At 43.9% G+C, this 144,179-nt stretch overlaps 1 protein-coding gene across 5 annotated transcripts; it reads right to left on the bottom strand.

The window, feature by feature from the left end:
• Positions 1-43,623: 43,623 nt before the first annotated feature.
• Positions 43,624-121,687, bottom strand: LOC309553595 (UPF0461 protein C5orf24 homolog). Of its 5 annotated transcripts, XM_082254877.1 has the most exons (4): positions 121,486-121,684; positions 63,254-63,501; positions 52,412-52,841; positions 43,624-43,932 (listed from the first exon to the last, which is right to left on the bottom strand). In XM_082254877.1, exons 2-4 carry the CDS (start codon positions 63,350-63,352, stop codon positions 43,892-43,894), a joined length of 570 nt encoding a protein of 189 aa, XP_082111003.1. In that variant the 5' UTR covers positions 63,353-63,501; positions 121,486-121,684; the 3' UTR covers positions 43,624-43,891. The 5 variants fall into 5 exon arrangements, with proteins under 5 accessions (XP_082111003.1, XP_082111002.1, XP_082111001.1 ...); XM_082254876.1 differs by lacking the exon at positions 43,624-43,932 and having other exon boundaries at positions 51,652-52,841; positions 63,320-63,501; positions 121,486-121,687; XM_082254875.1 differs by lacking the exon at positions 43,624-43,932 and having other exon boundaries at positions 51,652-52,841; positions 121,480-121,686.
• Positions 121,688-144,179: the final 22,492 nt, after the last annotated feature.

Below are 144,179 nucleotides of genomic sequence, written 5' to 3'. Positions count from 1 at the left end.
AAAGAGTTAGGAAGCTAGAAAACAGCCACACAGGATAGATTTAAATTACTGAATCCCCATTAGATTAGATTAGTAGGTACAATGCCTGGCGGGTGTGGAGATGCGATTCGGTGTACATCTTGTGGTATGTATATGTTCCTCGATCATGCGATTGAGGGCGAATACAAATGCACGAAATGTAAGCACGTTGCTTCCCTGGAAGCTCAGGTCCTGAATCTAGGGAAGCAGCTGGCAACACTGAGACGAATGTCCATACTGAAGGAGAGCTGGGTTTCGTACCCGTCAGGTGCAGGCAGGGGCCTGCACAGAGGTGGGCAGAGAAACAGAGGTGCAGGCATCAGAGCAGAGTAGATGGGTGACAGTTAGGAAGGGTAGAAGGGAAAAAGGCAAGGAGGCCGATCCTGGGCTGGAGCACCCCAATAAATACGCCCCGTTGCGTGATGTTTGGGAAACCAGTCAGGGTCCAGCATTACTGGAGCAGAGCAACGCCCCTATCTCCCAGGGGAAGAACTCCTCCAATGAGGCCGGGAGAAAGGGAAAGGAAAGACAGGTGCTGGTGGTAGGGGACTCAATCATTAGAAGGACAGACAGTGCAATCTGTCACAAAGACCGTGAGCGTATCTGGTGTATACCAATGCCAGAAGCCTGGCCAACAAGATGGGAGAGCTGGAGCTGCTGATGTTTGAGGAGGACTTAGATTTTGTGGGGATAACAGAGACTTGTTTCGACAGCTCTCATGATTGGATGGCGACCATTCAGGGGTATTCCCTTTATCGCAGGGATAGAGAAGGTAAAAAAGAGGGAGGGGTATGTCTGTATATTAAGAACAGTGTACAGGTAAATATGAGGGATGATATTAATAATGGAGCTATGGACTAGGCAGAATCCCTATGGGTAGAACTTAAAAGGGAAGGCACTATAGGGAAGGTAATATTAGGTGTATGCTATAAGTCCCCCAACCAGAGGGAGGAGGGGGAGGCGGACCTCCTTTTACAGATAGAATTGGCAGCAAGGATGGAAAATGTCATTATAATGGGGGACTTTAATTATCCAGATATAGACTGGGCAGAAGGAACCGCGCATTCAGCCAAGGCTCGGCAGTTCCTAAATGTTTTGCAGGAAAATTTCATGAGTCAGATGGTGAACGCACCGACAAGAAACAATGCGATACTTGGCCTACTGATTACCAACAATACAGACCTGCTCACAGATATAGAGATACGGGGCAACTTAGGAAACAGTGACCATAGGTCAATTAGTTTCAGTATTAATCATAGTAATAGGAAACACAAGGGTAATATAAGGACACTGAATTTCAAAAGAGCCAATTTCCAAAAACTGCGCTCTCTGCTAGAAAATATCTAATTGGATAGATCCCTGGGAACAAAGAACACAGAGGAAAAATGGGAGTGCTTCAAGAGCATACTAAACAAAGGGATTGGCCAGTGCATTCTAAAGGGAAATAAATTTAAAAGAGCAAAACTAAACCCTGGGTGGCTAAACTCCACCATAAAAATGCATATTAAAACTAAAGAAAAGGCCTTCAAAAAATACAAGACTGAGGGATCATTGGCAGCATTCAAGCATTACAAAGAGTGTAATAAGAAATGTAAAGACGAAATCAAGGCGGCTAAAATAGAACACGAGAGACATATAGCGGAAGAGAGTAAAAAGAACCCCAAGAAATTCTTTAAGTATATAAACAGTAAGAAAGCGAGGCCAGAACACATTGGCCCCATAAAAGACAATAAAGGAGTTTTGGCCACAGAGCACAGAGAAAAGGCGTAAGTGTTAAATAATTTCTGCTCTTCAGTCTTCACAAAAGAATCGGGGGGCTACACTAACCCAGCTTGTAAGGCTAAACTAAATAATACACCTCAGGAAGTACCGCCATGGCTAACAGAAGATAGACTTAGAACTAAACTAGAGAAACTTAACATAAATAAATTACCGGGACCAGATGGCTTGCACCCGAGGGTTCTTAAAGAGCTCAGCCAAGTGATTGCCAGACCATTATTCTTGATCTTTAAGGATACAGACAGGTATGGTGCCAGCTATTTGGAAAAAAGCCAACGTGGTACCAATATTTAAAAAAGGGCCAAGATATATCCCGGGTAACTATAGGCCGGTCAGCCTAACATCAGTAGTCTGCAAGATTTTGGAGGGGGATGTAGACTTTAGTAATGAAAATGGTATTATTAGTAGTAATCAGCCAATCTATTAACCTTCTACGATGAAGTGAGCTGCCCCCTAGATAAAGGTAAGCCTGTGGATGTGGTGTATCTGGACTTTGCAAAGGCCTTTGACACCGTTCCTTACAAACGCTTACTGTACAAACTAAGGAAGGTAGGTATGGACCATAGGGTGAGTACCTGGATAGAGAACTGGCTCCCGGAGAGAGTCCAGAGGGTGTTGATTAATGGGGAGTACTTGGATTGGGCGGGTGTGGAAAGTGGGGTCCCCCAAGGTTCTGTCCTGGGGCCAATCCTGTTTAATTTATTCAGAAAAGATCTTGAGGAGGGGATATCGAGTACAATCTCAGTATTTGAGGATGATACTAAACTAAGCATGCCAATATCTTTTATGCAGGATGTGGAAACCTTACAAGCGGATCTGAACAAAATAATGGGGTGGGCAACTACATGGCAGATGAGGTTTAATGTTGAAAAATGTAAAGTAATGCACTTGGGCGTCAGAAACACGAAAGCAAGCTACTCACTGGGGGGGGGGGGGAAACCTCTGGGTGAGTCTAGAAAGGAAAAGGACCTGGGGTACTGGTAGACAACAGGCTTGGCAGTGGCATGCAATGCCAAGCCGCTGCAAGCAAAGCCAACAGAATACTAGCATGTATAAAAAAAGGGGATTCACTCCAGAAATAAAGAGATTATTCTCCCACTCTACAAGACTTTGGTCTGGCCACATCTGGAGTATGCTGTCCAGTTCTGGGCACCGGTCTTCAGGAAGGATGTGCTGGAACTGGAGAGAGTCCAGAGAAGGGCGACAAAAATAATTAGGGGAATGGAGGGCATCGGCTATGAGGAAAGACTACAAGCACTGAACTTATTCTCTCTGAAGAAGAGACGATTGAGGGGGGGATATGATATCAATGTACAAATACTGTACTGGCGACCCTAGCATAAGGAACAAACTTTTCAGAGGAAAAACGGTTTAACCTTAAAATACAGGGTTCTTCACTGTCAGAGCAGTAAGGATGTGGAATTCTCTTCCACAAGCAGTCGTATCAGCAGGGAGCATCGATAGATTAAAAAAACTATTAGATGGGCACCTTAAAGACCACAACATACAGAGGTATACAATGTAAACAGCAAACACATCGTAGGTTGAACTGGATGGACTGATGTCTTTTTTCATCCTCACAAACTATATGTAACTATATATATGTATGGCTACTTTTAAAAGAGTCTTGGACATACATCTCCAAGATCGAAACATTCAGGGGTATGGGAAATGAATACGTCCACACACCTACAAAGGTTGAACTGCATGGACTATTGTCTTTATTCAACCTCAACTACTATGTAACTATGTAATTCAAGAGTTTATCAATAAATATTTGGATTAAAGCTCGTTATGTTCCAGGAAAAGAATCAATTAGCAGGCTTACTTTATTGCTTTCAGATGGATCGCTTCTTTACCCTGATGCCAGAAGCAGATTTATGTGGAGTACCATGCCCTCATTTGTGGGAGCTGATTTAGTGTCAGATAATATTCAACAATCCATAGCTAAATCAACTTGGTTGAGTTATGTGTCCTCCTGGATGCTATGGCTGTCATTTTTAAGAGTGAACAGGATGGATACGTTCTCTTTTTCTGAATAATTTGATGGCCAAGCAATACTCTTGGTCGCACATTAACCACTTAAGCCACAGGCCTATTTCTGACACTTTTTGTTTACAAGATAAAATCAGTATTTTTTCCTAGAAAACTACTTAGAACCCCCAAACATTATATATATTTTTTTAGCAAAGACTCTGGAGAATAAAATGGTGGTCATTGCAATATTTTTTGTCACGCGGTATTTGTGCAGCGGTCTTTAAAACTCAATTTTTTTGGAAAAATTATGAAAAATCACATTTCACTGCATCTAAAAAAAAACTAAACAGTAAAGTTAGCCCATTTTTTTTGTATATTATGAAAGATGATGTCACGCCGAGTAAATAGATACCCAACATGTTACGGTTTAAAATTGCGCACACCCGTGGGATGGCGACAAACTACGGTCAATAGAAATCTCAATAGGCGACGCTTTAAAAATTTTTAACGGTTACCAGTTTAGAGTTAGAGTGTAGCTCTTTTTTTTCATTATTGTTCAATCTCTGGCGATCGCGGCCATACCACACATGTGTGGTTTGAACAGTGATTTAATTCGCGACTCGACTTCCATATGCATTTTCTTTTGTGCGCGAGCTAACGGTGACGGGGTCGGCTAAAATGTATTATTTTTTTTTTCCTATTTATTTTTTTTAACTTCATCACAGGTTTTTAAAAAAAAAAAATCTGATCACTTTTATTGCTGTCACAAGCAATGTAAACATCCCTTGTGACAGTAATATGCAGTGACAGGTTCTCTTTATGGAGGGATCGAGGGTCTAAAAGACCCTAGACCCCTCCACTACACTTTCATGTATTCAAAACGCCGCAAAGGGCATTTTTGAATACACTGTTTTTTTTTTAATTTGCCGCCTTTAGCAGCAGAGTAACCCGGACGTGACGTCATGGACGCCGCCTCCGGGTTACGTCATCGGAGACTCGATCAAAGCCGCATCCGGCTTCGATCGGGACTCCATCCAGCCGGCGGACGTGCCGGCTGGGTGCTCAGGTCTTCCGGTGGTAACGGCCGAGCTGCTCCCGAGCCGCATCGGTCATTATCGCCGGAAAGTCAAACGCCGGCTCTAAACAACGGTGCCGGGGTGATGCCTCTAGCTAGAGGCATCACCCCGGTAAAACACCGTAAAGTCTGCCGATGTACCCATACGTCACTTTGCGGTAAGTGGTTAATACAATTTTGGCAGGAGTATCCTTTTTTGTTAGGTTATACTCATTACCGGCATGTTCAAGTTTTTTCTTGGTAAAACAAGCATTCAAAGGCTTCAAAAAATCGAATCTTTATGTTGACAACAGAGTCCTGATTTCTCCAGAGATTTTGGCGAATTTACGTAAGATAACAAGAGCAGTTTGTTTTGTTTGAAGCTACTATGTTAAGAGCAATATTTTCCTTATTATTTCTTGCAGCTTTCCCTTCATCAGAGGTAGTGGCCGCTTCAAGAAATTATAAGGAAGGCATGCTTATGAAGAATATAATTATAAAAGATAGATGTCTTAAGAGTATTTCTTCCTAAGTAAGTAAGTAAGACGGACCATTTAGGCAAAGGACAATGCATTGTTTTAAATGCTTGTAATAATTCTGATATTTGTCCAATTGCTCTGTTGCAACAATATTTGATCATAAAACCTCCTTCCCAAGAGCTATTATTTATTCATGAACAAGGGTCTCCTTTAACGAGATATCCATTTAACTGTGTTCCTAAGAAATGCATAATAGCGTTAAATTTAGGCCAAGTTAAATTATCATCTCATTCTTTCAGAATAGGAGCAGCAACAGAGGCAGCTAAAATGGGTTAAAAAGGAGAGTAATATTAAAGACATTTGGTGATGGAGTTTGAATGCGTACAAATCGTATATATTCGTCCTAACCAGTTTGTTTGATATTCCAGATACCCCTTTTGTAGCTTGGATTCTCGGTCACTCATTTATATTCTGGGCTAAGAGGAGAGTGTCAGAGAGAAGCTATTCAAAAAAACCTAAGTTTGGATCCTGCTATGTTTCAAGTTTTTGGAGTGGCCGGAGAGTTTAGAGTGATTTGCAATTTGAATTTGGTAACCTTTATGAGCGGTGGCGTCAGCCTGATGTTCTTATAATTCATTTAGGAGGTAATGATATTGGCCAACTAAACTCTAGATTTGATATTCAACATTCAGAGAACCTTGAGACAAATTCATATGATCTCTCCTAAAACAGTAATTGTATTTTCAGAGATCATACAAAGACTCCGCTGGCTCGATTCAGTACTATTACGACCTTTTGAAAATATATGTAAATGTATTAATAGGAATATTAAAAAAATGTTAGTGCATCTGGTAGAATTCTCGTTTAGACATTTAGAATTGAAGGGAGGATTACCAGGGCTTTACCGGGATGACGGGGTACACCTGAGGGCTATAGGTCTGGATATTCTCAACCTTTATTTCCAGTTTTGCATAGAAAAGGCCACCGGCTGGGGTTTAGGTGCAAGTTGAAGGTTGGTTACACCTCGTCTACCATTTGGGGATAATTGATAACCTTTATTTAAAGTGAGGGATTTTAGGCTCGAGCCATAGTGGCTGGGCCATGTGTTTTGAAGTACACAGTATTTTGTTGTCATATGAAAAAGTAAGGGTCCCAACACTGAACCTTGGGGTACACCACTGATAACCTTAGACCATTCAGAGTAAGAATCATTACTCTCTGAATTCTATCTTTTAGCCAATTTTCTATCCATTTACAAACAGATCTTTCCAAACCTGTACACTTTACCATACACATTAGTCGTGTGTCGGAAACTGTCAAACACTTTTGCAAAATCCAAGTATACTTCATCCACAGCCACCCCTCTGTCCAAGGTTTTACTTACCTCCTCATAAAAATAAATCAGGTTTGTTTGACAACTTCTGTCTTTCATTAATCCATTCTGTCTGTTGCTTAAAACAGTTTTTTCCAGTAAGAACTCATCTATGTGGTCTTTTATTAAACTCTCCAGTATCTTCCTGACTATAGAAGTTAAACTAACAGGTCTATAGTTACTTGGCAAAGACTTTTATCCCTTTTTAACTATAGGCACCACATTGCCCTACGCCAATCCAGTGATACTATTCCAGTCCTTAACGAGTCCCTAAAAATTAGAAACAAAGGCTTTGAAATTACAGCGCTCAATTCTTTTAGGATGTGTGGGTGGATGCCATCTGGTCCAGGCGCTTTACCTACCTTTATTCTGTCTAAATATTTCTGAACCATATCACTTTTGAGCCATTGTGGATCATTTGAGGCTGTGTCAATACCATCCTCATTATGGTCATGAGCTCCCCCATGCTCCTTTGTATACACGGAGCTGAAGAAAGTATTTAATACATTTGCCTTCTCTTTGTCCCCAGTCACCCACTCCAGATTATTTTGTAAAGGGTCTACATGCTCAGAAGTAACCTTTTAACTATTAATATATTTGAAGAATTTTTGGGGGTTTATCCTACTATCTTTTGCAATCTGTCGTTCATTTTTGTGTCCTTGACTTCCTTTTTACATATTCTGTTATATTCTTTATGAGAATTAAACAATGATAGTGTTCCTTAATTTTTAAATTTTTAAAAGCTCTTTTCTTATTATTTATAGCTTTTTTTAAACTTTGGCCGTGAGCCACATAGGTGGTATATTTTTAGCCTTTTAAACTTATTGCTCATGGGAATATACTTTGCAGTGAGTTTGCATACAGTTTTTTTTTGAAAAATTCAAATTTCTGCTCTGTGTTCATCTATGCCAATATTCCCTCCCAGTTTAAGTCCTGGAGAGCAGCCCTCATCCTTGGAAAATTTGCTCTCTTGAAGTTAAGTGTTTTTATATTTCCTGTATGCGTTTGTTGCTTACAGCTGACATTAAATGAAATCATATTATAGTCACTGCTACCCTGATGTTTTCATATGAACATTAATAATAAGCTCTGCATGGTTTGAGATTACCAGGTCCAACAGAGCATCAATTCTAGTCGGGGGGCCTCAATAAACTGTACCATAAAATTTTCTTGTAATTGGTTTATACATTTTTGCCCTTTAACTGTTGCAGCAGTGCCATTATTCCAGTCAATTTCTGGGTAGTTTAAATCCCCCATTATTATCACTGTCCCAGCCCTTTCTATCTGTGCAAGGAGCTGAGTCTCCACCTCCTTATTAATACTGGGAGGTCTATAACAAACTCCAATGATAATCTTTGTATTAAGCACACCCATGTACATTTTCACCCATACTGCTGCAGACTCATCACACTCTCCATCAACTAGGTCTTCTTTCACACTCACTTTGAGATCACGTCTCACATAGAGACAGACACCACCACCCCTCCGTTTTACCCTGTCTTTCCAAAAGAGAGCATAGCCAGGAATATCAATAGCCCAGTCATGTAAAGAATGAAGCCAAGATTCATGAACCAATTAAGAACCAATTAAATCATAGTTCTCCTCGTGCACCAGAGCTTTCAACTCACCTATTTTGCTTGACAGACTTCTGCCATTGGTGAACAAACACTTTAATTCATTGTCACATTTTGCACACTTATTTTGGTACAAATAGTACAATTTCCAATGGTTGTTTGTAACATCGGAAGCTTCTTATCCTCTGTCATAACTCTCCCCCCATCTTTCCCCATTCCACCCACCAATAGGGGCTGGCCCCTGTCTGACCTGTCTGCCCCATTATAATGTAATTCACCCTCCCCCCTTAAATCCTAGTTTAAAAACTCCTCCAGCCTTCCCATAAACCTCTCCACTAGCACAACAGACCCCTTCTATTTAGGTGCAAACCATCTTTAGCATATAGGTTTCACCCGAAAGTAAAGTGAGCCCAGTGCTCTAAAAACCCAAATCCCTCCTTCTTACACCAGGTCTTTAGCTTTGCATTCAGCTCTCTAATCTCCCCCTGTCTTTGCTGTGTTGTGCATGGCACAGGTAATATTTTCAGAGAATATCACCTTGGGGGTCCTTTCTTTCAACTTGCAGCCTAGTTCATTAAATTGGTTCTTAAGGAGCCTCCACCTTTCATATAGTCTGTCATTGGTTCCAATGTGGATCAAGACAGTTGGGTCATGCCCAGTCCCTCCCAGTAATTTATCAACCCGGTCCACCGCATGCCGAACCCTGGTACCAGGGAGACAGCAAACTATTTGGTTGAGGTGATCCTGGCAACAAATTATTCTATCAGTTCTTCGGATTATAGAATCCCCAATTAACACCAACTGTTTAGGCCTACCTACAGTTCCCTCACCACCTCTACTAGACGGACTACTCTCCCGGTTGTTAGGGATAGCAGGGACATCTAGGGCTGCAACCTCTGAGCTTGCCACCCCCACATCTTCACTCAACATGGAATATCGGTTTGGGTGTTCAAACCCAGGGCTGGCCTTTCTTTTCTGTGAGCCCCTACCATTCCCTCTGACTGTATTAACCCATCTTTCTACCTTATAATCCTGACTTAACCCTCCACCCTCCCCATTAACCACCTGTTCAGTGAGCAGAGGACCCCTTTCAAGGTTGTCAGTTGTGTCCAGTGTTGCAATTTGCTCCTCCAGATCTCTTATGTGAACTTCCAGAAGGGCAACACGCTCACATTTGTCGCAGCGGTATCCATCATTGGAGCGGTTGCTCCGTTATTGTTTACATGCGACCTTCAATCTTGCTAGCACACATTTTCCCAGTTACAAAAATAATACAACTAATAGAAAATTTTAGATGTTACTTACTGGTTAGAAGACTCCTGTTCAAATCTCCTGTTTTCAACTCTGGTTTTTAACTCACCACTTAGTCAAGGTCCACTTGCTCAGAGATCCAGCAAGCAAAAAGGTGGCAAGCTCAAGAAAGAACAAGCTCAGAAATGAGTCCTGCAGAAAGTAAGACCTGAAGCACCTGTGACCAATTGACCACTCCCCTTAATTAGTAGTCTGAAGGAAGGAAAGAAAGAAAAAAAGGCTATTTAAAAAGGGACAGTAAAGGAGTAAAAAAAAAAAAATATATATATATATATATATATGCAAGGAAAGACCCCCTAAAAATGCAAACAACAATCACCAGCAGTCTAAAGCACAACTGTTTATCACTCTCCACTCCAACTTGCCACTCTTCAGCCTCCAAACAGCAAATCTGGCAAGCTCAGAAATGAGTTCTGCAGAAAGTTATATAGGACCTGAAGCGCCAGTGACCAATTAACCACTCCCCTTAATTAGTAGTCTGAAGGAAGGAAATAAAAAAAAAATTAAAAAAGGCTATTTAAAAAATGACAATAAAGGAGTAAAAGAAAAATATGCAAGGAAAGACCCCATAAAAATGCAAACAACAATCACCAGCAGTCTAAAGCAAAACTGTTTATCACTCTCCACTCCAATTTACCACTCTTCAACCTCCAAACAACAAATCTGCCAGATACAATCCTTGCATCCACCAGCGCCTTTTTTTGTGCGGTTGCAGTAATATTTGTCAGCAATATTTTCATATAGAAATATGAAGATTTAATACTACTTTACACTGGAAGACTAACACTGTGTATTCCAAGATAATGTGTATTCCATGTGCTTGTCTGTGAGAGAGACACACACACAGACTGTTATTGGCAGACTTCCCTATTGTTTGAAATGGAATGTGGATTGTGCCTGCCCCATTGTTAAATGTTAATGACCTTACATTGTTCTGTCCAAATGGCTAGATAATTAGTTTAGGTTAATTATGTTCCTGTATACACTTTCATCTGCATATGCTACTGTAATCAGGCAGAGGGGAGGGATTGTGTACACTGTATGGGAGTGTAAAACTCTGTTTTCATTGGATTGTGAATGTCATGTCCTGTCCTCCACAAGGTCCACCTGGGCGGTAACCTTGTGGGGGAAAACTGTATAAAAGTATGTTTCTTGTTCAATAAAGAGTTCTAGTCCACCCTCGATCTAGAGTTCTGTCTCTTATTGGGGGGAATATGCTACAAGGGATTGCTATGTTCTTCATACTCCCTTGGATAATTACTAAGCTCTTGTGAGAGCTTGTGAAAGAGCTTGTTACTGCTTCTCTCTCTGGGGATAGAGCGGGGTCACCCACGGGAACCTGGAGCCTTGTCGTAGGTCCAGGGTGGGTAGGAGACAGTGAGCCCCAAACCAAGCTGCGGCAGTTCGTGTGATCTGAGGTGTTTATGGTGTCTGGTGGAGTGCTTCGAGCCCTCGGGAATCACTAGGAGCATCCGTGTCAATGGAGGTACCCATTCGGGGTGCCAGTTGATGCATTACAGGGGGTTTAAGTGCACAGTGGGTAAGTGGTTAAATGCATGTCCAAAAAATCACCTAAATTCCATACTAAGCTTAGTGCCCTTAGGTGATAATATCATGACTAACATAACTAAATCCTTTAGCTTTGCACCAATCCTTTAACAAAACATTGAACTCTGCTATCTTTGTTAGTTTTTTTTTTCGAATCAAAGCACATTTTGTACAAATACAGACAAAATACTTGTTGATCCTATCAAACATCTTGTGTCCTTGTAACTTTCTGTATCCTGAAGTGAAATTTTATTGTGATCTTCATTCCCAGCTGTCCTCTGTGGACTACAAAATACCCCCTCCTAATGTTATGGAGACGGGGGAGGGGTGTTCTTTAGTCCAAAACAGGAGGCAAGCCAAGAGTGAAAGTCTTGTTCCACCATGCGTACAGTACAATGAATGAGCATTGTTACGCTAGGGAAGGAATTGTGTTTCTGGCAGGATCACATGGTTTAAATAAAGGACTGGTAAGCTGCAATATATTATGTTTTTGGTTTAAATCGTAACACCGTTATTTTTGAGAAAAAACATTCCCACTCTGGGTGATTTATGTACATTACAAGGATTTTATCCTTATGGGAAAGAGAATCTAATGGGAGTGGTTTCATAAATATCAATCAGCTGTGCACCTGCATTGCATTAATTAGGAAAACTGCTGGGCTTGCATTCCTTGAGACGTGATTTTCTACTGGAAGTATCTCACCAAAAATCACATTTTTGTTGCAGGGGATGCCTGAAATCGGACTTGTATCTTAGGCAGACTTCGATGCAAATTGGTGAGCCAATCACATAAGCAGGAAATTATATTTCTGGGGGGCGTTCGGCATACATTCTTTGTACATTACACCTCCAGGTAGCTATATTGCATTTTATTTTCAGAAAATGACAGAGCTGTAGATTGAATATGACTTGTGTTGCAATTGTATACGCTATATTATTTTTTCTTAATTTTCTATTTCCCCCCACTAAAGTGGAGTTACACTTTAAGTTTTTAACTGTACTTAGAATACCTTTCTTTCCAAACACATTTTGGTCTGGTCAAGAAACATTTTAAACAGGTTTAAGCCTATTTCTGGGGGTAAGTGAAAATCCTCCCTTGTAGAGGGTCTGATTCCCCCCCCACAAGGGTTAAATGTTTATTTAGGTCTAGGGGGCCAGGAAAACTGTATTTTTGTCTTACCATAAAATCCTTTTCGCTGAGGTTCACTGACGGACACAGCTTCAAGTCTTCAGACATAGAAACATAGAATGTGTCGGCACCATTTGGCCCATCTAGTCTGCCCAATATATCTGAATCCTTATGAATAGTCCCTGGCCCTATCTTATATGAAGGATAGCCTTATGCCTATCCCATGCATGCTTAAACTCCTTCACTGTATTTGCAGCTACCACTTCTGCAGGAAGGTTATTCCATGCATCCACTACTCTCTCAGTAAAGTAATACTTCCTCATATTACTTTTAAACCTTTGCCCCTCTAATTTAAAACTGTGTCCTCTTGTGGTAGTTTTTCTTCTTTTGAATATGCTCACCTCCTTTACCGAGTTGATTCCCTTTATGTATTTAAAAGTTTCTATCATATCCCCTCTGTCTCTTCTTTCTTCCAAGCTATACATGTTAAGGTCCTTTAACCTTTCCTGGTAAGTTTTTTCCTGCAATCCATGTACTAGTTTAGTAGCTCTTCTCTGAACTCTCTCTAGAGTATCTATATCCTTCTGGAGATATGGCCTCCAGTACTGCGCACAATACTCCAAGTGAGGTCTCACCAGTGTTCTGTACAGCGGCATAAGCACTTCTCTCTTTCTACTGCTTATACCTCTCCCTATACATCCAAGCATTCTGCTGGCATTTCGTGCTGCTCTATTACATTGTCTTCCCACCTTTAAGTCTTCTGAAATAATTACTCCTAAATCCCTTTCCTCAGATACTGAGGTCAGGACTGTGTCAAATATTCTATATTCTGCCCTTGGGTTTTTACGCCCCAGGTGCATTATCTTGCACTTATCCACATTAAATTTCAGTTGCCAGAGTTCTGACCATTCTTCTAGTTTTCCTAAATCCTTTTCCATTTGGCGTTTCCCTCCAGGAACATCAACCCTGTTACATATCTTTGTGTCATCAGCAAAAAGACAAACCTTACCATCGAGGCCTTTTGTAATATCACTTATGAAGATATTAAACAAAATTGGTCCCAGTACAGATCCCTGAGGTACCCCACTGGTAACCTGAGCTTGTTCTGAATGTTCTCCATTGACTACAACCCTCTGTTGTCTGTCACTCAGCCACTGCCTAATCCACTCCACAATATGGGAGTCCATGCTCAATGACTGCAGTTTATTGATAAGTCTTCTATGTGGGACAGTGTCAAAAGCCTTACTAAAATCTAGACATGCAATGTCTACTGCACCTCCACCGTCTATTATTTTAGTCACCCAGTCAAAAAATCTATAAGATTTGTTTGACATGATCTCCCTGAAGTAAACCCATGTTGTTTTTCATCTTGCAATCCATGGGATTTAAGATGTTCCACAATCCTATCCTTTAATAGGGTTTCCATTAATTTGCCTACTATTGATGTCAGACTCACTGGTCTATAGTTGCTCGATTCCTCCCTACTACCTTTCTTGTGAATGGGCACGACATTTGCCAATTTCCAATCTTCCGGGACGACTCCTGTTACTAATGATTGGTTAAATAAATCTGTTAATGGTTTTGCCAGGTCACCACTAAGCTCTTTTAATAATTTTGGGTGTATCTCATCAGGACCCTGTGACTTATTTGTCTTCACTTTAGACAGCAATCTTAGAACGTCTTCCTCTGTAAAGACACATGCATCAAACGATTCATTAGTCATCCTTTCAAGTGGAGGTCCTTCTCCTTCTTTTTCTTCTGTAAAAACTGAACAGAAGTATTCATTTAGGCAGTCGACTAGCCCTTTATTCTCTTCTACATACCTTCCGTCCTTTGTTTTTAATTTAGTTATTCCTTGTTTTAATTTCCTTTTTTCATTTATATATCTGAAGAATGTCTTATCCCCCTTTTTCATAGACTGAGCTAGTTTTTCTTCTGCCTGTGCTTTAGAAGTTCTTATAACTTGCTTGGCCTCTTTCTGCCTAATCTTGTAGATTTCCTTATCTTCATTGCTCTGGGTTTTTTTATAATTACAAAATACTAGCTTTTTATTTTTAATGATTTGGGCCACTTCTGCTGAGTACCACAGTGGTCTCTTCCTTTTTTTGCTTTTACTGACAAGTCTAATGCAATTTTCTGTTGCCTTCAATAATGCACCTTTTAAGTAGTCCCATTTCTCCTGGACTCCATGTAATCCGTTCCAGTCTGATAAGGACTCATTTATGACTAATTTCATTTTTGAAAAATCTGTTTTTCTAAAATCTAAAACTTTTGTTTTTGTGTGGTGTGACTCTTTCACAGTTCTTATATTAAACCACACTGACTGGTGATCACTAGATCCCAAGGTTTCGCCTACAAGGACATCATATACCGAATCCCCATTTGTGAATACCAAATCCAAAATGGCTTCCCTCCGGGTTGGCTCCTCAACGACTTGTTGCAGAGACAACCCCAATAGGGAATTTAGAATATCTGTACTCCTGGTAGAACTTGCTATTTTGGTTTTCCAGTTTATATCTGGAAGATTGAAATCTCCCATAATGATAACTTCTCCTTTCATTGTCATTTTAGCTATTTCTTCAACTAGTAGTTCATCTAGTTCTTTAACTTGACCAGGTGGTCTATATATCACACCTACACGAGTTACTGCATGATTAGCAAACTGCAACGTAACCCAAACTGACTCTATGTTGGCCTCACCAACTTGTATTAGGTTAGATTTAATGCTATCTTTCACATACAGGGCCACTCCTCCTCCTTTCTTGCCTTCTCTGTCTCTTCTGTATAAAGAGTACCCTGGTATGGTTATGTCCCAGTCATTTCTTTCATTAAACCATGTCTCCGTAACAGCCACTAAATCTACATTCTCAGATGCCATTATTGACCCAAGTTCATTGATTTTTTTACCTAAACTGCTAGCATTTGTAGACAGGATTCTGAGCTTATCATTTCTTAACCTCTGTGCTTCTGACCTGTTCTGGCATTGTTTCGGGGGGCAATTGGACTCTTGTATTTCCACTCTTTTGCCCCCCCTTCCTAGTTTAAATACTCTTTCGCAAATTCTTGGAGTTGTTCACTGAGTACATTTGTTCCTTTGAGAGAAAGATGCAATCCATCTTTTTTGTACAGTTCCTTTCTATTCCAAGTAGAGCTATCATGAGAAACAAAGCCAAATCCTTGCTCTTGACACCATTTACTAAGCCATGTGTTGAACTCCTTTATGCGCCTCTGCCTATCATTCTGAACATTATGCACAGGCAGAACTTCAGAAAATGAAATGGTGGATGCAAAATTCTGTACGTCATTACCAAGTGTGATAAAAGATTTTTTCACCTCTGACACTTCATTGCAAGCCAGGTCATTTGTCCCTAGATGGACAAGAACATCCACGTCCCCTTCCTGCTTTGCTTGCTTAACAATATTAATAATACGTCTTCTATCTCGTCTAGCAGTAGCACCAGGGAGACATCTCACAAAACCATTTTCTTTAAGCTCCACACTTCTTATGATTGAATCACCCAGCAACAGCTGCTTCCTTTGAGACTTCACCACTGGGATTTATGCTCTCTTGCTCTAGGAGTAGGACTAGGCGGAAACCTGGGGCAGTCCCAGAGGGTATACCATCACTTCCTGCTGTAGGACTACAGTTTATAACAAGCAGTGTCAGAAGAACATATAACTCAACCCCAAAGAGGGGCGGGTGCTGTGTCCTTCACAGAAAAGGATTTTACGGTAAGACAAAAAATCCAGTTTTCTCTTTCGTTCACTGACAGACACAGCTTCAAGTCTTCAGACCATTGGCATGTCCCAAATGTCATGTACCTGGGTGTCCTAGAACCGGGAGGTTCCCAGTTTTGCAGCCTGCAGCCTGCAGCCTTGCCTGTTGTGACATCTAGCCTGATGCTTTGCCTTGGACTCACTAGCCCCACCTGCTGCCAGCTGTGAACAATGTACAATTTAACCAGAACATAAATAGCAGCACTTCCTGTTACTCAGTGCCCGTTTGTTTGGATTATCTCCCTGTTGTATGCTCTTTGACTGATTATCGTGTATAAACTTTTGCCTGATTTGTTACTCCTCTTCAGCCTGCCGATTCCGTACTTCACCGCCAGCTTATGTATGACCTCTGCCTGCCTGACCATTCTTTGGATTTCATTTGTATACCGCTTTGCCCAATCTGTTGCCGGCCCGATCTCTCTGACTAGGTTTGTGCCTGAATACTCAGCACTCAGGCTCCACTTTGGACCTTACCTCACAAGTACCTAACACCAAAGCAGTGTTAACATAAGGGGTGGGAAACAACACAGCAAACGCAGAAATCCCAAAGAGGCTAAACATAGCCAACCAGGTAACAAGAGCTCAACTAGGAACAACTAGAGCTCACCACCAGGAAAAATTTTCAACCTCAAGAAGCGGAAGCCTCTGCAAAACTTTGCGGCCAAACACTGCGTCCGAAGATGCAAATACATCCACCTTATAAAATGTTGTGAATGTGTGTACAGACGACCACGTAGCCGCCTTGCACACTTGAACCACTGAAGCCTGATGACGGAAGGCCCAGAAGGCACTAGGCACCCTCGTTGAATGCACTTTAACAGGGAAAGGAGGAACCTGACACTTAGTGGAGTAGGCCTGCACCACCATCTGCCTGATCCACTTGGAAATGGTCGCAGCAGATGTGGCCTGCCCCTTACAAGGTGCATCAGTAAGAACAAATAAAGAATTGGATTTTCAAATCGGTTCAGTCACCGCCAGGTACACCAGTACGTCCTTACCACATCTAAAGAATGCAAGGCAATTTCCTTAGGATGTTTCGGCTTAGGACATAGGGACTGTAACACAATGTCTTCATTCAAATGAAACCCTGAGACAACCTTAGGAAGGAACACCTGACAGGGTCGCAACGTCACCTTGTAACTATGAATCACCAAGTAAGGTGACCGACTGGACAACGCAGCCAACTCTGACAAGCGACGTGCGGAAGTAAAAGCTATTAAGAAAGCCACCTTCTGCGACAAAGTGAGCAGAGGAAGTTCTTAAATATTTTAAAAAGGAGGCTTTTGACGCACCGATAGTATCAAATTTAGATCCCATGGAGGTACCATGTATCGCACCAGAGGAGCCAGATGGCGAACTCCCTTCACAAAAGTGTGAACCAAGGACTGCGCCGCCAGCGGCCTTTGGAAAAAAAAATTTCCAAGGCCGAATTCTGGCCCTTGATGGTGCCCAGAACCAAATGTTGATCTACACCTAATTGTAGAAACTCCAACAGGCGAGACACAGAAAAGGAGCGGGGAGAAACCACACAGGTAATGTACGCCTTCCAAACTTGATAATAAACCTTCCTGGAGGTAGATTTCCTAGTTTTCAACAGCGTAGGAATCACCAACTCCAACAGCCCTCTGGCTTTCAATAGCCAGGCCGTTAAAGCCAGCGACCATAAAGCAGGATGGAAGATTGGTCCCTGAGACAGAACATCTTCCGAAAGGAAGTTTCCAAGGGATGCCTGCTACCAGACTTACCAGGCCTGCATACCAAGACTGGCGAGGCCAGTCTGGTGCCACCAGAACGACTGGAATTCCTTCTACCTCGATTCTGCGTAGCAGTCTCGACAGAAGTTGTATTGGAGGAAAGGCGTAAAGCAGACGATACTGACCCCAAGAAGCCACCAGAGTGTCTGAAGGTGTCGGCCAGAGGATCCCGAGACCCTGACACGAACCTTTGCACCTTCCTGTTGAGACGGGAAGCCAGCAGGTCCACATCGGGGGTCCCCCACCGAAGACACAGTTGATGAAAAACCTCCGGGTGAAGAGACCATTCTCCTGGATCCAACGTCTGCCAACTGAGATAGTCCGCTTGCTAATTCTCTACCCCCAGAATGTGCACAGCAGAAAGGGCCGGAACATATCGTTCTGCCCACCTCAAGATGCTGACCACTTTCCGGGCTCCCCAGGGCACTCTTTATGCCCCCTTAATGATTGACATATGTCACAGCCGTAGCATTGTCCGATTGTATCCGCACAGTGCAGACAATCCATCCATTGAGACAAAGTCTGATCGCCTGAATTTCCAGGATGTTGATCGGCAACCAGGACTCCTCCCAAGTCCAGACACCTTGGGCCGAACACACTCCCAAAACACCTACCCATCCGGACAAACTGGCATCCGTGGTGATTACAGTCCAATACAGGGGAAGAAAGGATTTTCCCCAGACATAGGGCCAGGGAGCGGAACCACCATAGAAGAGACTCCCTCAAACCTCGACTCAACAGGATCAGATTGTCCAATGACAGGGGATCCTTGTCCTTATGATCAGAATCTCCCTTTGCAAGGGTCTGGTTTGGAACTGCGGAAACTGAACCGCCTCGAAGGTGGAGACTATCAGACCCAGCACTTGCATGCAAGTCCTGAGTGATGATCTATGGTTGGCCAACAGGAGCCAAACAGCATCCTGTAGCTTCAGAAGATTTGTCTGAGGAAGAAACACCCGGGTTGACACGGAGTCCAGCGTCAGACCTAAGTAGTCCAGCTTTGTGGACGGAGACAGTGCCAATTTCTGAAAATTCAGTGTCCACCCAAACTCCTGCAGATTTCGCACTGTAACGTTCGAGTTGACTTTTAGAGCCGAGAAAGACTCTACACGCAGAAGCAGATCGTCCAGGTAACCTAGTACTGCAATCCCCTTCTGCCGTAACAAGGCTAACACTGGAGCCAAAACCTTTGTGAACACCCGAGGAGCGGGGGCGAGACCAAAGGGTAATGCCATTAATTGAAAGTGCTCCTTGCTCACGGCAAAACAAGGAAAATGCTGATGCCCGACATATATTGGAATATTAAGGTAGGCGTCCTTAAGATCGATAAAAGCCAGCAGATCTCCTTGATGAAGGAAAGCTTATACTGTGCGGATGGACTCCATCTGTATTTCTGAAGTAGTTCAGAGCCTTAAGATCCAAGATCAGACAAACCTTGCCTTCCTTCCTGGGAACTGTAAACAGATTTGAATAAAAACCTTGGAAAAACTTTCAGACTCTGAAACCGACACAATAACTCCTTGTGCTAACAGGTCCTGCACTGCTCCGTAGAGGCCCTGTAGCCGCTTTGGAGACAGGCGTAAGTCAGAAGGAAAGAACTTTGCCAGAGGCAAGGACCAAAACTCGATCTTGTAACTGAACCGAACCAGTTCGTGGACCCATTTGTCCTGATTGAGCAAGGTTCACGGACCTGGAAAGAAGCAAAGACGTCCCCCCCACCCCAGACGCGGGTAAGGGCGCCCCCTTCAGACTGTAGAACAACAACTGCTTGTTTGCAGAACCAGAAGTGCCTGCTTTGGACTTACCATTCCAGGGTCTTTTGGAGCCTCCCGCAAAGATACTGATGGAAAGGCTGCTTGTGAGCCAAAAAGAAGGGACCCTGCTTATGGCAAGGTTCCATGCCCTTAGCAAACTGCGGAAACAACGTACTCTTGCCTCCCCTATGACCAATAATAATCTCTTCCATAGAGGCACCGAACAGATGGTCACCTACAAAAGGAAGATTAGTCAGCACCTTTTTAGAAGCCTGATAAGCCGACCAGTACTTCAACCAGATCATGCAGCGAAGGATAACAGCCGTCACCGAAACCCCGTCGGCCAAAGGGGCTGCACCCAGGGATGCATCACAAATATACTGTAACCCCTGGATCAACTAATCTGCCAGGTCCGCCAGCTCAGCTGGGTGTTGACTCCAGGTCCTGGTGAAAAGTCTTAGCTCATTCCAATAAACTCTGGGATACCAAGGTGATAGCAAACATTGGTCTGAAAATTGAACAAGCCATGGTGAAGAGGTACCGGGCCAGAGACTCAGCTCTTTTGTCCATGGGGTCCTTAAAGATGGAGAATCCTCCATTGGCAAAAGTGTGGCCTTATTTACCCTGGAAACCTGCGAATCGACAGTGGAATGGTTCGTTTCTTCAGAAGAGACTCTTCAAAGGGATATCTCCTAGCAAAACGCTTAGGCATTCCAACTATGCGTTTCAGGGAACCCCACTGACTAATGACAATCTAGCCAAAATAGGTAGGAAAAGGGAACACCTTAGTCACCTTGGAAGATTTGTGGGTGCCAAACTGCACCGGCGTCGCTGACTCAGCAACAAAGTTTCCCGCACTGACACAATTAGGGCCTTAGTGCTTTTTCATGTACAGCTGCAGAGGAGGTGGACTCACCCTCACTATTAAAGCACTCAGCATGCATGGACGCAGACCCAGTGGGCTGACTCTTGTCCGCAGCGGCCAAATCCACCCCAGAGTCTGAGGAAGCAGAGGATAGAGTTGAAGGCGGGGGGACGTTTCTTGGCAGGCCTCCTTTGCAGGGCCAAGTCTACTTTGGCTAATAGCGACTGCAGGGCTGCCGTCATGGCTGCCAGGGCAGACTTGGAACCAGAGGGTCCCGCAACTTCCAGGAGTGGATCAGGTGGTGAAACGCGCTCCATAGGCTCCATGATCATAAAGGGTTAAAAGGAACCACACTGCTCAGCAAAAAAAAAAAAAGGAGGCCCCTCCCCCCTGTGCACCACAAGAATCAGTGCACTCACGGCACTGTATACAGCAGAGGAAGGATAGGATACCCCCAGAGACTCACCACCCGAGTTGGAGAGCGCCAAAATGGTCTGCCACACTGCTGGATAGCGGAAGAGGAAATGCTGACCTGACACTAAAGACCCCCGCAGCCTCAGCACTGCATCAAACTACAGGAAAATGGCCGCCATTGAAACTATGGGGAAACCAAAAACATGGCCGCTAGACTACACAAACATGGGCGCCGAAGCCGGGAATACAGAATTCACGGCAAAATGGTGGCACCACGCGGCACTGCAAGGGACCCTGGACCCCACAGAAGACAAAAGACCTCAGGAGGGGACCCCCCACGCAGCACTCCAGGTACAGACTAGAGATCGACCGATTATCGGCAACACCGATATATCGGGGCCTGATATGCACTTTCCCCGATATATCGGAATTGGCCTTTGGATTTACTGATATTGCCGATATTTTCATGACGTCATTGCGTATGTTGCCCGCACATATTCTGCCTTCTAACACCGCCTCCCACACCTGCGCGGCCCATACGTGACGTCATTTCACCACGCCCTGCACATGTTTTCTGCCTTAAGACCGCCTCTCACGCCTCGGACAGCCTCATGTGCAGTCAACTGCAGTCCGGTCTGGTCACGGTGCCAGCCATCCACCCACCCACATGCCCTGGCCTCAGCCACCCACCACAGGGTGCCAGCCGCCAGTCATCTGGCCCACAACAGAGTAGGGTGCCAGCTGGCCAGCATCCAGCCACGCACCCCACAACCGGGTTCGAGCGAGCAAGCAAACCAGCAACCCAGATGACACCAAGCCAGCCACCCGCCACCGTGACTAGTGACCACACAGTCTTCCAGCAAGCCAGCCACCCACAACAGGCCGTGGTAAGTGACACCAAGCCAGCCACCCACACAACAGGGTGACCCCCAAGCCAGCCACCCACCACAGTTTTCCAGCAAGCCAGCCACCCACCACAGTGTTCCTGCAAGCCAGCCACCCACCACAGTGTTCCTGCAAGCCAACCACCCACAACAGGGTGACACCAAGCCAGCAACCCACCACAGTGTTCCTGCAAGCAGCCACTCACCACAGGGTGACACCAAGCCAGCCACCCACCACAGTGTCAGGTATCAGCCACCGACCCACAAGGATGCCAGCAACTCAGCAAGCCACCCACACTGCCAGGCATCACCCACCGACCCACAACAGGGTGTCAGCAACTTCAGCAAGCCATTTTTTTATCTTTTTTGTGTCTTTCAAATTGAAATGGAGATGAATGAGGAGAGAAAAAGTAAAAGTGTGGTCTGGGACTATTTCTGTAAGTGGGGGGGGGGGGGGGGGGAATGGCGCTGCCTAATGGCAAAATGGATATATTGTATAAGATGGCAAGTATCAATATATAAATATGGAAATAAATATGTATATAAAGTGACTAAGTGCTAATATATAAGTCTGTAATCCAAAAGAAACCAAAGTATATAAAGCAAAGATGATATACAATATATAAGCTGTATATATAAATAAATTATTGAAATATCAATAGATCAAAGTGGCATGTGCGTGGGTGTCCAAAAGTGACAAGTGCACATATATATATATATATATATATATATATAAACATGACAAAATATAAACTTAACCAAATATGAAATGAATAAATAAATATACTGGATAAAAAGGTGACTACGGTGCAGGTAATGGAATAGGATGGTAGATAGTAATATAAAGTGACTTGGTGCAAAATACTTAAATAAGATGGTGGATGATAATTATAAAGTGATTTGGTGATAAATTATATTTGGAATAGATATAAATGGTGATTAGGTGACTAAAAAGTCCAATAATTAATGGGAAGCGGGTGGCAATCTTCGTGTAGATATTACACACTGAGTGACCCCGTGGTGGGTGGTGAGGTGCTACGTGACCCCTTTCGTAGGTAGCCCACTCACCAGAAATATCCACCCCACACAGGGGTATAGAGCAGGTATGTAAATGGATGGTGCTCCTGTAGGTAGTTCCTTATTCCCTCTGTGGGTCCTGGGATGGACGTACTTGAGGGTCCCTGGGTGGTCCTGGGCTAAGGAAGGATTCCTAGAGGAAGATGGCTTAGGTCTGGTGGGATCCTGTCAATATGGGATGGTAGCTCCAAGATTCCACGGTAGGTTAGCTCGTTTCAGTGGGACGGGTAATGTGCATCAAAAGCGGTATGAAATGAGGGAAAGGCACATAGTGTAATACTTCTGCGGAATTGACTCTATATCTGGACACTGAAAAGCAGTCTTGTTTCATGTAATGGCAGTTCGGGCACTGACCACAAGATGGCAGCAGCCATTAGTGATAGCCGATCCTGGAAGACTATTGGGACTATTTCTCGTCTCAACCTTCTCCAGGAAAAGCAGCAGTGTATAACACATGTACAAACAACATAAGCATGGGATCAGTAACTGCAAAAAACAAAAATATATCAAATCTTTGCGCCCATCTAAGAGTTCATCATATTGTATTATATCATGCAGCACAGAAAAAACAAAATGAATACCAATGTGATTTTGAAATACCTCCTCCACTATCCCAGGCAACAATAACAGATAGGTCTCTGAAAAAAAAAACAGGTGTCACTGTCTAGATTCAGATGGAAGATCCCAACTGCTGGACAGAGTAATCACAGAGATGATGGTCACTGATAACCAGCCATTTACAATGGTGTCTGACTCAGGATTTAAGTGGTTGATGTCCATACTTGGGGCAAGCTACACACTGAAGAGTGAGAAGTATTATCAAACAGAAATGCTGGAAAAGATTCACCAAAAGGTCGTTGACAAAGTAAAGGCTATGCTGCAACCAGAGAATGCTTGCAACTCACTCTCATTCACGACTGACTGCAGCTCAGGACAATCAGAGTCAGAGTCACTAATGATACTTACATGCCACTTCATTGAAAGCGGATGGACAAAAAGGCAATTGGTGTTGGATACAAAAGTGATGCAAGGATCCGACACTGAGTACAGTAGAGAAATGTTTCTAGACAAGCTAGAAGACTGGGGAATCAACAAAGACCGAGTGATGCTTGTTCTACTTTGAGACAGTTGAGCAAACCTGCGGAAAGGAATGAGGCTTGATGATATGTCATACCTCAGTGTCATGGCACACAACACCTTCCAACTTTCAAATGATGGTCTGTCAAGCCAAAGAGCTTTGATTGATACAGAATCTCACAAAAGTGAGTACACCCCCCACATTTTTGTAAATATTTTATTATATCTTTTTATGTGAAAACACTGAAGAAATGACACTTTGCTACAATGTAATGTAGTGAGTATACAGCTTGTATAACAGGGTAAATTTGCCGTCCCTTTAAAATAACTCAACACACAGCCATTAATGTCTAAACCGCTGGCAACAAAAGTGAGTACACCCCTAAGTGACAATGTCCAAATTGGGCCCAATTAGCCATTTTCTCTCCCCGGTGTCATGTGACTCGTTAGTGTTACAAGGCCTCTGGTGTGAATGGTGTAAATGGGGAGCAGGTGTGTTAAATTTGGTGTTATCACTCTCAATCTCTCATACTGGTAATTGGAAGTTCAACATGGAACCTCATGGCAAAAAGCTCTCTGAGGATCTGAAAAACCTACTGTTAGTAGACCGGTAATGATGTTTCTATGAGCCTTCCAGGACGGCCAATGCATGAGAGATGATAGGCTCCTCCCTACTGGAAACACAATCCATTTACAATTTGTTAAAAGGCCCCACCCTTCCCCTTGCCCCTCAGTTGCAAAAGAGTATCTTCCACAACCAATTCCAAGGGAAGAGTTCTTATAATCCTATAGGTACTTACCACCTATGTTATACATTCTTACCACACCCTTTTAACAGGGTGGGAAGTAGGCCGGCCGTCCTGGAAGGCTCGTAGAAACACCGTTACCGGTCTACTAACGGTAGGTTTTCTCACCTCATCTTCCAGGACGGCCAACACATGAGAGGATAATAGATTACCCATAGGCCTACCTTAGGGTGGGACCACTGCCTGTAAGACCTTTCGGCCAAAGGCTAGGTCTTGTTGAGACAGTACTTCTACACGGTAATGTTTCAGGAACGTGTCATGACTGGACCAGGTGGCTGCACTGTGGATCTGTTCCCAAGATGCTCCAGCCTTCTCGGCCCAGGACGTAGCTAGAGCTCTTGTTGAGTGTGCTTTTAGCTTTGTTGGGGCAGGGACACCTGAGACCTCATAAGACATGGTCATTTCTTGTCTGATCCACCTAGAGACTGAAGGTTTTGAGGCCTGCAGTCTCCTTCTGGGCCCAGAATAGAGGACCAAAGGATGATATGATCTCCTAAAGTCTTTGGTCCTCTCTAAATAAGTGAGAAGACATCTTCTCACATCAAGACCGTGAAATTTCTTTTCTTTTTATATCGTTGGGATTATCACAAAAGGATGGTAGATTTATTTCCTGTGCTCTGTGAAATGAAGATGCCACTTTGGGCAGATACAAGGGACCTTGCTTAAGGACAATCCTGTCTGGAAAAATTAACATAAAAGGTTCTTTTATATAAAGAGCTTGTAGATCCTCTACTCTTCTAGCTGTTGTGATGGCTAGCAAGAAGGCTAATTTAAGTGATAAATACTTAAGGGACACCTATTTTATAGGTTCAAAAGGGTTACTAGATAACGCCTCTAGTGCCCTCGTCAGGTCCCTAGGAGGGAACCTGTTTCTAACAATAGGGGTAGCCCTTTGTCTAGCCAACAAAAATCTTTTGACCAATGGCTCTTTTGCCAGACTTGTTTCCAAAAATATCGAAAGAGCCGCTATTTGTACCCTAAGGGTGTTTTTAGTTGCCACACCCTTATCTACTCCATCTTGTAAAAATTCCAAAATCATAGGAATAGAGGTGGAGGCAAAGTTCCTTTGCCTACGCTAGGTAAAAATTTTTTTCCAAATTTTAAGATATATACTTCTAGTGACCGGTTTTCTGCTCAGTAAGAGCGTGTCCACTACTCTGTCTTAGCAACCCTTCATAATTAGTTGCTGGCGCTCACTAACCAAGCTGTCAGATGGAAGAATTCTGGTTTCGGACACAGAACCGATCTCTGAAACAGCAGGTCTGGGAGATTTGGGAGTTCCCATGGGGAAGCTACTGACATGGCTTTCAAAGTTGCAAACCATGCTCTCTTTGGCCACCAGGGGGCAATTAGAATAAGTCGCAGACTCTGAGACCGACTTAATTTCTGTAAGATTCTGGGAATTAGAGCCAGGGGAGGAAAGGCATAAGCCAGGTTGAACTGCCATGGTTGAGCTAGGGCGTCCAAACCCGACATCCCTTTCTGCCGTGTAGGGGAGAAGAATCTCTTTACCTTCCAGTTTTGCAGGGTGGCAAATAGATCTATCTCCGGATACCCGAATCTTTGGACCACTGACTGGAAAATTTTGGGATTCAGTTCCCATTCTCCTTCTTTTATGGGGAGACGACAGAGGAAATCTGCTTGCCAGTTGTTCTTCCCCTTTATGTGAATGGCCATCAGGGAGATTATCTTACCTTCGGCCCAACCAAGAATTTCCTTGGTCAGTGCTAAGAGGGAATTTGACCTGGTACCCCCTTGGCGATTTAGGTAGACGACAGTTGTGGTATTGTCGGACAGGATCTGAACTTCCTTGCCTAAGATGGAGCTTTCAAATGCTTTCAGAGCTTCCCCCACTGCTTTCAGCTCCCTGAAGTTGGATGAGGTCTGGGCTATTTGTTCGTCCCAGATCCCCTGAGCTTGGGCCCCTTCCAGGTGCGCCCCCCATCCCCATGTGCTGGCGTCTGTGGTGATCTTTACAGGGATCCACTGACCCCAGGGCCTGCCTTTTCCCAGATTGTTCGGGTCCAGCCACCACTCCAGTGATACCTGAACATGAGGAGTGAGGTTGACGGTCTCGTGTGTAGACTCTATCCTCCTGTTCCAGGAGAACAGGTGGAAGAATTGAAGGTCTCTTGCGTGGAGTTGAGCCCAAACAACCGCTGGGATGCTGGCCAACATGAGTCCTAGGATTCTTAGGATTTCTCTCCTGGAACAAGAGGGTGCGTTCTTGAGAGCTCCTACTGAAGAGACTATTTTCCACTTTTTGCACTGGAAGAAAGAGTCTCGGTACCCTTGAGTCTACATGGTACCCCAGATAGGTTTGAGTCTGGGTTGGTTCCAGGGAAGATTTCTCTAGGCTGACTAGCCAGCCCCGTTTTTGTAGGAATCTTATCACCTGCCAGGTGTCTAGGTTCACCTGTGCTGCTGACTTGCCAAAAATCTGTAGGTCATCCAGATAGGGGATTAAGGCTATCCCTTGGAGGTGGAGATGGGCTACCGCATCTGCCAGAGTTTTTGTGAAAATTCTTGGGCTAGCTGCCAGCCTAAAAGGAGGTGCCCTGACCTGCCAGTGTGCTGTTCCCTCTTTGGTAACTACTGCAAATCTCAGAAAGGGCTGGTGTTCCTGATGAATAGGAGCATGCAGGTATGCATCTCTGAGATCCAGGGTAGTCGTGAAAACATCTTTCAATAGGTTCTTCCGAACTGAGTTGATGGTTTCCATTGAAAACTTTTTGTATAGTAAAAACTTCTTCAAGTTTTTTAAGTTTATTATGAGGCAATGTTTTCCTGAGGGTTTGGGGGACCACAAACACATGGAAGTAACAGGGACTATTACTAACTGCTCTGCCATTATTTGAATTCCTTGTAGCAGGGATTCCCTTTTTTGAACTTCCATGGGGGGATGGGTAAGGGTTATTGTTACGGGGGGTATCGATGTGAATTGTAGGCGATACCCTTCTTTTATGAGGGAATGAATATAAGGGGTTACTGAGATTTCTTCCAATTTGGGCAGGAATTGGCCTAGTCTGCCTCCCACTTTAATTCTGGCGTCACTTATTATCTCTTGCGCCAGAAGCGGGAAAAAGCAAAAGGTTTCTTTGCCTCCCTTTCCCAAAGCCCCATTTTTAGCAGGTTCTTTTCTGGCTCTCTGCTGTCTTTGTTCTGGAGGGCCACGAAAAAATGTTCTGCCTCCATCCTTTTTGGGTTTGGCAGGAAACTTTTTCCCCTTTTCTGAGGATCTGGTTAGCACATCATCTAAACCTGACCCAAAGGGCAATGAGCCCTCAAAAGGGAAAACCACAGAGTTTGGTCTTTGAAGTGAAGTCGCCTTTCCATTCCTTAAGCCAGATGGCCCTTCTGGCAGAATTCAGAAGAGCCCCTGCCTTTGCTGAGGCTATTACTGACTCCATAGCAGCGTCCGCCAGGTAGGCAACCGCTTTACCTATCACTGACAGGGAGTCCTGTAGGTCTTGGGTTTTTACCCGAGGCAAGTGTTTGTTCAGTCTATCCACCCAACAGAAAGCATTTCTTGCTACACAAGAAGCTGCTAGGGCTGGGGCCATTGCTGAGGCGTTGGCATCCCAAGCCTTTCTCAGTAAGGACTCTGCCTTGCGGTTCATGGCATCTTTTATATTGCCTGTATCCACAAAGGAGAGGTCAGGCCTTTTTGTTACTTGAGATAGTGGGGCATCTAGCTTGGGGTTTTTTAGAAACCTTTCCATTTCCTCATCCTTAAAGGAAAATCTTCTTTTCCAATACTTTGGTTTGACCAGCCTACTTTCAGGATTAATCCTTTCAGGGACTGATGCACAGGTACAACTCTAGAGGGGCTCTTTCCTAGACCCTTATACATTCTGTCCTGTGCTGAAGTTTCCTTCGGGGGTTCAGGTATCTCTTCTGAGGCATAAATGACCTGAAGGAGTCCCTGCATATTTTCCAACCCGAATAAATTCCTATTTGATCCTGAGTCCTCGGGTTCTTCTGAGTCCCTATCTCCCTCACCTTCTGAACTGATTTGGGAGTCTAAGCATTTTTTTCTCCATTGTCAACCTTACTTCCTCCCTGGGCTGAGTTGAGGGGAGGCTTTGGGATACTGCTAAGCACCCTGAAGGCCCAGCCCTGGAAGCTGAGCTTTCTTATGAGGAAACACCTTCTATAAAGGAAGGCTCACTGGACTCTGTGACTTTAGGTGGAACTAATGAGGAACGAACTGACTGAATTGTAGTCAGCATTTCTTCCTGGACAGATTTAAAAAAATCTTTCATTAGCCCAGAAACTTCTTTTCCTGCTAATTTATAAATGCATTTATAACAGAAGGGCTTAGTGTGGGAGCTGGGTAGTCTAACCCTGCAATTACCACACTTTTTTGAGGTACCAGTGCCTGTTGCTAAGGGGGGTACAGTAGTGGAGGTTTCTTGTGAACCGCTTTGGGACTCTGGAAGAAAGGATACAGACAAAAGACAGGGTATCACTCTTCCATAACAAAAAAATGGACCGTAGAAAGGACAGAATATAAGTCCGACTAGGGTCACGGGAAAGGACTTTCCAGGGTTTTTGTTAACACCAGCAGTTTAACAATGCAATGACATAATCAGCACTTACCCAATTCCAACCTGGGTTTTGCTACAGTCACCTGGACCGGCCTTCCCTCCTCCTTCTCCGGGAGGTGGGTTGTAGTGGGCTTAATTTCCCCCGCAGCTGTCCGGGCTCCTGGGGCCTGGGAGCCTCCTTTCCCGCTAGCCAGCGGGTCCAGGATCTCCTCCACATTGCTTCTTCTCTTCCGCATCGCGCTGCGCATGCTCCGCCCCGACGTAACGCCGGAAGTTCCGGTTTCAGAGCGAGGCTTGAGATGCCTGTCCGGCTGACTTTTCGAAAATCCTAGCCGTGGAGGAGACCTGCTGGAGCCAGAGACAAGCATAGAGGGGCACCCTTGGAGACCGACGGCTTGTGCAAAACAGAGGGGACCTGTGAGAAGCCTGAGGAGGCGGCAGGTAGATTGCAGCTCTCACCGGCATTCCTGAACCTGGCTCACAGGGGGACCGTCAGACTTCCATGTCTTCAGGTCAGTGAAAAACAACAAACGTTTCGCTGTAGGAAGAAACACAATCTAAACTGAGGGGCAAGGGGAAGGGTGGGGCCTTTTAACAAATTGTAAATGGATTGTGTTTCCTGTAGGGAGGAGCCTATCCTCTCTCATGCGTTGGCCGTCCTGGCAGGGGAGGTGAGAAAAAAGAATCGTTTCTCTACATAAAGATGCCCTAGGCTATAAGAAGATTGCCAAGACCCCGAAACTGAGCTGCAGCGCAGTGGCCAAGACCATACAGTGGTTTAACAGGAAAGGTTTCACTCAGAACAGACCTCGCCATGGTCAACCAAAGGAGTTGAGTGCACATGCTCAGCATCATATCCAGAGGTTGTCTTTGGAAAATAAACGTATGAGTGCTGCCAGCATTGCTGCAGAGGTTGAAGGGATGGGAGGTCAGCCTGTAAGTGCTCAAACCATACCCCAGACACTGCATGAAATTGGTCTGCATGGCTATCGTCCCAAAAGGAAGCCACTTCTAAAGATGATGCACAAAAAAGCCTGCAAACAGTTTGCTGAAGACAAGCAGATTAAGGACATTACTGGAACCATGTCTTGTGGTCTGATGAGACCAAGATAAACTTATTTGGTTCAGATGGTGTCAGACATTTGTGGCGGCAACCAGGTGAGGAGTACAAAGACAAATGTGTCTTGCCTACAGTCAAGCATGGTGGTGGGAGTGTCAAAGTTTGGGGCTGCACGAGTGCTGCCGGCACTGGGGAGCTACAGTTCATTGATGGAACCATGAATGCCAACATGTAATGTGACCTACTGAAGCAGAGCATGATCCCCTCCTTTCAGAGACTGGGAAGCAGGACAGTATTCCAACATGATAATGACCCCAAATACACCTCCAAAACGACCACTGCCTTGCTAAAGAAGCTGAAAAAGGTGATGGACTGGCCAAGCATGTCTCCAGACCTAAAGCCTATTGAGCATCTGTGGGGCATCCTCAAACTGAAGGTGAAAACATCCACTAGCTCCGTGATGTCGTCATGGAGGAGTGGAAGAGGACTCCAGTGGCAACCTGTGAAGCTCTGGTGAACTCCATGCCCAAAAAGGTTAGGGCAGTGCTGTAAAATAATGGTTGACAAACAAAATATTGACACTTTGGGCCAAATTTAGACATTTTGACTTAGGGGTGTACTCACTTTTGTTGCCAGAGGTTTAGACATTAATGGCTGTGTGTTGAGTGATTTTAAAGGGACAGCAACATTTACACTGTTATACAAGCTGTACACTCTCTACTTTACTTTGCAGCAAAGTGTCATTTTTTCAGTGTTTTCACATGAAAAGATATAGTAAAATATTTACATAAATGTGAGGGGTGTACTCACTTTTGTGAGATACTGATTATGTTTTGAGAAGCATGAACAGATTAAAAATGTTGTGCTTGCAAGTCTTTTGGATCCTCAATACAAGAACAATGCTTTCTCTTCTGATGATGTATTGGCTAAGGCAAAACAATGGCTGATAGAAGATATTCAACAGGAGGTGCAGGAGGTTCCTGCCGAAAAGACAAGTCCAGATCACTATTTTTATAATATGAAAGAGCAGCATGCTGCAAAAACAGAAAAATGTCCAAAAATATGTAAACAAACAGAAGAGAACCTTCTTCACTGTGGTCGAATTGATCAGGATATTTTCAGTGTTTTATTGGGGCCTCATGCGGAGGATTCAAGTTTTTCTGAATCTGCAATAATGAGCCCGGATGATGAACTTCATCTCTATTTGAAGGAACCAGTAATTGACAGAAGAAGTGATCCTCTTCAGTGGTGGAAAGAAAATGAGGCATGCTACAAAAGACTTGGTTCCCATGCTAGAAGATACCTCTTTCTCTCTGCTCCTCTGTCCTCTTCTCCTTCTGAGCATGTTTATGAAGTGGCAGTATTATATGAACAAAACAGAAGCCCTTTAACAGGTGACCATGGACATGCTGCAATGTTCTGCTTTCTGCAGTATAATATTGTTCTACTTAACTGGGAGTATTGAAAAGAGTAGTGTCCACTCAAATCCACTGTGTAGCTGTTGCCTAACTTTTTTTCTAGCAGTTTAGCACTGACTGCCATACTGCAGAGGTAGTCCACTGACTCCAGTCCAATCCACTGTGTAGCTGTTGTGTTGCCTAGCTTTTTTTCTAGCAGTTTAGCACTGACTGCCATACTGCAGAGGTAGTCTACTGACTCCAGTCCAATCGACCGTGTAGCTGTTGCCTAGCTTTTTTTCTAGCAGTTTTGCACTGACTGCACTGCAGTAGTGATTTAAAATTATTGCAGTAAATGAGTGCACTACTGCAGCAGTTATCAGAATGATATGAAACTAAATGTCCCTGCAATTGAAGTTTTCCTATCAGTTCTCATGCAGTTAAAGAGGAAGTAAACCCTCCTCTGCAAGTTGTACCTATAGGTAAGCCTATGATAAGGCTTACCTATAGGTACTGTACATATCTCCTAAACATGTACTGTTTAGGAGATATTTACCTTAAATGCAGCCAGTGACATCACTGGCGCATGCGCTCTGAAGGAACGGCCGCTGGTGCCGTTCCTTCAGAGCCCTGTGCTGTGACCATAATCGCGGGAGTGACGTAATCGCGGGTCCAGCCAATCAGATGGCCGGATGCCACGAACTATGAAGAAGGGTGACAGAAAATGTCACCCATGGGAGAGGTGAGCGGTCGGGGCTTCGTTGTAAGGCAAGTATATCATAATGAGCTAGTATGCATACTAGCTCATTATGTGTTTATCTTTCAAGTGTACTTTAAAAAAAAATCTGAGGTTTACAACCTCTTTAAGGTGTGAAAAACGAGCCCTTAATGTTAAAATTGTTAATAAATAAAGTTTTACATGTTCAGTAACATATTGTGTCGAAAATGGTGTTTATTTTCCAAAATTTTAAATGTACAAAAATATCAGCTGATACCGATATGCGATCGTCAAAATATTGGTATCGGTAACGGAAAAACTATATCAGTCGATCACTAGTACAGACACCCCCACCAGGGGACAGGTAGCGGTGACACCCACTATTTCTCCGACTCAGCACCTTACAAGGCCCCTCAGTCAAAAAAAAAAACGATGAGGACACCTACACAAGGAGGAAAAATATGGGTAGGAGGGAGGACACAGGAGGGTCCTACCATCCCCGGGAAGAGCCCACGACCACCCCAACAATTCTGTAGGAAAGGAGGGGGGACACTACTCACTATACCATGGTCACCAGGCGGGCGCTACTGCACCATCTTGGAATGGGGGTGTTGCAGCCTGAGGTACGCTGCGACTCTGTTTAGGACTGTTGTCATGACCAGGGCTATGCGACCTTGCGAGGTGTTTCACTTGCCGGCTAGCCCCCGTCCAATGGGGCTATGTCGCGGCCAACCTAGCAAGGAGCGAATAGTTGGGTCGCACTCGCAGGCCAGACTGGGAAGGCCATAAGGATCTAGAATATCCAGTGTCCAGTGTGTCACCCAGTCCGGCTGTTGCTTGTAGTTCACACAGGAACAGTTGATTGTAGTTCGCACAGGAACAAAAATAATAATTAAAAAAAAAACAGTACAAAATTCCATTTAAATAATAGGAAAAATGCCAGGACTGCAGATCCCAGCAGAGAGCCAGATCCTTACTCCTGACTATGCAGAAAATAAACTTGAGTTCTACAGCAGGAAGTGTTGGTATACCCTCTGGGAATGCCCCAGGGGTATAACCAAAAATGTTTCTGCCTAGTCCTACTCCTAGAAAAAGCATAAAGCCCAATAGTCTGAAGACTTGGAGCTGTGTCCGTCATTGAACGAAAGAGAAAACAGAATTTTTGTAAGAACGTACCGTAAAATTATTTTCTCGGAGTCCTCCGACAGTCACCGCCCACTCATACAGCCTTCACTTATGGGTATTGTCCTTATCCACAGGGGTGAACTAGGCAAAAGATTTTGTTAAAATCATACATAAAATCATTTGCATGTACACACCCACAGGGGGCTGTCACTCTGGACCATACCCTCATGCTAGCAGCATTCCCAATTCAGTTTGGTAGCAAGCAGTACATAGAGCCAACAACCCCAAAAAGAGGGGCGGGGGCGGCGACTGTCAGAGGACTCAGAAAAGAATTTTACGGTAAGTTCTTACAAAAATTCTGTTTTCTCTTACGTCCTCTGACAGTCGCCGCCCACTCATACAGTCTTCACTTATGGGACGTTCCAAAGCAGTGTAGGACTTGAGGGGTGGGAAACGCAACCGTCCCAAAGGCAACGCAACCCAGGTCAGAGAAAAGAACCTTATCTTCAAGATAAAGTCAAAACACTGGGTAACAGGAAAGCTCAACATGAGCAAACAAAACCCAGGAAGGCAAAAAACCAAGGGATTAATCCCCAACAGGAGGGGACAGGCGCAAACTGCCATGTCACCCCTAAAGTACAGCCGCACCCAGAACTTTGCGGCCAAAGGAGGCATCGGCCGATGCCAAAACATCAAGTGTGTAAAATATGGTAAAGGTATGCACGGGCGACCAAGTCGCTGCATTGCACACCTGGGACACTGAAGCCCGATGGCGAAAAGCCCAAGAAGCACTCACCGCCCTGGTAGAGTGCGCTGTGACAGGGAAGGGTGGAACCCTATCCCTAAGCGAATAGGCCTGCACAATCGTCTGCCTGATCCATTTAGAAATGGTTGCCGCAGATGCAGCCGTACCCTTCCGAGGGCCCTCAGGACGGACGAAGAGAGAATCCGACTTTCTGAGGGAGTCGGTAGACGACAGGTAGACCCTGATCGCCCTCACAACATCCAAGGGATGCAAGGCAAACTCCTTAGGATGCCTAGGCTCCGCACACAGCGAAGGCAAAACAACATCCTTCTTGAGATGGAAATCAGAAACCACCTTCGGAAGGAAGGATTGATGAGGTCGTAAGACCACCTTGTCCTTTTGGACAACCAGTTAGGGAGAGCGGCAGGACAAGGCTGCCAACTCCGACACCCTGCGAGCAGATGTGATAGCCACTAAAAAGGCAACTTTTCGTGACAGTGCCTGCAGAGTAATTTCCCTGATAATTTCAAAGGGAGGGCGTTGTAAAACGGACAGGACTAGAGTCAAGTCCCAAGGAGGTAATGGCGCTCACCTAGGGGGAGCCAGATGACGTACTCCTTGAACAAAGGTGCGGATCAAAGGAATTTGACGCCAAGGGACGCTGGAAAAGAATAGCCAGCGCCGATAACTGACCCTTAACAGTGGTCAGCGCCAAACGCTGATCCACACCAGATGGCAGGAAGGCTAACACCCTCGCCACCGAAAAGGAGCAAGGATGGAAACCCTGTGATTCACACCAGGCGAAATAAGCCTTCCAGGTACGATAAAAATCTTACCAGACGAGGCCTTCCTAGCCTTGAGAAAGGTAGAAATGACCGCCGACGAGAAACCCCGATCTCTCAAGACCCGGCGTTCAACAGCCACGCCGTCAAAGCATGATGGAAGATCAGCCCCTGCGACAGAAGATCGTCTCGTAAGGGGAGCCGCCAAGGAGGCTCGACGACCATTTGCAAGATGTTCACGTACCAAGACCGGCGCGGCAGTCCAGCGCCACCAGGATCACCTGCGTCGGTTCCGAGACCAACCTGCGAAGGAACCAGGACAACAACTGAATCAGAGGAAAGGCAAAGATCAGACGATACCGATTCCAAGGCACCACCAGCGCGTCCGAGGCGACTGCCAAAGGATCGCGAGTTCTTGCCACAAACCTTTCCACCTTGTTGTTTAGATGAGATGCGAACAGATCCACGTCCGGGAATCCCCATAGCGCACACAGCATCTGAATTACCTCCGGGTGCAGGGACCATTCCCCCTGGTCCAGGGTCCGGCGACTCAGATAGTCATCCTGCCAGTTCTCCACACCCGGAATGTGCACTGCCGAAAGTGCAGAGACCCGCGTCTCGGCCCAGGACAGAATCTTGGCCACCTGGGCACTCCTGGTGCCCCCTTGGTGATTGACGTACGCCACCGCAGTGGCATTGTCCGTCTGCACACACACAGGGCGGTCCTGCAGACGATTCGACCAATGCAACAGAGTTTGATCGCTCGCAGTTTCAACACACATATCGGCAGAGAGGATTCCTCCTCCAACAAAGTGCCCTGGGCCGACAAAGTGCCCAGAACACCGCCCCAGCCCGACAGGCTGGCGTCCGTGGCGATCACTGTCCACACCACCGGATGGAAGGATTGTCCTTCCTCAGAGCCGGAGACCGGAGCCACCACAGAAAATCCGTCCGGACTCGGAGACTCAACGGGATCCTCCTTTCCAAGGATTGAGGATGCCTGTCCCATCTGGCTAGAATCTTCGCTCGAAGAGAGCGCGTGTGGGATTGTGCAGATGGCACCGCCTTGAAGGCTGACACCATTAACCCCAGGACCCGCATGAAGGTCTGAGCTACGAGGAACGGTTGTCCCTGAGGGACTTGACCTCGTTCTGTAGAATCTGGGGCTTGTCCACCGGCAGGAAAACTCTTGCTTGAGCGGAGTCCAGAACCATCCCCGGGTAGGGGAGTTGGACAGAAGGGGACAACATCGAATTCTGGAAGTTGGTGGTCCACCTGAACTCCTGGAGCATCTGGACCTCCAGGACTGCAATTCCCTGCGCCCGCAGCAGGGCCAGGACAAGAGCCAAGACTTTGGTAAACACCCTTGGAGCCGAAGTGAGACCGAAAGGTAACGCCACAAACTGATGCAACTGGTGCTCCTCAAAAATCGTGAATCGGGAGATACCGCTGATGACCCTCGTAAATGGGGATGTGTAAATATGCATCCCTGAGGTCGATGGACGCCAGAATCCGACGTACCTTGCCCTCTTATCTGGGCACCATGAACAGATTCGAGTAAAAACCCCATCACTTGTCCTGGTGTGGCACCGGGACGATCACCCCCTGGGCGAGCAGATCCTGCACCGCCCGATGGAGATCGAGGAGACGATCCGGGGTAAATGAAGACTTGAGGGGAAGAATCTGTCTGTCGGGCGTGATCGAAACTCGATCTTGTATCCCGACCGGAGGAGTTCCCTGTCCTGAATCTTTGACAGCCAAGGTTTGGGAAAACATCGCAGACGTCCCCCCACCCCTGAAGCGAGTGAGGGCGCCCCTTCAGGCGGGGGCGGACTGGGCCTGTGTGTTAGGGCGGGCGGCTTTAGGTTTGCCCGCCCAGGGCTTCTTCTGGCCACACGAGGCCTTGAAGGATTTGCACTTGTCCTGTGCCCTAAAGGCACGAAAGGACCCCTGATTGGGTTTAAAGGAAGGGCCCCGCTTGCCGCGGAAAAACCTATCCTTGGCCACTAGGGGTAGCAGAATGCTCCTACCCCCAGTGACCCCTTAACAAACTCATCCAGGGATTCCCCAAAGAGTCAGTTCCCCGCATAAGGGATGTCAGACACTGTCTTATTTGAGGACTGGTCAGCCGATCAGTTCTTCAACCACACAATGTGACGGATCAATACCGCGCATGCAGACAAGCGCGAGACCAGAGGGGCCTCATCCAAGGCCGTGTCACACAGGTATAGCACAGCTTGATAAACCTGGTCCATCATGGCCAACATAGCAGGAGGGGCAGAATTCGCCTCCATGGTGCATTTAATCACCTCTATCCACTCCAGCACAGCCTGAGAGACCAAAACGGAGGCGAACACGGGTTCCAGCAAGGAACCCGCCACCATATAGCAGTGGCGGGTAATAGACTCCACGCATCTGTCTGCCAGGTCCCTAAACACCAGAGATTCCTCCGCAGGCATAAAAGAGTGGCTTTGTTCAACCTGGACACAGTGCGGTCCACCATAGGCACCACAGTCCAGCGCGAATCCGAAAGGAGACGCGAAAGGATGACGGTACTCAAACCGCTGAGGTACCACAAAGTTGCGCTTCAGATTGCGCCATTGTTCATTCACTATTTAATGAAATACGGCATGACAGGGAAAAAAACCTGAACCGATTTCTGGGTTCTGCGGGTCCCAAAGGATGACCGCTTACCCTGCTGGTGTGGCTCCTCCTCCAAATGCAGCGTATATTTTACAGAACTAATGAGCGCAGCCATAGCAGCACCATCTCTGGCCGACCTGGCGGGGGAAACTTCCCCCTCCTCCACTACCCCCTCCGACAGAGAGGACTGAGATCCCCAGAGGGTACACTGTCCGTGGCAACCAGATTAGAATCTGATCAGAAAAGGGTGAAGGCCTGGGCCTTTTCCTACAAACCCTCTCAGACAACAGATCCACCTCTGACGCTAAAATCACAAGTGCAGCGCTAAGAGAGCCCTGCGCCGAGGACTCAGGCGTACCTGAACCCTCCACCAGAGCTGGGGGGGATTTGCTGTCCTGGGAATCCATAAGAATCAATGAAAAGCTTTTTAAAAAGTTTTTAAAGCTCTGGCCCTTTAAGTAGCAACAGCTGCGGATCGCACCGCGAGGTACCGCAAAAGGAATTAAATAGTGCAACATGCAAAAACAGAAGGAAGTGACTGCCAGCATGAAAAAAGACCCAGGAGAAGCTTAAAAGACGCCCAGGAGTGCATACATACAGTCTCCATGCTGCTGGAACGATCTGCAGTCTGAGAAGAGGAAGTGAGGTCACTCTGCTAGAGGACCCAGACTAAGAGAAAATGGCTGCCATGCAAGTCAATGAGGAGGCTCCGGGAAAATGGCCGCCGAACACATGTAATAAAGACCGTGGCACAACCAAGATGGCGCCAAAAAAGGCGCGATTTTGCTGCAGGGGGGAGCCCATACATGAAGCCAAATATGTTGCCCACACCAAAAATGGCGGCCCCGCAAATTTTACCCGCAGCGGGCCCCACGCACATGTCTGGCACCCCAAGTAGTAGAAACACATTGGGGAGAGGGACCCCCCCCCGCGACCCCCCCACAGCGTGGCATAACCGCTATGGCGCCCACAGGGACCGGGGAGTACACCGACAGACATGAGGGGAATAACACAGACACCAAAGACAAACTGCCATTACCACATAGAGGCCCCACAGACACCCCCCCAAGCAGAGGGGTTACTCACCGACCATCCATATCATGGGTGCCGCCGTGAGATGGGAAGCCTCCCACCCCGGGTGGGGTACTGTCAGCCGAAAACAGGACGCTAGCTACACGCGGCATACCAGAGTAGAACCATTCTAGCGAAGTCGCCACATTTGCGGGCTTTGTGCCTGAGGACAGGTCGTTTGCGAGGCCAGGGCGTACGCATAGCCTGCTAAATGCTCGATGGCAGACTGGGATTCCATAAGGTTCGCTGTCCTGGATTAACAGGACAACCAGTCCGATTCCCAGCTCCGCAACGCTGTAGTCTTCTGAAGTCTGACTTACTAAGCGCAGGAACAAATAAAAGTCTATCATAAGAAAGAAAATACACTTTTTCAGAAATAAAAGGTAATAAAAAAGGAGAGAGGCTGAGACCGCAGCCCCAGCCAGGGAAAGCCTGTCTACTCCTTAACTAGGCAAAAGACAAACTGAATTGGGAATGCTGCTAGCATGAGGGTATGGTCCAGAGTGACAGCCCCCTGTGGGTGTGTACATGCAAATGATTTTATGTATGATTTTAACTAAATCTTTTGCCTAGTTTACCCCTGTGGATAAGGACAATACCCATAAGTGAGGACTGTATGAGTGGGCGGCAACTGTCCTCTGACTTAAGAGAAAAGCAGTTTTACTTACCCCATCCTTCTCTCTCCCGTCTGCCACTACTATCCTCTTCTCCCCTACAATCCAGCAGTGCCTGCAGGCCTTTAAGCTCTATATTGTACTTGGTGAAGTTAGAGCAGCCTTTTTCACCCAGGGTGCCTAGTTCTTCAGATTTTTTCAGGTGTGTCTTGGTAAAATGCTTAAAAACTGCCCACAAAATGTATACAATGAATGGATGAAACCTGCATTTTGGTTCCTAGGCTTCTAGCTGTTGGCATTCTAACAATCAATGACATTGTTGATAAGGAGGACATCAGGAACCTACACAGCTTACTTGTTTGCCCCTCCCCTGCCCTTCTCTGTCAGCACTGGTGTCACATTAGTTGAGTGAGGGAGAGAAACTGAAAAAGAAAAACATTGGAATGCTAGTCTGTACCAGTGTGCAAAAGTGTTTATTTTGTAAGAATAAATTATCTCTAATATTGGGTGCCCTACGTTTGTAGATTTTGCTGCATTATGTAAAACTATTAATTTATTTTTTTACATTTTACAATAATACATTTTAGAATGGGGTGGCTCAAGATTGTGGATAATTCTACTAAAAAAAAGGTTGAGAAACACTGCGTCATAGGACCGGTGACTGCTGGTGTTAAGAGGCTCTGGAGACCGGTCTAGCACCACAGAGGGAGCAAAGGATTGGGTAAGTAAAACAGTTTTTTCATCCTCTAAACATAAATGAGCATTTAACCCATGCAGTGTGGGGGCAACCTCACTTCAAGAAAAAAAAAATTTTGCCCTACAATTCCGTTTTAGGGCTCTATTTCTGACCATTAGGTGAAATCGCAAAAAGTGTTAATGCTACATTTCTTTGTACACTTAAGGATAACAAAAAACTGATGCAAATCTACATGGGCTCTATTTGTAAAGTTTTCAATAAATCGTCCATTTGAATACACAGAAGAAGATAGATCTCCTATACATAATATACACATTGGGAATGTTTAATTTATTTTGGTGGTGAAAATGAAAAAAAACAATGTAAATAACAAAATAATATACATGAACACATGCTTTAACAAAACAAAAATGGCATAAAAGGAACCAATCAAAAATAACCATTCCAACTTTCAGTACTTACAGGGTTAAATACTTTTTTTTTTATCCTTTTTAATATACACATACATACTTGCGTTATGGCTCTTAGAACAGCACATCATGAGAACATAATGAAAGAGGACACAAAATTTAACGTTTCAGTACAATCTAAAAATTTACCATTCATGGGTAATGTGCTTACACCGTTTTTTGTTTTTTTAACTGTGAATGTGCATTTGATACACCATTATACATATTTTGTAAGATAGAATATCTATACAGATTGCTACAACATTCACAGTGATTTGACAGAATTAAACATGGCGAATACCAACAATTTTACAAAAGAAGAAAATATTGTTTCAATACAATGCAGTAAAATAGAGTAAATAGTTTAATGGGTTTATTGACCTTTGAAAGACTTGAATGTTTCACTTCCATCAGGATCATTATAGGTCTTTAAAAATCCAAAGAAAAAGTCCAGAAATTTCTGTATCTGGATTAATCTAATAGGCCGAGACCAGCACTGCCTTATCTACAACATAGTTACCATAGTACCATATGAAACCTTTTCTTATTTGGGTGCCTTTCGTTAAGCAGTTTATTGTCCTCTAAAAATGAAGGATTAACATTTATAATCCCGCCTATTTTGAGTTTCAAACTTTTTTCCTATCTTTCATCTCTTGCTGGGAACCGGGGAATTAAATTAGTTTTTGATTCAGAAAATACAGATCAATTAAAGCTGGAATCCTGGCAAATATAAGGCCCTCATTTGATCCAGTTAGGTATATTTTAAAATGCAGTATTTGATTTGATTTATGTTCGTATAAGAACTCACATCTATCTTTATATTAGCATCTTGCAATTCCCTGCACAGCAGGTCTTAAAATGGGAGGTACAGGCTTTATTGCATTGTCCAGTGATGTACAAACGTGGACAAATCTGTAGGTACCCTTCCAAAAGAACAATCCACAGTTTTCTCTAAAATAACTTTAAAATTACCATAGTAATTGGCATCCATCATTGCTTTCAATATTTATTAAAAAGTCATCTATTTGATTTAACAGAATATTTTAAATAATTACAAATTAAAATGGCATTGGCATAAAATGATGAGACCCTATAACCAAATATTACACATCTTTTAGAGGTATTTACTACAAATAGGTGATGTCTTTAGGTCTCAATGAGATTTCTTCACCTGCCAACAGGTAGTTTGGCTAACTCTTCTTGAGCAAACTGCTCTAGCTGTCTTGAGGGTGCCATCTCTAGACTGCATTTTTAATTCTTTCCATAGAATTTTACCAGGATTCAGATGACGGCACATAGAAGGCTACTTCGGAATAGTCCATTGTTTTGTTCCTAGCAATTCATGGAAGCTTTTACCAATGTGTTTTTAGTCATATTCCTGGTGAAGGACCTATGATCTGCGAGTGAGACAGAGTTTTCTGACATTGGATAGTAGGTTTAGCTCCAGAATTCCTTTATAGAGCCAGATGCTTCAGCTCCAAAATATAACTGAGCCTCCTCCATGTTTGTTTTCTTTGAAAGCTACCTTTATTCATCTGTTAACATAGAGCTGACGCAACTTGCCTAAAATGCTTTAGTTTTGTCTCATATGTCCAAAAGGATATTTTCAAAGAAACATTGTGGAATGTTAATGTGCAGTTTTGCAAATTCCAGTCTGTCTATTTTTTTTCAACAGTTAAGCTCATTTGGGTCTTGTTTCTTTGAGACATTTGACCTTGGAGTTTAGATTGTACCTCTTTGGAAGTTTTCTTTGACTTTTTGTCTACCATATGCATCTTTCTATTCATTCTGGGGTCATTTTTTCTTTTGCTGCCACATCCAGGAAAGTCTCCTACAATTCAATGAGTTTCTTAATTCATATGAGTTTTGTCTCATATGTCCAAAAGGATATTTTCAAAGAAACATTGTGGAATGTTAATGTGCAGTTTTGCAAATTCCAGTCTGTCTATTTTTTTTCAACAGTTAAGCTCATTTGGGTCTTGTTTCTTTGAGACATTTGACCTTGGAGTTTAGATTGTACCTCTTTGGAAGTTTTCTTTGACTTTTTGTCTACCATATGCATCTTTCTATTCATTCTGGGGTCATTTTTTCTTTTGCTGCCACATCCAGGAAAGTCTCCTACAATTCAATGGACCTTAAATGTCTTAAATATTTGCAACTGCATCCACAGTAACATCAAGCTTCTTGGAGATAGTCTTACAGCCTTTTACCTTTGACTTGCCAGCCTACAATGTCCTTCTGATCTCATCAGACAACTCTCTCCTTTGCTTTCTCTGGTTCATGTTCAGTGTGGTGCACAAGTGACAGAAATTGTCCATTCAAATAGGCTAACTGATTGATTACAAGATTGAAGACATGATACTAAATTCAAAAAACAGTTCGTTTGAAATATCACTATGATTCAATTATTTATAATGCATTCTAAGGGTACCAACAAATGTGTCCCGGCCATTTTAGATTATTTTTGTACAACAAGCATAATGTGTTTCTATTTCACACTTGCTTTGCTTTTTCCTCTGACATACCAAAGACATGCAAGTTTACATGAGACAACTGCTTTTAAAATTACATAATTTTTAGAAGAAATTAGGCATTTTTTCGAATTATTTGTAAGGGTACCAACAAATATCTTCATGTCTGTAAATATGCAAAACTAGTAGAAGAAAGCAGTGTGAAATTACGCTCATTCATAGTCTAGTCCGTGGGCTGGTGACAAGTAGATGCATTAGTTAAGTTATTGTAAAAAAAGTTATGCTGCCTAGCATTCTGTCAGCCTGAAGTTCAGCTTGTATTACTTTCAGACAAAAACGTGTTTAAAAATTCTACTGCAGAATGTGTCTTATCAAATACAGTCAAAAAATACATTTTATAACCATAACTTCCATTTAATCTTTTATTTCTCTTTAGAAACACCACTTTTACCATGCCAGGAACCTGAGGTCTATGAATAAAGACCACGCCAAAGCTACTGTCTAAAAATAGAAACAAAACTGTATAGGTCCGCGTAATGGACATATTAATAATTGTAAATATGAACTCTGTTTTTCAACTGATAACAGATTTTAGGTTGACTTCTGTTGGAATTAACATTAGAACTAATATTTTTTTTAGCACTAATTTTATGGTATGTAGTAAGATTTTTTTTTTTTTTTAATATCATTAGAATAACAACAGTCTTTTCAGTTCAAGATATATGTTCATATTACCCCGATGTTGCAGTGCTTTTAATCCATTCAGATGCCAGAAGGTGAAAAAATAAAGGAGACATCCAGCTGAGCAAAATAACTGGTTAGAATGATCTGCATGTGAGGTTGGTTAAGGAAATTTCCATAGCTGCATGTGATGCGAAAGAAGTCCAGAATGTACAATTTTAAGTCCAGACCATTTTGTCCTATGCATCGCTGGAACACATGAAGGCTTGCTGCTTTTTTCCTAATAAGAAAAGTATGAGACATCACATCCATTCTTAATCCATACCAAAAACTGTGATATACTGTGTAAAAGAAGACTTAGTAACCCAATGTATATAGATTTCATATATGTATGTATATAGACACTATTTCACTAAGACCACAATATGTTTTGCCCATGTTGAAATAGGTTTTTTTATTTATCATCTATAAAAAATATTGAATATCAAACGATATACAAATTAAAATCAATGTATAATAAATGGATGCCCATTCTGCTTGGCTTCTACTGCATAATCTCTTTATTAATGTGAAATTTATTGTAAAGTCCTGACAGTCTGTATTTTCATATCACTATGACTACTGTCATAGTGTTTTTTCTTTTGTCAAGATAGAACACAATTCTGTAGCTGTCTTGGGGTCAGGACCAGATTAAAATTAGACACATTACCAAGGTAGAGGCTTACACTTTCCCTATACAGTTGTTGACCACACAGTATTTTTTGCATATCATCATTAGAAATAAAGTCAGAAAATAAAAACAGAAAGAAGAGGACTTATACAGTCCACATGAGACAGCGTACAATATCAAAAACAGCTTTATTAATATTGAATAAAAAACAAACAAGTGGAGCCGGAGACCATGCTCACCTCCATATTCAAGTCAGTCCAATCTTTTTAAGCTTTTCAAGTAGGGGCAGCTGACTTCTTACTAAAACAGTGTCATCCCCTAAGTGGATACAAAGTTATATGTGGTTGGTTGTATCAGTATTTCACAAAGGAACTCCTAATGTCATTCACAGTTCAGATGATCATACTGTACAATCCACACAGCATTCTTTGAATAGAATTATGGTTAAGTTGAAGCTTGAGCATATTCAAAGTGTTGATGGATAATGCATACATAAGTAAATATCTTAGCCAGTAAATTAATGATCACGGTATTCCTATTTTGTGCACAAGATGCAGGAGTTCACTACTCCATTTGCATTTTAGTCTTTATTTGATACTACTAATAACCTTAACGCTGAGCAAATGGAGGCATTGTGACGTATCTTATTTTTAAATATGAGTTGGTGGTAATTTACTTTATTGACTTATTTTAGAATAATAAAACATTTTTGATATTGTGCAATATGAGGATTGTATAAATCCTCTTATTTCTGTAGTTGATATTATTTTGTGCTATTTTTGTTTGGAACTAGAATTGGTTGCAGAGTGGACACATGCAAATTCCAAGGCTCTGGAACAGGGTTTTCTCTAGTTTCAAAAGCTCATACAATTGTATTTAAGCAATGTCACAATATTCTAAACTGGTTAAAAACCAGTTCAACAAGGGAAATGTTCTGTTGTAAAGTATATTTTAGCAGAATGGCATTGCTTTGGAACACCAAACTTTGTACAGCTGCAGATAACAGCAATTGAAATCCAGCACTGCCTGGGGGCTCTTGTCCAAGGGAGAAATTATTGAGCCAGCTTTGCTCAGCTGTAAATTATGGTTCTAATAAATCCTGCTAAAATTCCTTAGCAAAGTTAAGTATATCACCACTGTTTGAAGACCCACATACCCCAACCTAAACTAACTGCAGCAGTAGTGCACCCACCCCACTGTGTATGAGACCCTTGTGACACTATTCAATAAATGAGAATTATTTCAGCTGTCAAAGCACAACATATATCACTGCAGACAACACACTAATTAAACTAATTCAGTTTCTTCCGGGAGAATATAGGGTCTATAGATCTATATCTGGAATGCATGGCAAAGCAAAATGCCTTCAAACTGTGTTATATATATATATATATATATATATATACACACACACACACACATACCACACATTTATGTAATCGATTTTGTTGTACAATAAACTATCCGGGTTACTGCAGCCTTCTTTTCATCTTACATTTACATAGCCATCTTTTTATCTTATTTATCCGTTAGGTCCATATTACATTGTTTTGATAACAATTGGTCAGTGGTGGATTGACTTAAGTTCTGCTTTTCATCTATACAGTCTTATGTGTTGAGCTTTAAAAGCAATGGGCTGCCAATGCACCTCAACAGACAATTAACAGACATAATCCTGTATTTCTAATGCATATCAGGGCACCATACTATAAGGTATGTGCACTGTGGTGTAGAACATTGCATTGGCCTTTACATTGCATGTATGTGCATTGCAGAAGCATCATCCTATCGAAATCTGTTTTACTGTGTGCAGCCCAGTAGTAGATTTTTACAGCCCAAGCTGTAGCCAATGAGGGTGGCTTCCACTCCCGGAGGTGGAGAATAAGCACATGCGGGGGTAACAGGGTGTGGCTCAACTTAATATGTTTGGGAGATTTTTTTTATTTTTTAGAAATCTTGAACTTGTTCTTTTTAACACATTTGTTCACTTAAAGTATAAACAAATAAAGGCAAAACTTTTTTCTTAGTTTTGGATGGAGTGGAGGAGTAAAGCCCCTGTCAGTTTTTATTGCTATCTGTGCCCCCGTTAAGGAGATTCACCATCTCTATGTGTCCTGTTTACTATTATCATTGAAAGTGAAAGTAAAAGAAACCCCCAAATTTTGGGTGTTTCCCCAGAAAAGCAATAGATGGGAAATCTTCCAATGTGGATACTAGTTCTGGTAACCTGGGGGTCCCCAAATAATTTACTATGCAGGGATTTCCTCTCACTTCCTGTTTGGCTATGGGACAGGAAGCGAGAGGAAATCCCTGCAGATGTGGGACAGGAAGTGAATGGAAATCTCTGCAATGGAACACAGATAGTGAAAAAAAATCTAACAGGGGTTATGACCCTGCCCATAATACTACTTTAAATCCAGCAGGTGAAAATCCTTCTGAAAGCCACATTTTTTTTACCACATGAAAAAGACTACCAGTGAAATAAAATGCAACACATTCGTGTGTTCATCCAACATAATATATTTGCCTAAAGTAACTTCCTTCGTTTTTACTGCCATATCAGTTTGTGAAGTGCTACATATAGTATGACTTCAATTTACCCAACTTATTTTAACATAGGGGCAGTAGTGTGCAACCAAGTGTTATAATTTTAGTGCAGCCTCAGCTCTTCTTGAAAGAGATGTATGGCCAAAGCGACACTCCAGGCAGAGCAAAGAGCAGTGACTAACAGTCTCTGTTCAGAGCTGACCAAGAAAGAAGCAATCCAAGGTCATGAGCCAGCAAGGGACAGCTGCAGCATCAGACCCATTCTGCAACATGCAGGTGAGTATAGAAACTTCTTTGTTAAGTATGTCACTAGTAAATTTACACAAAATAAATCTGTAAAAAACGAAAGTGGTCAATGGATCATGGGTGCAATGTCAGGCTCCTGCAGACACTTAGTATAGCTGTCTGCCCGTACCTCCCACCTCTCCAGGTGCGGAGACTGAAGCACAGTAACAACTTATATACAGGTATACTATGTTACAAAAGATGAACCTATCCTTAGAGCCTCCGTATTGAACCTTTTACATGATGACTGGTCCCACTGACCTACAAGAAAGCAAAAGAACTGATCCAAGCAAGACTTTTACTTTAAAAGTGAAGATTTGTATTTAACTTCAATATCCTTGTATCCACAGATCATTTTGGCATATAGGTTTCACTAAAGTTAACCACTTTTTAGGCATATTTTTTTTCCATATGCCCAGTATGAACTGCCAGGTTTGCAACAGGTTTACTAGGTAAATTAAAAACTCCAAATTTATTGTTAATCTTCATTATATTTGGGACTTAAGAAAGCAACAATGAAAAAAAAAAAAAAAAAAACAATGAGCATTGGGACTCCTCACTAGAAATTTCTACACTGAACTCCCAAAAGTATTTGGAAATCTGCCTTTACGTGCACTTCAATTGCATACCAGTATTAATTTCGTCGACTAAAACCGACTAAAACGTTTTCGTCGACTAACACAATTCAGATGACTAAAATACGACTAAAACTAAAATGGCATTTTAGTCAAAAGACTAACTAAAACTAAATCGAAATTTGCTGCCAAAAATTAACACTGGTGCATGCTCAAAGCATAAATAATAACATATTAGATTTTTCACTCCAGGACCAGCAGTAGTATATAATGAGTTTGGAAATTGTAGAGAAATGCTTAAATAATGCATTACAAATTACAATTGAACTACACCAATTTGATTATAGATGACTAAAATGAGTTTTAGTCGACTAAAATATACTGGAGTTTTAGTCGACTAAATACGACTAAAACTAAAACACTTGCAGAAGACTAAAATGGGACTAAAACTAAAATGCCATTTTAGTCCTAAGACTAAAACTAAATTGAAATTTGCTGCCAAAATTAACACTGTTGCATACCAGTCTCAGTCTGTAGGGTTCAATTTTGAGTTGTCCCACCCTTTGAAGCTTCAACAGCTTCAACTCCTCCAGGAAGGCTGTCCAAAAGGTTTAGGAGTGTGTCTATGGCAATGTTGGACTATTCTTCCAGAAGCACATTTGTGAGGTCAGACACTGATGTGGACAAGAAGGCCTGGCTCGCATTATCTGTTCTAATACATCTCAAAGGTGTTCTTTCGGGTTGAGGTCAGGACTCTGTGCCGGCCAGTCAAGTTTCTCCACCTCAAACTTGCTCATCCATGTCTTTATGGACCTTGTTTGTGCACTGATGTGCAGTCATGTTGGAACAGGAAGGGGCCATCCCCAAACTGTTCCTAAAAAGTTGGAAGCATGAAATTGTCCAAAATGTTCTTGGTATGCCTATGCCTTAAGAGTTCCCTTCACTGGAACTAAGGGGCCAAGCCCAACCCCTGAAAAACAACCCCCCATCATAATCCCCCTCCACCAAATGATTTGGACCAGTGCACAAAGTAAGGTAGATAAAGACATGGATGAGCAAGTACTTGACTGGCCTGCACAGAGTCCTGACCTATATCCGATAGAACACCTTTTGGATGAATTAGAGCAAAAACTGTGAGCCAGGCCTTCCCATCCACATCAGTGCCTGACTTCACAAATGTGCTTCTGGAAGAATGGTCAAACATTCCCATAGACACACTCCTAAACCGTGTGGACAGCCTTCCCAGAATAATTGAAACTGTTATAGCTGCAAAGGGTGGGCCAACTGAATACTGAACCCTATGGACTAAGACTGGGATATCATTAAAGTTCATGTGCATGTAAAGGCAGGCAGGTGTCCCAATATTTTTGGTAATATAGTTATATATACCGATTGGGGGGGGGGGGGATACTGCGCTTCAGGGGTGATAGGTGCAATTTAGTATAGTTCTGCAGTATATATTGCCAATTCAGAGGCTTATAAGTGTTAAATAAATTAGTAAATAAATAAATAGATATTAGACGTAGGGGAAAAAATGTGCAATATTAGAACCTTCAGTGTACACATTAAATCATTGAAAAATAAAGGAAATCAGTAATGTGCAATTTGAAATAACTATTCAGCAATTGATATAAAATTAAAAGTGACTTTAGTGCGATACAACATAAATATCAAATATAAAGTGCATATTATCAATGAGTAGGGAGATTGTGCAATATTGCGAATCTTCCAAGTGCAAGTGTAAACGACTCTTCCAAGTGTAGGTGCCAATGAATCAAGGTATAAACTAAAAGGTGTTGTTTTTTACAAATCAATTCTATTTCAAATATTATTCAGATTAAGACAAGTCAATAAAAAGTGCTTCAGTGTCAGATAAAGTGCCAATGTCCCAGTTTTCAAATCCAGTATCTTTTGATACACCTCTTCCACCTTTAATGCTTGTGAGTGATGGTGTTCTTCAGGGATAACAACTTCTAGGTGTGCTAACCACTCACCTTAATACTGCAAGTAATACGCCTGTGGTATTATTGCCAGTACGATTCCTCCACTCCTGTCTCGGCTTGGCTGTATTGCGGGACTGCGGGTACTCTTTCAACTCTCTGGGGTATTGTGGGTCTTTCTCACACCGCTATATCCTTTCATCTGCCTCGCATTTACTGTGTCTCAAAATAAGGGGGTCATCATGGTGTAGTAATATCCGGCGGATCCCCTAAAGAAGTCACGTGGTATCGTGACATAACGCGTAGGGCGTACACGGAAGCACACTACCAAAAGTGACGTTACGGGACGTACGAGAGAGTCCCGCGGCTCACAAACAAGCAGCGTATAGCGGTTTAAAATTGTAAGTTACTATGTTTTTTACAAAATAAACACCCGATATTACTACACCATGATGGCCCCATTATTTTGAGACACAGTAAATGCGAGGCAGATGAAAGGATATATCGGTGTGAGAGAGACCCACAATACCCCAGAGAGTTGAAAGAGTACCCGCAGTCCCGCAATACAGCCAAGCCGAGACAGGAGTGGAGGAATCGTACTGGCAATAATACCACAGGCGTATTACTTGCAGTATTAAGGTGAGCGGTTAACACACCTAGAAGTTGTTATCACTGAAGAACACCATCACTCACAAGCATTAGAGGTGGAAGAGGTGTATCAAAAAATACTGGATTTGAAAACGGGGACATTGGCACTTTATCTGACACTGAAGCACTTTTTATTGATTTGTCTTAATCTGAATAATATTTGAAATAGAATTGATTTGTAAAAAACAACACCTTTTAGTTTATACCTTGATTCATTGGCACCTACACTTGGAAGAGTCGTTTACACTTGCACTTGGAAGATTCGCAATATTGCACAATCTCACTACTCATTGATAATATATGCACTTTATATTTGATATTTATGTTGTATCGCACTAAAGTCACTTTTAAATTTTATATTAATTGCTGAATAGTTATTTAAAATTGCATATTACTGATTTCCATTATTTTTCAATGATTTAATGTGTACACTGAAGGTCTAATATTGCACATTTTTTCTCCATCCGTCTAATATAAATTTTTTTATTTACTAATTTATTTAACACTTCTAAGCCTCTGAATTGGCAATATATATTTTTGAACTATACTGAATCGCACATATCACCCCTGAAGCGCAGTATTCCCCCCCCCCCCCCCATCAATTACTAATTAGACTGTTTAAGGTACCAGTTATTATACGAGCAGCATCAGGGGTAGAATTATATGCAATTTTCACACGACAGCGCAATAATCATTCTAGTAAAATTAAAATAGTTATATATACCATTGAAACGGAGTAGATATTTCACACGAATAAAGGCTAGGGTGAAAATGACTCCTTTACTGACTTTTCATCATAGTCCAAAAAAACATATTTAAGCGGAGTACACACTGTGAGTTTGTTTTCATTTAACCAGCAGGCCAAAAAAAAAACCTTACAGATCCCTGCATCCACACAAGTGCAGTTGATCAAATGCTGGTTTTCCAGCAGGACTGTTCGACAGAAGTTGGTCTAACGATCGACTTCTGCTGAACAGAGAGGGCTACACACATTGAAATTTGGCCAGTTCAGCAGGAACCAGCTTAATTTCAATCTGTGTGTACCCAGCTTTGAGCCTAAAAGATCACAGAACACAGACTAAATTAGAACAAAATTTAAGATATATGTGGTTGACATGGATTACTGCACACCAATGCACTAAACACACTTTTAAACTGGATTGGTCTATAAAAAGTGGATCAAAGAAAATAGACATAACTGAAATCAGATGGGTTCATATAGGAAGCACATACATTTTTTGTTTTCAACTTTTACATAATTTAGCTTCCTTTGTCTGGCAGAAGAAAGTAAATAGGACTATGTCAGGACCTTGTGTACATGTATAAATATTAACTTTGTTTTTGTTGATAAAACACACAATTGTAAATCTGAAATTTTATACTGGTTTATATACAATACATAATTGCATTTTGACATATTTACACTATCCATTACACCTTTTGAAAGTGCTGTAAATATTTCAGAAAGACTTCAGAAATGATGAAAGAATAAAGCTTAAATACATGTACATGTCTATATGGTTGTTCTATCTTACATTTTTGGCTACATTGTATGTGGTCATACAGTGACAATGCATTTGTATATTTGGTATTATTCTTTCACCTCTCAATCTTCTTTTTAATTTTTATGGCTGTTATAGCATTTCATAACATAACTTTAAAATCACACACACATTTGCTCTTATGCAGAGAATTCATATATTCTAAACTAACATTGCATGCAAAGTTTAAAAAAAGCCAACTACCCCCTCATCTCTCAGCAAAATAAGTTATACAAGCCAGCACAGACAAATAGAAAAGGGCAGTATGTATGCTAATGGTGCAGAGACACAACCTGCTACTATGCCATTTTGAAGTGTGATGCATTTAAACAGAATTTCTAGTCTAAAGTAATTCTTAAAGACAACAGTGTGATGATACAAGCATCTGATATTTTTTCAACATCCATACTAAATGACTTCTACTCATCAGGGTGTTTGATGTTGGTATCCACAACAGAATGGAGTCCTCTGTTAAGTGCTGTGGGGTAGGGGAAAGCTGCATTGTTACTTGTGTAACCTAGATTTGCAAGCCGTGATAGAGCTTTTATGCTACCTGGAGGTCTCCCTGGGCTGACTTTGTATCCTGCGGCTTTGGTTGTGCCCAGTGGTCTGCCAGGACTTGTCTTAAAGCCGGCAGCTTTGGTGGTCCCCAGAGGTCTCCCAGTGCTGGTTCGGTATCCTGCCAGTTTGGTGGTTCCCGAGGGTCTTCCACGCTTTCCAGACCGCCCAAGTGTTTTCTTTTTCTTTAAATCACTTTTTGTGTCCAGATCTCTGCTGGTTGTGGTCTGCAAATGCGCTTCATTTATAGTTTCTTGTGTCTGACAGGAGATGGACTTTTGGCTGACAGTATGGCTGTATTTGCTCTGCTGGGTGGTGTACAAGCCAAACTGTTCTACACTTCTCATGCTGTCTTGGCTGAGGCAAGAAGATTTGCCACTTCCACAAAAAGTCACATTATTGTTAGTGACAGGACGCATCATTTTCTAGAAGGACAAAACAATCAAAAATTATTTATCTTAGAAGCCACATCTTAAAAATTATATAAAATAACATACCAATAAAAATTTAAATTGTTCAGTTAGGCATAGTTTTTTGCGTTTTTGTAAGCTGGCCATAAACCTTAAACAATTGTCTTTGAAATTGGATAAAATTTCCAACAGTCTTTTCTTAATTTTACGTGGAATAGCAACAGACACCGAATTTTCAAATGAGTATTGTTTAAGTACAAAATTACAAGACTTCCGAGACATGAAATATTCCCTGGCAGCCTGAATGTGCTACCTGACCGCTTGGTCTGCAATACACCCACCTAAAAGATGGGTGGAAATTGAGCAGCTCCGGATTGTTACTATACATACCAACTCCTCAAAGTTTTTCTAAAGGATTTTTTTTCCCTAAAATAAAAAAGCGTATACTTAGCTGCTCTGACACAGCACAGAGCAGTCCCCTACCTCCCCTTCTGGAGTCCCTAACTTTATTATGGTCCTCCATTATAGATATTCCAAATAGTAGCTTGTCAACACTGCTCCACACAAGGAATGTTGGATTATATTGTAAAACTGAATTTTTGTACTTACCGTAAAATCCTTTTCTCTGAAGTTCAAAATGACAGACGCAGCTCCATATCTTCTTAGACCATTGGGTTATGCTCCTCCCATCAGGGATAGGACACTAGGCAGGAAAAAGCTTTACCAAGCAGTGTTTAGAAGACAAAAAACCCCATTCACTAAGAAGCAAAGGGGCGGTTGCTGCGTCTGTCGAACTTCAGAGAAAAAAGGACTCTAGGTACAAAAATCCAGTTTTCTCTATCGTTCATCGACAGACGCAGCTCCACATCTTCTTAGACCATTGGGGTGTCCCAAAGCAGCATTTACATGAGGGGTAGGCAGAAAACGCAAAGAAGAACGTAACTCCCCAAAGGCTAAAACGTAGCCAACCAGATAATATAAAGCTCAACCAGGAACAACTGGAGCTTACCTAGAAAAAACAAACATACACCCTCAAAAGAGAACAAATAAGGATTCTCTTTAAACAGCACCCTGCAAAACCTTGTGGCCAAAGGAGGCATCCAAAGATGCCAACCCGTCAATTTTGTAGAATTTTGTGAACGTATGCACAGACTACCAAATTGCCGCCTTGCAAAGTTGCATCACTGACGCCTGATGTCGAAAAGCTAAAGGAGGTACTCAGCGCTCTATTAGAATGCGCCTTCGCTGGGAAAGGAGGAACCTGACCCTTAATGAAGGTACGAATCAAGGCAAGCACAGCAAACGGTCGTTGAAAATATATAACCAAAGCCGACACTTGGCCTTTGATAGTGTCCAAAGCCAACCGCTGTTCAACCCCTTTTTGCAGAAAGGCCAAAGCCCTAGCTACTGAAAACAATTGAGTGTGCACCTTCAGCAATTCACACCATGAAATGTACGATTTCCACGTACGATAGATCTTCCTGGAAGTCGACTTCCTAGCCTTCAATAGTGTAGGAATCACAAAGTCAGAAAGACCTCTATCCCTCAACACTTGGCTTTCAACAGCCATGCCTTTAAAGCCAGCGACTGTAAAGCAGGATGGAAGATCGGACCTTGAGACAGCAGATCTTCCCTGAGAGGAAATCTCCAAGGAGCATCAGCGACCAACCTTACTAGGTCTGTGTACCAAGACCGGCGAGGCCAGTCTGGAGCCACCAGAATGAACGGAATCCCCTCAACCTCTACCCTGCGTAGAAGCCTTGGCAGGAGTTTCAGCGGAAGAAAGGCATGCTGACCCCAAGGAGCCACCAGTGCGTCTGTGGCGTCAGCAAGAGGATCTCGAGGCCTGGCTACGAACCTCTGCACCTTCTTGTTGAGACGAGAAGCAAATAGAGCGACCTCGGGTGTCCCCCATCGGACACACAGGAGATGAAACACCTCTGGGTGTAGGGACCACTCTGGTAATCCGCTTGCCAGTTTTCCACACCTGGGTGTGCACAGCAGAGAGGGCTGGAACAAACTCTTCCACCCAGGCCAGAATCTCGCACACCTCCCTGGCCGCCAAGACACTCTTGGTGCCCCCCTAGTGACTGATGTAAGCCACAGCTGTGGCATTGTCCAATTGAATCCGAACTGGACAATCTTGCAGACGAGTCATCCAGTAGCTCAGACAAAGCTTTATTGCTCTGAGCTCAAAAACATTTAAATCAGCAGTTTGGACTCTTCTACCATCCAGGTGCCCTGGGCACAGACTTCCCCATTACCCCGCCCCAGCCTGACAGGCTGGCGTCCGTGGTTACCACTGTCCAAAACAACGGTAGAAAGGACTTGCCCTGGCATAGTGCTGGGGAATGAAGCCACCATAACAGAGCAGATCTTGTGTTGTGACAACCAAATCAAGTGTCCGAGGACTTTGGATCCTTGTTCCATTTGACAAGAATCTCTCTCCAAAGGTCTCGTATGGAACTGAGCAAACGGAACTGCCTTGAAGGTTGATCCCATCAGACCCAAGGCCCGCATGCAAGTCTGCAGAGAGGACAGATTGTTTGCCAACAACAACCGGATCGCCCCCTGCAACTTTTGTAGCTTGTCTGGGGGAAGAAAGAGCCCCGATAATCCAGTCTCAAGGAAGGTATCAGGGCGGATTTCTTTAAATTGATGTTCCACCCAAACTCCTGCAGAGAACTGACAGTGATTGTCAGCTCGCTCATCAGGGTTGCATGAGAGCCTGCTCTCAATAACAGATTGTCCAGATACCTCAGTACCGCAATTCCCCCGTTGGCACAGCAATGCCAACACCTGGGCCAGTACTTTGGTAAATACCCTGGGAGCAGAAGCGAGACCAAAGGGTAACACCACAAATTATTAATGCCCTTCTGCTACGGCAAAGCAAAGAAACCGCTGGTGTCCAGCATAGATAGGGATGTGTAGATATGCGTCCTTGATAAAAAATCTCCCTGGTGTAGTGATGCCACTACCGTTCGAATAGATTCCAAACAAAACCTCTGTACCCGCACAAATAGGTTCAGAGCCTTGAGATACAGAATTGTATGCACTTTGCCTTCTTTTCTGGGCACATTAAACAGGTTTAAATAAAACCCTTAAAAGTGTTCCTGAGAGCGAACTGGCACAATCACCCCTTGCAACAGCAGATCTTGTACCGCCTCAAGTAGATACCTTAACCGGTCCGGAGATAGGTGCAGGTTGGACGGGAAAAATCTGTCCGACGGACAACACCAGAATTCAATCTTGTACCCTGATCAGATCAATTCAACCCATTTGTCCTGAATCAAGGAAGTCCAAGGTTTCAGAAAGAAGCGAAGACGTCCCCCCACCCCAGAAGCGGGTGAGGGTGCCCCTTCATGCAGTTGAAGATTTGTCTGCAGATCCGGAATGGCTGGTCTTTGATTTTCCTGACCATGGTTTCTTGGAACTCCCAGAAGAACTGAACGGCTTTCTTTTCTCTTGCGACCCGGAAGAACGAAAAAGTCGCTTATGAGCAGTGAAGGAAGACCCCCGTCTATGACGTGGCACCTTGCCCTTAGAGAACTGAGAAAGAAGAGTACTCTTCCCACCCCTAAGGCACTTGATCAAATTATTCAGAGAGGATCTAAACAACCTCTCCCCCATAAAAGGGGAGATCCGTCAAAGCCTTTTTGGAAGCCTGGTCCACAGTCCAGCTTTTTAACCACACCATCCGCCTAATCGCACTCCCCACTGCCGACACTCTGGCCACTAGGAGAGCCACATCCAGGGATGCACCACACATGAACACCGGGGCTTGAGTCATCTGGTCCATTAGTTCAAGTACCAGTGGGTGGAGATACCTTTTAGTAACTTCACCCATTCAGTAACTGTCTGTGACACCAGAACATTCACAAATATTGGTTTCAATATGGAGCCCGCTAGCATGTGTAGATGGCGGGACAGAGACTCCACTTATCTGTCCACAGGGTCCTCAAAGGCCAGGGTTTTCTTCCACTGGAGCCACAGTAGACTTATTCAGCCTGGAAAATGGGTGATCCACCTTTGGTGGCCCGGTCTACCTAGCGGAAAATGCATCTGCAAAAGGAGAATGGCTTTTAAAGCGCTCGGGCACCACTAGCATGTGCTTGATGCGCTGCCATTGTTCATTGACAAAATTGTACAAAAGCTTTGGGCAAGGAAACACCTTGCCCAATATTCAGGATTTTCAGGAGCCAAAAGACATCTGCGAACGCTGTAGATTCATCTGCCATTTTTAACGTTTCCCGCACTGAAACTATAAGTGCTTCCACCAATGCGCGTTCCTGCGGCGGCTGACGAGGACAGGTCCTCTTCACCATCAGAATGCAAAGACACCGATCCCTCAGGGTGGGGTGCGTCTGCGCTGGCCATATCTGCCTCAGAATCTGAGGAAACTACAGAGGGAGGTGAAGGCAGAGGACGTTTGCCGCTAGCGACACTTTTACATACAAAATCTACCTTTGACACAAGGCTTTCCAAAACGGCTGTAAGCGCAGACAGGGGTTGCGACCCAGAAGGTTCCACAGCCGCCCTTAGGGGGTCTGTAGGAAAAATATTATCCTGGGACTCAATTTTACACAAGAAGAAATTAATGCAGTCACTTTTAAAAAGGTCGCTAATTTGCGATCCCACCGCTAACTTCGAATCTGATAGCGGGCGGGTGAGGAAAACCTACAGGGAACCCCAGAAAACATTACCAAACCACTCAGGAGACTGCCAGCACGTTCTGCGAAACAAAGTAAGACGATCTGACACAGGAAATACAAAGCACAGCCTGGGTCATTGCTAGATTTTTGTGTGTCATGTCGCTTGCCTGTCCAGCGATCGTGGACTACAAGAAAATGGCCGCCCCATGCATTCCTATGGGGAACTAACTAAAAATAGCTGCCCATGCATTTTCAATGGGCGAATATAAAGCATGAATCTGCAGCAAAATGGTGGCCCCCAGGGCGCCCCATTCGGTCTCCTGGACCCCCAGAGCGGGTCCCAGACAAGAGGTATTGGAGGGCCCCTATGAAGGGACACCACCAGGACAAAGCCACCCCCACATAAAAACGCTGCAGCGGCTGCAATATTTCCACCCACCGGAGGTAGGACCTGCTATGGGCAGGGGGAAAAGACTCTGAGGGGGTAGGCCTAGTATCCCAGAGGCCAGGGGAACCGAGGGAGTCCCGAGGGTCCAACTATTGCAGAGAGGGGGCCCACATCCACCCCGAGACTGCCAGAGGATTGGGGGGACAGGATTACTCACCATACCACGGTACCGGTGGTCACACTGTATACCGTACAGTCCACCTCCCACCTGGGGTGGGGTGCTGCCAGCCATGGGGTACGCTGCGACTCAGGGCATTCCAGGTCGATCACGTCCCAGCGAGACTTGTCCACTTGCAGACTCAGCCCCATCCATCGGGGCTCTGTGGTGGTGAGGCCTAGTTCTGGACAAATAACTTGCTCACGCTCGCTGGCCAGGCTGGGGGACATTAAGGATCTAGAATATCCAGTCCTAAAACACAGCCGGCTGTTGCTTATAGTTGTCCAGGAACTCTAACTAGTGAAAATAAAAAAAATCACAACATAACAAATTTCCTTATCAATAGCTAATACCAAAGTCCCAACAGGAAACTAGGTCCTATTCCTAAACTAGGCAGAAAAAAAACTAGAGGCTGTAGCACAGGGTGTGGAGTTATGCCTGCAGGGACAACCCCCATAGGCGTAGTAAATCTTTTTCCCACCTAGTGTCCTATTCCTGATGGAAGGAGCATAACCCAATGGTCCAAGAAGATATGGAGCTGCGTCTGTCGATGAATGATAGCGAAAACTAGATTTTCCTTTTCTCCCTTGACATCTCAAAATTACCTAATTCATGTATACCCCTTGTGAAAAAGATAAAACATACTCTGAGACCCACTATTGCCACATCCCTAAAAAATGGCAGTGAAAAGAAGAGAGGAGGGGAGTGAGAAAATCCCACAAATGGAATTTCTCAACCTCTCAAGTAGGTTGGAACTTTATAGGCTATAAATGGGTGCTGATCTTGATGGGAACAAAATGCAACAGTCGTTTTTTATATATAAAAGATTAAACCATTTATTACATATATACGTACAAAAGTGTTCAATAAAACATGATAAGTACATGCATATAAGTCATAAGACAAAATTGGTTAACCACTGGATCCCCAAATGCCTCTACTGGCTAGGGCAACTATACTGAGGCATATACCAGATCATGATAAATCATGATATAAGATCATACACATATGGGGTATGATCCAATTTTTGCAGAGGAATCAGTCTGTCCAGTGCATATCTTGCTTTAGGCAGATGCAAAGAAAAAATTTTGTTGCCAAGAAAGGGGGGACCCGGTCCCATGCGATACACCAGCCGCCTCTCCTCACGGAGCTCACACTGTCTACTAGATTCCTCTGCAAAAATTGTATACATTCCACTACTGTATATGTGACTACCAATATATGCTTTGGCGGCTAATAGGGGACAAATCAGTGGAGCCATATGTGATATGTCCGCAAATTAATTGGATACCCCATTTGATCAAGGGGTTAAGTAGGATAACAGTGCTTGTTCTGTAGACAATTTTCCAGGAATCGCCTGAGGAAGCGACCGAGCGAAACGCGTCGCGATTCCCCAGTTACCACAGGAGAACCCCATATGTATATGATTTTATATCATGATTTATCATGATCTGGTATATACCTCAGTATAGTTGCCCTAGCCAGTAGAGGCATTTGGGGATCCAGTGGTTAACCAATTTTGTCTTATGACTTATATGCATGTACTTATGTTTTATTGAACACTTTTGTACGTATATATGTAATAAATGATTTAATCTTTTATATATAAAAAAACGACTGTTGCATTTTGTTCCCATCAAGATCAGCACCCATTTATAGCCTATAAAGTCCCAACCTACTTGAGAGGTTGAGAAATCCCATTTGTGGGATTTTCTCACTCCCCTCCTCTCTTCTTTTCACTGTCATGTATACCCCTTGCTTTCCTTCTAGTACTGAATGTATAATGGGCAGCCTTTGATTAGAACACAATCTGTTCCATTTCAGCAACATCAACAATTCAGTTACAGATCAGCTCTGCTTTTTCTTTTAACAATATACATATATATAAAACATACCAACCAGAACCTTATTCACACATTTAAAAATGTAAACATTATACTGAAACACTTAAAGCCAAATCTATATTTGCTAAACTAACCTCATTTGAAAAAAAAAATGTGTCTAGAAGGACCTTATTACAACACTGAACTTTTTCCCAAGCATAAATAGAAGACTAAATATGAAAAAACATAGGTTGCACCCTAGATATGGAGCACTTGGAGGACATTTGGGATAATGTTAACATCTATCAGTATAAAATTAATTTTAATTGGAATCATATGCCTGAACTTCTCCACACATTAAACTCAAATATCTTTTGGGCTCATCTTTACAAAACTACACCAATTTAGCTACAAAGTTGATTTCCCACACTTTTTTGGCAGAGGATGTCTGATAGCTTTAACATGGAAAAAGATTGCCCCACCATGCCTAGAAGATCCATATAAACAAATTCATGATGTTTATAACATGGAAGACTAAACAATTCCATCGATAAATATACAAAGTCTAGGCATATTTTAGACCTCTCCTAATTTCACCTGTGGATTTATAATTTTGGTTCCATCTGCCTATGGAGAATTTCTGACAGGGAGGGGTACTAGTAGGGATCGACCGATTATCGGCAAAGCCAATATATCGAGGGCCGATATGCACTTTTCCCCGATATATCCGAATCGGCCCCGAAGGTTACCGATATTTCTGCAAAGTGCATGTACTGGAGTGATGCCTGCACCTGTAACAAAATGTATATGTATACCCTTTGAAAATTTTTAGTAAAAAAAAAAAAAAAAAAAGTTTAATTAGGATGTAATTTGGCTAGTAGACACACTAGACCAGTTGACAAGTGACAGAGTGTGGGAGTGCGAGTGTGTGTGTCTGCCCTGACACGGTGCGCTCTGTTCAACATTGAACGTCTGTATCTGCCAGTAAAGACTTCTCTACCGTACATCTTAATTATAAAAAAAAGCATATATTCAATCTATACTTTAGATATAAACATTTTAAAGTTAAAAAAAGTAAATAGTCTGTCTGCTTATTGGTTTGATTTGTCTGATTTAACCACTTAAGGACCGCCCGTCGCAGATATACTGCAGCAGTCAGCCCCTCCTGTGCGAACCAACGTAGCTGTACATCAGTCGCGAGCCTGCAGCTAGGGGGCGAGCGCACCGCCGCCGGCACGCTCCCACCCCTACTCGGCAGCGGGGACTCTGATGCACGGGGGACGGCGGCTCCGATTGCCGCCAGGCACCTGTGATCGTTCCCCGCTGAGAGAGGAGGACGGTCAGATGTTGTAAACACAGCTGACCATTCTTCTCTCTGGAATGATCACAGAGCGCCTGTGATCCTGAGATATAGGATCACAGGTCTCTACGATCATTTCAAAAGCTCAATCCCCCCCACAGTTATAATCACTCCCTTAGGCTTACATTTACCCCTGATCACCCACTGTGTTAACCCCTTCCCTGCCAATGTCATTACAGTAACAGTGCATATTTTTAGCACTGAATACTATAGTAATGTCACTGGTCCTCCCAAAAGTCTCAAAAATGTCAGTTATGGGGTCCGATCTTTCCGCCTCAATGTCGCAGTCCCGCTAAAAATCACAGATCGCCACCATTACTAGTAAAAAAAAAACCACAATGAAAATGACAAATCTTTCCCGTAGTTAGAAGACACGATAACTTTTGCGCAAACCAATCAAAATATGCTTTTTGCAATTTTTTTTTTTTTACTAAAAATATGTAGCAGAAAACAAATTGGCCTAAATAAAAAATTTAAAATTTTTACGTTTTTGGGGAAATGTTATATAGCAGATTGTGAAAATCTCTTTTTCAAAATTGTCGCTCTTCTTTTTGTTTATAGCGCAAAAAATAAAAACAAAACATTGCAGAGGTGATCAAATTTCCACCAAAAGAAATTTGTGGGAAAAAAAGGACATCAATTTTATTTAGGTACAGCGTCACACGAAATAGTCCCTTAAAGTAACGCAGTGCTGAATCGCAAAAAAATATCCTGGTCATTTAGGGGGGCAAATCCTTTCCGGTCCAGAACTGGTAAACCTCAGATATATGACAGGGAATCAGTCTTCTAACATTCAACTGTGCAGAGACATTTCACCTTGAGCTATTGAAACTCTGTAAGAAGCAAGCAGCTAAAAAAGTTCCACTGGACTACTTCATAGAAGGCATCTTATTCAAAAGCAATATTTCATATTTTCTCTTGACTAAAATATAAACTATATTTTCTTCAGTTGACCATTATATGTATAGCATATGTTGATCCGACATACCGTAACTTGATGACCAATGACAGGGAAAGTGAAAAACTGATTATCTTGTTACAATGGTATCTGAAAGCCAGTGGGAAATATTACCCAGCAAGTGAACATTCGGTTCCTAAAGTTGATGTGTTGAAAGCAGAAAAATTAGGTATCACAGTGTGCTGTGTATGGGGCTGCATAGCCAAAGACAGGTTTGGGTACCCACGCTGACCAGTGTCTACAGCCAAATGCACCTACAATGCGCGCATGACCATCAGAACTGGACTAAGAAGCAATGCAAGAAGATGGCCTGGTCTGATGAAGAACCTTTTATTTTACATCATGTGGATGGCCGGGTGCGTCACTTACTTGGGGAAGAGATGTCACCTGCATGAAGTATGTGATACTTTAGCGATGTTCTGCTGGGAAACCTTAGATCCTGCCATTTATGTGGATGATATCTGACAAATACCACCTACCTAAAAATTGGTGCTGACCAAGTACACCCCTGTGTGGAAACAGTATTCCCTGATGGCAGTGGCCTCTTTCAGCAGGATAATGCGCCCTGCTACATTGCACAAATTGTACAAGAATGGTTTGAAAAACACAAGGTAAAGATGTTGACTTGGCCCCAAATTCACCAGATCTTAATCCAAATGAGCATCTGTGTAATGTGCTAGAAAAACAAGTTCAATCCATAGAGTCCCCCCCCCCCCGCAAGTGAGAGGACTTAAAGGATTTGTTACTGATAGCTTGATGCCAGGTATTACAGCACACCTTCAGAGGTCCACGGTGACATCCATGCCTCGACAGATCAGGGCTTTTTTTTGTGTGGCAAAAAGGGGGACTTACGCAATATTAGGTGGGAGGTCATCAAGTTATGGCTGATTGGTGTATGTATGAAACCACTATATATTCTTTAATATAACATTATAAAGCCTTTGTCTACTATAGAATAACCAAAGAGAATACAAATATTAGACATTATCACAAAAAAAAAAAAAAAGATCACTCTTATTGGTAACCTGCCTTGATATTTTGTGCATCCAGAACAAATGGATCGGAAACACCCGTGCAGGTAAAGGATTCACGTACATGCATTCCAGGCAGGTCCTGACGTCTGAACATGACAATGCTAGTCAACTTCTACTTAGAAGAAAGTCACAATATTGTACACGTCTGCTAATCGTTCTTCTAGTTAGGTGCCATCAGTGACTGGCCACATACAATGCATAAGGGCAGCTGCCTTGATGCTTATTAAATTGAGGTTCTTCCACCTACAAAGGAAGAAAAGGAAAATGTATTAATGTAAAATCTTTACAAAGAGATCTATGCAAAGATGGCATTTATGATGCATATATTCAACTCTGGCAAAACATTATTTCAGTGTTCTAACAAAATAATATAAAAAAAAAATATCTATAGTAAAGCCCAATTCCAAGCGCTACCATTTTTAAATTTCAATACATTTTTATAAATTTTTGTAGAACCAAACGACCATTTTTAAATCCCCCCAGGTGTTGAAAAAGCAGCTTTTAATTGCAATAATCATTTTCTATCTGTATCTGTACCAAACAGTGCTTCTTCCCAGTAAGACATTCTAAATCTTCTGGCTTGCATGACTTCTGACATCCCTCAACCCAGCATATTTTATACATACAGTGAATGCAGAACTGCACGAGTCACCACCCAGGGTGGTGTAACCATAAACCTTTCCCAGTGTACTCGAACAGAAAGCAACGCTGATGTCAAGAACCTAAAGAAGAGTTGAAGAGGACCCTGCATTGTCACATGACTGGCCTAATGAAAAAGTAAGTATTAAAACTAAAGTTTGCTGTTGGGGGGGGTCACAATGGGGGGGGGGGGACAACTTGTAGGAGCTGTGATTTAATGCCAATGGGCTTTTTCCCCCCTTTCCTCCATAGTCCAAGGAGAACACCTGTCAAGGGACAAGCTGGAGGCTTGGCATGCCTGCCAATACTCTGCATGGTCATGCCCGTCTGCACAGGACTGCATGCACATCTGAAAGAAAAAGGCCAGTGCACATTTGTTCATGGAGCAAGCCTGTGGGTACTGACGCATGCTACGTGCAATATATCTTGGCGACCCCTGGCCTTTATAAGAATGACCGTTGCTCAAAGGCTTTGCTGACTGTCTTCAGTTCCCTGTTGCACTTTGTAAATAATAAGAAATAGTGAAGCGCTAGCCCTCATAAGACGTGTATGGGTCTAATAAGTGCAAAAGACTGATGTTGATGTGAATATACAACATAGAAACGAACATTTGAAACAGTGGTGGAAACCCCCTTTATCAAAATTGAATTTAAAAAAAAAACAAAAAAAAAAAAAAACAGGCTTTATCTAGCAGCTCAGCACGATTTTAGCTCTTGCACTGTGGCTTCATAATGGCAACCACAAGCTGGAATTGACTTTTGTTTTTTTTTTTAACTACTTAAGGATCTCACCACATACATTTACTGCGGCAGGGCGGCCTTTAAGCGAAAACCATGTACCTGTACGTGATTTTGTTGAAAGGCTATAGGGGCGGGCGGGCAGACGTGCGCTGTCAGAGCCGCACTCCTGTTAGGATTAGACACAGCGGGAACCAATCAGCGGGTCCGGCCGCTGTCGGCCACCCACGAACGTTCAGTAGAATGACAGAACAGTGGTCTGCCTATGTAAACAAAGTAGACCGCTGTTCTGTCAGACAGAAAGAGAGAGCATGTGTTCCTACTAATCAGGGACACAGAACTCTCTTTCTGCAGTCAGTCTACCCCCCACACTGTTAGAAAGCATTCCCTAGGAGCACACTTAACCCCTTGATTGCCCCCTTGATGTTATCCCCTTCCCTGCCAGTGTCATTTATACAGTAACAGTGCATAATATTTAGCAGCGATCACTGTAGTGTAGTGTAGTGTCACTGGTCCCCATAAAATGTCACTTAGTGTCACATTTGTCTGCCGCAATGTCGCAGTCCCGCTAAAAATCACTGATCGCTGCCATTACTTACGTTTTGTGCAAACCAATTAATATACGCTTTATGTAGCAGAATAAAAATTGGCCTAAACTGATAAAGAAATAAGATTTTTTAAAAATAATTTATTGGCTGTGTTTTATAGCAGAAAGTAAAAAAATGTTTTTTTTTTTAAAATGGTCAGTCTTTTTTTTGTTTATAGCGCAAAAAATAAAAACCGCAGAGGTAATCAATTACCACCAAAATAAAGCTCTATTTGTAGAAAAAAAAAAGGACATCAATTTTATTTGGGTACAGCGTCGCACGACCGCCCAACTGTCAGTTAAACTTGCGCAGTGCTGTATCGCAAAAAAATGGCCTGTCATTAAGGGGGGGGGGGTAAAACCTTCCGGGGGCTAAAGTGGTTAAACAGATTGGACCCTAGGAAAATAGCCACGTTAGGCTTTAGCAAAATGGTGCCCGCAATATTGGGATTATTTTACTAACCGTAAAATCCATTTCTCTGAGTTCATTGACGGCACTCCATAAATCATAACTGGTGGGTTATATTGCCTTCTCCAGGAGTAGGAATAGGCAGAACAAAAAAACACCTGGCCACGCTCATGGGCCATCCTCAGCTGGTATATAACCCCCCTCTCTCATAATTTTGCAAGCCCAATTTTTCAGTTTTTTTATTTGTTGAAGTTTGAAATATCCAATAAATTTCGTTCCACTTCATGATTGTGTCCCACTTGTTCATTCTTCAAAATAAAAAAAATTACAGTTTTATATCTTTGTGTTTGAAGCCTGAAATGTGGCAAAAGGTCGAAAAGTTCAAGGGGGCCGAATACTTTCGCAATGCACAGTATATGGTCGAGAATGGAGGCCCGGTAATAGTTATAGATATTGGGGAGGCCAGCTCCACCCTTGTTGTAGGGTCTAGTTAACCACTTACCGCATAGTAACGTACCGATACGTCGGTACACTTTGCGGGGTTATACCGGGATGATGCCTCTAGTTAGAGGCATCATCCCGGTACCGTGGTTTGAAGCCGACGGTCGGCTTTCCGTCTGTAACGATCGATGCGGCTCGGGAGCCGCTCGATCGTTACCCGTGGGGGGGGGGCGGGAGGGGGCGTCCCCCACCGCCTTCCGTGGCTTTGCTCGGGGCTCCCGTCCCACCGGGAGCCCCGAGCACCCAGCCGGCACTTCCGCCGGCTGGATGGAGTCCCGATGAATGCCGGAAACGGCATCGATCGGGTCTCCGATGACGTAACCCGGAGGTGGCGTCCATGATGTCACTTCCGGGTTACTGTGCTGCAAAAGGCGGCAGTTTTGAAAAACGGCTGTATGCAAAAATGCCGTTTTCGGCATTTTGCATACAGGGAAGTGTAGTGGAGGGGTCTAGGGTCTTTTAGACCCTCGATCCCTCCATAAAGAGTACCTGTCACTACATATTGGTGTCACAAGGGATGTTTACATTGCTTGTGACAGCAATAAAAGTGATCAGATTTTTTTTAAAAACTGTAATAAAGTTTAAAAAAAATAAAAAATAAATAGGAAAAAAAAAAAAAAATTAGCCGCCCCCGTCACCTCGGGCACAAAAAAAACTTATACGCAAGTCGAGCCGCGAATGAAATCGCTGTTCAAACCCCACATGTGAGGTATCGCCGCGATCGCCAGAGCGTGGGCAATAATTTAAAAAAAAGAGCTACACTCTACCTCTAAACTGGTAACCGTTAAATAAATTTAAAGCGTCGCAGATTGAGATCTCTATTGACCGTAGTTTGTCGCCATCCCACAGGGGGGCGCAATTTTAAACTGTAACATGTTGGGTATCTATTTACTCGGCGTGACATCATCTTTCACAATATACAAAAAAATGGGCTAACTTTACGGTTTAGTATTTTTTAAATGCAGTGAAATGTGATTTTTCAATTTTTTTCCAGACCGCTGCGCAAATACCGCGTGACCAAAAATTTTGCAATGACCGACATTTTATTCTCCAGAGTCTTTGCTAAAAATATATAATATATATATATATATATATATATATATATATATATATATATATATATATAATGTTTGGGGGTTCTAAGTAGTTTTCTGGGAAAAAATACTGGTTTTAACTTGTAAACAAAAAGTGTCCGAAATAGGGCTGGGGCTTAAGTGGTTAAGATATAGTTCACGCACCTAGGGGGTTTCCCCCCCCCCTCATCTAAATTTTGTCATGCGTCTCTGGATGGAGGGTAAGTAGGATTGGGGGAGGGGTATTGTCAAGGTGCGAAATAGGTAGAGAAGTTTCAGTAGAATCATCATTTTGAATGTGGCAATTCTACCCAATCTGGATAAGCCATGTGAGTGCATTGAGTGGAGGAGCAGTGGGAGTTGTTAGAGGAAAGTCTGAGAGTTAGGTGTGTAGAGTTGTTTTATGGTGGGTGCCAATTATATTCCTAGATATGGGATAGAGTTGTTTGCCCACAAAAAGGGAGTGGATCTCTTGACTTGGGTTTATAGTTGCGCGGGGAGGCATATTGGAATTAGGATAGATTTTGGGCTGTTGAGCTTGTAGAAGGAGAGCTCAATAAACTGGTGTATGATTTCCTGGGCTGCAACAGCAGGATAACATCGTCTGCAAATAGACTTATTTTATGGTCAGTGATATTGCAATGAATCCCTGATAATTCTAATTTTTGTTGCTAGAGCTTCCATCAATAAGGCAAAGATTAACGGTGAAAGGGGGCAACCCTGGCATGTGCTGTTGGATATAGCAAAGGGGGCGGATAGGGCTCCTCCTGTAAGGACTCTAGCAGAGGGGTTGGAGTAGAGGGAGAGAATTACATTTTTTATCCAATCGATGATACCACGCTTTTAAAAAAACCCCAGTGAACTCCAGGGATGGAAGCAGAGAAGGTGTTTGCTTCTGGGTGGCAAGGTGGATGAGATTTAACACCCTTCCAATAGCGAAGCCATTAAATCCAGCGACTGTAAAGCAGGATGGCTAGAAGATCCTCGCCCCGTGATTCCCCGCAGGAACTACGGAAGAAGCCTGAGTCGAGGATTATGCTGGCCTTATCGTTGCCCTTGGACGCCTGCGTCGTCTGTCAGAGGACCCCGTGATTACACCATGAACTTCGGTATCCTCCTGTGGGGCCAAACCTGCTAAAGGAGCTGCATGTAAGACTGTGCAAACAAAACTGTCTTGAAGGTGGATACCACCAGACTCAGAATCTGTATGCAAAAATCGGGAGAGAGAACTGTCAGTGTGACAGCAGCCAGTGAATTACGGCCTGTGGTTCCTGAAATTTGTCCAGAGGAAGGACCACCCTTGTCAGAATTAAAATCAGACCTAGGTAAATCAATTCCCTGGACAGGAATAGGTGGTTCAGACTCAGGACCTAAAAAACCTGAAAAGGACAAGCTTTGTCCCCCTTCCAGGGTACCCCCAAAAGAAACCTTTTGCAGATCTCCTTGGCGCTCACCAAAGAAGTCATGGGGCCAGAATACAGCGAAGATGTCCCCCCACCCCAATAATGGGTGAGGACAGACATTCATGTTGAAGGGGTCTTCTCTGCAGGTTCAGAGAAGCTAGCTCTAGGCTTACCAGACCAAGGTTGCTTGGAACCTTCCAGGGAAGATTTAAAAGATCTACTTACAATATTCTCCGTCCCAGAAGCACAAAATAATTTTCTATGGGCTGAGAAGGAGGGCCCCTGTCTGCGACGAGGCTCCCTTCTTTTCTTGGAATGTAGAAGGAAGGTACTCCCCCCCCCCCCCCGTAATACCCTTAATGGTGTCATCCAGGGTCGCTCCAAACAGACGATCGCCTTGAAAGGGCAGATCAATAAGAGCTTTCTTAGAGGCTTGGTCCAATTCTTAAGCCACAGCACGCCTAATCACCACCGCTGAAACAGAAAGTTTGGACAGCACAGGAGCTGTATCCAAAGCTGCATCGCAAATAAACTGCAGCCCATGGACCAACTGGTCCGCTAAATCAACATAAGCAACATAACATAAGCAGCAGGGACCTACTCACCCCCCAGGCCCTGGCGCAAAAGCTTTGCCCATTCAGTTAGGGTCCGAGACACCAGGGCTGAGGCAAAGACTGGCCGCAATGCCGAATCAGCCATAGTGAACATGCTGCGTGCCATTGCCGCTGGAGTATACTTCGAAATATTATGTGTAAAATTATTAAACAGCGCTAGCAATCAACCAACAATGTATAAATAGTAAAAATTGATATAAACAATGACAGATTTAATATATGAATAATAATAGATTATTGTAAAAGTCTCTCATATAAATACGTGTAATATAATTAAAGTGCTCAAGTGCAAATCTTTTTTCTTCAGTGCAGATATTAAATAAAGGTGCTCAGGTGCAAATCCTTCCAGATATACAAGGTGCTCTCATGAGTGACCCTCCAGGTCCCCTACTCACCACACTGTAAATATATCCGCGTTTTGACAAAAACTGATGGGACTTGTGATGTCCGAGCTCCAGTATTTCCTCCAAATTTGTAAGGAAAACCACTGATGGGATTGCTCCAATGGGATGTAATTCATATATCCCGATACATGTGAAATAAAAAGAGGGGCCAATAGTGTAATGCGTCCAAGATAGTTTATTGTCCCCCAAAGCCTTAAATGTACTTACAAAAGGATAAGTTGAAATTCGCAATGAAATACAAGCAGGAACGCCGCAATTGGCGTGCATTCCACAGAACCCAGAAGCCCAACCGGAAGTGACGTTACGTGGCGCCACGCCGGAAATACGTCAACGCGTTTCACCCTGAATGTGGGCGTTTTCAAAAAGACCGAAATATTATGCTTTTGGAGAAAATGTATGTATATATATATATATATATATATATATATATATATATATATATATATATATATATATATATATATGTTTCTGGATTTTAATAAGATGCCTTATCTGCACATGCATCCCTGAAAAAGAGCACCTTGTTTGGGAAATGCGCTGGATAAACAGCTCAGTGTACACACTTCTAAGTTTCATGAAAGGGCTCTTTCAGATGGGTGGACCGATCAGGTCAGCCTGTCCGTTTTTTAGGTGGACCAAATGGGAATCCATTCCCCACCTGCCTGGCGGATTGTATTGAATGACAATCAGATGTAAACAAACAAGCGCTATTTTTACCTCTGACTGCCCATAGAGGGAAACGGGCTGTGTTTATGTCCATAAGTAGAGCGGACACAGGCCTGTCATTCGCCTGCTCAGCGAGGATCAGCGGACAGATAAAAGAGCCCTTAGATGAATGTACAAGCAAGTGTGGATACAGAAAGTAATATATCTCCAACAGTAAAGTCTGATCAGCTGAATTGTATGCTGTAACTACTTTTTTAGCAATTTTGAGCACTCGGTTTTAGTAAGATATACATGTAATAAAGATATAACAGCTTTTAGATTTGGGGTCAGTGTGTTGATTTTCTACACAATTTCCCCTATTATACACTACTTTTTTCTCTTGCAAATTAACTCATTTCAGTTTACTGCAATCCAGTCATTGATGGATTGATTTTAATCGGTTTTGATGTTCATGCTGCACTGTGCTTTACTGAATAAGCCCACATGTCAGGAAACCTGCTGCTTTGCTTATTCCTGTGATTAGGCTGCGAAAGACTATTACATTTCTGCAGCTTATAAAGTAGAATTCCTCCAGTCATGTAAAAGGTACAAAATCTGCAGTATTCTATGTTTGCGGCAACTGCTGTAAAAAGAACAAAAAATGTGGGTCACTTGCTGACAGAAAAATAGAAAATGCATCAGTCTAATTTAGGAAAATAAAGAAAAAGGAATTAAATCTTGCACGTTTAATAATTTATCATTGATCTTCTTTAGATCTATCCGTAACATGTCAAGTAAAGAACCATAGCAATATTAAAAGCTAATGGCTACATACAAAGCCCTGATGTTTCTTCGTTGTCCAGACTGCACTAAAATGGAAGTCTCGTCTATGAAATATTAATGAACAGGCGAGGCTCTTGCTATACGAGTAATAAGACAGCTTGCAAATACTCCACCTCCGGCAAATCTCTACCTCCTTTTTGCTAGCACTCACTTATCGCTGCATGTTTTATATTCTAAATATATAAAATTCCTGAACAAGTTTAAACCAGGAAAAAAAAATAAAAAATCTACACATCCTCCCTGGGGCTAAACGTGGGTCATGTTTTTTTTAAAAGAACATCTACTGTTAAATAACCTCCACACATGATTTGAACTCGTCTGAATAACAGAGGGGGTTCACACATCTCACAATTCCTGAGTTTTTGTAAAGAAGTCAGCTACGATCCCAAAAATCAATCTACAGGTAGTCACATATGGAATGATATTGTGTAAATGATTTGGGCATCGAAATGTGTTTAAGGGATCTTGGGAGTTGTAGTTCTGCAGCATGCCACAGGCACATGATGTGACGTACAATCTGCATGCATAACCCCTCCCCCTGGTGACATAAAGAAATGCTAAGCAACTGGCCAAGAAAGGGAGGTTAAATAACAGTGGTGATAGGTAAGGTAGATTTAAAAAAGAAACATGTTTATCTAAAGTAAATTTTCTTTTAGATTTGGATACTTTTGTGAGGGGGTAGAACCTCTGTCAGTTTTTTTTTTGCTGTCTGGGTGTATGATGGAGATATTCACACACTATCTGGGCCGGTTCACACTATTGCGAGTGCGGCGATCGCATGTAATTCGGAGCGCACTGCTCCTTCATTACATGCGATCGGATGTGCGGATCCAAATTCAGCCAGGAAGGCCATTTAAATAATTAAGTGCTGAATCGCAAAAAATGGCATGGTCATCAACCACATAATGACCTAGGCAGATATACTGCGGCAGGCAGCCGCTGCTGGGAAAAGTGACGTAGGGGTACGTCACTCGCCCACGAGCCTCTAGGGGGCGAGCGCATGCCGCCGGAGGCGCGCTCCCGCCCCCGCTCGTTCCCTGACACCCGCGCGCAAATTATTCCTCTTTAAAGTATGATGTTACAAGCTTGGCACACCTATTTTTGGGCAGTTTCTCCCATTCTTCTTTGCAGGACCTCTCAAGTTCCATCAGGTTGGACGGGAAGCGTCGGTGCACAGCCATTTTCAGATCTCTCCAGAGATCTTCGATCAGGTTCAAGTCTGGGCTCTGGATGGTCTACTCAAGGACATTCACAGAGCTGTCCCGTAGCCACTCCTTTGTGATCTTGGCTGTGTGCTTAGGGTCGTTGTCTTGTTGGAAGATGAACCTTCGCCCCAGTCTGAGGTCCAAATCGCTCTGGAGCAGGTTTTCACCAAGGATGTCTCTGTACATTGCTGCATTAATCTTTCCCTTGATCCGGACTAGTCTCCCAGTTCCTTTCACTGAAAAACATCCCAACAGCATGATGCTTCCACTCTTCAGTGATTGTATTGACCAGGTGATAAGCAGTACCTGGTTTTCTCCAGACATGACGCTTGCCATTAAGGCCAAAGAGTTCAATCTTCGTTTCATTAGACCAGAGAATTTTATTTCTCATGATCTGAGAGCCCTTCAGGTGCCTTTTGGCAAACTCCAGGCGGCCTTTTACTGAGGAGTGGCTTCTATTTGGACACTCTACCATAGAGGGCCGATTGGTGGAGTGCTGCAGAGATGGTTGTTCTTCTGGAAGGCTCTCCTCTCTCAACAGAGAAACACCGGAGCTTTGTCAGAGTGACCATCGGGTTCTTGGTCACCTTCCTGACTAAGGCTATTCTCCCCCGATCGCTCAGTTAGGCTGGGCGGCCCACTATAGGAATGAGTCCTGGTGGTTCCAAACCTCTTCTTTTTACGGATGGAGACCACTGTGTTCATTGGGACTTTTAATGCTGCAGCAAATTTTCTCTTCCCAGATCTGTGCCTCAATACATTCCTGTCTCAGAGATCTACAGACAATTCCTTGGACTTCATGGATAGGTTTGTGCTCTGACATGCACTGTTAATTGTGGGACCTTATATAGACAGGTGTGTGCCTTTGCAAATCATGTCCAATCAACTGAATTTCCCACAGGTGGACTGATTTTTTTGTTTTTTATTTTTAATAAATTTGCAAAGATTTCAAGTAAACATCTTTTACGTTGTCATTATGGGGTATGGTTTGTATAATTTTGAGGAAAATAATCAATTTAAACCATTTTGGAATAAGGCTGGATGCCCTGGAGGCCGGATGCCCTGTATCCTTGCAGCGGGGATGTACCCCCACTACAAAGAAGGACTTCTACTTTTCCTTACAGTTCAGCATTAACTTTACCAATCAGGAAAAAAAAAAACCATAATGTTCAATCTATGAGCTGTAACACAGACACACACACACACACACACACACACACACACACACACACACGTGCATCTCAAAAAAAATTTGAATATCATTACGGACTGTGGAACATTTTGCATTTCATTTCATTTGAAAATCAAGGTCCCAGAGTCTGGAGGAAGAGTGGAGGGGCACAGAGTCCAAGTTGCATGAGGTCCAATGTGAAGTTTCCACAGTCAGTGATGATTTGGGAAGCCATGTCATATGCTGGTGTTGGTCAACTGTGTTTTATCAAGGCCAAAGTCAGCACAGCCCCCTACCAGAAAATTCTAGAGCACTTCATGCTTCCCTCTGCTGACCAGCTTTTTGGAGATGCTGATTTAATTATCCAGCAGGACCTGGCACCTGCCCACACTGCCAAAAGTACCAATACCTGGTTTAATGATCATGATATCACTGTGCTTGATTGGCTAGCAAAGTCATTTGACTCAAACCCCATATAGAATTTGATCGCCTCCTTGCCACGCTGCATTGATGAAGTAATTCATGCAAAAGGACCCCCGACCAAGTATTGGTAAAGTGCATACTATACTGGACATCAGGCATGTCCAACCTGCGGCCCGGATCCGCAGGCAATGCGGCCCACTGCCCCGACAAATTTATTTATTTTTGCTGGGGAGGAAGGAAGTTGAGTCAGGGCACGGCCACAGCGGCTTTCAACTAACTGTAGGCAGAGGCTGCCTCGGAGGGGAGGGGGCGAGTGCTGCCAGATTACAAACAGAGCGGGGATCTCCTGCTTACCCAGCGGCTGCTGTCATACAAAGCCCCACCCCCTGGACCGGCTCCTATGATAGACAGCACATGGGTGACATCTATCATAGGAGCCGGTCCAGGAGGCAGGACTTCGCATGACAGCGGTCGCCGTGTAAGCTGGAGAGCCCCGCTCTGTAATCCAGCGACTCTCCTCTCTCTTCATTGCAGACTGCATTGGATGGGCATGCACTGGTAAGGCTTTATTGAATGGGCAGGCACTGGTGAGGCTACATTGGATGGACAGTGATCAGGCTGCATTGGATGGGCATGCACCGTTCAGGCTGCATTGGATGGGCATGCACTTGTGAGGCTGCATTGGATGGGCACTGATCAGGCTGCATTGGATGGACACTCATTGGTGAAGCTGCATTGGATGGGCATGCACTAGTAAGGCTGCATTGGATAGGCATGCACTGGTGAGGCTGCATTGGATGGGCACTGATCCGGCTGCATTGGATGGGCATGCACTGGTGAGACTGCATTGGATGAGCACTGATCTGGCTGCATTGGATGGACATGCACTGGTGAGGCTGCATTGGATGGACACTGATCAGGCTGCATTGAATGGACATGCATTGGTGAGGCTGCATTGGATGGGCACTGATCAGGCTGCATTGGATGGGCACACACCGGTGAAGCTGCATTGGATGGGCACTGTTTAGGCTGCATTGAATGGGCACACACTAGGCTACAAGTTCCGTGAGATCTCCCGCCTGCCGCGGGAGACTTAGGACGTCTGCAGTCAGTGACCGAGCTACTTCTTCCTGTATAGTTCTGGCTCTGTCACAGGGGGAGTGATATGAAATGCACTCCGCCTGTGACAGGAGCCATACAGTAAGCAGCAGCTCTGCTCTCTATTGCAGCCGCTGCTTCCTCCAGCAGTACCCGACGTCATGACCAGCAGTACCCGCCAAAAGTAACCGCACCAGCAGTACCTGCCAGCAGTCATCAAAATAAATAGAAAAGGTATGTGCATTAGTGTGTGTAAATTGTTGCAATATGTTTTTTAATAACTAGTTCTGTTTTGTCATGATATGTCGTCCTTATTCATACATATATGAATAAGGACATGACATTTTCTGGCTGCATAAGTCATATGTGCTGGGGGCTAGTTGCACCCCTAGCAAATAACTGTAAATATCCCAGCATGTGCAGTGTTTCTGACTCCTACCACCATGACCACTTCAAATCACTGAAGTGGTCATGATGGTTAGAGTGTTCCTTTAATATCTCTCAGAAGAAGTAAACCTCTGTATACTGATTCCATTTCATCATCCTCTAGGCGGCACGGGAATGGCACAGGAGCGTTTTATTACTTCTATACCTGAACTATAGTATATATTTTATATGCGGCCCGAGAAAATTTCTCTACACTTAATGTAGCCCAGGGAAGCCAAAAGGTTGGCCACCCATGATCTAAACCATTCCATTGTAGCTCTGGCTGCATATTTAGGGTTGTAGTCCTGCTGGAAGGTAAACCTCTGCCCCAGTCTCAAGTCTTTTGCAGACTCGAACAGGTTTTCTTCTAAGATTGCCCTGTATTTGGCTCCATCTATCTTCCCATCAACTCTGACCAGCTTCCCTGTCCCTGCTGAAGAAAAGCATCCTCAAAACATGATGCTACCACAACCATATTTCACGGTGGAGATGGTGTGTTCAGGGTGATGTGCAGAGTTTGTTTTCCGCCACAGATAGCGTTTTGCTTTTAGACCAAAACTTTCAATTTTGGCCTCATCAAACCAGAGCACCTTCTTCCACATATTTGCTGTGTCCCCCACATGGCTTCTTGCAAACTGCAAACGGAACTTCTTATGGCTTTTTTTCAGCAATGGCTTTCTTATTGCCACTCTTCCAAAAAGGTCAGATTTTTAAGTGCATGACTAATAGTTGTTCTGTTGACAGATTTTCCCCACCTGAGCTGTGGATCTCTGCAGCTCCTCCAGAGTTACCATGGGCCTCTTGGCTGCTTCCCTGATTAAGTGCTGGTTCACACATATGTGATGCGGGAACCCTGCGAATCCACTGCATTGCACTTGACTCGCAGGCAGTTCACACTGCCATATGCGAATCGCTAGGGGTGTCAATACAAAGTTTACGTCACCCCCAGTTTGCATATCACAGTGCGAACTGTCAATTCGGACATGAATCGGATGGCATAGGTGTGAACACCAATGCGATCCGATAGGTGTGAACACCAATGCGATCCGATTCTAATGCAGACCAAAAAAAGGATCCTGTGCGACTTTGGTCTGAATGAGATGCAAATTCAGCCATACAATTTTTATGGCTGAATTCGCAATGCACAGACACTGCATGTGATTTTCAGAGCAGTGCGATGCAAATCACATGCAATGTCTGACATTGCATGTGTGAACCGGCACCAATGCTCTCCTTGCCCGGCCTGTAAGTTTAGGTGGACATATATGACTTGGTAGGGTTTGCAAATGTGCCATATTCTTCCCATTTTCGAATGATGGATTAAACAGCGCTCCGTGAGATCTTCAAAGCTTGGTATTTTTTTTATATATATTAACCCTGCTATAAACTTCTCCACAACTTTATCCCTGACCTGTCTGGTGTATTCCTTGGCCTTTATAGTGTGGTTTCTTCACTAAGGTTCTCTAACAAACCTCCGAGGGCTTTACAGAACAGCTGCATTTATAGTGAGAATAAATTACACACAGATAGTCGGACTCTATTTACTAATTAGGTGACTACTGAAGGTAATTGGTTCCACTAGAATTTAGTTAGGGTTATCAGAGTAAAAGGGAGCTGAATACAAATGCATGCCACACTTTTCACATATTTGTAAAAAAAAATGAAAACCATTTATCATTTTTCTTCCACTTCACAATTATGTGCCACTTTGTGTTGGTCTATCACATAGAATCCAAATAAAATACATTTTCATTTTTGGTTGCAACAAGACAAAATGTGGACAGTTTCAAGGGGTATGAATACTTTATCAAGGCACTATATACACACACTGTAGATATACATACATACATACTGTATACACACACACACACTTAAAAGGTCCAACAATCTAGAGTCTGTGTGCTTCCTGCCAATTTTTTCCCTGCTGTGCAAGGCTAAACCACTATGTCCTCGTGAATCCACCACTCTACTCCTTCTCCACTGTGCAGTCCAACACATTAGGTCCAGCCATAGACGAGTCGAGAACAAAATAAAAAGTATTGCTCGTTCGTTTTTTTTACATCATTAGTGTGCCAGCTGCGAAACTTAGTTTTCATGCCGCAATCTAAAGTGCCTGATCCAACAAGCTTAATTCGGTTTAGAAAAACAAAACATTGTATGTGCAATTTTCATTTTTCAATCAACGTTTGGTTTTCTACATGTCTACAGCAGGCCTAACTGTGTGAATGCCATACAGAATGCAAACATCAGTACACAATGATCCCCTATTGCTAGAACTGCGCTTATTTCAAAATTTCCTCAGTTCAGATCTCGTATACTTTTGTTTTCCAGTCTCGGTTATGCCAACAGATAACATAGATCAGATAGTGTAAAATGTTTATTAAACATAGAAAACAATGCATTTTCTGTACCTGGGCTTAATAATGGCACTGGTTTACAGTGCATATTGATTTAAAAACCTTGCCAGGTAAAACAGGATTTGGCCCCTTTGTCCAACACATTTCACCATCAATTATGTTTAGAAACATTCTCATCACCCTACACTCCTGTATGCTGCTGAACACATTCCTCGTGTGCCAAACAAGCCCCATATTTCGAAGGCCACAGTTGCCACAAGGTACATTTCCCAAACGTGCAAATCAATGTCTTACTTCAAAAAACAAACATCAGGGGAGAAATACTAATTTTTCCATAATGCTGTCATTCTCTTCCAACACCATATACAAAACATTATTAGCTGGTGCTGTAAATGAAATGCTCTGACTGTATAGGTGTGTGTGATCGGACTTTGCACAGCTTGTGTGTACTGTAACTACGAGTGCTCCAACTTTAAACATTCTCCTTTTGCCATTACCATGATACTGCTGGATATACCAAATGCCAGCAAGGCACAATAACATGTGAGTGAATTATGTTTATGTCACTGGTTTTAATTAATAGAGATGTTCAGTGATACTCTTTTCTATCTCCTGGACTGAGTCTAATACAGAGGATTTGGCATTCACTCTTGGGCCTTGCTCTTTAGTGGATCTGTGTACAAGAGGGTCAATAGCAATCAGTGAGTGTACATCTATGTGGGGAACATGAGCATGGCACAGAGTGTAAGTTCCACTGTGATTGGAGCACAGGCACTTTGAATTGTTCTTTGGACTAAAGATTATTTGAGGAAAAATGATTTGTCCGTTTGGACCTTTGCATGTTTGTATTAACCCTACATAGAGTGTCACTAATAGGCACTGATGTTTATAGAATATGAGGAAAAGGAGGGCTGAATTAGCCCCCTTTTCTTTATGGGATGGCAGCAGGGGCAGTTAGAAATCAATATGACCTTTTATTAACCTTTATTTAAGTATAAGGCTATCCCTGAGGTAAGGGTTGTTTGACCTTTTTTCTCTGGGGTCATTTAGCCTTCTTTCCCGCTCATTTCTAGCTTGTATCTGGGTAGTTTTTCAAACAGCTATAGCCTTCCCGCCAAAATGAAGCCTGTTTCTGGGGAGATTTTGATGTGAACCCCACTTTCACATTCAAATCTCCCGCCTAGATAGCCAGTCCCATCCAGTTCTTTTTAGGGCTATTTAACCACTTCCATACTGGGCCATTGTAAAATGACGCTGGCAGGAAGGGCTCCTCGATCCGGGCAGACGTCATATGACGTCCGCCCGCTCTCACCTCTACTGCGCGCCGATCAGGGATGAGGCTCGTCCCTCGGACTGAGCCCATCCCCGTTTAAGGTAAACAGCCAATGAAATTGGCTGTTTACCACGTGACCGGCTGTCAATCAAAGCCGGTCACAGAATGTCAACAGAGAACACGGTAACTAGCTGTCACCGTGTTCTCCTCCTCACACACTGATCCTGTGTGAGGAGGAGATTGTGGTAACAGCTAGTTACCCATCATAGTGCACCCCAAAACACACTGATTGCCCCCCCCCCCAATAAAGAGGACCTGTCACTAGCCCATCAAAGTACCTGTCCCCAGCCCATTAGAGTACCCAAGTACCTGTCACCAGCCCATCAGGTATTCGGGTACTCTGATGGGCTGGTTACAGGTACTCGGGTACTCTGATGACGGGTACTCTGATGACAGGTACTCGGGTACTTTGAGTACCTGTCATCGGAGTACCTGAGTACCTGTCATCGGAGTACCCAAGTACTTGTCACCAGCCCACCAGGTACTCTGATGACAGGTACTCGGGTACTCTGATGGGCTGGTGCCAGGTACTCTGGTGACAGGTACTCGGGTACTCTGATGACAGGTACTCGGGTACTTTGAGTACCTGTCAGCGGAGTACCCGACACCAGCCCATCAGGTACTCTGATGTCAGGTATTCGGGTACTTTGATGACAGGTACTCGAGTACTCTCTCGGGTACTCCAATGACAGGTACTCGGGTACTCTGATGACAGGTACTCGGGTACTCTGATGACAGGTACTCCGATGACAGGTACTCAGAGTACCCGAGTACCTGTCATCAGAGTACCCGAGTACCTGTCTCTAGCCCATCAGAATACCCAAGTACCTCTCTGAAGCTCATCAGAATACCCGAGTACCTTTTTGTAGCCGATCAGTGTACCTGAGTGCCTATCTGCAGCCTATGCCTCCTAGATTATGTGTTGGGGTTTTTGCTTTCCAAAATGGGGTCATTTTGTGGGGGTTTCTATTGTCCTGGGGTTCCAGGGTCTTCAAAATGTGATTGATTATATGTGTAATTTATGCTCCTAGAACACCTGACGGTGCTCCTTGCATGTTGGGCCTCTGTATGTGGCCAGGCTGTGTAAAAGTCTCACACATGTGGTATTGCCATACGCAGGAGTAGTAGCAGAATGTATTTTGGGTTGTAATTGCAAGTATGCATATACTGTGTGTGAGAAATAACTTGTTATTATGACAATTTGTGTAAAAAAAAAAAAAATATTTCTTCATTTTTCCAAGAATTGTGGGAAAAAATTACAACTTCAAAAAAACTCACCATGCCTCTTACTAAATACCCTGGAATGTCTACTTTCCAAAAAGGGGTCATTTGGGGGGTATTTGTACTGTCCTGACATTTCAGGGCCTCAGGAAATGAGATGTGATCAATTTTCAATGATTGGCACCATAGATTATAGACTCTATAACTTTCACACAGACTAAATAATAACCACGAATTTGGGTTATTTTTACCAAAGATATGTAGAAGTATACATTTTGGCCCAAATTTATGAAAAAAAATTACTTATTTGCAAAATGTTATAATAGAAACTAAAACAAAATGTGTTTTTTTTCCAAATTTTCGCTCCTTTTTCACTTATATCGCAAAAAATAAAAACCCATTAGTGATTAAATACTACCAAAAGAAAGCTATATTTGTGTGAAAAAAATGATACAAAATTTGATTGGGTACAGCGTTGTATGACTGAGTAATTATCATTCAAAGTGTGAGAGTGCTGAAAGCTGAAAATTGGTGTAACTGCTCTGTATGGAAGTGGTTAAGGTGGACCCCCAGCGGCTCTGACTCGGACGCCTCAAGAACCTGAGCTGTGGTGTTCCCCTCCCTCCCTCTTTTTCTTTGGTTGTCACAGCCAGTTATTAATTATTGGTTAAAATGTCGCCTTTGTGTAATGCTTAGGTGGACGTTGGTGGTTTTTCTTTTCAAGTTGAAGTTTTTAATTGGATACAGTTATTTGAATTTCATGTTGTATAATTTCAACCTGAGCCGTAGTGGCTAGGTTGTTGTAAAAGTGTTGTGTTGTAATATTTTGAAATAAAGTATTTTATTTAAGTTTATTATACCAATAATAAAATGGCCGTGGCCTATTTATTCCAATCCAATGTTGTGTTTATTAATTTAGATAAGCTAATTCAGGTATAGTTATTTATCACACATCCTGCCTACAATCCCATTGGTATCATTTAACCACTTGCCGTCTGCTTACGTTGACACTACTGCGGCAAAGTGGTCTGTTATCGTCTGACGACGTAGACCTACGTTGCCAGACACTCCCCTTTCTCGGCGGCCCGCACCGCCGGAGGCTCGCTCCCGCTGTATTCAGTCACAGCGGGAGTCGGGCCAGGGGAGGAGCAGCGGCAATCGCCGCTGCTCTTCCCCGATCGTCGGGGATCTAGTGTGGAGATCCACCTGCTTGTGTAAACACAAGCGGGCGGATCTGCTGACAGGCAGGGTCAGATTGCAGGGTTCAGCATAGCTGAACCCTGGATCTGTCCTTGTGTCACTCAGTCACCTCCCCCCACACACATCAGTAAGCACCAGGCATACATTAACCCCTCCCTCTCCAATAAAATGAGCCCCTTCCCTGCCAGTGTCATTTTTACAGTAACAGTGCATATGTATAGCACTGATTACTGCAGTAATGTCACTGGTAACCCCAAAAGTGTCAAAAATGTCAGTCAAGGGTCCGATCTGTCCGCCGCAATGTCGCAGTCCCGCAAAAAAAATAAAATAGCAGATCGCCGCCATTACTCGTTAAAAAAAAAACACCAAAAATGACATAAATCTTTCCCTTAGTTAGTAAACGCAATAACTTTTGTGCAAACCAATCAAAATACGCTTATTGTGATTTTTCTTACCAAACATAGGTAGCAGAAAACAAATTGGCCAAAAATTTTAAAAAATTTTGATTTTTACATTTTTTTGGGGGGAAATTTCATATAAAAAAAATGTGAAAAATAGTTGTTTTTTCAAAATTTACGCTCTTTTTTTGTTTATAGCGCAAAAAGTAAAAATCGCACAGGTGATCAAATACCACCAAAAGAAAGCTCTGTTTGTGGGAAAAAAGGACGTAAATTTGTTTGGGTATGGCGTCGCACGACCGCGCAATTGTCAGTTAAAGTCGCACAGCGCCGAATCGCAAAAAGTGGCCCAGACGTAAGACCGCGAAATCCTCCAGTGGTAAAGTGGTTAATGCATGAACACAGATTTTTGTTTTTAATATTTTGTTTTTCGTATTAACAAGCGCTGTTTAATTTTACTTTTCACTTGGTTAGTAGCACAATTGGAACAACAGCTGGATAGCATATAGCACTTCCATAGCACAGGTAACATCTCAACACAATCACAGTAGTAGCAGTTTCCAAGCTGGAAAACTGCCATACCTAAACTGCTTTTAACAACTACAGTACAGTGATTTCCAGCTTCCATGGGGATCCCACAGGTATGGCACATACTTACATTTCTCCAAGCTGGAAAACGGTCATACCTAAACTTCTGCTTTCAACAATGTTTTTGGGTATACAGCACAAGGGACATAAGTTACCAAAGTTTAGTATATACTACAATCTGCAAGTACCTGTAAAAATCCCCCATTCAGTAATGCTGGATTCTCCTCAGTGATGAACTTCCAGCACTTCATGGGTTAAATTGCCTTGCCTGTAACAGTGAAGAACTGCACCACTCTCACTTCTTCCGCCTTCTCGTCCATTCACAAAACTCATCATGTATTATGTTCACAGAACGTAAACTATTTATTGCAAAAAAAAAAAAATCCATAATGGAAAAAAAAAAAAAAAAAAAGGACCAGAATTGGGTTTCAATATTTAATTTATGGTCTACTGATCCCATTATATACTTGAATCATTAAGTGCACGTTATTGGGCATGATCCTTTGATGACTGTTTGGAATGCCAAAAACGCAGGTTAGGAAAATCCCACTGACTTTAATTGGGCCGTACACGTTTCTCTGAACGCACTACTGTGTCTTACTGTGCTGTATTTCAACTGTATGCAAAGCAGGTCAAATGCAGCCTTTTCTTGTCAAACTCTGCATTTGCCATTCAAACGCATGCATTTGCATTTGAAACGAACACTGGTTGTCACAAGTCCTAAAATGACCTATGTTTCTCTGTTGCACAAGTACATTATTTATTCAGGGTGAAAATATCAAGACAGTGCCAAATCCATGCACTAAATTTGTTTACAAAGAGTTAATTATTTTAAGTGCTCTGATTTCCTGTGGGTTGTTCTGGAATTTTTTTGGGGGAACATCACGCTTTTAGGGTTTTTTTTTTTTTTTTTATATTTTTCTTTCCTGTAAACTCTAGACAAACATTTTCTTTTCCAGTTGCTTTATTTTTTACTGCGGTAGCAGCGACAATGTGTATTTCACTCTCCTTCCACCCTCCTCCATAAATTTACGAGACTGAGGAAAGGGGAAAAGAAATTCAGGAAAACCAGATGCAGATTCCATATTTGGAAATATTTACAAGGGCACAAAATTCCAAACCATTTAAGTTATGAATCCAGGAAACATACTGTACATAAAACTGCAAGAATACAACTGTTTTTTTTTCCTTTTCAGCACCTGAAATTTCTGTAACATATTTTAAAAGCAATTTCTGGACTACGCAGGGGTAACAGAAATGAATGAAGAAGTACTATATGCAGAGACTATATGGAGGGTGTGTTTTTTCCCCATTTTTCTACCTTCTTCAAAATCTGACTGCACACCACACAAAAGCTAAAGCCCCGTACACACGTAACGATTATCGGTCGACCGATCGTCCGTCTTTTGTCCAGTTGTGTTTTGTTGGTTGGAATGGGCCTAGACTGCACACAAATTTTCTCGCCCAACAAAAATCTACTTCAGAAGTGATGTCATGTGTTGGTTTGCTTTCTTGGTGTTCTTTCTTCTCTGAACATGCCCAGACTTGCTCATAAGATTTTTCCCTGTCGAAATCTGTACTGACTACACGAAAATCGGCCGTGTTTTGACGGCCAACAAAAATTTTATAGTCTGCACACCAGATTTTTTTCAGCCAAAAAGTCGGAGTCGGTTGTCAGAAGCATCATACTAACAAGCGGAAAAATCGGCAGATCGGACGTTGGACGAAAATTCCCTGCCAATTTTTGACGCGTGTGTACGAGGCTTTACAACCCCAAAACAGATTAATGCTTGCAGACACTCAACATTTAGCATAGCAATATAGCCAACCAGCCTTGGGTTTTCTAACTTTCATCCTGAAATTGGCTCAGTATCTCTTGCTGCTATTGTGTAAAATCTGGTTGAAGGTAACATGAGGTTTACGTTATTCCCTTCCTGTAATTTTATGCCAGGGATTACCAACTCCATGCATCAAATCTCTGTATAGTATTATTACACTGTTGATCAGTCAGAAGGAAGTCTCAATGCAACATTGATGTGATTTAGAGTGCGATTATGCGGGGTTGACTTTGCAAATTCTACAGTATGTGGCCAAGTCACACTGTAAATCACACCAGGAATATTTTCCAAAATCGCACCATTCTGAGTTGCACTGATAGGAACAGAAACCATTGTAAACAATGAGATTTCCTTTGTCATGCGATTCAAGTTGCATCAGAAATCGTACCAGTATGAACCTGGCCTAATTCATACCCTTGTTTCTACTGTCCCACCCTTTAGTGGTCGTTGAGATAAATTAAACAAACAGCATAAGAACATCAACATCAGAGTAAGGCCCCGTTCACACTGGGGCGATCCGACTTGGGGGGGGCGACCTCCGATGTCGCGGTGCGAGCAGCGCGCCGCGACCTCGGAGCGGCCGGCATGGACTTCATAACATTGAAGTCTATGACGGTCGCTCCGGGTCGCCCCAAAGAAGCTCCGGACCCTTTTTCTAAGTCGGAGCGACTTGTGTCGCTCCTATTAGAACGGGTCCGCAGCTTCCCTATGGAAGGCGACCTACGGCGACTTGTGAGGCGACCAGGTCGCCTCACAGGTCGCCCCAGTGTGAACGGGGACTAAGAAGATGACCTGCCTCTAATGCATCAAAGGTCTGTCTTTTGAAACTGCAAATGAGAATCACTGTCTTTTGTTTCTAAGCTCTACTGAATTCTCAAAATAATAATTTTTATCATTAGGCCCCTTTCACACGGGTGGTGCCCCCGACGGATTCCGTTTTTCTCAGCAGGGATCGATCCCCTGATCCCAGCTGAGCAGGCGGATGACAGGTCTGTCTCCACTCTGTGTGCACAGACGGAACTGTCAGATCCCCGCTCTCCTCTATGGGAGATCAGATGAAAAAACGGGCCGCCTGTCCGTTTGCATCCGATCTTATCTATTCCGATCCTAATGACGGATGGAAAACAGGTTTTCCATCCATCCCGATTTCACAGACCGGATCGGATCATATAGCAGCGGGTGTCAGAGAGATGTTTCCGCTGACATCCGCTGCTCCATAGGGCTGCATGGAGCATCTGATCAGGTCCGCCTGAAAAACTGACAGGCAGACTGGATCGGAAAGCCCGTGTGAAAAGGGGCCTTAGGCAACTTATTTGGTAAGATCTAAAGCTACTCTTAAGTAAAAACTTAAGACATCATCCATTTGAAAAAGCCAGACAAACACTATATTTGGTCAAAGCCATTACTTTATTTTGCTGCTTTAAAATCATTAATAAAAAGGTCCCATCTATTCCTGCGTGTTGTATTAGGGCAAGTTTAGGTGCACAGTGTTAAAGTGGAGTTCCACCCATTTTTAATAGGTTGGAATACATAGATCTATGTAATCCCCTTTAAAACGGCTTTTAACAATGGAAACTTTTTTTTTTTGCTAGTAAATACCTTAATTTCGGCTTTATTCCTCCTCTCCTCACTTCCTGGTCCGATCGGCGATGACGTCATTCGGCGATCCGCAGTGTCTGCTGGGATGTATTCTATTCCAGAAATCTCGCAGTAGCTGTATCTGTACTGAGCCGTGCCTGCCCCGCCTCCGCCCTGCCTCCTCTCATTGAGTTGCATTGTATGAATGTATTAAGGCTGTTCTCTGCCCCGCCTCCTCTCATTGAGTTGCATTGTATGAATGTATTAAGGCTGTTCTCTGCCCCGCCTCCGCCCCGCCTCCTCTCATTGAGTTGTATTGCAATACAACTCAATGAGAGGAGGCGGGGCAGAGAACAGCCTTAATACATTCATGCAATGCAACTCAATGAGAGGAGGCGGGGCGGAGGCGGGGCAGGCACGGCTCAGTACAGATACAGCTACTGCGAGATTTCTGGAATAGAATACATCCCAGCAGACACTGCGGATCGCCGAATGAAGTCATCGCCGATCGGACCAGGAAGTGAGGAGAGGAGGAATAAAGCCGAAATTAAGGTATTTACTAGCTAAAAAAAAAAAAAAAAAAGTTTCCATTGGTAAAAGCCATTTTAAAGGGGATTACATAGATCTAAAGTTCCAAAAATGGGTGGAACTCCACTTTAAGTAGACTATTCAAACGAATAGGCAACCAACACACCAGAATGTACAGTGGATATAAAAAGTCTATAAACTCCTGTTAAAATGTCAGGTTTCTGTGATGTTAAAAAAGGAGACAAAGAAATCATTTCATCTAAACAATACAAAAATGTGCGCTCAGCTGAAAATATGTAAAATCAAGAAACTGCTGCAATCAAACACACCTTGAATAGTAAGGAGAAAAAGGACATTGTAAATTAAATAAGATGCGTGTTTTTTGACTAAGATATCCTAAAAATGATTAGGTAACAGATGCAATAAGCAAGCTCAAACAATAATGAATGTTCAAATGGCAAAGTGTCACTAGATAAGTGAAACTCTTGTTGCCTGGAACAGTGTTAAAGTGCATTATTACATCAAAAACACATTTTTTTGGTGAATAAGTAGCCACAGTCTGTTCACAAAAAATGACAAATAATAAATGGTGCAAAAAGTTCATAAATAGTCCAGTGCTCCACAATTCAATGTGTTTAGTTAAGAGATAATACTCCAAGTTTCCCACATGCAAATACAACAAACTATTTGCAGTGCAGCTGAAATATTCCACAATGGAAAGTGTATCATCGATGTGCTGTATACGTAAAAATTGGCCGCTTACTAGAGCAGCACAATTAACCCCCCCACAATGTTAAAACAGCATGTCCTCGATTCAAACAGAGCTGTTCTCTACTAACTCACAGCTGTCAGGGGAAAAAAAACATTGTTAGGGCTGCTAGATAACTATAAACACAATGTTTTACAATGTATCATTTCGTTCTTAATTTAGATCATGGGTGTCCAACCTTTTGGCTTCTCTGGGCCACATTGAGTGCAGATAAAAATTCTCTGGCCGCATATAAAAATTAAAACTATAGTTAAGGTATATAAATAATAAAAACGCTGCCGCGCCCTTCCCACGCCTACATGCGCCCCCCCCCCCCGCACTAATTTAACACAACTAGAGGATGTTCAAATAAAATGGAATCAGTATACAGAGGTTTACTTCTACTGAGAAATATTAAAGGAACACTCTAACCACCATGACTGCGTCAGTGATTTGAAGTGGTGATGGTGGTAGGAGTCAGAAACACTGCACATGTTGGGATATTTACAGTTATGTGCTGGGGGACAGTTGCACCCTAGCACATGTGACTTAGGCAGCCAGAAAATGTCATGTCCTTATTCATACATGTATGAATAAGGACATGACATATTATGACACAACACAACTAAAATTGCAACAAATTACACACGCTAATGCACATACCTTTTCTACTTATTGTGCAGACTGCTGGCGGTTACTGCTGCTGGCGGGAAATGCTGGTGGTTAGTGCTGGTGGGTAGTGCTGGCGGGTACTGCTGGCAGGTAGTGATGGCCCATCAATGCAGCCTCACCAGTGTCCATAAATGCAGCCTGATCAGTGCCCATCAGCCCAGCCTCGTCAGTGCCCATCAGCCCAGCCTCGTCAGTGCCCATCAGCCCAGCCTCGTCAGTGCCCATCAGCCCAGCCTCACCAGTGCCCATCAATGCAGCTTGATCAGTGCCCATAAGCTCAGAATCACCAGTGTCCATAAATGCAGCCTGTTCAGTGCATGGGGATTAGAGAGAGGAGAGCCGCCGGATAACACAGTGTGCTGTCTATCATAGGAGCCAGTCCAGGAGGCGGGACGTTGCAGGACAGCGGCCTACAGGTAAGCGGAAGATCCCCACTCTGTGTAATCCGGCCATGCTCACCCCCCCCCTTCCCCTCCAAAACAGCCCAATGGGTCCAGCGGGACCCATGGTAGGGTTGGCCCTGGGGGCTCTGCTGCCCCAGCTTGCGGTGCACCTGCATAGGATCAGCCCTGAAAAGCGGGACAAAACTAGGGACATTTGGTCACCCTAGGCTAGTGGCCAGCAGGTCCCACAGGCCATGGTAAGCTTCCAGAAGAAACAGGGCATGGCCAGCATCCAGAAGGACCCACAAGTCAGTGGCAAGCAGGACCCAAAAGTCCACAGACAGCTCCCAGCTTGACCCACAGCCAGTGGGTTCTCCTGGGAGCTGGCCACAGACCTGTGGGTCCTGCTGGTTACTGACCTGTGAGACCTGCTGGTCGCTGGCCATGACCTGTGGGTCCAGCTGGCCACTAGCCACGGTCTGTGGGTCCACCTGGCCACTGACCTGTGGGTCTTGCTGGTCACTGACCTGTGGGTCCTGCTGGCCATGGCCTGTGGGTCCTGCTAGCCACTGACCTGTGGGTCTTGCTGGTCACTAATCGGATGGTCCCACTAGCTGCTGGCCTGTAGGTTCTGCTGAGAGCTGGCCATGGACTATGGGTCACAGGCCATGGCCAGCAGGACCCATGGGCCATGGTCTATGGGTCCTGCTGGCCATGGCCTGCAGCCCACAGGCCATGGTCAGCGGCCAGCAGGACCCACAGGCCAGCGGCCAGCAGGACCCACAGGCCGTGGCTAGCGGCCAGCTGGACCCACAGGCCATGGCCATCTCTCAGCATGACCCACAGTGTTGAGGGCTATTTTGAGGTTACTGGGTGGGCACTGGGGCAGGGTAAATGGGGAAGAGAGATAGATGGGATGATCATGTAGGGGTCAGCTGGGGATGTCAGGGTCTTCAACATCAGTGATGGCAGCTGCCAGCTCAGTTCCAGGTACTCACACGGCCTCCTCCAGTCCTGGGGGGGTTGATGCTCCTGTCCTGGGGTCAAGTACAGTTGCAGCCAGCAGCCAGCCCAGCAGCCCAAGCCAGTAACATGTGTCCCTACTCCCTGGCATGCCCTTCCTCTGCCTGCCTCCGAGAGTCGGGAGTTGTAGTTTGCTAGCTGCGCTGCTCTAAGTTCTCCACTCACTGGAAGCCTGAGCACGCATGGATTACAACTCCCAGAATGCAATAGGCGGCCGCGGCGGCCCTGGCCTGACCTCCTCCGAATAAAAAAAAAATAAAAAAACGGCAGCGGGCCGCATATCAGGTCTATGATAACGACCATTATAGGCGGGCGAAACGCGTTGACGTACTTCCTGCGGACGGCTTAACCACACAACGTCACTTCCGCCTACTCGTGGAACGCACGACGGCTAGCGATCCCGGAAGTGGACGCAAGATATGTTCTGATGTGATTTTTACAAACGCTGTCTTATACTTCTACACTTGTGAGTAGTTTTTTAATGATATTGATTGAAATAAATTTTTGCGGGCTTCACTATGTCTGGCTCCTTCCTTCCTTTTTGAGTACCTAACCAAGAGGGGCTATTATCAAAAGTTGGAGGCCTGTTTGGTGGTGTGCTGATCCATCCATTCCCTGGGCTATCTTTGAGAATAACTGCTTCTGAGGCTTGATTATTCCTAGTAACTGGTGAGTGGATCCCCAAAAGGGTCGTTTTGGAGCACTTATCACTGTGTTGAGCACTTCAAGCACTTTTTGTCCAGCACTTTATCCGACAACTCAGTGAACTCATATTTTTGGACTGCACTTTATTCTGCATAATTTCACTTCAGCACTTAGCATTTTTGATATATTGCAATATTTTTATATATATTTATTGATATGTATATATACTTTATCATTAAGTGCACTTTATATTTATGAATTAGATTGTTATATTAATTTATTGAAGGATTATATTTATCACTTATATCACCTTTCTGGCAGCGCTGTGTTTTATAATGTCTTATTCCATCTTGACCTTTTGCCTAAGTGAGCAGCAGCTTCAGGTAGCACTGGTTCACATATATTAGCACGGGTTTTAATTTAATATTTTTTTCTGACATATGTTGCTTACAAGTTAAAATCAGTATTTTTTGCTAGAATATTATTTAGAATCCTCAAACATATATACATTACACACACACATAAAAAAAAAATATATATATATATATATATATATATATATATATATATATATATATATATATATATATATATATATATATATATATATATATATATATGTATTAGCAGAGAATAAAATGGTGATTATTGCAATCTTTTGTGTCACACTGTATTTGCGCAGAATCTTTCAAACTCAGTTTTTTAGGGAAAAAAAAAAAAACAGTAAAAAGTTAGCCCAATTTTTTTGTATAATGAAAAAGATGACATTACGCCGAGAATCATGACCTTTATTCAAAGCAAAAAAAATCGTGAATCTCATTTTTATCCAAAATCGTGCAGCTCTACCGCTTACCAAATCAAAGGATCCTACCAAGAGATCATATGCGTGTGAGTGGAAGCACCTCTGAATACAAGTGGTCAGCCAGCTCCAGAGAATGTATCCAGGCTTACGCCGAGAATCATGACCTTTATTCAAAGCAAAAAAAATCGTGAATCTCATTTTTATCCAAAATCGTGCAGCTCTACCGCTTACCAAATCAAAGGATCCTACCAAGAGATCATATGCGTGTGAGTGGAAGCACCTCTGAATACAAGTGGTCAGCCAGCTCCAGAGAATGTATCCAGGCTTATGATGCTCCCTTATCTTGTTAATCACATAATTTGGTTATAAAGGATAATGGAAGACGCTTACAGTGCATTAATCCATATGAAGCTAATTTATTTAAAAAAAAAAGTTGCATTTACATCAAGGACAATGAATTAACGCGATATGGGTTAAAATGTTGCACGGCCACCTGCAGTGCGGTCCACGCTTGTTGACGTCACATTGCTAGCTCACATACAATGCGTTTCCTCTCAGAAGGCATTGACTGGGATGGAGGTTCAATTTCCACAAATCCAATTATTTTAGCTGTAATACACTTGATACTGTTCCAGGCAACATTTATTAAGTGACACTTTGCCATTTGATCATTCACTATTGTTTGATTTTGCTTATTGCAAATCATTTCAGAACTGACATTTTAGGGGGGGGGGGGGGGGATTAAAACTAAAATAATGTGGTTGCATAAGTGTGTACACCCTCCTATAACTGCAGATGTAACTGTGTTCAGAATTAAGCAATCTAATAAAAAATTATGTTAAATAGGAGTCAGTACACACCTGCCATCATTTAAAGTGCCTCCATTTAACCCCAAATAAAGGTCAGCTGTTCTAGTAGGTCTTTCCTGACATTTTCTTAGTCACATCCTACAGCAAAAGCCATGGTCTGCAGAGAGCTTCCAAAGCATCAGAGGTATCTCACTGATAAAATGTATCAGTCAGGAGAGGGGTACAAAAGAATTTTCAAGGCATTAGACATACCATGAAACACAGTGAAGACAGTCATGATTAAGTGGAGAAAATAGGTCACAACGGTGACATTACCAAGAACTGGGACATTCCTTTCAAAATTGATGAAAAGACGAGAATAAAACTGGTCAGGGAGGCTGCCAAGAGGCCTACAGCAACATTAAAGCATTAAAGGAGCTTCAAGAAAATCTGGCAAGTACTGGCTCTGTGGTACATGTGACAACAATCTCCCATATTCTTCATATGTCTGGGCTAAGGGGTAGAGTGGCAAGACGGAAGCCATTTCTTAGGAAGAAAAACATCCAAGTCCCGCTAAATATTTTGCAAAAACACATCTGAAGTCTCCCAAAAGCATGTGGGAAAATGTTTTATGGTCGGATGAAACCAAGGTTGAACTATTTGGCAATATTTGCAAAAGAGAAGTTTGGTGCAAAAACACTGCACATCACCAAAAGTACACCATACCCACAGTGAAGCATGGTGGTGGCAGCATCATGCTTTGGGGCTTGTTTTCTTCAGCTGGAACAGCTTTACTCAAGGTAGAGGGAATTGTGAAGAGTTTCAAATACCAGTCAATAGAAAGCTGAACATGAAGAGGAACTTCATCTTTCAACATAACGACCCAAAGCATACATCTAAATTACCAAAGGAATTGCTTCACCAGGAGAAGATAAAAGTTTTGGAATGTCCCAGCCAAATCCCAGACCTGAATCCGATTAAAAATCTGTGGGGTGATCTGAAGAGGGCTGTGCGCAGGAGATGACCTCACAATCTGACAGATTTTGAGTGTTTTTGCAAAGAGTGGGCAAATATTGCCAAGTCAAGATGTGCCATGCTTATAGACTCATACCCAAAAAGAGTGAGCGCTGTAATAAAATCAAAACGGTGCTTCAACAAAGTATTAGTTTAAGGGTGTGCACACTTATGCATCCATATTACTTTAGTTTTTTTATTTTTACTTCCCTCTACCTAAAAGATTTCACTGAGTTGTACAGTTTATAGGTCACATTAAAGGTTAAAAAATTATTCATCTTTGTCCCATTTTTTTACTTCACAGAAATCAGACATTTAAACAGGGGTGTGTAGACTTTTTATATCTACTGTATTGCGGTACCCTGCAACAAATGTGCATCAGAGGTGTGCTGTCTTAGTGCGTGCCAATGAAAATTACTGCCACTGTAAAGCACCACCATGTGCATGGGGTGTTACAGTAATGTGTTTAATATTCGTGACTGGTTACTCCCCAACTCCAATAATGCTTGTACTGCTTTCTACAGAGACTGATGGAGTTTTTGTAAATAATGTTATGCAATGCTTCAAAAGATAAAACCATTTTGCCATGGACCAGGGCACCACATTGCTCCATACCGCCTTTGCTAAATTATTTTTTTTTTTTCTACATAACTAGAAGGCTAGACAATGAATTCCCCTATTGGGTCAAACCCTAATCTTTTGGAGTTTTATTGTTCCTAATGCTCGGGACTGGTTCTCCTTAGGGATTAAAATATGTTAAAGTGGTTGTAAAGACATTTTGTTTTCTTCCTATAATCCCGTGTTATATTAAAGTATGTGACCCAGTGCATGTTATTTATAAAAAAAAAGCTGCTTTATACTTCAATTCAGAGCACCCCTCGGTGCTCATGTGACCACCTACCACTGTCTTTCCTGATTCTACAGATACAGCGGGCAGGGCTGAAAATATCTGGCTGACATCAGCCAGGAGGAGAGCTGCAGCCGGTCACGTGAGCGCCACTCTAAAATTAGGTCTGAAGCTGCATTTTTTTTAATAAATAACATACACTGGGGCATATACTTGAATACAACACAAGGGATTTTAGAAAGATGACAATTACGTCAACCAGACAACCTCTTCCTATGTGGCAATATATGCTCCTTTTAGATACAAATACAAAGAAATAAGGTGATATAGATTTACTTTTTTCAACTTTCAGATTAGATCTGGAAAAAGATCAGGGAGATACCTAGTGCTTATCTGTTGTCCTACGGAAGACAGTATAGTATACCTAAAACTCTACCACCAGATACTCCACTCAAATTTTAATATTTGGGTATACATCCATCACAGCTTTGTTTTGTTTGTTTCTGCAGTTGTAGAGAAACAGAAGACTTCTTTTTCGCTTTGTGGATCAAAACAAAAAAAAAAAATAAAGGGTTTGTAACCCTAAATTATGCCTTGCTGCCAAAGCCACTCTTTCAAGCTCCCATCCTGCATCGTATAAGTGTTTGTAAGAAACAAGGCCTCTAAATACCTTTTTGTGAAGCATCTTCAGGTCGGTCACATGACTCCTGGCCACTCTGCTACTACTATCACGTGGCCACAAAGATGGCCCCTTAGTCCCCTCCCACTGTAGCCCTGGAATGTAGTATTACAGCGGCCGGGAGTCACGTGACCGACCTAAAGGCTACTTCACAAAAAGCTATTTAGAGGCTTTGTTTACAAACACGTATACAGTGAAAGATGGGAGCTTAAAAGAGAGGGGCTGGCAGTGACACTTTACTTTATTATTAACAGCAGTGGGGGGTGGGGGTGGGCACAGACAGAGACACAGGCTCCTGAGCTGACAGGCAGGGAGGGGAGGGGGGAGAGCAGACAGGAGACAGTGGATGACGGAGGCATGCAGGAAGACCATGGTAGTCAGGGCTCATTAGCTATGATTATCATGGTGAGCACAAAAAGGGGGACAAAGGAAGTGACAGGCTCAGTCAGCTTTTTACAGTTTTCAGAGGGGCAGCTTAGACCGCACAAGCGCTGGGCTGTTTAACCTGCTATAAGGAAACAGGATCTTTTTTTTTTTTTTTTTTTTTGGGTAACAAACACTTTTACCTTATCCACCTTTGGGCTACCCAATCTCTGTAGTAAAATTTCTCATTCTGGAGGATCTGCTGTTTATAAACATTATAAAAAAATTCCTGTGTATAAAAACAAGCCCTGACAAAGTCATGGTGGTCTTCTACAATCACTCAACGGAGGCATAAAATGATATAGTACCTAATCCCCAAAAAAATGGCTGCAATTTTTAGGTAATACATAAATACGAGCAGATCTGGATACCATGGATAGAACGCAACCTTCCTAAAGATTTTGATCGGTCCATGCTTACTCTATTACCACTTGCCGATAGACGCAAGTACATATACTGCGGCGGTCAGCCCCTCCTGGGCAAAGCGACATATTGCTACGTCGCTCGCCCACGAACCGCTCGTTCAGTAACATCCCCGCACGAGTGACCGGCGGCTCCGATGTCCGCCGGTCACTCGCGATCTCCCGCTGGAGAGGGAGAAAGGCAGGCGGCTGAAGTAAACACAGCCGCCTGTCGTTCTCCCTGGTGTAACTGCAGAGATCATACGATCCTGCTATGTAGAATCGTATGTCTCTGTGGTTACATCACAAGCCACTCCCCTTGACAGTTAAAACCACGCCCCTAGGGACACACTTAACCCCTTGATCGCTAATAAAGTTAACCCCTTCCCTGCCAGTATCATTTCTACAGTAACAGTGCATATGTAAAGCACTGATTACTGTAGTAATGTCACTGGTACCCCCAAAAGTGTAAAAAATGTCAGTCAAGGGTCCGATCTGTCCGCCGCAATGTCGCAGTCCTGCAAAAAAAAAAAAAAAATTTGCAGATCGCCGCCATTACTAGTTAAAAATAAAAACAAATAAAAAATGACATAAATCTTTCCCGTAGTTAGTAAACGCAATAACTTTTGTGCAAACCAATCAAAATCTGCTTACTGCGATTTTTTTTTTACCAAAAATATGTAGCAGAAAACAAAGTGGCCTAAAATGTTAAAAAAAATTTTGATTTTTACTTTTTTTTTTGAGAATTTCATATAAAAAAAAAATGTGAAAAATATTGTTATTTTTGCAAAATTGTCGCTCTTTTTTTGGTGATCAAAAAAAAAAAAAAAAAAACAGGTGTCTAGCCAAAAGAGTCTTATTTGCACTCCCTGGTGCATGTGCCTGATTAAACATTGGCCTGGGGGCATTGAAATAATGTTGATATAATGATCCATCCCTATTGTGAATAAAGACTGTATAGAGCTCTACAAATGCCAGAGTAGAGTAGACACACAAAGCTGGTGTTGAGAAAGAGGACAATTAGAAATTGCCTGACATTGATCAATAAACTTGGTACATTCAGCCTGCCCATACACGTTTCAAATCTTGGCTGGTTCCTGCTGAACTGGCCTGAGATTCGAACAGTCAATGGCAAGCCTAACATTGGTGTGAAGATGATGCCGCTAACTGTCAAGCACTAAAAAAAAAAAAAAAAAGCCCAGTTGAAAGGTACCATTTAAAGAGGTACCGTAGTGAAAAAATATATATGTTTTTGGAGATAGAGCACCAGTGATTATTTGTATGGTGGAAGGGTGCAGAAGAGAAAGGCATAGACCGAAAGTCCGGTGTCAGACAAATAGGTGCTCTATCTAATAAAGCATGCTAATTCCTTTTGCCTCACTTCACTGACCTAACAGATCCTATCCCCCACCACCACAAATGCATACATACTGAGATTAAGTTTACAGCCTCTTTTGTTTGTTCACATTTATTGCCTTAAGTCCTCTCTCTCCCTGGCAGCACCTGTGCAGTGAAGCCCTATAGACATCTTTATGGCTGTACTGCACAGGTGCATCCAGGAAGAGTAGACTTGCAGTGATGGATTTCAACAAATACATAAGGTTGCAGGTGTCCAATCTTGGCGAGTATGCATCGGTGGAGGGAAAGGATGGAATCTGTTAGGTCAACAGAGAGTGGGACAAAAAAGAATAAGTGCACTTTGTCTGAAAGCACACTTATTCTTTAAAGGCCCCTTTCACACTTGTGTGACTTGTCCTGCGATTTGAGACTGCAAAGTCACATGACAAGTCGTACTCCATGATTTCAAATTAGTACCATTCATATCTGTGCGACTTCAAGTTGCAACGACTTTAAAGCAGTCCCTGCAGTACTTTGGTCTGACTTTGATGCGTCTTGAGCTCCATAGGACATAGGCATTGCTTCAGTCCAGTCAAAAATCGCGGGACAAAAATTGCGGTAAAGTCACTGGACTTTTAGGTCGCACAAGTGTGAAAGGGGCTTTATGGTGGAAACACTTTTTGGGGGGAAAACTGCTACCAGCCATATCTGTACTGAACTAAAGAGAACCAGTCTCAAAAAGACTTTAGTAAAAAAATGGGATTTTTGACTTACTGTAAAATCCATTTCTCTGATGTTCATTGACAGACAGCTCCTTACCTTCTTGACCATTGGATTATACTACACCCTACAGGGGTAGAACACTAGGCAGGAAAAAGCTTGACTACGCCTATGGGGCAGTCCCGGGGGTATACTCCCACTCTCAGCTATAGGCACTAAGTTTTCTTACAAGCAGTGTCAGAAGAAAGCCAACTCCACAAAGGAGTGGGTGCTGGGTCCGTCAATGAACATCAGAGAAATGGATTTTACAGTAGGTCAAATAATTCAATTTTCTCTTTCATTCATTGACGGACACAGTTCCTTATCTTCTTGACCATTGGGAGGTCCCAAAAGCAGTGTCAAACATGAAGGGTGGGAACAGCAAGAAAAAATTCCCAAGGCTAAACCGTAGCCAACCAGGGTAACATGCACCAAGGAATGTGTGGCCAATGGGCGTTGAAAGAAAACAGCGAAGAACGAAACCTGGCTCCTGATGGTGCAGTACTCAAGGCCAGGCGCTGCTCAACTCCCCGTTGGGAGGAAAGCCAAGATTCGAGCCACCACAAAGGAGCGAGGGAGAACCCCAAATTCTATGATTTACGTCTTCCAAGCACGCTGGTAGCTCTTCCTAGAGGTAGATTTTCTATCCTTTCACAGCGTAGGAATCTCTGATTCAGACAAACCTCTATCCTTCAGCACCTGGCTTTTTAAAAGGCAGCGACTGTAAAGCAGGATGGAAGACCTTGGGACAGCAGATCTTACCTGAGAGGAAGTCTCCAAGGAGCATCGGCGACCAGCCACACCAGTTTGGCGTACCAAGATGGGCGAGGCCAGTCTGGAGCCACTAGAATAACCGCAATCCCTTCTGCCTCGATCCTGCACAGGAGTCTTGGCAGAAGTTTGAGAGGGGTGGGGAAGGTGTAAATCAGAAGACATTGACTCCAAGAAGCAACTAATGTGTCTGTGGTTAGAGGCAAGGCGTGTAATGGCAAGAGGATTCCGAGACCGTGCCACAAATCTCTGTACCTTGCTGTTGAGACGAGAGGCCAACAGGTCCACCTCGGGAGTACCCCACCGGAGATTCAACTAATGAAACACCTCCGGATGAAGTGACCATTCCCCCTGGTCCAACTCTGATTCCCCCTGGTCCAACTCTGGTCGACTGAGGTAATCTGCTTGCTAATTTTCCACCCCTGGAATGTGTACAGCAGAGAGGGCTGGAATGAATTGTTCTGCCCACCTTAGAATGCCGGCTACTTCCCGAACCGCCAGGACACTTCTTATGCCCCCTTCGTGATTGACATAGGCCACGGCCATGGCACTATCCAATTGAATTTGTACCGGACCCCCCTGAAGACGAATTATCCAATGATCCAGATAAAGTCTGATTGCTCGGAGTTCCAGTACATTGATCGGCAGTCTGGACTCTTCCAGAGTCCAGATCCCCTGAGCACAATCTGTGGCGAGGACACCTTCTCACCCGGGCAGGCTGGCATCTGTGTTGACAACTGTCCAGAACAAAGATTTTCCCTGTCGAAGTGCCGGAGAACGAAGCCACCAGATCAGGGACCCTCTCGAACCCCGGCTCAAGGGGATCAGATTGTCTAGATACTGTGGATACTTGTCCCATTTCACCACAATCTCTTTTTGCAGAGATCTCGTGTGGAACTGTGCAAACTGAACTGTCTCGAAGGTAGACGCCATCAGGCCCAGCACCTGCATGCAAGCCCGAGGGATGACTGTCTGCCAGACAACAGAAGCTGAATTGCCTCCTGTAATTTCTGGAGTTTTTCCAGAGGAAGAAACACTCTGGCTGAGGCTGAGTCCAGAGTCAGACCCAGATAGTTCAGTGTTGTGGAGGGAACCAGAGCAGATTTCTGAAGGTTCAGAATCCAACCGAACTCCCTCAGAGTAATCTCCAAGTTATCCATCAGAGCAGTCGGAGACGCCACGTGCGGAAGAAGATTGTCCAGGTACCCCACTACCGCGATCCCCCGCTGACGCAAAAATGCTAGCACTAGGGCCAACAGATTTGTGAAGACCCGAGGAGCGGAGTCGAGACCAAAGGGTAATGCCACAAACTGATAATGCTCCTCGCCTACGGCAAAGCAGAGGAAGCACTGGTGACCGGCACATATTGTAATGTGAAAGTGGGTGTCCTGGATGTCGATAGAAGCGAGAAAATCCCTGAGGTAGGGACGCCACTGCCGTGCAAATGGACTCTATTGGGATTTTCTGTATCCGCACAAAGCAATTTAGCGCCTTGAGGTCCAAAATTGGACGTACCTTGCCTTCCTTCCTGGATGTGTAAAGAGGGTTGCGTAAAACCCCTGAATACGTTCCAAAGTCAGAACCGAGACCATCATCCATTGAAGTAACAAGTCTTGCACTGCCCCAAAGAGACCCCGTAAGCGATCTGGGGACAAGTAGGAAGGGAAGAAGCTTTCCGGAGGATAAGACCGAAGCTCGATCTTGTAGCCAGACGGAATGACTGAGACCCTGAGGAACAAAAAGGCCTCTTATGAGCCGAGAAGAATGGTCTACATCTACGACGGGGCTCCTTGCCCTTGGAAGCTGCGGAAGAAGAGACCTTCGATGTCATCCAAGGAAGCTCCAAACAGGCGATCCCCTACAAAGGGGAGATCAGATAAGGCCTTCTTAGAAGTCTGGTCCGCAAACCAGTATTTCAGCCAGATAATACGCCGAAGGACCACTGCTGACACAGACAGCCTAGAAATCAAAAAGGAGCCACATCCAAACAGGCATCGCAGATAAACTGGAGCCCCTGGACCAATTGATCCGCCAGCTCCGCAAAGGCAGGGGGAAGCCGTTTCCCCTCCAGGTCCCGACGCAAATGTTTAGCCCACTCGGCTAGAATTTGGGACACCAGGGAAATAGTAAATACCGGCCTAAGTGCCAAACCAGCCACAGTGAACATATGGCAGGCCAGAGCCTCCGCCCTCCTATCAGCTAGATCTTTAAAGACCAGGGACTCCTCAACCGGAATTAAGGTAGCTTTATTTAACCTGGAAACTCGGGATTCCACTACAGGTGGGACCGTCCACTTTTCAAGCAGGGAATCTTCATAAGGATACCGCATAGCAAAACGCTTAGGGACCACAAGAGTGCCAAAAGGGACCGGCACCTCCGACCCAGCGTCAGCTGCATCCTCTAGTTTTATTGTTTCATGCAGTGCATCCACCAGCGCCTTTTCATGCGCGGCTAGAGGAATCATCCTCACTATCTGAGCACTCAGGGTGCGTGGATGCAGACCCAGTAGGGTGACTCGCATCTGCAGGGGTCCAATCAGAATCAGGATCTGATGAGACACATGAGGCAGGGGAGGGCGGGGGGCGCTATATACTAAGCTCACTCACAAAATATAACAGTCAGGAGAGGGCAGCCGACTGTGTTCTCCCAAAGGGGACGCCGGCCAAGAGCCCACAAATGGACCACCTACTGGACCCCGCAAAAAAAACAAGGGGGGGGGGGTCGCCCACCGAGCCCCTCCATATAGGCCCGCATATTAGGAAATACCCCCCTTAAAAAAGGGGGCTGTCTGCCGTGACCCAGACGCATAGGCAGGGTACCCTGATGGTCCTGCAGCTCTAAAAAAAAAAAAAAGGGCAGGTGCCCTACACAATGGCAGGAAGGCTGCCATCAAAAAATAAACCGCCCCCACATCGCCACCCCTTCCAAGGGAGGCGCCAAGCTGGCCACATGGCCTAGTAGGCCACAACCACGGCCTAAATGTTTTTGAAGGCCCAGCCACAAGAGCCTGGATCCCAGCCAGGCAGATGCCCAAAGGAAGAGGGGGAGCTTCAGCTAACCCCACTAGGGCTGCCTCCCCAACGGAGGCGCCCGACTCGGCCGCGTGGCCTAAATTTTCATGGATGACCAGCCGATTGGGTGCGAGCCCCAGAGGAGCCAACCACCCAAGGGTAGTAGAGGGGAGGGCGGATGCCCAAAAGGAGGATAGTGGCTTTATCCACCCTCACTGGGGCTTCCCCACATAGCTCCCGACCAGCAGGTCGCAAAGCCCACGGCCTAAGAGCATGTGGCAAAAGCCAGCTCATAACCTCATCCCAGGGGGGTTGGGTGAAGAGAAGACCCACAGTGACCACCGAAATTTTAAAGGAGCTGGGGCGGATAGGAGGGGAACCCCGGGGGTCCCACTGTCTCGGGGAGGGGCCCATATCCACCCCAAAACCCTCCAGGGGAAAAGGGGGAGTTACTTACCATACCAGGAACCACTGCTCCAGATAGACCACCTCTCTATTGGAATGGGGGGCTGTCGGCCAGGAGGAAACATGAGATTCAGGCCAAGGCCAGGTTGTATGCGCCCTTTGCGAGGTGTTTAACTCGCAGGCCAGCCCCTGTCCAGTGGAGCTATGTCGCGGCCGACCTATCGCGGAGCTTAGGTCTGTGCGCACTCACTGGCCAGACTGGGGGGACCCTCTGGATCTAGATTATCCATTCCATCATCCAGTCTGGCAGTTGATTGTAGATTCTCACTGGAACAAAATAACAAAGATAGGAAAAAGTTCCATTTAAAAGGGGAAAAAATTGCTAGGACCAGAGATCCCAGCAAGGTACTAGGTCCTTACTGCTGACTAGGCATAAAAAAAACTCAGTGCCTATAGCTGAGAGTGGGAGTATACCCCCCCAAGACTGCCCCATAGGCGTAGTCAAGCTTTTTCCTGCCTAGGGTCCTACTCCTGTAGGGGGCAGTATAATCCAATGGTCAAGAAGATAAGGAGCTGTGTCCATCAATGAACAAAAGAGAAATCAAGATTTCCACTAGGCTGTTATAATGGTGTAGCCTTTTCTCTAGTGTGCAGTTATTTAGTTGTATTATCTTCTTGCCAAGACCACAAATGTCAGACACACTGTCCAGTCTGCTGGAACTGCTCTTGTGAGAATGCAGGGCTGCCGTTTATTCTGAATAGCACCCCCAGGCATCTCAGCCAGCAGCACAATCGCTGGTGCGGAAACTGCATGGTCAAAAGGACCATGTGGTTTCACTGCAGCAGCATTTTTAAAAAGGTGTATGCACCTTTTTTTGTGTGGTTCACGCAGCACAACAGCCCATTCAAATAGATGGGCTGCCATGCCCGAGCAAACACGGGATGCACAGCCCACACTAATGTGAACCTTTAAAATAATTTTTATGCATCAGGAAACCCCTGCTTAATGATCACATCCACAGCTAAAAGGTACATTATCTTAATCAAGAAGTTTTAAATATAACATTAATTAAAAGAATAAAGAATGTGGCCAAAATAGCCTATTTAGGACTTTTAACATTCCCTTGCTCTATAGCAAAGTTATTTTCAGTAGTAATTGTAAAATGAAAAGAAAAAAGTGTAACGAACAGAAAAAACACTGAGTAAAAACTGTAGCGCCCCTTTAGATTAGTGTTCAGGGACAAAATGCCACTTACACTGGTGGTCAATGTAAAAGTGCCATTGACCTTGGTGGACAGAGTAGTGGTCCCATATATTGGTGGCTAATAGAAGGACCCCTGTATATTAATGGCCAATGGGAGATGGACCCTCCTACATTGTTGTTCAGTGGGAAGTCTGCCTCTCATAAGAAAAAGTTAAAATGTCATTAATGTCAGTAGTTGCTGACAAAAATTGTTGACTGCTGAGGGAAGCTCTTGCAGCCTTTGCACTAAGTGCCGGTTCACAATATAGCGTGTGCGGCGATCGCATGTAATATCGGAGCGCACTGCTCCTTCATTACATGCGATCGGATGTGCGGTGCAAATTCAGCCACACACTTTGTATGGCTAAATTCGTACATGACCCTTTTTTTCAGCCGCATCAGGATCGGATCGCACAGTGGTTCACACTTGTGCGATCCGATCATGTGCGAATGTCAGATCGCACTGCGATATGCGATCAAACTGGGGGTGTCGTTAACATTTCATTGACACCCCCTGCGTATCGCATATGGCAGTGTGAACTGCCAGATGTGCATTTGCGATGCGGGAACAGGCTTCGAATTCGCAGCCTTCCCGCATCGCACAAGTGTGACCCGGCACTAACACTAGAAGACCCAGATTACCAAAGGCTTGTCTCATCAGTACTGAGATTGGGCAGGAGATATGACTGTTGACTGACAGCCCGACTTGCTGCTCTAAAAGGATATAATACAAGTACAGTGCTCAGAATTAATGCGAACACCCCAACAGATTTGTCAGAAAACCTTTACTTTCAGAATCAACATTTTCTATAGGACACTAATACTACAAAATACTCCCACAAATGCGGGCCATTGATTGCAACCAAGATTTGTTAATCTGCTCACAGTATTTTTACTAACAAATTCATTCAAGACCATGTTGCAAAAATGAATACACCCCAATGAAAGTCTTAGGAGCAAAGCTAAATTTTAGACAACAAAATCCTAATTAATAGGAATAGGCGAGTCTAACTATTCATTAAACAGGTGTCCAGCAGACAGTTGACAAATGGCATTGCTCTTTGCAGTCTAGCTAATGCCCCGTACACACGTGCAGATTATCTGAAGACTTTTGTCTGTAGACTTACCAAAACCATATAATATGAGGTCAAACCTAAACACTTTCAATTTGTATGCAATCCGGCAGGCCCTTGCACTACATAGAAAAGGTAAATCTGAAGACAAAAGTCTTCAGATAATCTGCACGTGTGTACGGGGCATAAGAGACAGTCCAGTGCTTCAAAGAGACAACCTAATCCAGCCAAGAGAGTCTGAGGCTGAGAAGGAGGACAGGCTACCTACCCACACGATCCAACGATCATCTACATCACATCTTGCTCTCACACAGCGAGCTGACTGGTCAGTCTGCATTGGGAGGTGGAGCGGAGATTACTCCACCTTCCGCTCTTATAGGCTGTAGCTGTTTGATCCCTTAACGGCCTCCCTGCTTTGTTACAGGCACCGCAGCAGGCTACACAGATTTGGACGCGGGGGAATGTGCTCTGGCGGAGGGGCCTTCGCATTTGATCCCTCCACAGCCGACGTGCTTTGTTAAAGGCAGCGCGACAGGTTACCCAGATTAGGATACGGGTTCTAGTGGAGGTGCTGGAATGTTGTTTTGCCGGAAGAAAAAAAAAAAAAAAAGATATATTTAAACAATCAGTGCCTACATTAATGTTTCAATTTTCCAAAACAAGTTAGAAAATTATATAATGGATGCAATTTGCTGCTTTAAGCAAAAACCTTTATTCCAGAACTTGTGGAATTGCCCTCTGTCCATAATCACATGAATGAGTCACTGCCATAATGACGATATATGCATACCTATAGGTGGATGTTGTTACATTCCTGTCCTTTCTGAAACATTTGTATGTTGCCTAAGGGCTCTTTCACACGGTCCACCTCCGTAGGCGGATCCGTGTTGCTCAGCGGGGATCGATCCGCGATCCCCGCTGAGCCGGCGGATGACAGCTCCGTCTCCGCTTGCAGTGCGGAGAGGGAGGTGTCTCAGCCCCCGCTGCCCTCTATGGGGGATCAGATGAGAGCGGACCGCCTGTCCGCTCTCATCAGATCCGATCCGATTACTGAATGGATGGAAAAATAGGGTTTCCATCCGTCCAGATTTCATGGACAGGATCGGATACGGATGCCAGCGGGTGTCAGCGGAGGTGTCTCCGCTGACACCCGCTGCCCCATAGAGCTGCATGGAGGATCCGATCAGATCCGCCTAAAAAACTGACAGGCGGATCTGATCGGATCGCCCGTGTGAAAGAGCCCTTACTATTTGTTATCACTGTTGGAAAAAACAATAAAAATTACATTCATACAAACTTCTGTCAGCTTTCTCCTGTGTAGATAATAAGTTATGCCTGTGTCCAGGAACCCTTCCTTTTTCTTACAAAACAGATCAATGTACAAATCATTAAACCCTGAATTACGTGACACAAGTAAACAGAGCTTAACAAATTTGCTTTGAATCTAGGGGCCAGCTAAAAAAGTACGGAGCAGATTTTTTAAAATTAACAAAGCTTTATTTTTAATGACAAACCCAGAGGTGCCAAGATGTGTGGAGAAAGAAAAAAATAGCTCTGCTCTGGTAAGCAGCAGAGCTAAAGTTTTTTTTTAGCTCTGCTGCTCACCAGAGCAGAGCTATTTTTATTTTATTTTTTCTGTTTTTAGATGTTAACCACTTGCCTACTGGGCACTTTCACCCCCTTCCTGCCCATGCCAATTTTCAGCTTTCAAAGCTATCACACTTTGAATGACAATTGCGTGGTCATGCAACATTGTACCCATATGAAATTTTAATTTTTTTTTTTTTGAGACAGATAGAGCTTTCTTTTTGTGGTATTTATTCACCACTGGAGTTTTTTTTCCGCTGGGAGGCTGAGCCGGGTGTTGGGCCAGGCACCTGGCAGATCCAGACTCCATTGTCGCAATGACTGGACCGACTTCTGTGACGTCAGCAGAGAGGGTACTTCAGTCTGCTCCCTGCTGAAAAGTGATCACAGGAGTGCAAAACTAATTGCACTCCTGTGATCCATAGGAGAAGTACAACCAAACGAGCTTTGGCTAAACTTCTTGAATTATTTTAGCTTTCTAATACAAACTGGCCACAACAAGCGTAGAAACAGGTCTGTTCTGCCATAGTCAGTTTGTGTCCATGTAATAATTGATAAAAGTTACAGAATGTTGTGCCGACGCACACAGTACCTTTATTTCCAGTGGTCAGTCTTGCGGCCACACCCACTCCCAACTAATTTTAGTAAAAGGCTGTACGCATACACAGTGGGGAAGATCCCCGTCTGTAGACTGCATGGAAGACAGTGGGCAGGATTATATCACCGTGCAGGCTGGCGAGTAGTTTAACAATAAACAGCAGGTAGGCAGGATTACATGACAGCAGACTTGCAGGTTTACATCAAACAAACAGCGGAGAGTTAACGTTCCCATCTGTGTGTGCTGTGTTCCATAACCAAACTTCCCCACTATGTATGCGTAAATGAACACGCACCTCTTCTACCCCCCCCCCCCCCCCCGTGGTGAAGGGGGCCATGATGTGGCTGTGCTATCATGTGACAGAAAAATAAAAATAGAAAAGGCAAGAAAAATAATTTTTAGACAAAATAAACGTGTTGACCAATGTAATTATATTTATTGTACTACAATGGGCTTTTAATTCATTGTGTTCACAATTATTTTATTAATTACGTACATAAGAAAGATGCAATTTTTTTTTTTCAATGAAACTTCATAATTTAACAGTTGCTGCTCACGGTTAATAGGTTTTAAAGGATCGTGGATGTGGGAATAGCAGCCAATGGTCAAACAAATAGGAAAAAAAACTGTCCTTTTATCAATAACATATTGGGTAGTAGGTCAGCAGGAGGGGCATCAAAAACAACCGTTCGTGTTTAGCGCCTGTGTGGATGTGGGTTTAATGTTTGGCGGTGCTCACTGAGGCAACAATTCACACCATGCACTGGGAATGAATGTACAGAATGGGCGGGCATGTGGGATGGCCTGCCAGTCTGCGTGTAAGTGCATAGGAGATGGGACAGACCAGAAGTTCCCTGGACCATCAACCAACCTATGGGCCAGTGGGTGGTTCAGAATGGGAGTCCTAGGTCTGCCCACTACAGCAAACACAGAAAACATAAACTTTGCTTCCTTTCTAAAGAACTAAAGTGGGTAGCATACAAGACTGTTGACAGAAGGCATAATGACCACCAGTCTTATGAACCTGATAATAATGGATAAGTGCACTTTCAAAGAAAGTTTGTCTCTTTAAAGGTGACCTTTTTGATCCCACCTGCCTTTCTAGAGGTGCACACCTACCTCAAGCCAACAGCTGTGGCCTCAGTGGATTGTTTACATCCTGCACCGCAAGTCCTGTGTCCTAGTTGCACCTGAACAAAAGAGCACTGTAGAAGTTTATGGGGCATATCTACCTGTATTTCCTGCATGGAACACATGGGAAGAAGAGATCAATAGACTTCCGTAGGGCTCTACTGCCAAGGTGCAGCCAGGACACAGGGGACTTATGGCGCAGGATGTAAATATTCCCGGAGGGCTTAAGGTCCCCTTTAGAGTAGGAGGGCTTTTTCTGTATCAAAGAAGGTTTATTGCTGCCTGAATAAATGTGTATTCAAAAAAAGAAATAAAGCTATGGCAGTACCTTAATACACATCTAATACAATTTCTGCCTGGAGTTCAGCTTCAAAACTATATAATCTAAAAAAAAAAAAAAAAAACAAAATGGGATGATGCTTTCCAAGTTTTAATCCATATTTGTACTGTGCTTCTGCCAAAGAAAAAAATAATAATAATAAAAGAATATAAAATAAATGCATGAACACTTTGGTTAAAGAGACCCAGTCATCAGACTATTAGTTTTACCAAAAATATCCCCTTGGATTATATGTACATTATACTTTATTCATGTTATTTGCCTGTAATAAACTCATAGCCGTCACTCAAGTGTTCCCCTTTACCCCTCCCCAACAAAAAAAGGATAGCGCAAGTGGTAAAGGGAGGGACAGAGAAGCTGGACCAGCATGAACAAGAATTAGACACTCCCAGAAGAGGAGATGGCTATGATGTGCAAGGAAGGGGCTGTACTAGGGTACAGACTCTCCTGAAGTAGTCAAATTTTCTAACAAGTTCATATTGCAAGTGAATTAAAAAACAAAAACACACTGCAATAAAGGCTTTCTATGGTCATAAAACATTCATTTTATAACATTACCATTGTAATAATGCAAAAAATAAAATAGTTAAAAACTGACAATCCAGTATAAGCTTACTTGAAAAATCGCCTTTCATATTGTGAGTTCTGCCTGTCTGCTGACTAGACAGGTAAAGTAATATCTTGATTGAGAAGACATTTAGTGCACACAAATGGCTTCATATTCATTGTGATTATTTAGGAATATTTTTACCCCACTTACCCACCAGGCCTATTTTTGACACTTGGTGTTTCCAAGCTAAAATCTGTTTGTTTTTTTGCTAGAAAACTACTTAGAACCCCCAAACATTATATTTTTTTTTCCAGAGACCCTATAGAATAAAATGGAGATCGTGGCAATATTTTTTATCACACCGTATTTGCGCAGCGGTCTTCAAAACGCAATTTTTTTGGAAAAAAATCACTTTTTTGAATGAAAAAATTAGAAAACAGTAAAGGTAGCCCAATTTTTTCCATAATGTGAAAGATAATGTTACGCTGAGTAAATAGATACCCAACATGCCATGCTTCAAAATTGCGCACGCTCGCTGAATGGCGACAAAAAGGTCTATAGGTTACCAGCTTAGAGTTATAGAGGAGGTCTAGGGCTCAAATTATTGCTCTCGCTCTAACGATCGTGACAATACCTCACATGTGTGGTTTGAACACCGTTTACATATGTGGGCGGGACTTGCTTCTGCGTGCAAGCTACGGAGACAGGGCGCTTTATTTATTTTTTCCCCATTTATTTTATTTATTATTTTTACACAGTTTTAGAAAAAAAGAAATTTGATAATTTGTATTCCTATTACAAGGAATGTAAACATTCCTTGTAATAGCCATGACAGGACCTCTTTATTGTGAGATCTGGGGTCAAAAAGCCCTTAGCTCTCACAAAAAAAAAAACCGGACCCGCCGGCAGCAGGGAAAACGGCCGGGGAGCGGCGGGAACCTCTTCCGCCGCACCGTAAGGGTGATCCCTCGGCGAATCCGCCGCTGGGACCACCCTTACCTGAAAGATGATCGCCCATCGTTTTCAAAAATACTGGGGTTATGGCAGCTATCTGCTGCCGTAACCCCAGTATTTAGCGTCAAAATACCGATGTACAACTGCGGCAGGCGGGCGTAAGTGGTTAAATGAAAGGTCTTTCACCTTTAGTTCAGCTTTAAAGTGGTATAAAACCCAATTTAAAAATGGGATTTTTGACTTACTGTCAAATTAATTTCTCTGATGTTCATTGACAGATACAGCTTTTGATTCTTCTTAACCATTTGGGTTCTACTGCCCCCCACAGCATTAGGACACTAAGCAGGAAAAAGCTTGACTATTCCTATGGGCAGTCCCAGGGGGTATACACCCACTCTCAGCTATAGGCACGCTGTGTCCGTCAATGAACATCAGAGAAATGGATTTTACGGTAAGTCAAAAATCCAATTTTCTCTTTTGTTTATTGACGGACACAGCTCCTGATTCTTCTAAACCATTGGGACATCCCAAAGCAGCGTGAAACATGACGGGTGGGGAAAAAAAAAAAATAAAAAGCAGAAAAAAATTCCCAAGGCTAACCACAGCCAACCAGGTAACATGGAGCTCAACCATAAACTGGAGCTCACCTGAAAAAAACAATACACCCTCAAAGAGGACCAGGTTCTCTAAACAGCAGCCAGCAAAACCTTGCGGCCAAAGGAAGCATCTGCACATGCCAACACATCCACTTTTTAAAAATTTTGTAAAGACTGTGCACGGACGGCCAGGTGGCCGCCTTTCATACCTGCTTGATGATGGAAAGCCCAGGCGACACTAAGTGCCCTAGTAGAGTGCTGCTTGTCAGGGAAAGGAGGAACCTGACCCCTGATGCAAAAGGGCTGAACCACCGTCTGTCTGATCCATCTAGAAAATGGTCACAGAAGAAGCAGACAACCCTTTGTGAGGTCCATCTGTGGACCCAACTAGAGAGTCTGACTTCCTAAAAGACTCCATAGCTACCAGGTACACCCTAATTGCCCGGACCACATCCAAGGCATGCAAGGTAATTTCCTTTGGAAGTTTAGCCTGGGACACAAGGAAATCAACACAATGTCTTCATTCAAATGACAGTCAGAGACCACCTTAGGAAGGAATAACGCATAGGGGCCAAGCACCCCCTTATCCTTGTGAATCACCAATAAGGTGAAGGACAGGATAACGCCGCCGGTTCTGACACCCTGCACGCAGAGGTGATAGCCACCAAAAAAGGCCACCTTCCGAGCAGCGCAAGCAGGGAAATCTCCCAAATATTTTCAAAGGGAGGCTTCTGTAGAGCTGAAAGCACCACATTAAGATCCCAGGGCGGCAACGGAGCCCGCACTGAAGGAACCAAATGTAGGACACCCTGAAGATAGGTACGCACAAGGGAGTGTGAGGCCAAAGGTCGTTGGAAAAAGACCGCAAAGCCGATACCTGGCCTTTGATGGTACTTTAGGCCAAAATACTGTTCAACCCCCCGTTAAAGGAAGGCCAAGATCCGATCAACCGAGAAGGAGCAAGGATGAACCCCAAGAGACTCGCACCACGCAGTGTATGTCTTCCACGTACGAGTGTAGATCTTCCTAGGAATCAGACAAACCTCCATCTTTCAGCACCTAGTGTTCAACTGCCAAGCCATCAAAAGCAGCGACTGTAAAGCAGGATAGAAGATCGGTCCTTGGGACAGCAGATCCTCCCTGGAAGGAAGCCCCCAAGGAGCATCGGCGACCAGTCGTACCCGATCGGCGTACCAAGACCAACGAGGTCAGACTGGATGGAATCCCTTCTGCTTTAATCCTGCACAGGAGTCATGGCAGAAATTTGAGAGGGCTGAAACAAAAATCAGTCAGCCCACCTTAGAATGCCAGCTACTTACCGAGCCGCCAGGACACTACTTGTGCCCCCTTGGTGATTGACATAGACCATGGCCGTGGCATTGTCCAAATAAATTCATACTGGATACCCCTGAAGATGAACTGTCCAATGAGCCAGACAAAGGATGATCGCTTAGAGTTCCAGAACATTAAATCGGCAGTCTGGACACTGCCAGGGAGTCCAGACCCCCTGAGCACATCTGTGCTGAGAACGACCTCCCCACCCAGACAGGCTGGCATCCGTCCAGTACAAGGGGAGAAAGGATGTTCCCTGTCGAAGTGCCAGAGAACTAAGCCACCTAGAGACCGTGGATCCTTGTCCCATTTTACCAGAATCTCTGTAGCAGAGATCTTGTGTGGAATTGTGCAAACAGACCGCCTTGAGGGTGGACACCATCCGGCCCAGCATGTGCATACAAGCCCGGAGGGATGACCATCTACTGAACAACAAAAGCTGAATTGCCTCCTGCAATGTCTGGAGTTTTTCCAGGGGAAGAAACACTCTGGCTGAGGGAAAGGCCAGTCAGGCCCAGATAGTCCAGTTTTTTTTTACTGACAGAACCAAAAGCAGACTCCTAAAGGTTTAGAATCCAACCAAACTCCCTCAGAGCTCGCAGAGCAATCTCCAGTTGTCCATCAGAGCAGTCGGAGACTCCGCTAGCAGAAGAAGATTGTCCAAGAACCCCAGTACCGCAATCCCCCGCTGACTCAAACAATGCCAGCAGCAGACCCAACACTTTTGTAAAGACCCGAGGAGCAGAGGTGAGACCAAGGTCCACTCCACAAACTGATGATGCTCCCTACCCACGGGAAAAAACGGAGGAAGCGTTGGTGACTGGCACATACTAGAATGTGCAGGTAGGCATTCTTGATGTCGATAGAAGCAAGAAGAAATCCCCCTGACGTAGGGATGCCACTACCATGTGAACGGACTCCATGCGGAACTTCTCTACTCACACCAGCAGTTTAGTGCCTTGAGGTCCAGAATTTCAAGTACCTTGCCTTCCTTCCTGGGAACTGTAAAGAGGTTTGAGTAAAAACCCCTGAAAACGTTCCGAAATCGGAAACCGGCCCTTGAAGGCACAAGTCTTGCACTACCCCCAAAGAAACCGTAAGTGATCTGGGGACAAGTGCAGGTTGGAAGGGAAGAACCTTTCCGGAGGATAAGACTAAACTCGATCTCGTAGCCTGACCGAATAACTTTGTGGACCCATGTGTCCTATACCAGGGAGGTAAATAGACCCGGAAACCAGCGAAGACGTCCCCCACCCCAGATACGGGTAAGGGCACCCTTTGATGCAGAGGCAGCCTTGTCCCACAGGTCTGGAAGAGCCTGCTCATGGCTTGCCAGACCAGGTCCTCTTGGAACCTCCGGAGGCCCAGACTTTTGATCCCTTGTCTTGAGACCCTGAGGGATGAAAAAAAACACTTCTGAGCTGAGGAGAATAGCCCACGTCTACGACGGGGCTCCTTGCCCTTGGTAGCCTGTGGAAGAAGAGTACTCTTACCCCCTGTGAGACCCTTAAAGATGTCATCCAAGGAAGCTCCAAACAGGGAATCCCCTACAAGGGGGAGATCAGATAAGGCCTTCTTAGAAGTCTGGTCCACAGACCAGTATTTCAGCCAGATAATAATACACCGAAGGACCACTGCTGATACAGACAGCATAAAAAGCAAAGGAGCATCCAAGAGGCTATAAGCTGTAGCCCCTGGACAACTGACCCGCCAGCTCCGCAAAGACAGGGGGAAGCGATATCCCCTCCAGGTCCTGGCGTAAAAGTGTAGCCCACTCGGTCAGAGCTTGCGACACCAGGGCAATAGTAAATACCGGCCTAAGTGCCGAACCAGCCACAGGGAACATATGGCGGGCCAGAGCCTCCGCCCTCCTATCAGCTGGATATTTAAAGGCCGGGGACTACTTAACCAGAATGAAGATAACTTTATTTAAGCTGGAACCTGATGAGTCCACTACAGGTGTTAATCTTCATAAGCACACCGCAAGCAAACAGCGATTAGGAACCACTGCGTTTTGAACAACCCCACTGTTTTGTGACAATGTTGTTGAAGTGGAAAAGGGAACACCCTCGACAGTTTGGAGGGCGTGTGGGTGCCAAAAGAGACCGGCACCACCGACGCAGCATCAGCCGCAACCTCCATTTTTTAAAATGTCACTCACTGACACAAACAGTGCATCCACCAGCGCCTTTTCTTGCACGGCTAGAGGAGCAGAGGAATCATCCTCACTATCTAAACACTCAGGGTCCGTGGACGCAGACCCAGTAGAGTTGCTATAAAAGAAGAAGCCCACCCGGAAAACATAACAATCAGGGGAGGCTGCCAACTGAGATCCGGCAAAGGGGATGCCCTCAATGGAGGGCCCACGCAAAAAAAAAAAAAGCGGGTCGCCCTCCATAGAGGGCATAATAGGAAATAGCCCCCTTAACAGGGGGCTGGCCACCATAAAGCGGACGCACAGGTAGTGTACCCTGATGGTCCCGCAGCGCTAAAAAGGGGCATATGCCCCACACAATATTGGCAATGAGGCTGTCATTTAAAAAAATGAAGCGCCCCCACAGCGCCACCCCTTCCAAGGGAGGCAACAAGCTGACCACATGGCTAGCAGGTCACAAGCCACGACCCAAATTGTTGTGGAGTCCCAGCTGCAAGTGCACGGATCTCAACCCAGCAGATGCCCAAAGGGAGAGTGGGGGCTTCAGCTAAACACACTGGGGCCGCTAGTACGCTGCAGGTCACGGCCTAAATTTTTGTGGGCGCCATGCCGCTTGGACGCGAGCCCCAGCAAAGCTGACCACCCAGGGGCAGCAGTGGCTTCAGCCACCCTAAGAGGGGCCGCCACTTGTAGTTTCCGACTACTAGGCCCCAAAGCCACAACCTAAATTTTTGGCTGGATCTGGCCGCGTGAGGTGCATACCCGTGGATGGATGCTAAACTATCCGCTCCCCCCAGCCCAACAATCGCGCAGGGAGCCCAGATGACACCCCTGCCCCAGTCACCAACCCACAGGGTGGCAGGGAACCCTGCTCAACCCCCCGCTGCGCACCAGGAAAAACCCGGTCAGCAGCAACTCCAACCAGCCCCCCTTAAGAGCATATGGCAACAGCCAGCTCATAACCTCAACCAGGTAGGGGAGGGGGGCAGGGTGCGAAAGACCCACAGTGACCACTGAAATTTTATAGGAGCGGAGGGGGTGTAGGAGGGGAACCCGGGGGTCTCCCCATCCCAGGGAGGGGCCCATGTCCACCCCAAAACCCTCCAGGAGTGGAGGGGGGACAGCTACTTACCATACCAGGAACAGGGTGAGCACCTCTCTGGACAGACCACCGCTCCATCGTTATGTGGGTGCTGTCGGCCAGGAGAAACGCTGCAACTCAGGCCGAGGCCAGATTGTATGCGTCCTTGTGAGACGTTTAACTCAGAGGCCAGCCCCAATCCACGAGCTCACTGGCCAGATTGGGGGGACCCTCTGGATCTAGATTATCCAGTCCGTCGCCCAGTCCGGCAATTGAGTGTAGATTCTCACAGGAACAAAAGAACAAACATAAGAGAATATTCTATTTAAAAAGAAAAAATTGTCAGGACCAGAGATAACCAGCAAGGAACTAGGTCTGTACTCTTGACTAGGCAGAAAAAAAAAACTGAGTGCCTGAGAGAAAAAAAAACTGAGAGTCGGTGTATACCCCTTGGGACTGCCCACAGGTGTAGTCAAGCTTTTTCCTGCCTAGCGTCCTACTCCTGTAGGGGTCATTATAACCCAATGGTTAAGAAGAATCAGGAGCTGTGTCTGTCAATGAATGAAAGAGAAACAACATTTCTGTTGCAGGGGACGCCAAAAATCTGTATTTTAGTGTAGACTTCTGCGAAAATCAGTATGCCAATCACACAAGCAGGAAATAATGTTTCTTACAGGCATTCTGTGTACAGAACAACTCCAGGTAGCCATATTGCATTGAACTTCACAGAAAATTACAGAGTTGCAGATTGAAAAGGAAATGCAATTTTTAATAACATTCAGTTACAATATGACTTGTGTCGCAGTTGTATACGCTATATTATTATTTTTTATTTGCTATTTTTTTCCCCATGAAAGTAGAGTTACACTTTAACCTCCTCCCACCCGGCCACTGTATATAAACAGCCGGATGGGAGCTCCTTCGTTCTGAGTGGACATTCTCGTACGTCCCTCAGACTGAGCTCCTGCTCGCGACAGCGAGATCCCATGAAGGCTGTGATCATAGGACACAGCAAAGACATGATCGGGACATGGGCGCTGTCATTGGCCCTCATGATCACGCGATGTCTGTGTCCAATCACGCTTGTCTCTGACAGTTCTCCCGCTGAGCTCAGTGCGGGGGGGGGAGCGGGGGAATTTGCAAGATCTGCGACAGCTCTGTGTGTAAGGATGATTTCACACACAGAGCTGTCACAGATCCCACACAAACAGTACACCAAGCACCACTGTCACCCCTGTCCCCATACACATCTGTCAGTGTCCCCATAAAACATCTGTACCAATGAATAAAACATCTGTCAGTGTCCCATCACATCTGTACCAGTGCACAAAACATCTGCAATAGTGAACCATTGTGAAATCAACATCTGTCAGTGTCTGCCGGTGGTGGATCAACTCTGTCAAGTGTACCAGTATCCCACTAATAAATAATAATTTTAAAGCGCCCCCATTCTCACGTTTAAAGGCACACCTTGGTCCCGTCCACATATGTAAACAGCAATAACACCACACATGTGAGGTATCGCCACAAACGTCAGAGTGAGAGCAATAATTCTAGCACCAGACCACCTGTGTAAGTCTAAACTGGTAACCAATAAAGGCTTATAAAATGTCACCTATGGAGATTTTCAAATACCGAAGTTTGCCGCCATTTCACTAGCGTGAGCTAGTTTTATATTTAAATTTAAAGGCGAGATATGTTTGGTATCTATTTACCCAGTGCAACACCATATTTTACCGAAAATGGGTTTTATATTTTCTCCGTGCATTGAAATTCATTAAAATGTATTTTTGCATTAGTGTGTAAAACTGCGTTTGAAAAACTGCTACAAATATATAATGTTTGGGGGTTCCAAGTCTTTTTTTTTTTTTTTTACAGATTTGTACTTGTAAACAAAAAGGGTCAGAAGACAGCCTGGTCTTAAAGCGGAATTCCGGCCTCAAAAATCGATTTTGGGCCATCCGCTTGCTCTAGGTCACCTGAAAAACAAATGGATAGTTACGATTTTTTTTTTTTTGTTTACTTACCTTGGTTATTGAAGAAAATATACAGTACTCACTTTTCTTCCACTTCCTCCCTCTGCGGCCACACTTTTCTTCCACTTCCTCCTTGCATTGATTCCTGGGAGCTGAACGTAATCGCTCCCAGGAATCAATGCACCTGCACCGGCCCCGCTCGTCAGTTCCGGTGCGGGCGCGTCATTCCCTGCTAAACAGCTTCTGGGCATGCCCAGAAGCTGTGGAGGGATGACGCGCCCGCACCAGAAGTGACGAGCGGGGCCGGTGCAGGCGCATTCTGGGAGAAGAGGACACGGAAGAGGACGCGCTGGCTTCAGCTGCCCACATCCGAGATGGCAGCGCTGGAGAAGAAATTTTCAAGGTAAGTATTTCTTCTAAAAGGTAAGTGCGACCGGGACAGTACAGAGGCTATCCATTGTGGAATGTACTAGCCCTGACTGTCCCGGGGGTATTTTAAGCTAAATGTCACCCCCGAGTCCGGAACTCCGCTTTAAAGTGGATTATGACTGAAGGTGCTATTTGGATGCTGCGCTTATCTATGTGGCCAGGCTGTGAAAAAGTCTCACACGTGTGGTATCGCCATACTCAGGAGGAGTAGCAGAATGTGTTTTGGGGTGTAGTTGCAAGTATGGTAATGCCGTGTCTGAGAAATAACTTATTTTGACTTTTTCGCGAAAAAAATAAAAATAATAATTTCTTAATTTTCCAAAGAATTGTGGGAAGAAAATACAACTTCAAAAAAACTCGCCATGTCTCTTACCATATACCTTGGACTGTCTACTTTCCAAAAAGGGGTAATTTGGGGGGTATTTGTACTGTCTTGATATGTTAGAGCCTCAAGAAATGATAGGCTGTCTGTACATCAGGTGTGATCAATTTTCAGTAATTGGTACCATAGCTTCAAAAATCCATAAGGGCCCTTTTACACAGGCTTTCTGATCAGGTCCGCCTGTCAATTTATTTCAGGCGGACCCAATTGGATGCTCTATGCACCTTTATGGAGCAGCGGATGTCAGCGGTGACATCTCCGCTGACACCCGCTGCTATCCGTTCTAATGTAGTCCATGGAATCCACACGGATGCAAACCCTATTTTCCATCCATCTGGAGGATCGGATCAGATGAAAAGGATGAATCCGATTAATCCGTTTTCATCTGATCTCTCATAGAGGAGAGCGGGGATCTGACAGCTCCTTCTCTGTAAAGTAAGCAGGGACGGACCTGTCATCCGCCTGCTCAGTGGGCATCGGCGGATCGATTCACGCTGAGCAAAACAGAGTCCGCCGGGCGGAAAGCCCGTGTGAAAGGACCCTAACTTAGTTACCAAACAAATGTAGCAGTATAAATTTTGGTCAACATTTATAAAGAGAAATTACTTATTTGCAAACTTGTATAACAGAAACAAAGAAAAACGCATTTTTTTTTTCAAAATTTTCAGTCTTTTTTTATTTGTAGCGCAAAAAATAAAAAACTTTCAGTGGTGAATAAATACCACCAAAAGAAAGCTCTATTTGTGTGAAAAAAATGATAAAAATTTAATTTGGGTATAGTGTTGCTTGACCGCGTAATTGTCATTCAAATTGTACGAGCGCCGAAAGCTGGAAATCGGCCTGGGAAAGAAGGGGGTCAAAGTGTCCACTATTAAAGGTGGTTAAGGTAAGAAATGAGACGTTATAAAACAGCGCTAACAGAAAAGTGAAAAATGAATAAATACAATCCTCCAGTAATAAATATTATAAAGTGCACTTAGTGATAAAATATGGCAATAAAAATGATTATATATCAAAATTATATATATATATATATATATATATATATATATATATATATATATATATATATATATATATATATATATATAGTGCAGTAATCAAAATACTTTAGTGCTAAAGTGAATTGGTGCATAAAGGGCAGTCCAACATTATGAGTCCATTCAAATATTCAAATAAAGGGCTGGGCAAAAAAGTGCTTGAAGTGTTCCACGTAGTGATAACAGTGCTCCAAACGGCCCCTTTTGGGGATCCACTCACCAGATGCTATAAGGTAATCAAGCCTCAAAAAGCAGTAACTCTCCAAAACAGCCCTGGGGATGGATGGATCTGCATCCCACCAGACGAGCCTCCAACCTTTGCTAATGGTCCCTCTCGGTTAAGCACATGCCAATACAGAGCTGACTTTTTTTCCAAGACAGTCCTCAATCTCTTGTTAACCAAGTCAAAGGGTACCTTCCCCATCTATTTTTTTTTTTTATATATATTTTGATATATAATAATTTTTATTGCCATATTTTATCACTAAGTGCACTTTATAATATTTATTACTGGAGGATTGTATTTATTCATTTTTCACTTTCCTGTTAGCGCTGTTTTATAACGTCTCATTCTATCTTGGTTTTTACCTAAGTGGGCAGCAGCTTCAGGTAGCACTATTTTATATAATATAATTTCTAGCGTGGGTTTTAAGTTTACGTTTTCACATAAGGTAAGAAATGGCCCAAGCATTTGTATCGACGTCCGACACCCCCTTCCCCCCCAAATAGTTACTCAATCCAGCACTATGCCCGTCTGTAGCAGCTCACTCCTCTCTCTTCCTGCATTCACAGGACAGAGTCTGCAGTAAGGGCCATTGGCCTCTGCTGCGGTTAATCGGTTTCTGTGAGGAGGGAGCGCATGCTGTGTGTGTATATGGACACACACAGCCCGGCTTGGGAGCTAGCCCAAAGGTGTGCCATCAGAGGAAGCCGGTAGCACACCAAGAAGAGGAGGAGCTGAGAGCGTTAGCAGGAAACGCAAAAGAGGAGGTTTGGGGATGCTCTGTAGAATACAATTGCACAGAGCAGGTAAGTAAAAATCTGCTTGTTATTTTAGTTTAACAAAACAAGTCTTTTAAATCACTCTAAAAATGAAGGCAGTCATTTTATCTATAAACTGGTAAGCTGCAATATAATAAAATGTTTGCTTTTTTATTTAATACGGCATTCATAAGCATTTGAATAGTTGTAGTTATCAGTTTTATCTGCAATTTTTTTAAATTAATTGAAATGTATTTATTTATTTTTTTAAGTTGGTGACAGGGTCTCCTAAAGCGGTCATAAACCGCTAGTTTTTTCTTTTTAAGGGGGGAGGGGGGGGGGAAACCATAATGTTCTAGTATGCATCGCATAGTAGCACATTATGTTAAACGTACCTGAAAATGAAGCCCTCCTGCTACGAGAAGTCAGTGCCGCAGGCACCTCCATCTTTACCCGTCTTGCTTCCGGGTTCGCTGATGTGACTCCCGTGCATGGATGTAGCAGCTGCTGTTCACAGCACAGGACTCTGAGGGAATGGCATGGGCGGCTGTTCCTTCAGAGAGCCCGCACAAGTGAAGTCAGTGGCTGCATACAATGTAAATATCACCTAGCTTCCTCTTAAAAGACAAGAGTAATTCCTGAAAAAATTGAATTTTTGACTTACCGTAAAATCCTTTTCTCTGATGTTCATTGAGGGACACAGCTCCAGAATCTTCTCATCCATTGGGTTATGCTGCCCCCTACAGGAGTAGGACACTAGGCAGGAAAAGCTTTACCATGCCTATGGGGCAGTCCCAGGGGATATACTCCCACACCCTGCTATAGACATTCAGTTTTGTTGCAAGCAATGTCAGAAGAAAAATAACCCAACTCAATAGATGGGTGGGTGCTGTGTCCCTCAATGAACATCAGAAAAGGATTTTACGGTAAAATAAAAATACAATTTTCTCTTTTGTTCATTGACGGACACAGCTGCAGAATCTTCTTAACCATTGGGACGTTCCAAAGCAGTGTCAAACACGAGGGGTGGGAAAAACAGCAGAAAAAATTCCCAAAAGGCTAAACCAAGCCAACCAGGTAACATGGAGCTCAACCAGGAACAACTGGAGCTCACCTGAAAACAATACACCCTCAAAGAGGACCAGGTCCTCTCAAACAGCGGCCTGCAAAACCTTGCGGCCAAAGGCAGCATCTGCAGATGCCAGTACACCCACCTTATAAAAATTTGTGAAAGTGTACGACCAGGTGGCCGCCTTGCAACCCTGTATCACTGACGCCTGATGGCGGAAAGCCCAAGAGGCACTAAGCGCCCACATAGAAAGCGCCTTAACAGGGAACGTAGGAACCTGACCCTTGAATAAGCCTGCACCACCATCTGTCTTGTCCATCTGGGAATGGTTGCAACAGACGCGACCAACCCTTGTGAGGTCCATCTGTAAGGACAAACAGTAAGGGTGATTTCCTAAACAACTCGGTTGCCGCAAGGTACACCTTGAGCGCCCTTCTATTTAAAAAGAAAAAAAAAAATGCTAGGACCAGAGAGCATTACTCCTGACAAGGCAGAAAAAAACGGAATGCCTATAGCAGAGTGTGGGTGTATATTAGCGATCGACCGATATCGTTTTTTTTTTTTTTTAATGCCGATACCAATATTTTGGTCATCGGATATCGGTATCGGCCAATATTTTCGTACATGTAAAAACATTTTTTTTTTCCTTCAGGTACTCCTTGTGTAGGGATCTGGGGGTCTAAAAGACCCCAAACCCCTTCTTGGCACTGAAAAGCATTCAAAATGTTTTGAATGCTGTCAGTTTTTTTAAATCGGCGCTGAGTACCCGGAAGTGATGTCACTTACGGGTTTTTTACATGGAGACCGGCGCATGCGCACTTGCGGTAGGGATACCAGCTGTCACGGGGACACATCTTCATGCTACACTGGGTCTTCTCTTCGTCAGTGGTGGAGGTAGGATGCTGGGTGAGCCGTGGAAGGGGGGGGGGGGTTGGCTATGGACACCGGTACCGGGGTGATGCCTCTTGCTGCAGGCATCACCCTGGTACATGCACTTTCCCTAAATATCAGCAATATCTGTAACCTCAGGGGCCAATCCTGATATATCGGGAAAAGTGCATATCAGTGTTGCCGATAATCGGTCGATCTCTAGTGTATATCCCCTGGGACTGCCCCATAGGTGTGGTAAAGCTTTTTCCTGCCTAGTGCCCTACTCCTGTAGGGGGCAGCATAACCCAATGGTTAAGAAGATTCTGGAGCTGGGTCCATCAATGAACGAAAGAGAAAGCCGTTTTTGTTATTCTTCTATTCAGCATGGTAAGAAATGCTGGAACACAACAGGGAAAACATAGACACCACAAAAAGTTTGCTTTAGGTAAAAACATAAAAAGAAACATATTGACAAGTCGCGATGATTAGCAATGATTAGAAGATACATTGATAATGAGAGAAGACTTATATACAAGCCATCTCCATTCTCATCCACAAGTTGGACCAGCCATAGAAACAACGGAATACCAACGGGAGGCCATAAAAAGCCCTCCCCTACATGAAATCTCCTTAGAACATATAGACAGAGAACATTGGCAACAATGATGCCCGTCTCCGATCATCGGTCCATCTCTGAGCCCAGTCAGTCTCTTCCAGGTGAGAGCAGACATTGTATTACCTATAACCCTGAGTACATAAAGAAAGAGACGATCTGTACTAGCAGAAGCTGTGTGTGCCCTGGCCATAGAAAACAGCGATGGAGAATTCCTCCAGCACTGGATGTGTCGGGTAGCAGCGCTCGCCTCTCATTAGGACAATAATACATCACCAACCCCCATCATCACACCTTCACCTTACACTCGGCTCCTGCCGCCTTTATCCTGCCAGCGCTGCGGTACCAATGTGGCCGTCTTATGAAGCGGACCTTCGGCTTCCAGGCCGTCGGAGAAGCAGAGGGAGGAGGGAGAGGGGAGGATGTAGTAGAGAAGGAGGGGGCGGTAAAGATGTCAAAATCCCGAGCGCCTCACAGATTCGGCGCGGCGGCCATTTTGCGATCCTTGTGTATCCGGAAGTTTAGCGAGGCGGAGCCCGGGTCCATGTTCTGCTTTCCATTCTTCTTCATATGTGTACCTGCTGCTGCTGCTGGCTGTGCTGTACTTCCATTGCATCTATATCTTTATTACATCCTTTATACTAAACGATGGAGCCCTCAAATCATTTCTCAGGGAGCCCCTGGAGAATGTTTCTGTTTACAGCCCAGGTCACCTATTAGCATATATAGAGAAAAGAACAAAGATTGTGCTGTGTACATGTGGTAATTAAAGGATAACTAGACACAGGAATAAAAATGTAATATGTTGCAGCGTACAGTCCTTGGGCCCCATTCATCCACAGAACGCGCCTTCCCAGGCATGTTTTTATTGGCGCGTTTTCATGCAACATGAAATAGGCTGTCCGCATTTGCAAAAAAAGCTCCAAAACCTATTTGGGTTGTGAAGCATCGCATTTTTTTTTTCAATGCGTGTTTGTCACACACAGAACATACTGCCTAACCACTAATGCTGCTGTAAGCATGACATGCTTTGTAGCGTGTGTCTGTAATGCATGCAGAAACTCAAAGGTGTGAATGATAAGTGGGCACGTTTCAGGGCCCACGGCATGGGAGTGTGGCTGCCCCTAGAATTAATTAAAATCTTAATTTGTTAAGCGATAGATAGCAGGTTAAATTTAAAAAAAAAATATATATATATATATATATATATAATTCTTAGGTTAGTGTAGCTTTAATACTCTGAGGAGCTGGTCACGAGGAGTTATGGTGGGAAAACCGAGAGCTTCTTGAAGGTTCGTCACTTGTGGGTTATATAAAGCCCTGCGTGACTGACTTCTTTCTCCTCAGTGGCTTGGATCGGCTTGGCGAGCTCCCCCCCCCCTGTCGTGGCACCATTATGTGGTTTTGTCACCTTTGAATCAAGGGGGATTTTGATGAATGAATTCTTGGTTATCACTCGAGTTCTATGACTGAGTGAATTTTAATGCTTGGATTTTTAAAGTTTATTATATATTTATTCTTACTTATGTTTTTAATAGTTTATGGATGCATTTATACCAATAAAGGTGCCACAGCCATTTTAACACCATCTTGGTGTTTGTCTATGTAGCACTACTCCCTTGGGAGCTGCTGGTTATGGGTTCCCCTGGGTTACCATTAGCAACAGAATGACAGTTCAACATTTTCCCAAGTGTTTTGAGCTCAGTCAGGAAACAGTCCAGTAGCTTTGGTTTTTGTGGTTTTATTAAGAACTTGGATGGGAGAAGGGAATGAGTGGGATACTCCAACTTGTATAACTATGCACAATTAGCTGGGACGTCTGATTAATGCTGAGTAACGCTAAGTAGCACTGTATAACGTTAGTCACGGCTAGGCCGCTGCTTCACCTTGTCATAAGTAGTGAAATAGAATTTAGTGAACTTCCTGAGGTAAACTGTTCTGTGCAGCAGAACAATCTTCCGGGTCCTTCCTGGCACCCCCTTTGTTCCTATTCTTCAGGGTCAACTACACGGCACCCCCTTTAGGCCCCATTCACACTAGTGCGACTTGTCCCGCGATTTTGGACCGCAAAATCGCATGACAAGTTGTTTCCCATTATTTTCAATAGCCCCATTCACATCAGTGCGTTTTGAAGTCGCACCGACTTCAAAGTAGTTCCTGCACTGCTTTGCCACGATTTTAATGCGTTTTCATGTCCATAGACCTCAATGTAAACCCTCCAAAAACGCATGCAAATCGCACATGAATAATACAGACGCGATTTCAGCGCAACTTCTGTCCGTCTTTGTATCTCAAAGCTAAACACAAGCACCTTTTTGACCCAAGCCCCACCCAATCCTAAAGTTGCACAAAAGTCGGAATGACCACAAATCGCATCAAAATCGCAGTACAATCACGGTAAAATCGCGTCTACAAATCGCGGCAAAATCGCGCGACTTTTCAGTCGCACTGGTGTGAAAGGGGCCTAACTGTTAAACTTCCTGTGTGAGCTAGCTCCTTGATCCCCTGACTTCTCTGGAGTGGTTCCCCTCTCCTAGGCAGACCCTGTGGCAAATCCCCGAGTACTCACGACACTGTTTTTCCTGAGAGACTCTGCCACCAGCTCCACTGTCAGCACACTGGATCCTCTGCAGCTGAGCTCCACACCGGTTCATTAGGCCGACTGCCTAAACCACTTTCCTCACACCTGCAGGAGTAGAGACCAGCCGTCTGCCTCTATCTGGGACTCTGCTTCCCACCAAAGACACCCTGTCACATGCCCCATCCGCTTTTATGAGCAATCCCAGGATGCATTGCAAGAATGCCCTCCCACTGGGACTCTCACAAAAGCTGATGCGTCACTGGCTGGGTTTCCTCCAATGTCCAACAAGCTCCCACATTGGATACAGTGGGGACACTCCTTCATACCCCGTCAATCACACCTGGAAACGTGACAGGCAAACTAAAAGATCAGGCTCCCCTGTTAAGCAGCAGGAGCAATAGATGCTTTTACCTAGCACCTACCTACCTAACTAGGAGGGTGCTACGTCTATTTATTTCAAATGGTTATGAATTTGAATCGAATGCCTCGTACACACGCAACGATTATCGGCCGACCGATCGGCCGTCTTTTGTCCAGTGTTGTTGTGTTGGTTGAAATGTGCTCTAGACTTGCACTGGACTTTTGTTGGCCGACAGAAAATGACGTCACTACGTTCGACGCACCTTCGACGCATGTCCGACGCTACAAAAGAGGAAGTGAGGTTTTGGCCGTGACCCTTCTGGGCATCTCGCGCTGATTTCAGTAGCATTTGTTTGGTTAACGACATTTCGCTATTTTCCGAGACATCGTTCAAGAATTTATTATGGAGACCAAGGATTCGACTCTTGCTGTAGTTGGGCTTGGAGTTATGGCTCTGAGGCGAGTTATGAGCAAGAGGAAGAAGAAGCGGACCTCCTGGACGAAAAATTGGTTGCTTAACCGTGATCAATTTTCCCACATGTCCTTGCTGAGGGAGCTCCAGGAAAATAATCCTGATGATTTCAGGAATTATTTGAGGATGACTGATCCCATCTTTCACTGTCTTCTTGCCCTGGTGTCCCCCTATATTATCAAGCAGGATACGTGTATGCGGGTTGCAATTACTCCTGAGCAAAGGTTAATTGCAACTTTGAGATATCTTGCAACAGGGAGAAGCCTGCACAATCTCAAGTTCACCAAAGGCATCTCCCCCCAAGCTCTTGGAGTCATCATCCCTGAGACCTGCTCTGCTATCATCAAAGTCTTGCAGAAGGACTATATCAAGGTATGTTTTATTTTTTACATTACATTACATGTATTAGTCATCTCACCCGAATTATGCTGTTTTTGGATGTACATCAATTTACAGATGTCATTATTTTGTAACTACCCTCTGTCCGCATGCACATAGTAGTAAAGCTTTATATTATTTTAACCATTTGTAAAATGACCCAGTAACCACCCCAGCATTCTCTCCTATGTGTCCCTAAACGCATTGCCTGTTAACAGTATATAGAATCTGTGTCATTTTCTTACTTTCCCTGAACCAATTATTCCTTAGCAAATGTTTTAGTACCTAGTTAATGATTTATCTTAAAGACATCAGTCCATCCATTCCAACCTATGATTGTGTATGTTTATGTAATGATGTAAAAACGTTCAGTGGCCACAAGCCCTTATTGATGTATAAATGCATAGTTTTACTTACCCACCCATGCTAAATGTAAAAGTCAGCATATACCAAAGCTCTAGCTGGTGAATTACAATATTATCACATTAGGAGGTGCAAAATAAATGTATGTAGATGTCATAACCCTTAAAGCTAAAGATTCCCTTCATGTTGTTTTTATCTAAAAGTTGCATAAGCATTTAACGGACAAATGTGTGTGTGATAATGTGATGTGCTCAAGCACTAATTTTTTTTTTTCCCACACTTTCCTTCAAACGCAGAGTAATGGCTGAAGATTGCTGCTCAATTTCAGGAAAAGTGGAATTTTCCCAATTGCGGGGGTGCTATAGATGGGAAGCACGTCCGCATTGTCCCCCCTCCGAATTCTGGCTCATAATTTTATAATTATAAAGGTTTTTTTAGTATAGTAATGCTAGCCATAGTTAATGCTAACTATGAGTTCCTGTTTTTGGATATTGGCAAAAATGGCCGCAATTTGGACGGGGGAGTTATTGAGCAGACGGAGTTCGCTCGTCGCCTTCATAACGGCACTCTGAACTTGCCATCCAGGGAGCAAACCATTGAGGGGCTGAGCTTTGTGTTTGTGGCAGATGATGCTTTTGCACTTGGGGAGCATCTTATGAAGCCCTTCCCTCAAAGGAACCTCACCCCCGGGCAAAGGATCTTCAATTACCGGTTGTCCAGAGCTCGCAGAGTGGTGAAGAATGCCTTTGGGATAATGGCCAACCGTTTCCGTATATTCCTGACTTCCATACACCTGGCACTCTACAAAATAGATCACGTGGTCCTATGTTGCTGCATTTTACACAAATTTTTACGCAGGAATGCTGAGAACTATCTAACTTTGCAGCAACTGGATACTGACCCTGCCATGCCAGGGCCAAGTGGAGAGGCACAACCACGTGAGCAAGTGGAGTCCATGACCTCAATGGAAGTCGGCCGTTCTGGATTGGCATCCCAAAGAGCCCGTGATATCCGTCAGCAATATCTAGGATATTTTGTGGGGAGAGGGGCTGTTTCGTGGCAGGAATTACTGCCAGACTGTAACGCTCCTGCGTTTTTATAGTAAGCTGGATTTGCAGCTGCAGAATCTCCACTCAGTAGTCATGTAGAGATGTGTTGAAATACCAGATCCAACTCTCCAGACTCATCACTGTGGGCCTGTCTGCTTCAGCATACAGATATACACACACTCAATAAGATGTTCCTGGAGTGATGGGATGTATATGACAGTATGGAGGTGATGTGCTGAAGGGACAGGTGTGAGCAGTGACAGCAATGATAAGCACTTGATAGTAATGTTCAGGAGAGTAGTAGATGGTAATAGGTAGAAATGCAGATAGGTTAGTAATCATGTATGGTAACAGGTGGTGAGGACAGCAGATGACATATACAGGATAGACTAACCCAGTGCAAGGATAGATGGTAGTAGGCTCAAGAGCTAGCAATCTATGTAACAGTGCAGATGATAGAATTAGTATGCATAAATAGTAACAGTCCTTAATGTGCAGAAGTAGATAGTGTAAGTTAGTTATGGAGGAATCCCCTGTGGGGTACTTATCACTAGTAAGGTTAGTAAGTAGAGGGGTCCGGTAGTGAGGGAGTGATCCGGTAGCGAGATACGGGATCAGTAGCGAGGTTCCGGTCTGTTCCAGGTAAAGGAGAATAGCTGGAGGCTCCGGCAGCATAAGACAAGGCTTGTGAGCATGCGGTAACATTGAACGAACAATGTGAGAGAGAAAGCCGGCGATTGAAATAGCCGCTCAGAGCGGCGCTCAGCGATGATGTCATCCGGCTTAAAGGTATATGCGTTCCACCTAACTAAAAAGGTGGGACGCAATATGAAGAGGGAAATGGGCAATAAGGGTACCAAAGGTACCAGAATCTTACACAGACACAAGATAATTTTGAGATATCTAATAATATTTCTGCAATAAAAAAAATTGCAATGATTCTGTATTGTGTATTCTAATAGTTTGGGCACATATCAAAAACTAAATTTTTTGGGTTCATCATGTGTTATATATGTGTGACTTTAGAAGGTTTAATACATTCATCAGTGTGTTTATCTACTGTTGTCTCTCCCCAGCTGTTCAAATGTGATTATGGCCATGTGTTTTTTGTTTACCAGTGGTGTAAATACAAGGGCCTTCTGCACCCCTTTTAATTTCTACAAACCCTCTCACATTGAGAAGTAGGTCACACCCAAGGTTCATCCAATGTCACCTTACATTGGTGGTCATTGGCCAGAAGGCGCCCATACTATATATTTATTGTAATACATTAGTGTACTAACAACTTACCTCCACCTGTTATGTTGTGTTCATTTATGACATCCTTCTCACTGCCCACCAATGTAAGGAGATGTCAGTGTTATGTGAAACTTGCTTAGTGTTGAGATCAAAGTGTTATATATAGGTAATGTAAAGTGAAATAGACAAACGAACCAGAAATACACTATATATTACACTGATCTCCCTACACTGATTGCTACTGCCCATCTCGTTGCCATATAGAATCCTTGGAGTGCTAGTACTTTAAATAGAACCTGTATTTTTGTAGACTGATTGCCACTCACAGATATAATTGTGCATTCAGTGTACTAGTGAATATCACTTGTTAGATGTCCACTGGTCCTGAAGGCACAAACATTTTGGCCGGCTGATAATTATACACACAATCAAAACTGCTTTAATAAACATGCAAATATGTGAACAGGACAGCCATCATACATTTTGTGCTACTTTACCCAGCTTTAGACCTGCCCCCCCACCGAAAGTCAAAGAAAGAATCGAACACACATTGTTGAATGTAAAATATTTTTATTAAAACACATTCACAGGGTTAGGGTTAGGGTGTTGTAAAGTGCTTCATATGCATAGGAGCCCTGTCTAAAACTGTAACAAACTTGGGTACACCTTTTACAGATGATGATGCATGTATGCATGACCAAAAAATAGGCCATAAAATTTAAAACGAACATCGGGAAAAACAAAAACATCCCAATAAAAACCAATAAAATATATAAAAAAAAGAAGCTTAAAATTTGGCAAGAAAGTGGGGGGTGTCATGGCGCTCTTCTAATATCCCAAGGTGGTACAAGGAATGTGGGTGGATGGGAGGGGGGTTATGGGGCTGCGTGGGGGGGGGAACAAAGTTTGGTACTGTAGGGAAGCTATAGTCCGCGGCAGCCGGCTGAAGCGTGGAGAAGCCCTGAGAGATGCAAGAAAGGAGAGAGCGGCGCCAGCTTAGTATAGTACAAGTTTATTTAACACTGTTAAAATTGGTGACTCACTGTCCGAGGTTGGGTGAGACCGGTACACAAAGACTGTTAGGGTCATCCATCTTCCTCTTCCAGGATAGTGGTCATAGGAGAAGGTGGTGAGGTTCCAGAGGTATAGCCGAGCCGCTGTGGGGCTGCTAGTTGTCACTGGCCACGGCGGAGCATGCACAACAGGGCTCCGGCTGCCGACTTCTGATCCCTGATGACATCACTTCCTGGCAGGAGAAAAATAGGGGTTGCACGCGTTCAGAGCATCCGTGCTTCTTCGTCAGGCGATGGGAGTGTCTCAGGTGGGGCAGGGAATTTATACCCTGTTACCAGACTAATTGCAAAGACATCTGTCTGTGGGGGGCGGAGCCAAAAGACTCTAAGAAAGTCATCTCAGTAAAAACACAATTGGGGATACATGTCTCTAGGAAATCCATAAGAGTACATAAAAATACATAAATACATAAATACATAAAAATACATGATGGTATTACATAAAAGAGGACTTATAAGAATAAATCCCATAAAAACAATACTGCCATGTCTTTTATGTAATACCATCATGTATTTTTATGTATTTTTATGTACTCTTATGGATTTCCTAAAAAGTTGGGACATTAATGTTTGACTCAGCATAGGAAACAATTACCTTTTTGGGAATGTGTGACAGCATCTGGGCCCATGTCCTCTGGTTCTTCATCCAATGTGGATGGAGCTGACACAGTCGATGCACCTCTCCTCCTCTTTTGCAATTCTTTTTCTTTTAATTTTCGTTTTTGCCCTATTTAAAGGTTACAAAAAGAATATGGAAATAATATGATTTTTTGGATAGAAAAATCGCTGCAATAAAGAAAATTTGTTGCAATCAAATGCATATATAGTTTACTGTGTATTCCTGTCTTTTAATGTAATATACAAATAAATCATCAATAGATCAATCAAATCAAGACATGACCAATAAAATAAAAAAATGTAAAATTTTCAGATACATTATAATCTATACATTTCTATACAACATACACCTAATCGACCCAAAACATATTGCTTGATAAAATAAAAAAAAATACTTTTTTTAAGAATATGATGTATGTGACCAAGCTGTTCTTGCTCCCGATGCTTCAAATCAGACCATCTTTTTCGTATTTGGTCTTTTGAACGCTCAACACCATAAATTTTATTTAAAGATGCTACCACCTTGTCCAGAATCCGGTCTTTTCTGGAGTTGGGCCTTTCATAGTTATCCAGCCTGCCATCATAGTCATGTTTCTCCAGTATGGCAACCATCTCCACCATTTCACCCTTGCTCATAGGTGTTGCTTTTGATTTTTTTTTGGCCCAACCACTTCGGCCTTCACTTGTAGAACTCTGAGATTCTGCCATCTCCGCAACGATTCTTCCGCCGACTCACGTGTGTGTGTGTGTCGCATGCAGCCTAATATTCGGCACGTACACGCCCCTGCGTCAGCGCGCCACTGGAGGCGGAGTTGACGCATGCGCTGTCTTTAAAAGGATGCCAGATCTTTCGCTCGACGATTCACTATCGGACAAATCGTTTAGAGGAGCACGATCGATCGGCAAACCACGATACTTCCGCGCAAACAAAGGTACAACTTTAGATTCAAAAGCGGGTGTTTTTGGCCCTATACAGCTTATATTGGGCCTATCTTTATTATGTGACAAAATACATCCTGATAACATAGTGGTGCAATCTCATCTGTCACCACAGACAGGATCTTCCCGAAATACGGGAGGTTACACGTACCCTCGCAATAGCAAGAGAGGAAGGTCAGGGTCCGTTCCTTCCAATCTATGGTTGGTTGATGTGTGTACAACCAGGGAAGTCCCAAAACAATGGGAAAGTGGGGTGAAGGTATTAGATCGAAGGTAGTGGTCTCCATATGAGACCCGTTAGTAGTGACTAGGAGTGCCTGTGTCTGATCAGTGATCGGACCAGAGGATAAAGGAACACCGTTAATAAGACTCACTGAGACAGGTTTAAGTTTAGAAATAATAGGAACTTTATTTAAAGCAGCAAAACGTATGTCAATATAATTTCCACAAGATCCTGTGTCAATCATGGCCTTAGTAGTAATCCTGTTCTGGTCCCACTGTAATGTTAAGCAAACAGAAAGGTAAGGGTTAGTGATTGAAGTTGTCAATCCCCCTAGGAGGACATGTGAACACCTTCTTTTTGTAGACTAGGGGACAGACGTTTTTCTTGTGATCCGGGGATGCACAGTACAAGCAGAGATTACCAGATCGTCTTCTGGCTCTTTCCATAGTTGATAGAGGTGGGCGTATGGTTCCTACCTCCATAGGAACGGGGTCAACGGCCGAAATCCGAGAAGAACTGGATAATGGCATTCCCATTTTCTCAGCCTTTCTTTCTCGTAGTCTTCTATCTATGGTGATACTGAGTTGTATCAATTCATCCAGGGTTTTTGGCAGATCCGCTCGGGCGAGCTCGTCTTTAACGGCCTCTGATAGGCCAAGCCTAAATTGGGATTTCAGAGATGCATCATTCCATTCTGAATCAAGGGTCCATCTCTTGAATTCTGCGACAAAGTCTTCTACAGGTCTCCCACCTTGTTTCAAGGATCTTAATTGAAGATCGGCAGTACTCTGCCTATTGGGATCATCATATAGGCTAGTGAGTTCTGCTAGGAACAAGGCATAGGAGTTGAGAAGCTGGTCGCTTTTCTCAAAAAGAGAGTCTGCCCAGGCCCGAGGATCGCCTGTTAGGTAAGAAATAATAGTACAAACCTTAATGTGATCAGTAAGGTAGGTACGGGGTTTTAGCAAGAAAAGTAACTCACATGCGTTTTTAAATTTGCGAAATTTTTTGCGATCGCCTGTAAATACCAAAGGAGGATTTATTTTGGGTTCAGGGGACTGAGCAGTGGTAAGTTGTGTCAGTCTAATTACCTGCTGCGACAGAGCCTGATTGTCTTCTTTTAATTCAGCAAGTGCGTGTATTAACGCAGTTACTTGCTGTTTTAATTGTGTCATCTGAGTGGTTATTTCTGCTGAATCCATTTGTGGTTCGTTCAATCTGTAGCGCTCCTGCGTTTTATGTATGATGTGGATTTTCAGCTGCAGAAATACTCCACTTCAGTAGTCATGTAGAGAAACGCTGAGACACCTATCCCAACTCTCAATGACTCATCATGTGTGGATGATCTCAATTCAGCAAGTAAATACACACACTCAATAAGATATTTCCTAGAGTGACTTATGTATATAGTAACACAGTGATGATAGGCTGAAGAGACAGGTTGGGTAGAGATGGTAGATGACAGACACTTGAAAGGAAATGTTCTTGAAAGTAAGATAGTAGCAGATGGGATGCAGATAGGTTTAGCAATCATGTATGGTAGCAGATGACAGAGTAGCAGGTGGACATACAAGAGAGATCAACCCAGTGCAAGAACAGGTGGTAGTAGGCTCAAGAGCTAGCAATCTTAGATCATGCAGATGTAGTAATAGTCCTTAGTATGCAGAGCTAGATAGTGTAAGCTTTAGTATGAAAGTTATAGATGTTTCCCCTGTAGGGTACTTATCACTAATAGCAATGTAGTAGAGGAGAGGTTCGGCAAGAGCGGATGATCCGGTAGCGGGATACAGGGATCAGCGCAGCGTGGTTCCGACAGCGAGGTATGCTTGCAAGCATGAGAGCTTCAAGACAGGTTAGCATCAAGGCACAAAGCAGTTTGAACGAACACATGTGAGTGAGAGCCGGCGATCTAAATAGCCATCCAGTCCGGCGCTCAGTGATGACAGCATCAGTCTTAAAGGTGTATGCGCACCTTACCAAAAGAGAATGGTGGGGCGCATACACTTATGAAAGAGTAATTAGGGTACCCAAAGGTACCAGAACATTACATTGGGCTATGTAATGCTCCCGCAGCCTTCCAACGGTTTATAAATGAGATATTCAGAGACTTGCTTGATGTTTGTGTTGTAGTATATTTGGACGATATACTTATCTATTCTCATTCCTTACCTGAGCACATAAAACATGTGAGACTTGTGTTGTCAAGGCTACTTGCACATAACTTATATGTTAAATCAAAAAAAATGTTTGTTTCATAAAGAGGAAGTACTATTCCTAGGATATATTATATCTAAAAATGGAATCAAAATGGACATGAGCAAAATATCCTGCATTCTGGATTGGCCTGTGCCAACCACTCGCAAAGCATTACAAAGGTTCCTAGGATTCTCTAACTACTATAGGAAATTCATTAAGAACTTCTCTGCGATTGTGAAACCTCTCACACAACTCACAAGCACGAAGAAACCACTTAATTGGTCAACAGAAGCAAATGGAGCATTCTGTCTGCTGAAATCAAGCTTTACTACTGCCCCCATACTATGCCATCCAGACCCATCCCTTCAATACATCTTGGAGGTAGATGCGTCAAATATGGCAGTAGGAGCAGTTCTCTCACAACGACCAACAAACACCTCACCTCTTCACCCAGTTGCTTTCTTCTCAAAGTCATTAAGCAGCCCCGAGGTGAACTACCCAGTAGGTGAGAAGGAGTTACTAGCCATAAAACTGGCGTTAGAGAATTGGCGACATCTACTTGAGGGCACTCAATTGCCAATCCTGATATATACTGATCACAAAAACCTTCAATACCTTCAGACTAATAGAACTCTTTCCCACCGGCAGGTACGGTGATCGTTATTCTTTCTGAGATTTAATTTTTTAGTGACTTACACGCCCGCAGACAAAAATAAAAAAGCGGATGCACTTTCACGACTAGCCGAGAAAGATTGTACCGAGGTTCCCTCAGTTCCTATAATACCACTTGAACGTATTATCGGTGTCGTTCGCTCCCTGAAGGAAGAGATTTTGCACAGCATAGGACTGGACTCACCTCCACCACAACTAACTACTGTCGCAGAAGGCTTCCTCTACTACAACGATAAATTATACATACCCCCTACTATGCAAACCAAGATCTTGGAATTGTCGCATGATGTACCTATGGCAGGACATATGGGTATGACTAAAACTTTCAATCTACTTACTAGGCAGTTTTGGTGGCCAGACATGAAGACAACCGTAAAAAAGTTCGTTTCGTCTTGTGATATCTGTGCAAGGTCTAAAATTGACAACACGAAACCATCGGGGTTACTTTGTAGTTTACCAATACCCCAGGTTCCGTGGGAAGTGGTATCCTTAGACTTCATAGTGGAACTACCACCTTCCAAAGGATTCAACACCATCTTGGTGTCAGTGGACCATCTGACCAAGATGGCACATTTCACTCCTATCCGAAAACTACCTTCATCCAAACAAACAGCGGAATTGCTTGTGAAACATGTCTTTAAGTTACATGGTATTCCAAAAACACTGCTGTCTGACCGTGGTTCACAATTCATCTCAAAGTTTTGGCTAGCTCTATGTCAGATACTACGAATAGAGCGTAAACTTACTTCTCCCTACCACCCTCAGACCAACGGACAGACAGAGAGAGTTAACCAGTGCATTGAACAGTATCTGCGTTGCTATACTTCGTATCTACAGGACGATTGGGCAGATCTCCTCCCGCTAGCGGAATTCGCCTATAACAACGCGACTCATAGCAGTACTAAACAAAGTCCATTTTACCTAAATTATGGGTTTCATCCCATACTCCTTCCTCCACGTATCTTGCCATCAAGTAATCCAGTGGCATCTGATTATCTTGCCCAGATAAAGGATTCTCTGGGATTACTCAACAATACCATATCCCATGCTCATAGCCAACAAAAGAAGTACTACGACCTCCGTAGGAAACCCTCTCCCCAATATGCCATTGGGGATCTTGTTTGGCTTTCTACAAAAAATCTGAGATTAAAAATCCCTAGTAAAAAACTTGGACCTCTATTTCTGGGACCCTTCCCAATAGAGAAGCTTATTGGAAAAGCTGCAGTACAACTCACATTACCAACGGACCTCAAGATACATCCCATCTTCCATGTGTCGCTACTGAAGCCCCATGTTCCTAACCAAGGAATAAGGCCTACTATCTCACCTCCACCTCCTGTACAAGTGTAAGGTGGAGAAGAATTTGAGATAAAAGAGATTTTGGATTCCCGTTTCCATAGAAGAAGCCTCCAGTATCTTGTACGATGGAAGAACTATGGGCCCCAAGATGACACCTGGCTGGATACCTCCGATATACATGCCCCTAGACTGATTCGCAATTTCCACTCGAAATATCCAGAAAAAACAGTTATAGAGGCCTTCCGGAGCCGGCCTTAAGGGGGGGGTACTGTAATGTTCTGGTACCTCTGGTACCCTTGTTCCATATTTCTCTCTTACTAAATTGCGTCCCATCTTGTTATCCAAGAGACGCATACACCTTTAAGACCGGATGACATCATTGCTGAGCGCCGCTATGAGCGGCTATTTCAATCGCCGGCTTTCTCTCACTCATTGCTCGTTCAAACCACATGTTCACCGCACCTTCTCCTGTGAAGTCGGAGCTGCTGACATTTCCCTTTGCTGAACTGAAGCCGGAACCTCGCTGCTGATCTGTATTTCGCTACGGGATCACCTCTCTCTAAAGGACACTGTTACTACTAACCTATCTAAGTGATAAGTACCCCACAGGGGATTCCTTACTAACCAATCTCCTACTGTCATCTACTGCAATTACCAGGACTATCTGTATCTATCTATTCCCTATCATCTGCATAGACTGTTAGCTCTTGGGACTACCTTCAACTATCCTTGCACTAGGTTACTCTGTCTAAGTATACTCCATCTGTGTCCTCTTACCATCTGCACTATACTTGACATCAGAACCTATCTGCTTTACCATCACCTGCAACTCTCCTAATACTACTCTTAGTGCTCACCATACAATAGCCTGTCTCTCATCTATACATTCTCATATATTCTATCCCTCCATTAAACATCTGATTGAGTATATGTATATTGCATAACAGGCTGTGCACTGTGATGAAGTCCTGAGAGTTGGATATGTTTGTTCAACAGAATCTCTACAAGGCTACTGAGTGTAATAATTCTGCAGCTGTAAATCCATCCACTAACAAAAACGCATGAACGTTACAGGTTCCAGGTTTACATTGCCCTGCAGTTACCTTTCCTGGGAGAGCAACCCCTGGATGAGTGGGTGACAGAGCTGTGGGACCTGATTTGGAAGGAGTTGTGGCTGGATGAAGCTTACTGGGCACTAAAGTGGTACTCCACCCGCTGCAACCACTGGATGGCTGACGACAATATTCCTGAAGGTGAGGACTATAATGGCCCAGGCTTTCTATTGGAGGCCTTTGAGCAGGGCAATGAGTTTGGATCTCCAGCAGAGTGTCAGCTCTGGGACATCCACGACACCAGCGAAACCCTACTGGATCTCCCCAGAGCGGACGACCTGATTCATCTGGTCAGAATGGAGTGGGAACTGGAGCAGGACTACCAACGCCTTGCTTCTCCATTCCGCCCCAATCTACCCTGCAAGCAGAGCCGGAGTGCTGGGTGGCAGATCCAGACCTACAACCCTTCAGTTGGAGAGACATTATAGACTGGTACTGGGAAGACCCAACAATGGCAGGTAGAAATGGGACCGAGGTCTCACCACCAGCCCTACGGGGAGGCTGGGCAGCCGGCCCAGACCCCCAGCCACAGCAGGAGTTACCGGGAATACAGTCGCTTCTACTCCCCAGTGGCAGACAGAGTCAATGGAAGTTGTCGTCCTTCCTCCCCAGCGGTAGTATGTTACAGGGAGCTGAAGGTGTCATCCTTCCTCCCCAGCGGCAGTGTACCTTCCAGGGAGAGGAGACAACTAATCCTTCTCCCCAACCGCAGGGAGACAGCAGCCCTGACCCCAATGGTGCAGATGGGACCACGGTCTCTGCACCAGACCTACAGGGATGCTAGACGGCCTGTCCAGATCCGCAACCTACCCTGCAGGAATACCAGGAGGAGGAGGTAGGCGATCCCTCCTCTCCACAGCAGACCCCCAACCAGATCTTGGGGGTAATATTCGCCGACCCCAACCCAGCAGAAGAGCTGGATACAGAGCAGAGTGCTGCTGGCCTCCGCCCTCAACGTACGAAATATGGAGTTCCTGTGGTAGTGGATGGGACTACAGTGTTTACTTGTATACCCCAAGGATGCTGGACGGCCGGTCCAGATCCCCAACCTACCCTGCAGGAATACCAGGAGGAGGAGGTAGGCAATCCCTCCTCTCTACAGCAGACCCCCAACAAGGTCCTGGGGTAGTATTCGCCGACCTCAACCCAGCAGAAGAGCTGGCAACAGAGCAGAGTGCGGCTGGCCTCTGTCCTCAACGTACAACAGATGGAGTTCCTGTGGTGGTGAATGGGACTACAGTCTTCACTTGTATACCCCAGGGATGCTGAACAGTCGGCCCAAATCCCCAACAGCCTGACGAAGTGAGCCCCACCATCCTGTCTTCTCTCCAGTGGCTGAAAGGACTCCTGGAGAAGGGCCAGTCCAAGCTTATCCCCAGCAGCGGGTATGTGCTCTGGGAGAGGCAGAGGTTGGCTGGGTGAGTAATGCTGTTTTACAATTTGTTTAGGGTACTGGGTGGGTGCAGACATTGGGAGGGCCCATGGAACACAACCTACCTTAGAAAGGTTGGAAAATTGCTCTCTTAATCCCCTAGGCCCCTCTTATGTCTAAGTCACCCTGTGTCTATTAGGGACACAGGGTGACCAAGAAGCCCAGTCTGGCCTGCCCAAACCAGACTTCTACAGACTGATCGGCTATGAGAGCTCAATGCGTCTTGCCAGGACAAACTTACAAACTATGTGGAACTTTGTCAAGGAAGCTGTCATGATGGATTGACTATTTAAGGCACCACCACTTTCAATAAACACCCAGGCAGGCATGCTGATTGGATGACATACACCAGGTATGGATATTCTCATACATAGGGGTGGTAACATACTGCTATTATGGCAATATGGCTGGTTATAATTCCTTGCCCAAATTTATGCTTTTCAGGCTCACTCTGCCATATAGTGCAGGGACTGGTGGCTACTATAAACTATCATGAGGAATTTGTATTGAATTTACCTGCCTCACATTAACACTGGATCTTGCCTAGGTATGTAGTATTATGTATGATTCCGTAATGGGAGTTTGATTCTCATTCTGGGTGTGCTACTTTGCATTTTCATCCCCAATTATTTGTGACCACTCCTTCTAGTTGGAGCATCTGGCTCTGTTTAAGCTACTGATTATGCGGATGTGTAGAACCTCAATGAGATACCCCAATATAATGGGATTGTATGCTGCCTACATTGTAGATTAAGGTAGGTAGGAGTAACCTAGGTGCTACCTGCTTTATGAATGCAGTCACTTGGTTATCCATCTTTTTATTACCTTCTTATTGGTGTACCCTTTATTTGTTTGAATTTAGTAATCACTAAGTCCCTGTTAGCATAAGTGGGAGGGATTTCTCAACATAAGTGCAAGTATTCAGAGATGCATCTCCACACCTGAAGACTCCTATACCACGGTCATAACATATTCTGCGGTCATCACCGTTGCAGTTTTTTACTGTGGTCTGCCCTATCTAGTGGTCCATCAGTTTGTTCTGCCTGCCATGATCCCATACACAGTGGGGTCAGTATAAGTCATACCTATATTTGTCGTGATATACTTATTTGCTTTTTACCTATAAAATATGTATGTCTCTTTTTGATTAGTTGTTTATGTTTTAGATATTAATTGTGTTTGTTGTATATATAGAATTGTAGAAATACCGGTCTGCCTTGGTCTCTCTGGCCCCGAGGAAGCCTTGTGCGAAATGCGTCGGCTTGCTGGGGACCCTTAGACCGTGCTCCATCAGAGACCCTTAAACATCTGATACCAAGTATCGGCATTCCCTTATGGGAATCTATTTCTACACATGTATTTTTCTGTTTTTTTTCTTTTATATGTGTATGGGATTTATGCCCTTTTGATGTACACTTTTAATATGTGTCTAATAAAGATGTGTTTTTTAAATTGTGTAATATTCATGATCCTCCTCCTCCCATCTGGCCTAAAAAGCCCCATCTTTTCTTTCCTTTGCTACTGATGGATTGACTCGTTGGGACTTGTTACCCAACTAACTCAGGCACAGACGGAGTGAAGGTCTGGTACCTGGTTAGTCTACCTTTGGGGGGAAGATATGTGACGGTGTTCACTGTCACTGGGAGTGAGGGACAGATACTTGGGGGACTAGAGTCCTGTCTCTTATTGGGGGAATCTGCTACAAGGGATTGCTATGCTCTTCATACTCATCCTTGAATTATCACTAAGCTCTTGTAAGAGCTTGTTCCTGTTCCTGCTCCACTCTCTGGAGAAAAAGAGGTTCACCCACTGGAACCTGGATCCTTGTCGTAGGTCCAGGGTGGGTAGGAGATGAGACCCCAACCAAGCTGCACTAATTCGTGAGGTCTACAGTGGTTATGGTGTCTGGTGGAGTGCTTGGAGCCCTCGGGAAGCACTAGGAGCGTCTGTCAACGGAGGTACCCAGCCAGGGTGCCAGTTGATCTGTTACACCCCCTCTCACCCCCTATATTTACCTGAGCATGATCTCGATCCAGCACTGCACACAAGAGCAGATGCTCTCTCTGCTCTCCCCCTCCTCACTGGAGATCGAGCCACTGGCTCCCATTGCTGTCAATCAAATTCTGTGACCAGGGAGTGGGGGGTCAGGGCCGAGCCATGCGATCTGTGTCAATAAACGCAGATAGGGCCACTTGGGATCAAGTTACTTTCTAGGGGGCACTCGCCGAAGAGGAGGAGCCAGGAGTGCTGACAGAGGACTGCAGTAGGGGAGGATCGGGGCTGCTTTGTGCAAAACCATATAGGTGTACGTGTGTCAGTGTCGATAATCATTTCCCATATCCCTGTATGTTGTGTTCTTTAACCACTTCCATACCAAGTCATAGTAATATGACGTCGGCATGGTGGTTGTACGGATCCGGGCGGGCGTCATATGACGTCCGCCCGCTCTAGCTGCTACTGCGCGCCCCCGGGGGCGCGCAGCGATCGGGGGTGAGGCTCGTCCCTCGGACATAGCCCATCCCTGATCAAGGTAAACAGCCAATAGAAATTGGCTGTTTACCACGTGATCGGCTGTGTCAATCACAGCCGATCACATTAGCGGCTCCAGCACGAGCCGCTCGTTCTCTCTGCAATGCGCGCCCCCGGGGGCGCGCAGAGCAGCGATCGGGGACGAGGCTCGTCCCTCGGACAGTGTCGATCCCCGATCTAGGTAAAGAGCCAATGAAATTGGCTCTTTACCACGTGATCGGCTGTGTCCAATCACAGCCGGTCACAAATGTCAACAGAGAACACGGTAACTAGCTGTCACCGTGTTCTCCTCTTCACACACTGATCCTGTGTGAGGAAGAGAGTGTGGTAACAGCTAGTTACCAAGTACAGTGCACCCCAAACACACTGATTGCCCCCCCCCCAATAAAGAGCACCTGTCACTAGCCCATCAAAGTACCCGAGTACCTGTCACCAGCCCATCAGGTATTCTGATGACAGGTACTCGGGTACTCTGATGGGCTGGTGACCGGTATTCAGGTACTCTGATGACAGGTACTCGGGTACTCTGATGACAGGTACTCGGGTACTCTGATGACAGGTACTCGGGTACTCTGATGACAGGTACTCTGATGACGGGTACTCGGGTACTCTGATGACGGGTACTCGGGTACTCTGATGACGGGTACTCTGATGACAGGTACTCGGGTACTCTGATGACAGGTACGCAGGTACTCTGATGACAGGTACTTGGGTACTCTGATGACAGGTACTCGGGTACTCTGATGACAGGTACGCAGGTACTCTGATGACAGGTACTCGGGTACTCTGATGACGGGTAATCGGGTACTCTGATGACGGGTAATCGGGTACTCTGATGACGGGTAATCGGGTACTCTGATGACAGGTACTCGGGTACTCTGATGACAGGTACTCGGGTACTCTGATGACGGATACTCGGGTACTTTGAGTACCTGTCAACGGAGTACCCGTCATCAGAGTACCTGAGTACCTGTCACCTACCCATCAGAGTACCCGAGTACCTTCCACCTGCTCATCAGAGTACCTGACGCCATTAGTACCCGAGTACTTGCCGCCTGCTCATCAGTACCCATCACTACTCATCAGTACTCATCAGTACCTATCACGTATCAGTATCACCTATCAGTATCAGTACTACTCATCAGTACCTATCACCTGCCTGTCACCTGCCCATCAGAGTACCCGAGTACCTGTCACCTGCCTATCGGAGTACCCGAGTACCTGCCACCTGCTCATCAGTACCAGAGTACCTGTCACCTGCCCAACAAAGTACCCGAGTACCTGTCGCCCTTCATACAGCCACCATGTCTAAGTCCAAAAAGGTTTATATACGTCCTCCGTTTAAACCTAAATACCGGTGTTATGGCAGCAGATAGCTGCCATAACCCTGGTATTTTTTTAAACGGTGGACGGTTGGCTTTCCAATAAGGGTGGTCCCAGCGGGATGGCGGAAGAGGTGCCCCCCCCCCGCCGCGTCCGGTCCTTTTCCCCGCTTACCGGACCTGCCGACAGCGGGGAAAACGATCCGGTCCTGGATCCTCACAGACAGGATGTCGAGTGAGGGCAAGCTTGCCCTCATTTGACTCTATGGTCTTGGAGGACCGGAGCTACGGAAAATGTTGTTGCCTAGCAACCGGTTTAAAGGTCCTTTTTTTTTTTCATTTTATATAATAATTTTTTTTTTTCTATCTTTTAGTGTACTTGTGAGATCTGAGGACTTTTTGACCCCAGATCTCACAAAAAAGAGGTCCTGTCGTGCCTTTTTCTATTACAAGTAATGTTTACATTTCTTGTAATAGAAATAAAAACGATCCTTTTTTTTTTTTTTTTTGTTAAACGGTGTAAAAATAAAAAATAATAAATAAAATAAATAGTAAAAAAAAAAAAATTAAAGCACCCTGTCCCCGTTAGCTCGCGCGCAGAAGCGACGCATATGGAAACCCCGCCCACATATGTAAACGGTGTTCAAACCACACATGTGAGGTATCGCCGCGATCGTTAGAGCAAGGGGAATAATTTGAGCCCTAGACCTCCTCTGTAACTCAAAGATGGCAACCTGTAGAAATTTTTAAATTGTCGCCTATTTGGATTTTTAAGTACCAAAGTTTGTCGCCATTCCGTGAGCGTGCGCAATTTTGAAACATGACATGTTGGGTATCTATTTACTCGGCGTAACATTATCTTTCACATTATGGAAAAAAATTGGGCTAACTTTACTGGTTTCTTATTTTTTAATTAAAAAAAGTGATTTTTTTCCAAAAAAATTGCGTTTGGAAGACCGCTGCGCAAATACGGTGTGATAAAAAATATTGCAATAATCTCCATTTTAATCTCTAGGGTCTCTGCTAAAAAAAAATATAATGTTTGGGGGTTCTAAGCAGTTTTCTAGCAAAACAACTGATTTTAGCTTGTAAACACCAAATGTCAAAAATAGGCCTAGGCAAGTGGCTAGGATGCATGATGATGCTCCTTGGATGTTGGGCCCCTCTATATGGTTAGGCTGTGAAAAGTCTCACACATGTGGTATTGCCATACTCAGGAGGAGTGGCAGAATGAATTTTGGGGTGTCATTTTTGCTGTGTACATGCTATGTGTTAGGAATATCCTATAAATTGACAACTTTGTGTAAAAAAAAAAAAGTTTTCATTTTTTTCCCACATTTTCCAATAACCTGTGGAAAAAAATGATATGTTCAAACGACCCATAATGCCTCATAGAATATACGTTGGAGTGTTTGCTTTCCAAAATGGGGTCATTTTGTGGACTTTTCCATTGTATTGGTGCTCTAGGGACTTGAAAAGTGTGATAGGTAGTAAGAAAGTTTTATGTGTATTTATGCTCCTAGAACGCCTGAAGGTGCTTCTTGGACGTGGAGTATCTTTTTGTGGCCAGGCTGTGTAAAAGTCTCACACATGTGGTATCGCCATACTCGGAAGGAGTATCAGAATGTATTTTTGGGTGTAATTTTTGCTGTGTACATGCTATGTGTTAGAAATAGCTTATAAATTGACAACTTTGTGGGGAAAAAAAACAAAAAAAAATTTTTTTCTTCATTTTCCCAAGAATTGTGGGAAAAAATTACAACTTCAAAAAACCCACCATGCCTCTTACTAAATACCTTGGACTGTCTACTTTACAAAAAGGGGTCATTTGGGCGGTATTTGTACTGTCCTGACATTTCAGGGCCTCAAGAAAGGAGATAGGCAGTCAGTACATCTGGTGTGATCAATTTTCAGTAATTGGTACCATAGCTTCTAGACTCAATAACTTTCACACAGACTAAATAATATACACTAATTTGGTTTAATTTTACCAGAGACATGTAGCAGTATACATTTTGGCCCAAATGTATGAAGAAAAATTAATTTTTTGCAAAATTTTATAATTGAAACTAAAAAAAAGTGGTTTTTTTTCAAAATTTTTGCTCTTTTTTTGCATATATCACGAAAAAAAAACCCCAGTTGTGATCAAATACCACCAAAAGAAAGCTCTATTTGTGTGAAAAAAATGATAAAAATTTTGTTTGGTTACAGTGTAGCATGACTGAGCAATTGTCATTCAAAGTGTGAGAGTGCTGAAAGCTGAAAATTGGTCTGGGCAGGAAGGGTGTCTAACTGCTCTGTATGGAAGTGGTTAAGATGCATGTCCAGAAGTCTTAAAAATATCAATACTCCCGCTGACACCACCACTTGTAGAAGAGAGTTTTACATTTTTACCACCCTGACAGTGAAAAACCCCTGTGCAGCTTAAGGTTAAACCACTTCTCCTCCAATCTCATTTTGTGGCCCGTGTCCTCTTACACACCGTGAGAGTGAATAGCTTTTTCCTATGCTGGGATCACCATTGAGGCATTTGTAAATCGCTATCATGTCCCCTCTCAAGCGTCTTTTCTCCAGCGAAAATACATTTAGTGCTTGTAGTCGTTTCTCATATAGGAGGTCCTCCAGTTATTAACCACTTCAGTCCTGGAAGGTTTTACCCCGTTAATGACCAGGCCATTTTTTTTAGATTCGGCTCTCCTTTGGTTTAACTAACAATTGCGCAGTTGTGCAAAGCTATACCCAAATACAACCGATTTTCCCACAAATAGAGCTTTTTTTGGTGGTATTTGATCACATCTGCGGTGTTTAGATTTTGCGCTATAAATAAAAAAAGAGCGACAAAAGAGACTAAAACCCCACCAAACTTCCTATGTATTTAGTGAGAGTATTGCTAAAAAAAAAAAACATAACTTTATGAACACCCACCTAATATTGATAAGGTCTCCCTTTTGCCACCAAAGCAGCCCTGACCTGCCAAGGCATGGACACCACTAGACCTCTAAAGGTATGCTGTGGTATCTGGCACCAAGCCGTCAGTAGAAGATCCTGTAAGTTTTGAGGGGTTACCTCTATGGATCAGACTTCTTTTTCCAGCCCATTCCACAGATGCTCAATGGATTGGGATCTGGAAAATTTGG

This window comes from Pelophylax lessonae (assembly GCF_965119305.1).
Source record: "Pelophylax lessonae genome assembly, chromosome: 4".
In the NCBI taxonomy this organism is placed as follows: Eukaryota; Metazoa; Chordata; class Amphibia; order Anura; family Ranidae; genus Pelophylax; species Pelophylax lessonae.
The sequence above is the reverse complement of the archived record's forward strand: the minus strand, read 5'-3'. Positions and strand labels throughout refer to the sequence as shown.

Bases quoted from the DNA above. Each gene is read 5' to 3' on its own strand.
- LOC309553595 (XM_082254875.1), bottom strand. From the start codon at position 63,352: ATGTTCAGACGTCAGGACCTGCCTGGAATGCATGTACGTGAATCCTTT. The intron at 52,842-63,253 runs GCAGGTTACCAA...TTGTCCTTCTAG, and splicing joins TGGATGCACAAAATATCAAG to AAAATGATGCGTCCTGTCAC.